General features: G+C 35.2%; 3 protein-coding genes across 7 annotated transcripts; 1 reads left to right on the top strand and 2 right to left on the bottom strand.

The window, feature by feature from the left end:
• The first annotated feature begins 36,779 nt into the window (after nt 1-36,779).
• LOC127156521 (circadian-associated transcriptional repressor) lies at nt 36,780-45,572 on the top strand. The gene is given in 7 exon segments (XM_051099405.1): nt 36,780-37,137; nt 39,644-39,905; nt 39,907-40,128; nt 40,641-40,716; nt 41,796-41,874; nt 43,358-43,493; nt 43,871-45,572. Coding segments are annotated over 6 exon segments (1,149 nt in total). The 5' UTR covers nt 36,780-37,137; nt 39,644-39,683; the 3' UTR covers nt 44,285-45,572.
• A 14,809-nt stretch (nt 45,573-60,381) lies between these two features.
• On the bottom strand, nt 60,382-112,893 carry dapk2b (death-associated protein kinase 2b). Of its 3 annotated transcripts, XM_051099323.1 has the most exons (12): nt 112,755-112,893; nt 111,980-112,172; nt 89,328-89,549; nt 79,465-79,603; nt 74,081-74,210; nt 73,862-73,910; nt 73,739-73,765; nt 71,724-71,876; nt 70,556-70,601; nt 66,876-66,965; nt 64,349-64,420; nt 60,382-64,143 (listed from the first exon to the last, which is right to left on the bottom strand). In XM_051099323.1, the coding sequence occupies exons 2-12, from the start codon at nt 112,054-112,056 to the stop codon at nt 64,018-64,020; spliced, it is 1,131 nt and encodes a 376-aa protein (XP_050955280.1). In that variant the 5' UTR covers nt 112,057-112,172; nt 112,755-112,893; the 3' UTR covers nt 60,382-64,017. The 3 variants fall into 3 exon arrangements, with proteins under 3 accessions (XP_050955280.1, XP_050955281.1, XP_050955279.1); XM_051099322.1 differs by lacking the exons at nt 60,382-64,143; nt 64,349-64,420; nt 66,876-66,965 and adding an exon at nt 67,011-69,768; XM_051099324.1 differs by lacking the exons at nt 60,382-64,143; nt 64,349-64,420; nt 66,876-66,965; nt 112,755-112,893 and adding an exon at nt 67,004-69,768 and having other exon boundaries at nt 111,980-112,098.
• A 3,365-nt stretch (nt 112,894-116,258) lies between these two features.
• Nucleotides 116,259-143,830, bottom strand: tbc1d2b (TBC1 domain family, member 2B). Of its 3 annotated transcripts, none has more exons than XM_051099700.1 (14): nt 143,663-143,830; nt 139,481-139,991; nt 136,667-136,811; nt 131,157-131,319; nt 129,420-129,592; nt 129,095-129,321; nt 125,683-126,075; nt 125,239-125,349; nt 124,878-125,074; nt 120,951-121,445; nt 120,719-120,836; nt 120,032-120,217; nt 119,695-119,816; nt 116,259-117,932 (listed from the first exon to the last, which is right to left on the bottom strand). In XM_051099700.1, the coding sequence occupies exons 2-14, from the start codon at nt 139,871-139,873 to the stop codon at nt 117,737-117,739; spliced, it is 2,919 nt and encodes a 972-aa protein (XP_050955657.1). In that variant the 5' UTR covers nt 139,874-139,991; nt 143,663-143,830; the 3' UTR covers nt 116,259-117,736. The 3 variants fall into 3 exon arrangements, with proteins under 3 accessions (XP_050955657.1, XP_050955655.1, XP_050955656.1); XM_051099698.1 differs by having other exon boundaries at nt 131,157-131,322; nt 143,663-143,829; XM_051099699.1 differs by having other exon boundaries at nt 131,157-131,322; nt 139,481-139,988; nt 143,663-143,829.
• Nucleotides 143,831-144,179: the final 349 nt, after the last annotated feature.

Below are 144,179 nucleotides of genomic sequence, written 5' to 3'. Positions count from 1 at the left end.
TATAAAGTTGCAATTTATGAGAAAGGAAAATAACTGTGAGAAAATAAATTGTCATAATGAGATATAAAGACATTTATGACAAGTCACAAATGCAAATTTAAAGTTACAATGCGAATTTTAAAACACTGTGAAATTTCTTAAAACTTGCAAGAAAAAAGTTACCACAATGAGGTATAAAGAGACACAAGAAGATAAAAATGTCCAACTTATGAAAAAAAGTTTCCTTTATAAGATATAAAACGTTGCAATTTACGAGAATATAAATAAAGTCACAATTAAATGAAAACAGTCACAACAGTAAGATTTAAAGCCACAGTGTGTCATAGATAAAGATATAAAGTTACAATTACAAAAAAATGTAAACAACTGTGAAATATATATTTTTTAATGAGATGAAAACAGGCTTTGAAATGATTCCTCATTACGTAAGAGTTTTTTTTTTTTTTTTTGGAGGATTAAAACTGTGCTTTAAAACGTTTACATTTTTGTGGTGCAATTAATTAAGTCCGCCAAAGCTTTTACTGGCTTGAATCTGTCTTTTTCACTCTGAAGTGTCTTAATCCCAAATGACTGATTCTCACATTCTCCTGGTGCAGCACTTCTCCGGAAATGAGGCTCAAGTAGGGCCAGACTTAACCACAGTCCATCAAAAACCAACCCGGTCATCATCCTCCCCACACCAAACCTCAATAGGATATACAGACTCGTGTGCAACAAACTTAAGCAGATCCTGAACTTTATAAGGATGGAAAACCAAAGCTTCGTTAACGGCTCAAGTCCTCTATGATTAACTGCGGGTTCAAACATTCCTGCTTGGTCTGCGGATGCCTAATTGGTAGCGTAAAACCACTTGCATGGCAAGTTTCGGCGGTTGACTGGGGAATGCTGACTTTAATGGAAGGGTTAATTTAAGGAGGGCACTGGGCAAGGATAAAATTAGGGGAGCAAAGAAGGGAGTTTGTCCTCACCTTGGGCAGCAAGACCAGACCCTAGCAGCAACAGAATCCCCTCCCCACTGACCTTCAGTTTTCTTTCATGCTCTGTCTGCAACTCCTGGGTCAGCCTGACCTAGTTGGTTAGTGAATTGGGAAGGGCTGGGCTGATTATCTGAAAGAGTACGAACAGAGTCCAAAATAAACACTCAAGCTGTGTATGTGTGAGAGAGAAATACATTTATACATTTATTATATCATATAAAAAAGAATTAAAACACACACACACAGAACAATACAGTTATTAGCTTTTTTACTCAAGATTTACTAATACACATTCTGATTTACAATTACATAGTCAGAATAAAAACTATATATTCACAATTTACATGTATGTATTTCAACTTAAAACTGCATTTTTGGATTTAATTATATTTATTCAGACTTTTAACTAGATATTCAGATTGACTTATATATTCATTATTTGCATATATATATAGTTTTTTCTATATATTCAGACTTATATCTATATATTGCAACTTTCGTGTATATATATAGATTTATAAGTACATAGACGTAAAACTATATATTCAGATTTACATTAATATAGGCAGACTTATAACTATATAGTCTGATTTACATTTATATATTCAGATTTCTAAATGTATATTCTGATTTACTTCTATATATTCATAATTCTAATTATATATTCTGATTTACATCTACGTATTCTGATTTAACACAATATATTCAGATTTACTTCTGTATATTCACAATTTACTTCTATACATTCAGATTTCTAAATATATATTCTGAATTATAACTATATATTCAGATTTACTGCTATATATTTAGATTTCTAAATATATATTCTGATTTACATCTGTATATTTAGAATTCTAATTATATATTTTGATTTACATTATATATTTTGACTTATAACTATTCAGATTTCCGCCTACATATTCACAATTTCTATACATTCAGATTTGTATATATATATATATATATATTCTGATTTACTTCTATATATTCAGAATTATAATTTATATATTCTGATTTACATCTATATATTCAAATGTACTTCTATATTTTCACAATTTACTTACTATATTTATATAGTAATATATTATATATTTATTTACTATATTTTGATTTACAATTATATATTCGGATTTATAACTATTCAGACTTATTTCTATATATTCACAATTTACATTTATATATTCAGATTTCTAAATATATAGTCTGATTTACTTCTATATATACAGAATTATAATTATATATTCAGATTTACATAAATATATTCTGATTTACTTCTATATATTCACAATTTACATTTATATATATTCAGATTTCTAAATATATAGTCTGATTTACTTCTATATATACAGAACTATAATTATATATTCTGATTTACATCTATATATTCTGATTTACTTCTGTATATTTAGATTTCTGAATATATATTCTGATTTCCGTCTTAATGTTCAGAAATATAATTATATATTTTGATTTACATTTGTATATTCTGATTTATAACTATTTAGACTTATTTCTATATATTCACAATGTACATTTATATATTCTGATTTCTAAATATATATTCTGATTTACTTCTATGTATTCAAAATATGCATTTACATATTCAGATTTTATGTAATTATAGAAAGACAGAAAGATCTATCTATCTATCTATCTATAGAAATGCAAAGTAGACAGAAAATATGGTTTGTACAGTATAAAAACCATTACGCCTATGGAATGTCCCCACAATTCACAAAAACAACCCTGTGTGTGTATCTACACACACACACACACACACACACAAATATACATTAATGATAAAGTGGATACACATGTTTCGAAATCTTTATAATCTACACTATTTAAAAGACTGATGAAACAAAGCCAGGCGTCTTAGGATGGTAAAGCACATGTGGTATACATTAAGTGGACTAATTTTTTCCAAGCTGTACAAGTTAAACATTCCCTGGCTTAACTCAAGTCTCTGATGTGTGTGCTGGTGTTAGCGAAGCCTGTGTGTGTTTGAATGCATGTGTGCACTGATTTCAGTCAGAGGAAAGGCAGAAAAAGATAAGAAACTCTGAGAGACAGCCAGGGTAAGAAGACGGAGAGAGCAGGGGGAGGAAGAGAGGGGGAATGACTGAGACGGGGACAACATGTCACGTGTATCTGGAGAAAGTGCATAACCCCTCGCAGGGCCGTCCCTAGACACAGCAATCGCATAAGCGGAGACAGAATCTAGCAGACACGTCTGTCACGTCTCTCCGCATGCGTTTTCAAGCTCATGCTGCCCTAACACCTCCCCCTGTCCCGTTTTGTCTTATTCAAATCACTTCCTGAAGCAAATCACTGTGGAGTCAGACTTTGTCTTGGATGTTTCTCCTAAATTGATGCTCTTTTCCATAAAGTGAACGTAAAAGGTGACCATAAAAGTAGTAGTTTATATGACTTGTGGGCGAAGTGTTGTTAAGCTGTAATTCACCTATAAACATCTCCTCCGTTATTACTAATTTACATTCGCGCATATTCCAATACATAAAGGCCAAAGTGTACTCTTTTTTTTTTCTTTTTACACATACGCTAGCATATGCATACAGCCTTCCAAAGTACACTCCGTTTGATAGCGTGCGCAAACACAGGTGCTCGACACATGTGTACTATAAAGTTTCATCCTTTATCCTATTGAAGTTTGTTTCCTCCACACTGTAAAAAATAAAAAACACAATTTGTTGAATCAGCTTAAAATAATTTGTTACCCTGCTGCCTTAAAATGTTAAGTTCAGTCAACTAAAATAAGTTTAGTCAACTTGAAATGTTAAATTAGACTAAGTAACAACTTAGATATTTGTGTTAGCTAAACTTAACAGATGGGTAAGTACTTAAAATTTTAAGGCAGCCAGGTTACAAAATATTTTAAGTTGACTCAGCAAATTGTTTTTTACAGTGCATGGGATGAAAAAAACTTAAGAACATAAAAAGATATAAAAACATTTATAAGATATAAAAACAGAGTTACTGAAAATACACAGAATATATCTCAATTCCAACTTTTTTTCTCAGAATTGCAAGAACAGCTGAAACTTTAAGCCTCCATTAAGGACAGCAAGCCAAGTTTGTTTACCATTAATCATCAGGACTAGATGGGCAGATGAACTCGTGAAAAGATAAAAAAAGTCACAATTACAGAAAAAAAGAAAAAAAAAAAACAACAACTGTGTGATGTAAACTTAGAATTATGAGAGAATTATAAAAAATAAATTCAGAATTGCGAGATGTAAAATTCTGCTGTAAACTCAGGACTGTGAGAAAAAAGTAAACTCAGAATTCTGATGTAAACTTGAAATTGTGGTAAACAAGTCAGAATTCTGAGTTTACATCTCATAATTGTAACTTTTTTTATCATAATTTAAAGTTTACATCTCACAGTTAGTTTTTCCCTGATTTTTCAAAGTAGTTTTTTTTTTTTTTGAAAGAGAGAGAGAGAGAGAGAATGGTTGAAAATGTGAAATAAACTCACAATCGCAGAAAAAAAAGTATTTCTGCAAATATATGGACGTTATTTTTTATTCTAAAAAATTAAGCAGAATTCAGAGATAAGCTCTTGAAGGATTCTGAGAAAAAAGTCAGAACTGCATGATGTAAACTTGGAATTGTGAGGAAAAAATAATTGTGAATTTATATCTCATAGTTTAAATTGAGAATTGAGAGAGCAGCTGAAATTATCAGAAAAAACTTACAATTGCAGAAAAAGTAAGTTTTTTTTTTTTTGTGGTGAAAAATTCTAATGTAAACTCAGAATTGTGAGAAAAAAGTCAGAATTCTGCATTTACATCTTGCAATTCTGCCTTTTTTTCTTAGAACTGAAGTTTACATCTCAAAAACTTGAAATTGTAATAAAATAAGCCAGAATTCTACGTTTACATCTCACATTTTCTGTTTTTCTTTTCTTTTCTTTTCTTTTTGTTCTTTTCTTTTTGCAAGAATGGTTGGAATTGTGAGATATAAACTTGGAATCGCAAGAAAAAAGTCAGAATTTTGAATTTATTTCTTGTAGTCCCAACTTTTTTACTTAGAATTGAGAGAACAGTTGAAATTATCAAACAAACAAACAAACAAACAAAAAAAAACATACAATTGCAGAAAAAAAGTAAGTTATGTTTTATTTTGTGGTGGGAAAAAAACAAGTGTGAGATGTGAGACTCAAAATTCTAATGTAAACTCAGAATTGTGAGGAAAAAAGTCAGAATTCTGCATTTACGTCTTGCAATTCTGCCTTTTTTTCTTAGAACTGAAGTTTACATCTCAAAAATAAGTCAGAATTCTAAGTTTACATCTCACCGTTTCTATTTTTTCTTTTCTTTTTGCGAGAACGGTTGGAATTGTGAGATATAAACTTGCAATTGCAGAAAAAAAGTGTTATTTTTTAAATATTTACAAAATCATTTTTATTCTAAAGAATAAACAAAATTACAAATGAACTTAATATTCTGAGAAAAAAGTCAGAATTGTGCAATATAAACTTAAATTCCAAGAAAAAAAGTCTGAATTTTGAATTTATTTCTTGTAGTCCCAACTCTTTTTCTTCAGAATTGAGAGAAGAGTTGAAAAGATCAGATAAAAACTTAAACAGAAAGAAGTAAGTTATTTTTCTATTTTGTGGTGGAAAAAAACAAGTGTGAGATGTGAGACTCAAAATTCTGATGTTAACTGTTTTTCAGTATTTTTTCTTACAATTCTGAGTTTATATCTTAAGTCAGAATTGGAAAAAAAAAAAAAAAAAAGAATTGCGAGATGTAAACTCAGAATTCTTATATAAATTTGAAATCGGAAGAAAATAAGTCTGAATTTTTTATAAGAATTGCAAGTTTATATCACACAATTATGAATTATAAATAATATTGACACAATATTGACTTTTTTCTAAGAATTGCAAGAACAGTTGGAATTGGGTGATAAAAAACCTGCAATTGCAGAAGAAAGTATGTCAATTTTATTCTGAAAAAAGACAGAATTATAAAATGTAAACTCAGAATTGTGAGAAAAAAAATCAGAATTCTAAATTTATATCTTGAAGTTCCAACTTTTTTCTCAGAATTGCAAAAACGTTGTCAAAACGTGTCACACTAGTATTGATTTTAACCAATCACAATGTGCCAAATGTAAATATGTTCATATTTACCTTACATAATTAAGATTTGTATGTTGTGTTAGAAAGGAAGGAGCACAGTTTGAGATGTTACCAGAAACATCTGAGAAGCAGGAGACCTACAGTAAACATAATGCTGCGTTCACGTCATATTGTAACTAGCGTAATTTCGAGATGACAACATGTGATGTTCTACTCGGAGCTGTTCACGCCCTCAGGCACGGAATTATGCTTTTCTATGGCAACACTATCAACGCCTAAACAGAGCCTACGTTGGTCAGGTGGTACAAGTCGTAGCTCTCAGAAGATTCCCAGTTCACAAGTTGTAATTACGAGTTCTACGAGGACGTGAATGCTTTTTACAAGTTGGAATCTCGTAATCACGGGAATTCCAATAAGGCGTGAACGCACCTTAAGTCTCCATTTGCTTTCCATTTGTTCTCACTGACGTCTATACCATGGGCGTCGCTAGGCCATTTCTAGGAGGGCTATAAACTGACTACTCAGCCCCCCTAAAATTTTGCGATTAGCTCCATAAACTGTACACGAATTCGTGATCACCTCAGTCCCCTTTAAATTTCATATGAAAATTGCAACAGACTTTAATCGGCTCCTCCCCATCTTTCTTTCAGTTCTTCAGTTCTTCAATTCTTCAATTCGCAGACCGCGGTGACGCAGAGCAAAAAACAACCACAGCTGTTTGCTCCAGCAAAAATGAAGCACGCATATTTTATAAAATGATCATGTTGCCATTTTCATTTGAAAATGTAACTTACAGTAGTTTCTAGTGCATGTGGCAAAGAGGTTTGCATACTTCAGCTAAGGAAAGAGGCTTGTATTAGAAATGCAAACAGTAAAATTTTGTATTTGTACAGTAAACAAGACTGTGTGTGTGTGTGATCAGAAAGACTTGTATTTGGCTTATTCAGTAATCAAATGTTATACCTATTTATACAGTACAGTGGAATATTGCAATAAGTATAGTATAACACCCCTATTAGTCAAACACTTTTTTTTATTAATTTATTTATATGTTTAATCATTTATTTATTTATTTATTTTTGCTATCCCTGCTGAAAGAAACAGCTAAAACAAGCTTAGGCTGGTTGGCTGGTTTTAGCTAGTTTTAGCTGGAAGTAGCTGGTTTTAGCTGGTCTCCCAGCCTGGCCAGATTGGTTTTAGCTGGTTTAAGTTGGAAGTAGCTGTAAAAGTAGCTGGTTTAAGCTGGAAGTAGTTGGTTTTAGCTGGTTTAAGCTGGAAGTAGCTGTAAAAGTAGCTGGTTTTAGCTGGTTTAAGCTGGAAGTAGCTGTAAAAGTAGCTGGTTTAAGCTGGAAGTAGTTGGTTTTAGCTGGTTTAAGTTGGAAGTAGCTGTAAAAGTAGCTGGTTTTAGCTGGTTTCACAGCCGGTCTCCCAGCCTGGTCAGGCTGGTTTTAGCTGGAAGTAGCTGGTTTTAGCTAGAAGTAGCTGGTTTTAGCTGGTTTAAGCTGGAAGTAGCTGGTTTTAGCTGGTCTCCCAGCCTGACCAGGCTGGTTTTAGCTGGTTTAAGCTGGAAGTAGCAGGTTTTAGCTGGTCTCCCAGCCTGACCAGGCTGGTTTTAGCTGGTTTAAGCTGGAAGTAGCTGGTTTTAGCTGGTCTCCCAGCCTGACCAGGCTGGTTTTAGCTGGTTTAAGTTGGAAGTAGCTGTAAAAGTAGCTGGTTTTAGCTGGTTTAAGCTGGAAGTAGCTGTAAAAGTAGCTGGTTTTAGCTGGTCTCACAGCCGCTCTCCCAGCCTGGTCAGCCTGGTTTAGCTGGAAGTAGCTGGTTTTAGCTGGTCACCCAGCCTGACCAGGCTGGTTTTAGCTGGTTTAAGTTGGAAGTAGCTGTAAAAGTAGCTGGTTTTAGCTGGTTTAAGCTGGAAGTAGCTGGTTTTAGCTAGAAGTAGCTGGTTTTAGCTGGTTTAAGCTGGAAGTAGCTGTAAAAGTAGCTGGTTTTAGCTGGTCTCACAGCCTGGTCAGGCTGGTTTAGCTAGAAGTAGCTGGTTTTAGCTGGTTTAAGTTGGAAGTAGCTGTAAAAGTAGCTGGTTTTAGTTGGTCTCACAGCTGGTCTCCCAGCCTAGTCAGGCTGGTTTTAGCTGAAAGTAGCTGGTTTTAGCTGGAAGTAGCTGGTTTTAGCTGGTTTAAGCTGGAAGTATCTGTAAAAGTAGCTGGTTTTAGCTGGTCTCACAGCCGGTCTCTCAGCCTGACCAGGCTGGTTTTAGCTGGTTTAAGCTGGAAGTATCTGTAAAAGTAGCTGGTTTTAGCTGGTTTAAGCTGGAAATAGCTGGTTTAAGCTGGTCTCCCAGCCTGACCAGGCTGGTTTTAGCTGGTTTAAGCTGGAAGTAGCTCTAAAAGTAGCTGGTTTTAGCTGGTCTCACAGCCGGTCTCCCAGCCTGACCAGGCTGGTTTTAGCTGGTTTAAGCTGGAAGTAGCTGTAAAAGTAGCTGGTTTTAGCTGGTCTCACAGCCGGTCTCCCAGCCTGGTCAGGCTGGTTTTAGCTGGAAGTAGCTGGTTTTAGCTGGTCTCCCAGCCTGACCAGGCTGGTTTTAGCTGGTTTAAGCTGGAAGTAGCTCTAAAAGTAGCTGGTTTTAGCTGGTCTCACAGCCGGTCTCCCAGCCTGACCAGGCTGGTTTTAGCTGGAAGTAGCTGGTTTTAGCTGGTCTCCCAGCCTGACCAGGCTGGTTTTAGCTGGTTTAAGCTGGAAGTAGCTGTAAAAGTAGCTGGTTTTAGCTGGTTTTAGCTGGTTTTAGCTGGTTTAAGCTGGAAATAGTAGCTGGTTTTAAGCTGGAAGTTAGCTAGAAGTAGCTGGTTTTAGCTGGTTTAAGCTGGAAGTAGCTGTAAAAGTAGCTGGTTTTAGCTGGTCTCACAGCCTGGTCAGGCTGGTTTAGCTAGAAGTAGCTGGTTTTAGCTGGTTTAAGTTGGAAGTAGCTGTAAAAGTAGCTGGTTTTAGTTGGTCTCACAGCTGGTCTCCCAGCCTAGTCAGGCTGGTTTTAGCTGAAAGTAGCTGGTTTTAGCTGGAAGTAGCTGGTTTTAGCTGGTTTAAGCTGGAAGTATCTGTAAAAGTAGCTGGTTTTAGCTGGTCTCACAGCCGGTCTCTCAGCCTGACCAGGCTGGTTTTAGCTGGTTTAAGCTGGAAGTATCTGTAAAAGTAGCTGGTTTTAGCTGGTTTAAGCTGGAAATAGCTGGTTTAAGCTGGTCTCCCAGCCTGACCAGGCTGGTTTTAGCTGGTTTAAGCTGGAAGTAGCTCTAAAAGTAGCTGGTTTTAGCTGGTCTCACAGCCGGTCTCCCAGCCTGACCAGGCTGGTTTTAGCTGGTTTAAGCTGGAAGTAGCTGTAAAAGTAGCTGGTTTTAGCTGGTCTCACAGCCGGTCTCCCAGCCTGGTCAGGCTGGTTTTAGCTGGAAGTAGCTGGTTTTAGCTGGTCTCCCAGCCTGACCAGGCTGGTTTTAGCTGGTTTAAGCTGGAAGTAGCTCTAAAAGTAGCTGGTTTTAGCTGGTCTCACAGCCGGTCTCCCAGCCTGACCAGGCTGGTTTTAGCTGGAAGTAGCTGGTTTTAGCTGGTCTCCCAGCCTGACCAGGCTGGTTTTAGCTGGTTTAAGCTGGAAGTAGCTGTAAAAGTAGCTGGTTTTAGCTGGTCTCACAGCCGGTCTCCCAGCCTGACCAGGCTGGTTTTAGCTGGTTTAAGTTGGAAATAGCTGTAAAAGTAGCTGGTTTTAGCTGGTTTAAGCTGGAAGTAGCTGGTTTTAGCTGGTCTCCCAGCCTGACCAGGCTGGTTTTAGCTGGTTTAAGCTGGAAGTAGCTCTAAAAGTAGCTGGTTTTAGCTGGTCTCACAGCCGGTCTCCCAGCCTGACCAGGCTGGTTTTAGCTGGTTTAAACTGGAAGTAACTGTAAAAGTAGCTGGTTTTAGCTGGTTTAAGCTGGAAGTATCTGGTTTTAGCTGGTCTCCCAGCCTGACCAGGCTGGTTTTAGCTGGTTTAAGCTGGAAGTAGCTGTAAAAGTAGCTGGTTTTAGCTGGTCTCACAGCCGGTCTCCCAGCCTGACCAGGCTGGTTTTAGCTGGAAGTAGCTGGTTTTAGCTGGTCTCCCAGCTTGACCAGGCTGGTTTTAGCTGGTTTAAGCTGGAAGTAGCTCTAAAAGTAGCTGGTTTTAGCTGGTCTCACAAAGTAGCCGGTCTCCCAGCCTGACCAGGCTGGTTTTAGCTGGTTTAAGTTGGAAATAGCTGTAAAAGTAGCTGGTTTTAGCTGGTTTAAGCTGGGTAGCTGGTTTTAGCTGGTCTCCCAGCCTGACCAGGCTGGTTTTAGCTGGTTTAAGCTGGTTTAAGCTGGAAAAGTAGCTGGTTTTAGCTGGTCTCACAGCTCCCAGCCTGACCAGGCTGGTTTTAGCTGGTTTAAGCTGGAAGTAGCTGTAAAAGTAGCTGGTTTTAGCTGGTCTCACTGGAAGTAGCTGGTTTTAGCTCTCCAGCCTGACCAGGCTGGTTTTAGCTGGTTTAAGCTGGTTTTAGCTAGTCTCCCAGCCTGACCAGGCTGGTTTTAGCTGGTTTTAAGCTGGAAGTAGCTGTAAAAGTAGCTGGTTTTAGCTGGTCTCACAGCCGGTCTCCCAGCCTGACCAGGCTGGTTTTAGCTGGTTTAAGTTGGAAATAGCTGTAAAAGTAGCTGGTTTTAGCTGGTTTAAGCTGGAAGTAGCTGGTTTTAGCTGGTCTCCCAGCCTGACCAGGCTGGTTTTAGCTGGTTTAAGCTGGAAGTAGCTCTAAAAGTAGCTGGTTTTAGCTGGTCTCACAGCCGGTCTCCCAGCCTGACCAGGCTGGTTTTAGCTGGTTTAAACTGGAAGTAACTGTAAAAGTAGCTGGTTTTAGCTGGTCTCACAGCCGCTCTCCCAGCCTGGTCAGGCTGGTTTTAGCTGGAAGTAGCTGGTTTTAGCTGGTCTCCCAGCCTGACCAGGCTGGTTTTAGCTGGTTTAAGTTGGAAATAGCTGTAAAAGTAGCTGGTTTTAGCTGGTTTAAGCTGGAAGTAGCTCTAAAAGTAGCTGGTTTTAGCTGGTCTCACAGCCGGTCTCCCAGCCTGACCAGGCTGGTTTTAGCTGGTTTAAGTTGGAAATAGCTGTAAAAGTAGCTGGTTTTAGCTGGTTTAAGCTGGAAGTAGCTGGTCTCCCAGCCTGACTAGGCTGGTTTTAGCTGGTTTAAGCTGGAAGTAGCTCTAAAAGTAGCTGGTTTTAGCTGGTCTCACAGCCGGTCTCCCAGCCTGACCAGGCTGGTTTTAGCTGGTTTAAGCTGGAAGTAGCTGTAAAAGTAGCTGGTTTTAGCTGGTCTCACAGCCGGTCTCCCAGCCTGACCAGGCTGGTTTTAGCTGGTTTAAGTTGGAAATAGCTGTAAAAGTAGCTGGTTTTAGCTGGTTTTAGCTGGTTTTTAAGCTGGAAGTAGCTGGTTTTAGCTGGTCTCCCAGCCTGACCCAGGCTGGTTTTAGCTGGTTTAAGCTGGAAGTAGCTCTAAAAGTAGCTGGTTTTAGCTGGTCTCACAGCTGGTCTCCCAGCCTGACCAGGCTGGTTTTAGCTGGTTTAAGCTGGAAGTAGCTGTAAAAGTAGCTGGTTTTAGCTGGTCTCACAGCCTGGTCTCCCAGCCTGACCAGGCTGGTTTTAGCTGGTTTAAGCTGGAAGTAGCTGTAAAAGTAGCTGGTTTTAGCTGGTCTCACAGCTGGTCTCCCAGCCTGACCAGGCTGGTTTTAGCTGGTTTAAGTTGGAAATAGCTGTAAAAGTAGCTGGTTTAGCTGGTTTAAGCTGGTTTAAGCTGGAAGTAGCTGGTTTTAGCTGGTCTCCCAGCCTGACCAGGCTGGTTTTAGCTGGTTTAAGCTGGAAGTAGCTGTAAAAGTAGCTGGTTTTAGCTGGTCTCACAGCCGCTCTCCCAGCCTGGTCAGGCTGGTTTTAGCTGGAAGTAGCTGGTTTTAGCTGGTCTCCCAGCCTGACCAGGCTGGTTTTAGCTGGTTTAAGTTGGAAATAGCTGTAAAAGTAGCTGGTTTTAGCTGGTTTAAGCTGGAAGTAGCTGGTTTTAGCTGGTCTCCCAGCCTGACCAGGCTGGTTTTAGCTGGGTTAAGTTGGATATAGCTGTAAAAGTAGCTGGTTTTAGCTGGTTTAAGCTGGAAGTAGCTGGTTTCAGCTGGTTTAAGCTGGAAGTAGCTGTAAAAGTAGCTGGTTTTAGCTGGTCTCACAGCCCGTCACCCAGCCTGGTCAGGCTGGTTTTAGCTGGAAGTAGCTGGTTTTAGCTGGTTTAAACTAGAAGTAGCTGGTTTTAGCTGGTCTCACAGCCTGACCAAGCTGGTGTCCATTTGACGTAATTACAAATTAATCAGTTTCACTTACTGACAAGGTTCAATTCAAGGTAAGTTTAGTATCATAATCAGGTAGGCTAGATGATACAGCTTAAATTATTCTAGTTGTTAATACCCTCATTGGGGGCTGAGCCCCCCTAAAATGAAAATTCTGGAATTGCCCCTGGTCTATACGAGAAATCAAAGAGATCTAATTTTTTCCTACAGGAAACTTCACAACTACTTCAATACAACTAGCTATTCATAAATGTGTAAAACAGGATCTGAAGATCTAAAGCACTGTGTGTGAAGCTGCACGGATAGGAATGGTTGAGACAGTCTTCAGGGTTTTGTAAACAAACCCAGTTCACATCCCCTTATGAAATATGTTTTTTTTGTTTTGTTTTTTTTTTTGTGCTCAGCAGGACGTATGTTTGAAAGAATAATCCGGTTGGGTTTCTCCGCCACCAAGTCTCAAGGCTATCCCACAGAACTTAAAACTGGATCTGAGCCAGACCATTTTTAATGTTTGAAATTTGGGATGAAATCCAAACAAAAGAAATCCAGCCCTGGTGTAGGCCTCCTAAAGTTATGCAAGTCTATGAGAGTAACAGCCCAATAAAAAAAAAAAAAAGTAGAAACTTATGTAAAGCTCTCATTACTGTTGCCGTGCCCAGTGAGGAGGGGATGTGGAGCTCTGCAGCTAGGGCTGAATGGCTGTGTGTCATTCCATGAAAGGAGTGCCATTTGTGTGCACAGCTTTTAATGCAAGGCGCTAAACACTAAAATAAGCAATTAAATGTTTTACCAGTTCAAAGTCACAATGTAACGAATTAGAGACAGATCCTCTCTTCTGTATTATGTTGCACATACACGTGAAATGGATTATCAGAGTAAAAAAAAGAAAAAGAGAAAAAAAAAGGTACGGTGAGCCTTGGTTAAATCCATTGGTTGTTGACTGATTGAATGGAGGCAGATCCATGCAAAAGCTGGCAACTTACTGTAAGAAAGGAGTGGAGTTTAAGTGGACAAAATTATGAGAAGTTAATTTTAATAATGAATTTTTAATAATAAGATCATTAACATGCATTTATAAACTTTTAATTTCACGCCAACATTAAATATATTACTTCAAAATTATTATATAAACTACCCAAGGTAAACATATACGAAAATATTATTAGCATTTTAAAAATAGTTTAACATATATTTAAATATTTCTTTAATAATTAAATAATAAAATAATAATTTTATATATTTATAATATATCTGGGTTATTATAGTTAACTAAAACTAAAAAATATTTTTGTTAATAATAATAATAAAGGTTAATTGAAATAAATGTAAATAAGTAATTTCATTGATGAATCTGAATTGCACATTAACCCTCTGGGGTCTGAGGGTGTTTTGGGGCCCTGGAAAAGTTTTGACATGCGCTCACATTTGTGCTTTTATCAGTATCTTAAAAACATATTCATGGCTAAAGTCTGGCTACACTGTAATCAGCACAAACTAGGCTACAATAATATGTAAGCAACATGAATGTACATTTTTGTGCAAATGACTCTTTTATATAAACTACTTATTTAAAAGTAAATATATACAAAAAACATTTAAATATTATTAGTATTTTATAAGTATTTTAATGAATTTATTTAATGATTATGTAAACTACTTATTTAAAAGTTAATATACAAAAATATTTAAATATTATTAGTATTTTATAAACATTCGAATGAATATTTAACATATTTCTTTATTTTTTCATTATTTTATAACATGTCATGGTTATTATATTTAACTAAAACTAAAACATTACAAATATTTATGTTAATGTTAATAAAATAAACATTAACTGAAATGTGAAAAAATCTATGAAACTATGAAAAAATCTTTGTAAAAGTGAATAAATAATTTCACTGATGAATCTTTCATATTAAAATCATTAAAATGCATTTAGATATTTTTTCATTTCATTCCAACTTTAAATATAGTAATACAAAATGATTATATAAACTCCTTATTTAAAAGCAAATATATATTAGAATATTTAAATATTATTAGTATTTTGCAAACATTTTAATGAAAATGTAATTTCTTTTTTATATATACATATTATAATATGTCATGGATATTATATTTAACTAAAACTAAAACATTAAAAATATTTTTGTTAATGTAAATAAGATAAACATGAACTGTAATAAAAATATTAAATAAAAACTGTAATAAATGTAAATAAATAATTTCATTGATTAATCTTTCATAGTAAGATCATTAAAATGCATTTAGATAATAGAATTTTAAATATATTTTTTTCACTTTAAATATATTAATTCTAAATTGTTATATAAACCACTTATTTAAAAGTAAATATATAAATAAAAATATTTAAATAATATTAGTATTTTATAAACATTTTAATAAAACATTAATTAATTTTTTAAAATACTTTTACAATATGTCAGGGTTATATTTAACTAAAACATTAAAATATTTTTGTTACTGTACATAAAATAAACATTAACTGACATAAAAATGTGATAAACACTGTAATAAATGTAAATAAATCATTTAATTGATGAATCTCTTTTATTAAAATGCATTTAGATAATCTAATTTTTATTGCAGACCCAATTGAAATATATTCATTATAAATTATTATATAAACCACTTATTTAAAAGTAAATATACACAAAAATATTTAAATAATATTAGCATTTTTTAAACATTTAAATTCATATTTAAATTATTTCTTTAATAAGTTTTATATTTTAATGATATACCAAGGTTATTATAGTTAACTAAATCTAAAACAATAAAAATATTTTTGTTAATGTAAATAATACCATATAATGTAAATAAAGATCATTAACATGCATTTAGAATTATTTCATGCCAACTTTAAATATATCAATGCAAAATGATTAGATAAACTACTTAAAAGTACAGAAAATATATACAAATATTATATTTCAATATCATTACCATTTTATAAATATTTTAATGAGTATTTACATTTTTATATATATATATATATATATAGATATTTATTAATAACTTATATATATTTAATTTGTTTTTAAATATATCTAATATATCAATAACCAATTATAGTTAACTAAAACAAAAACAATAATTTTAGTTCATGTAAATAAAATAAACATTAAATAAAAATAAAAACTAATATATACAAAATATAAAAATATTTTAGTTATTGTTTTTCAAATTAATTTAGCTTAACTTGACGTACCAAAATAATTCAAACTAAAACTGCAATAAAAGGAGTAAAAACGATATATACATCTTCCTAATAATAAAGATATCAAAAACATTACATTTACTAAAACTTAAAAACAGAAAATATAAAAATAAAAACTCAATCTTAATAAAACCTGTAAACGCACCTCAGTGATAAATAACTCTGATATATTCCTGTCTTTAAAATGATATATTTTCCTCAAAAAAATCTCTGAACTTTCACTATAAAACATTTAATGAAGCTGATTCACCAAGGATACACATTTAAGTTCAAATAAATAGGAACCCTTCACTAGCATGAAGGTCATGACCTTGATAATAGAGAGAGCACCAGCCATCTTGACTTCAAATGTTGAAATGGCTTGATATGAAATAAATTTTCATACAGCATTTAAATTCGTACTTTAAAAAGTACCTCTTTAAAACAGAAGAGGCACAAACTCCTCTGTGAACCGTAATGACCCTCTCCGGTTCAGACAGCATGGCGCATTATGGCTGAAGCCGTATTTCTTTTCCAAACATGCTTTTTTTTTACGAGCTATATGGAAAGTTTTGTAAAGTCTGCAGGCTGCTCTCGCTCTGGCTCTCTTTGTAAACCCAAGTCAGCGTCGTGAGCACGAGGCACTAATGTCTACTCTGAGTCCTGTGGAGACCGCCGAAGCTCAGGGTTCTGGGAACACAGGGTGCCACCTTATGCCAATCCACACGGGCACGTCTGCCTGCTGCTCGTGTCAGATAAACCCATGCAGCTCGGCTCTGATCTGAGTCTGGGAAGAGCGGTGCGATACGGTCTCTCTCACTCCATCACTCTGCTACTGACAGATCCTGTTTCATAATGACATTTCTAAACAGGCCTGTGATGTTCAGATCAGATGACCTGCCTGAGAACAGAATAATTATGGGAACTGAGAAAGATAAATGGACTCAAACTGACTCTTACATAATATGAAATATTTTCATATGTAATGTGACTGCGTGTCATGTGTGAGAATACTGATACAGTAATGGCAGCCAGTTCATGCTGGAAGTAAAGAAATGCTAATGGATATGTTCAGAATAGCATACTAGCATACTGCGTTTACGGCTGTAATTTTTGAAGAAAAAAAAACAAAACCTACATATCCTAATATATAAAAAAATATATATCCTACAATGCAATGTGCTCGACTTCCATTTCCAGTGTGATATCAGCAAAATAAATAAATAAATACACATATATATTATACATATATATTTTATAAATGTAACAGTTTAATTTAAACAGACAAATTAGTCACATCAGAAAAACACAATTACCTTTTTTTTTCATTGTGAAAACAAAAAACTGAACTGTGATACTTAAACTCAGATTAAAAAAAAAATTCTTAGAATTGTGAGAAAAAAAGTCGAAATTCTCAGTTTATATCTTGAAAATCTTTTTTTTTTTTTTTTTCTCCTCAGAATTGTGAGGGAAAAAAACTATTTTGAGCTGAAAAGTCACAATTGCTATTTTTTTTTTATTCCATGGCAAAAACAAACTTTCACGGAAAATATATTTTTACACAAATAAAACTGTTTGTAATTTCATTTAATTTAAACAGTAAAAATTGTGAGATAAAAAGCCTCAATTACCTTTTTTAGTCCATGTCAGAAACAAAAACAAAACAAACAAACAAAAAAAAAAAACACAAGAAACAGAAAACAAAACAAAAACAAAAGCAAAACACAGAAAAGAAAAACATACAAAACAAAACACAAAAACTGTCCGTGTATCTTTTGGTCATTTGATTTTCTACTTAGAAATAAAGACAAATGAAAAATGGTTTGATTTCCGTTTTTCCATTTTGTTTAAGAAACTGAAAAACGATAATTTAGCTTGATTTTTCTTATTTTTGTTTATGGCTAAAAAATTGGATTATGCTTTTCATATTTGTTTTGAATGTGTGGGCGGCACTGAAATGACTCTTTCGTCTCTTCTGTACTGCACTGATACGCGGCAACCGCAATCTCAGTTAATAATCCAGCAAATTCTTTGTCGTGTGGGCTGCTAGCGGCACTTACAAGATAAAGCTGACAAAACAGAAATGACTTTATTCAAAACCGGTGAAATGGCATTAGACTTTTACTGTACTATGTGATGTACAATAACATGGAATAAAATATGATGTGGTTGCTGATTTCTTGCTAAATTCATTCTATCTAGGCCTATTTAAGAAAAACAGATACATCTTTTCATTCACTATTACAAACAACATCAGAATTGTTTTGATTTTTTAAATAAAACAAAAACAAAACAAAAACAAACAAAACCAAAAAACTAAAACAAAAAACAAAACAGAACACAAAATAAAAAACAGAAAACAAAAACATACAAAACAAAAGCCAAAACAAACAAACAAAAACAGAACACAAACTAAAAACAACAAAACAGAACACAAAAAAAACAGAACAAAACAAAACAACAAAAAAAACAGAACACAAAATAATAATAAAAAAAAAAAAACCGGAACACAAAAACAAAACAAAAACCACAAAAACAAATCAAAACAGAAAACACACACAAAAAAACCAAAACTAAATAGAGAACAAAAAACAAACAAACAAAAAAACAAAACTGGTCAGAATTTAAGAGGGGAAAAAGACTGAATTCTGACTTCGTTTCTTGCTGTAATAACTTTTTTTTAATAAAGCTCCTAGAAATGGGCTTCCATAGCCAAGACATTTTACACACATAAAATGCTAAATAACTTACATTTATGAAGTTGATCACAATTTCCATTTAGTATTTTGATTTACTTGAACCTGGATGCAATTTTCAACTCCACACTAAATTGTCATGCAACATAATAATATGTGAAAAGTCAAGTCACCTTTATTTATATTGCGCTTTTAACAATACAGACTGTGTCAAAGCAATGTAGCAGTTTAACAGTACTATTTAGCAGTATCTAGTTAACGTTGTATACTGTTTAGAATTCAGTAAACTTTATTTATTTCTTCATCCTTACATGCAACCAGGAGACTTGCTGTCAGTATGTGCTATACAGAATAACTGCATGTTTAACAGTGACATATTCTATTCTATAAAAAAATAATGAATAAATAATGAATCCTTTCGCCATGCCAACTGCCAATCAAAATATAAAAATTTGTTGCTAAATGTCAAAGATTAACTGGAAAAAGACTCCAGATTTCAGTTCTAGGCCTTCTTACAGTATGTTGGTGTCGACAGCAGCTCTTAACATCAGCCCACCTGACCTCTGAATGCGGCCTTTGGCCCAGGCCGGTGTCACTGTGATTGAATTACAGGGTGCAGAAGGATTGTGGGTGATCAGCTCGGTGCTGTGCACTGATAGCGTTCAGTCATCCCTTCTGCATGGCGAGACAGAGCCAATCGCTCCGGCTCTCTTTCTCTCTGCCTGTAAACCCAAGTAAGCATCGTGAGCATGTGCAGTCGAGCATAAACACGTTTAATTGATCTGGGCTCATTTCACTTGACTCTGCAGTTTTTACACAAGAGTTCACAACCTTCTCATCACAGGACAAGCCCTGCCCTGCCCTACCTTATAATCATCGGGGTACGACGCCTAAAAATAAAAACGTAAATGTCATGTGTCTGTGAGTGTATATGTGCATATGTATACATGCATACAAAAAAAATTCTAATTATTTTATTGTTGTAGGTTATACAAATATATCTGTGTATATATTTATATATTCACACACACACATGTGAATAATGAATAGATGAATAATGAATAGATGAAAAGTAAAGATTAATAGCACGTATATGAACAAAAGAATAAATAAATATGTACACATATTTTTGACATTAATGTTTTTATTTTAAGGTGTCATACCCCAATCTGTTGCATAAATAAAATAAAATAAATAAAATAAAATAGAAACACACACACACACGTTACATTATGTTACACAACACAAAATGATACATTAATGTGATACATTAAAAATGAATGTTTGAATTAAATTAATACATTCTAAATATGTAAATTAAATTAAATGAAACAAAAATACTAAAACTAAAATAAAAAAAAACAAGTAGAAATATTTAAAAAACTGTTCAAATAATAAAAACACATAAAACTAAACTAAAATAAAACAAGCAAAAAACCTCCCTGAAAATATAAAAACTTTATAAAATAGAATAAAATAGAATAAATACTGCGATAGTATATAAATAACACTAATATATGTTTTATATATCCTCTTAATCATACTTTTTAATTTATTATGCATATATTTATTCAAACGTTTTTGGTCAGCAACTATTAATAAAAAATGATACATTACAATTGCAATAAATTATTAAATTAAATTATTAAATTACAAAAATAATTTTAAACAAATTAAACATTTACTAAAATTACTAAAACAAAAACAAAATGTAAAAAATAAAATAAAATAAATACTATATACTAAATACTACTAAATTGTGTTAGAGTATATATATATATATATATATATATAAAACCAAAATTTAAACAAAGAATATATAAATACTATATACTAATATATATATATATACACCATACACTGAATACTACCACTAAATTACACACACACACGCACACACATATATACGACACCACTATATATATATACATACATATATACATATATATACACACACTACAACCGAAAATAAATACTATATACTAAATACTACCACTGAATTACACACACATATAACACACACACACACACACACACACATATATATACATACACTATAATTACTATAACTGGAAAATATAAATTAAAACAACAATAACAACATAAATAAACATAACATAAATACTATATACTAAACTACCGGTACCGCTAACTTAATTATGCGTATACGTAAACATTTTTGGTCAGTAGAAATCAATAGAGCCCAAAAGTATAGAAAATAGAATAGAAAATATTAATAGAAAGTGACAGGGCCCAAATAAAGCACATGTACAATGATTCATTCATGAATATCCAAACAGCAAAAACCTGATATTAAAGGTAAAGTTTGTAGTTTGTTGAATGTTAAAATACTTTCTCCTGCACCAGTCTAATGTCTAACCATAACTAAGTCAACTATAAGTAAACAATTTCTTCCCCCAAATATGTAAACACTGTCAAAATACAGTCCAAAAAATAATAATGTATTAAATAATGTGTGCACATGCTCAGGCACAGGTGTACAAACACAAGGGCCGATGTTTGTCGTAACTCGCAATTCTATGCAGGAATTACTTAATCTGTTTGGAAATGAACACCGGTAAGAGAGCATGCAGCCTGTGAATCATGTACAGCCATCTTTATCCGTGCGCAGTGCATAGACTCGGCCAGAGCGCTTACATAATCCAGTTAAAATACACCCCCAGTCACATGTAGCATTCAGCCCTGTGGAGAGATATCCTACCGCCGCTAGGGCTGTGCTGGCAGCTGTTCAGACATTTACACACACACACACACACACAAAGCCATTAAAGATTCAACTGTGATTCGCTGCCAGAGTTTCAGTGCCCTGCCTGCATGTGAACTGTCTGTGGAAAAATGAGCCAAGAGCTCTCCCTTCGAGCACATGTGACTGTGTGGAGTCTTCGTTGAAAAGCATTATGAAAAAACACACTCACACACACACACACACACACACACTGCGAGAGGGGAAAAAAAGAGGTACAAGATGGGCAGGACGTCCAGCCCTTTAAAGTCACAGTGCAGGCTTCCTGAAAGCGTGCTGGGTTTCACTTCTTGCTGAGCACATGCGACTCATGCCCTCAAAAAGCAAGCGAATGCCACGGCTGTTGTGTTTTTGAGGGCGCTAATGAGCGGCGAGCGGGTCACACACAATTCCGACATAACTTCAACAGATCGGTGAAAGACAACCATGACTGATCTCTTTAAGGAGCACAGTTGACGTGAAAAACCACATAATCACCCGGGTACATCTGGCCGGCGCTGTCTGAAAAGATGCAATCTCACCATCTGGGGTGGCACACAAACCGTCGCACGATGAGCCTGATCACCAATTCAGCTGCATTATAGCACCTGGTCATTCTATGGCCAGATCTATTAATTATGCAAAAGTCTTTAATATTTAATTAAGGGTCGTTTATGAGTGCTGTGTGTTCTGCCCTGTGTGGTCCAGCGCCTGGCAATGAATAAACATGCATTATAGGAGAAAACGAATCCATTGTTTTCAAAGCAAAGGAACATTTCCACAAGAGTGGAAATATTAAATTTCCACTTTATTAAATAGCGAATTTATTAAATAGCTAATATATGTATACATATATATATATATACACATATATACATGTACATATATACATATACACTGTAAAAAAACAATTTGTTGAGTCAACTTAAAATAATTTGTAACCTGGCTGCCTTAAAATTTTAAGTTCAGTGAACTCATAAAAAGTTTATTCAACTTGAAATGTTAAATTATACTAAGTGACAACTTAGATATTTGAGTTGAATCAACTTACAATTTTAAGGCAGCTGGGTTACTTACCCATCTATTAAGTTTAGCAAACACAAATATCTAAGTTGTTACTTAACATTTCAAGTTGACTAAACTTATTTTAGTTGACTAAACTTAACAAATTATTTTAAGCTGACTCAACAAATTGTTTTTTATTTTTTACAGTGTATACAGTCATGTTTTACATCTTTTTTGGCTTTGAGTATGAACATATTAACCGTAAGGTTATTTGTAAGCTAGTGTGCTCCAAAACAATGAATAAATTTGCATTTAGAAGATATAAACATCCAAATGCATGATTTAGCACACCAAGTGAATTTAATTATTTGTAGATTACATACCAAGTCAATGCATGGATAACGCAATTGCATTCGCGAAAAAAATGTGTTTGCAACTATTTGTGTCTTTGCATTGACTTGGTATGTAATCTTCTCGCACAAATAATTAAATTCACATGTGCTAAATCACAAGTTCTGAAAAATTTCAACTTGAGCGGGAAATTCACATGACGGGTTGTCACGCAAGCCAATCAGCAAAGAGCTTATTGACACATCCAGTTGTATTAGAAAATGGAGGTGATCGTTACACAATGTTTTTTTTTCATGCGAGTGACATAAAAAAAAAATCCAGTGAGTAGGGCTGCCCCCTAATAGTTGACTAACTGTTAGTTGACGAGAAGAGGCTTAGTCGACCAAAATTTTATTAGTCACTTAGTCAAATATTAGCAAATGTAGAAAAATGTGCGCTATTGAAGTGTCTGTGTGAAAGTGTGAAAAGTAGTGTGCTTACTGTATGACAGATGGAGGTGCCAGTGCGGTCACTTGCTCGTAAAATACTCCGTCATGTTTAGTCATACAGATAAGAGTAATACATCTTCTGAATCTGCAGAGACTTTACGTTTATTTGTGTGCACTCACTATAACAACAAAACATTGAACTTTTTTGTAAAATAATGAAAGCAAATAGGATGCGCTGCCTGCCGTCTTGGTCTCTGTGAACTTGAGTGCATCAAGAAAAAATTAGCCGAACTCTGTGTATACTTGCCTTACAGACATGCAAAATATTAGGGCTGTCAAACAGTACCAGGTTCAGTATTTTCGGTACTGAAATTTTAAAAACGTCCATTTCCCGCTCATATTTGAGCGCTGTTGAGACGATTTTTAAAAAATCGCTGATTGCCCATAGTGTTCACGCGCTCAACAGACATGACTCATCAGCACTCAAATGTGAGCAGGAAATAGACGTTTTTAAAATTTCAGTACCGAAAGTACCGAACCCGGTACCGTTTGACAGCCCTACAAAATATATAGAGAGCGAAATATCTACTTTCAAATAAATCATTCAAAAAAATTATTCACCGATTATGTAACATGCATAGAGGCGCATGCACTAGCCTACTGCGGATATGACGAGTCGCAGATATATGTCGCAATATGGATCAACGAGTTTTGATGACATCACCTTGCACTTCAGCTTCTCATCAAATTTCTGACCAATCAAATGCTCTCTAGAATCTGAAGAATCCCACCCCCTACACTAGAAATACACAGTGAAGGTGCGGCTGAAATCGGTCACTTGTTCACAGAATCAGTATTTTCTATATGGTGCATAGCACGTAGTGCACTTTATAGGGGATAAGAAACGATTAAGACAGTACAAACGCTTTCCTTTGGGTTGAATGAAGTCTGGTTTTGCATGTATGCACACCAAAAGTGAAGCAAAAATGAATGTAATTGAGGCAGATATTGCATGTTTGTGTCAATCGCGGCGCCCATTTGCATCACCCGGCACAAATTCACGTTTATTTGTGTCTTTGCATTGACTGCTCGTGCAAATAATTAAATTCGCTTTTGGTGTGCACACACCTTTACAATGAGCATGGTAGTTGTCGCCTAGTGCCGCGCTGCAAAAACTAAAGTCTCACTATACTGGACGTGACAAGCGACCATTGCAAATTTGCATTTAACAGCATTTTATGGTGGAAATTATGGTGGTGGAAACATTTTTGGAGTAAAATGGCTCTTTTGTTTTGCTAAAGCTAATTTAATCGTAATCCACTTACGCCTCACTAACAAAGAATTAGAGGCAGACCTTCACGTTTACAATAAAAAAAAAAAAAAAAATCATAAAAAAACACTTTTGTCCGAATCTGATTTACTGTGTTTAATAGCACTTTGCGGTGGACATTTTTTTTTAATTAAAATTAAAATGACAGACTACTTTCTTTTGCTAAAGCTAATTTAATAGCTAGAATTTTACGTACCTGAAATATAAGTTTTATGTTTATAACCTTTTGGATGAATCAAATTTACTGTGTTTAATAGCACTTTGTGGTGGAAATCATGGTGATGGAAACATTTTTGGAGTTAAATTGTTTTGTTTTGCTAAAGCAAATTTTATAGCTAGCAGGAATATATTATATATTCATATGATTTTGAACAATCTCATTTATACATTTTCACACAATCTGCTTAGAAAATGCTTTTATTTTTTTGTGTTTAATAGCATTTCATGGTGGAAATGATGATTATTTTTGGAATAAATGGCCCTTTTGTTTTGCTAAAGCTAATTTCATAGCTAGCATTTTATGTATTCAAAATATAAACTTTATTAGAGGACATACTTAACTTTATTACATATTCATATGATTTTAAACGATCTCATTTATACATTTTCACACAATCAGCTTACAATATGTTTTTATTTATTGTGTTTAATAGCATTTTATGGTGGAAATCATGATAATTTTTGGAATAAATGCCTCTTTTGTTTCGCTAAAGCTAATTTCATAGCTAGAATTTGATGCATCTTACATATAAAACTTTATTAAATGCAAAACCAACATGTAACTGTTGTACATTTTGGCAAATTGGTGGCAAATTCATATGGTTTAAGAGTGGACCTTCACGCTTATGTTTTTTTCCTAAAAATCATTTGTTCACATACGAATCAAATCATTTGAACGTACACAAATTTGCCCAAATGCACAATAGTTACATTTTCTCATGAGTTTAGGTTGGTAAAGCTGTTTGTCATGTTGGAAATGACCCTGGAGTTCATAATGTTGAAGTCATTTTAAATAAACAATAAAACATGCATAGAAGGCATTCAAAAACGGAAATACCAGAAGCAAGTTTGCAACTGCAATGTGACCTTTGTATAAAAAACAACCTAAAGGAGCCCAAAGCTGAAGAACATAAAACATATAGAAGGAGTGAAAGCAGAAGAGCAGAACATCTCAAAGCCTGTTATGTACAGCTGACTTAGTTACATAATCAATAAACATTGCACATGGATTTCCAACCCGAACAATGTCTCCTTCTGGAATAATCCTGTTAGATTTACAATCGGTCTGTAGCTGACCACAAAACTCTGCTCGGAGTTTCATATTCTCTTACCCTTTCTCACACTATTTCTATGAAGGTGTGAGGCTGAATGTGTTTCATGATTACTTATAATGTGGGGCACAGGCTGTGTCCTCATCTGCCATCACTCATGTTCACACACACACAGGTCTTGATCAGTGTGTAGCACATGAAACACAAAGCAGATACGGCCATTAAGGATGAGTCATCTCTGCTGGCCATACTCAAAGGAGTGTTACTGAGATACACACGCCACACTTAATTTAGTCCTCCACACTATGCCAATGCAGTTGAAACATCATTTTGTCTGGTATGAAGGCACATTGTTACATCAAATGCTGAACTGAAAACCAAAAACATTCATAAAATGTAAAATTCATGTGTAAGTTTTGCAACAGTGTAACTGCTGTTTTCCAACCCCCCTCCAGCAAGGGAGTGAGAGGTCACCAACCATGGATAATGTAACAAAATACATCCACACAAACACATTGATAAATATAATGAAACAAGACACTACCAGTCAAAAGTTTTTGAACGGTAGGATTTTTAATGTTTTTAAAGAATTCTTTTCTGCTCACCAAGCCTGCATTCATTTGATCCAAAATACAACAAAAACAGTGAAATATTTTTACTATTTAAAATAACTGTTTTGTATTTGAATATATTTTAAGATGTAATTTATTCCTGTGATTTCAAAGCTATATCGTCAGCATAATTACTCCAGTCTTCAGTGTCACATGATCCTTCAGAAATCATTATAGTATGCTGAATTGCTGTTCAAGAAACATTTTTATTAGTAGTATTATCAATAAAACCTTTGAGTATATTTTTTCAGGATTCTTTGATGAATAGAAAGACCCAAATATCAGCATTTATCTGAAATAAAAAGCTTTTGTAACATTATACACTATAGTATCCAAAAGCTTGGAGTAAGTATAATTTTTTTAAAGAAATGATAGAAATTAATGCTTTTATCAAAAGTGACGATAAAGACGTTTGTAAAGTCACAAAAGATTTCTATTTCAGATGAATGCTGTTCTTCTGAATTGTTTATTCATCAAAGAAACCTTCTACTCTGTTTTCTGTTTTCAACATAATAATAATAATAATAATAATAATAATACATGTTTTTTGAGCTGCAAATCAGAATATTGGAATGATTTCAGCTTTTTTTTCAGCTAAAATTCAGCTTTGAAATCACAGATAAATTACATTTCAAAACATATTCACATAGAAAATGTTTTTTTTAAATAGTAAACATATAATTTTTACTTTAACGTAATAGTTTATGCTGTACTTTGGGTCAAATAAAAGAAGGCTTGGTGAGCAGAAGAGACTTCTTTTAAAAAACATAAAAAATCTTACTGTTCAAAAACTTTTGACTGGAAGTGTATACACATACAGTATGTTAAATATGTATCATTTTTTATATAATATTCTATTTAATTACATATTTAGATATTTTCTTGTTTTCATTTTGTAATTATTATGCTGATTGTCATCACCATAATACATTTTTTTATTTAAAATCATAATAAATGAAGCATTATAATAAACTAGATAAAAAAGTTCGTCAAGACAAACTTTAAGTTGGCTTGAGAAAGCCGGACCAGAAAGTTTGAAAAAGTTTGAAAAGTTTAAAACGTTTGAAAAGTTTGAAAAGTTTGAAAAGTTTAAATAGTTTAAGAAGTTTTAAGTTTGGATGGTTTTCAGTCTGAAATTTATATTTAGAAGTTTTAAAGTTTGAATGAGTCTGTCAGATAGATAGATAGATAATTAGCAAGTTGGTAGCATGTTTCTAGCATGATTAGCAAAGTTGCTAGCAGGTTTCTAGCATGATTAGCCAGTTGCTAGCATGTTTCTAGCATGATTAACAAAGTTGCTAGCATGTTTCTAACATGATTAGCATGTTGCTAGCATGTGTCTAGCATGATTAGCAAAGTTGCTAGCATGTTTTTAGCATGAATAGCCAGTTGTTAGCATGTTTCTAGCATGATTAGAAAAGTTGCTAGCATGTTTCTAGCATGATTAGCAAAGATGCTAGCATGTTTCTAGCATGACTAGCATGTTTCTAGCATGATTAGAAAAGTTGCTAGCATGTTTCTAGCATGATTAGCAAAGATGCTAGCATGACTAGCATGTTTCTAGCATGATTAGCATGTCGCTAGCATGTTTTTAGCATGATTAGCAAAGTTGCTAGCATGTTTCTAGCATGACTAGCATGTCGCTAGCATGTTTCTAACATGACTAGCATGTCGCTAGCATGTTTCTAGCATGATTAGCAAAGTTGTTAGCATGTTTCTAGCATGATTAGCATGTGTTTCTAGCATGTTTCTAGCGTGTTTCTAGCATGATTAGCAAAGTTGCTAGCAGGTTTCTAGCATGATTAACATGTCACTAGCATGTTTCTAGCATGATTAACATGTCGCTAGCCTGTTTCTAGCATGATTAGCATGTCGTTAGCAGGTTTCTAGCATGATTAGCATGTCGCTAGCATGTTTCTAACGTGATTAGCAAGTTGCTAGCATGTTTCTAGCATGATTAGCAAGTTACTAGCATGTTTCTAGCATGATTAACATGTCGCTAGCCTGTTTCTAGCATGATTAACATGTCGCTAGCCTGTTTCTAGCATGATTAGCATGTCATTAGCAGGTTTCTAGCATGATTAGCAAGTTGCTAGCATGTTTCTAGCATGATTAGCAAAGTTATTAGCATGATTGTGGTTGCTAGCCATAGATAGTTAGTAATGGTTAGATGATAGATAGATAGACAAATAGATAGTAATGGTTAGATGATAGATAGATAGATAGATAGATAGATAGATAGATAGATAGATAGATAGATAGATAGATAGTAATGGTTAGATAGATAGATATATAGATAGATAGATAGATAGATAGTAATGGTTAGATAGATAGATAGTAATGGTTAGATGATAGATAGATAGATAGATAGATAGATGAGTTTGAATGAGTTTAAATGGATTAGAAATACAGTACATAGAAGGGAAGCTTGATTGAGTCTCAAAGGATTCTGGGAGTTTTGACAGTTGAAATTTGAAAAGTGCTGGCTCATTTGAACATTCCGTCAATGTAAGTCTATGGGATTTTTCCCAGTTTTAAACGTCATTTTTAGGAAAACCGTAAGTCCGATCAGTTAGAAAAGATATAGCACACCCGGCGAGATCAGTCTGAAGATCTGGGCTGAGTTTGGAGTTTGTAGAGTTAAAGCTGTAGGACGAGTTAGAGTCAGAAATTTTAGTCTCAGAAGAATAATAATAATAATAACTTTAAGTTTAAGTCGGATTTCAGTAAGTTGGCTTTCTCAAGCCAACTTAATAATAGTATTAAAAAGTCTAAAAATATTATATATTTTGTGAATTACAAACAATAATAAATCAAGAACAGTGATACATTAATACTTAATTATTTATTTAATATGTAACTTTTATTTAGACTGACATAACATGCATATTACAGTAACAAAATTTGGGGTTACGAAAATAACTGTAAATCATGCAAATACATAAGCTAAATAAAATAAATGTAGCTTAAAATACAATAATTATTAGATGTTTTGGGTGGAAATGTAACCAGGACATTTCTTCGGTGGAAGATTTTTTTTTTCATATTTTTATTTAAGTCACTTTTCACCAGAGAGATTGCAGCGATTCATTTCTCGCCACCTGTGGAGATGACATTCGGGGGCGGAGGCGATGTGGGCACCCAAGTGTTTTTCTCTGTTTTTTTTATGAATGGGATAAAGAAAGACAGTGAGAAATCCAGCATTCCCCCGCAAACCCTCCATCCCACTGAATCACCAGTGTCCGTCAGACAAATCACCAAGCCAATTTTCACCTGTGACTCATCGCAGGCCTGCCACAAAGGATGAGGGGGCTGAGCGTTATTGCCTTTTTGAAAACGTGCAGCAGAGAGTCCAGCGAAAACGTGCTAGAACACGCGCAGGTGCGCAAGGGACCTTGTAATTGGCGACTGTAAAAGCAGTCACTCTGTGACGACATTTTGAAACAACTGTGATTCAAGGAGTGAAGAATGTAGCTGCTGCTGACATCTCACACTCATGAATCTTCATGGCGGAATGTGAGAGGAATACAAAAGTGAATCATACAAAAACATTTAGGTCATATTTCAAAAAGGGGAAAACTATATCTATATTTTTAAATATGGAGTGAAACAAGGCCTATCTTTTAATTGTAATCTCTTCAATATGCAACATCTGTAATATGTTTCTCATAGAAGCTTTCGTTATCTTGAGGTGACTGTGGATCTTCACGGTCTGTGATTAAATGCCTCAAACCATAATTATCTCCCAGTACACTGTAATCTCATATACACCGCAAGTTTGTTTTCCACAAGTTTTCTTGCTATGTATACAGATTATGTGTAGCTTAATAAGGTCAATTTGAAACTAGAACATGTCTTCGATAAATATTTCAGACAAACATATCATCGCTGATTACCTAACTGTGGAAGAGAAGTGACTGAGAGAACAAGAATCAGCGCAGATGTTTCAGGTTTTCTTTTTTTAGACTTGTATTCCCACAAGTTGCAAGCTTAACTGCTTTGTCATTTGTTTAGCCTGTGATGATGGTTCAACATAGGACTAAATGTTCTCATCATATTGCAGATTGTAAAGCGGCCAAGCTGAGCGTGCCGAGAAACCCCCTCTGTAAACAGAATCCAGTTGTTTGCTCTCCATTCTTTCATGCGGAGTGGTTTGGACATGTAAACGAGTGAAGAATGTGCACATCTTTCCGAGTTTATATACGAACTTGTGTACACAGGCAACAGTGTAGCACTCGACTGCACTGAGTACCATTGAGGCGAGTATAAGATAGTGACGACTGCAACAGGCAATAGTGAGTTGTGCAGGTTATCAGTGTTGTTGTCTCCCGCCCAAAAGGGAGGGTCATGGGTGCTGTTTTTAGCAGCATGTGTTTGCGACACACCTTCTTCGCAACCGAATGGGATATACAGTTACTAATTCTTGCGTCTCGCTCTAACCTCAAATAGAATCAACACAGTTGAGCCACACCTATAGCCGTGCTTGCACCTCCCCCTCACAATGACAGTAAGACATAAAACAAAAGTCAGCGTCTGTGATATGCGCATAATAAACCACTAAAGAATTATAGCTATGAACTCACACCATGAACAATAATTCAAAAGATAGTGATACTACAGAATGATAACATTTTGTTTATTAGAACTGTGCACTGATGTTTTGGCATGTGCCGGAAGTCGGGGGTTAATGTTTTTATTGTTTATCAGCTGGAAAGAAATTGTTTTGAAACTCCAACAATATTGTTTCTTTCTGTTTTAATTGTTTGTTATGGTGAACATCACTATTAATAATTGCAAAGATTAATATTGGTATTGAATGGGCCCTGAAAGCGATAATGATTAGTTAACTATAACGAACAATGTTAGCGTCTACACCTGTTTATTATAAGCATGTGCTGCAATTATGCCATCTGTCACTTTAAAGGCTTGAACTCATTAAAAGTCAGCTGGATTCTGTTTTGCTGTCAATGTTTAACATTTATCAGTGAAAAAATGTTTTGAAACTGACCCCAACTTTATCGTTCCTCTCTGATGCTCATTAGTTATGCGAATGTCACTATTAATAACTGGAAACATTAATACTTTATAGCTGTTATTACGGTTATCGAATAGGCCTTATGAGCAATAATTATTAGGGAACTATAACGACAATTATATTAGCGTCCACGCCAAGCATGTGCTGCAATGATGTCATTTGTCACTTTAAAAGCTTGAACTCATTAAAGTCAGGTGGATTCTGACTGGCTGTTAATGTCTTGAATGTTTAAAAATTTACATTATTGTTCCTCAGTTATTGTTAGTTATGGTGGACGTCACTATTTCAATAGAATTTGAAAGATTATTAAAACATTATAGTTGTCGTTATCATTATCAAATGGCCTTTAGCGTGATAATTGTAATGTAACTTTAACTATATTAGCGTCTACGCCAATGGACGATAACTTTTTTATAAGCATGCACTGCAATTGTCGTCTGCCGCTTTAAATGTTCAAGCACTTTAAAGTCGAGTGGATTCTGATTGGCTGCCAATGTTTTAACGTTTATCAGTGGGGAAAAATAAACATTTTGAAACTGACTCCAACATTATTGTTCTTCTCTGTCGTTATCGCTAGTTGTAGTGTGAATGTCACTATTCTCACAGAATTAAAAAGATTATCAAAACTATATATATATTGTTGCTATCGTAAAAAATGGTATTATCGTTCCTCTCTGTCGTTAACGTTAGTTGTGGTGAGAATGTCACTATTCTCATAGAATTAAAAAGATTACCAAAAGTATATAGTTGTCGTTATTATATAAAAAAAGTTTAAAAATGGACTCAAACGTTATCGTTTCTCTAGGTGTGAACGTCACTATTCTCATAGAATTAGAAAGATTATTAAAACTTTATAGCTGTCATTATCATTATCGAATGGACTTTAGTGTGATAATTATTAAGATAACTTTCTCAATAACTACATTAGCAACCACACCAATGGACGATAACTTTGTTTATTATAAGCATGCATTGCAATGATGTCATCTGTCACTTTAAATGCTTGAACTCGTTAAAGTCAGGTGGATTCTGATTGGCTGTTAATGTTTTGAATGTTTATCAGTTGAAAAAAAGATTTTGGAAACTGACTCCAATGTTATCGCTCCTCTGTCGTTACTGTTAGTTATGGTGAACGTCACTATTTTTATAGAATTATCAAATGCCTTTAGTGCGATAACTGTAAGATAACTTCAACAATATTAGTGTCCACACTGATGGACGATAACTTTATTATAATCATGCACTGCAATTGTTGTCTGCCGCTTTAAATGTTCAAGCACTAAAGTTGAGTGGATTCTGATTGGCTGCCAATGATTTTAACGTTTAGGGAAAAAAACATTTTTTTGAAACTGACTCCAACGTTATTGTTCTTCTCTGTCATTATCGTTAGTTGTATAAGAATTAAAAAGATTATCAAAACTATATAGTTGTCGTTATTGTAAAAAAAAAAATGTTTCAAAACTGACTGAATGTCACTGTTCTCAAAGAATTAGAACGATTATTAAAACTTTATAGTTGTTGTTATCATTATCGAATGGACATCAGTGTGATAATTATAAGATAACTATAACAATAATTATATTAGCGTCCACACCAATGGACAATAATTTTACTATAAGCATGCACTGCAGTTATGTCGTCTGCCGCTTCAAATGTTCAAGTGATTTGAAGTTGAGTGGATTCTGATTAGCTGTCAGTATTTTTAACGTTTATCAGTTGGAAAAAAAAAAACCTCCAATGTTATTGTCCACTCTGTCGTTATTGTTAGTTGTAGTATAAACGTCACTATTCTCATAGAATTAGATTATTAATTCTTTATAGCTGTTATCATCGTTATCGAATGGCCTTTAGTACAATACTTATGAGATAACCATAACAATATCTATATTAGTGTCCACACCAATGGACAATAATTTTATTATAATCATGCACCGCAATTATGTCGTCTACTGCTTTAAATGTAGCTTTTTAAAGTCGAGTGGATTCTAAATGGCTGTCAATGTTTGTAATGTTTGTGAATTGGAATTTTTTTTTGAACACTGACTCCAACGTTATCATTCCTCTCTGTCACCATAGTTAGTTGTGGTGTGAATGTCACTATTCTCATAGAATTAGAAAGATTATTAAAACTTTATAGTTGTTGTTATTGAATGGCCTTTAGTGTGATAATTATAATATACTATAACAATAACGATATTAGCATCCACCCCAATAGACGATAACTTTATTATAAGCACGCACTGCAATCATGTTGTCTACCGCTTTATATGTTTGAGCTCTTTAAAGTCAAGTGGATTCTGATTGGCCTTCAATGTTTATCAGTTGGAAATAAATGTTTCAAAACTGACTACACATTATCGTTCCTCTCTGTCATTGTTCTTAGTTCTAGTGTGAACGTCACCATTTTCATATAATTACAAAGAATGTTAAAACTTCATAGCTGTCGTTATCGTTATCGAATGGTTTTTAAAACCGACTCCAACGTTATCCTCTTATCATTAGTTGCAGTGTAAATGTCACTATTGTTATAAGAATTAAAAAGATTATTAAAACGTTATAGTTGTCATTATCGAATGGACTTTAGTGCAATAACTATATTAGCGTCCAAACCAATAGACGATAACTTTATTATAAGCCTGCACTGCAATTGTTGTCGTCTGCTTTAAATGTTTGAGCTCTTTAAAGTCAAGCAGATTCTGATTGGCTGTCAATGTTTTTAACGTTTATCAGTTGAAAAAAAAAAAAAAGTTTTGAAGCGGACTTTAACGTTATTGTCCTCTGTCGTTATTGTTAGTTGTAGTGTAAACATCACTGTTCTCATAGAATTAGATTATTAATACTTTATAGTTGTCGTTGTTGTTATCGAATGGCCTTTAGTGCGATAATTATAATATAACTATAACGATATTAGCTACCACACCAATGGACGATAGCTATTATAAGTATATTGTCAGTTATGTTGTCTGCCACCTTTAAATGTTCAAGTCGAGTGGATTCTGATTGGCTGTCAATCCCTTGGTGTGAACGGACCATGAACGATACTTATAACATTAACTATAACGACAACTATTTAAGCACTACACCAAGAGATGATAACGATCTGTTCATTAAGCAGGCACTGCAGTTTTGTTGTGTGGTGCTGCAAATGCTTAACTGTTCAAATTCAGGTCAACCCTGATTGGCTGTCAATGTTTTTATTGTCCATCAGCTTGAAAAAAGTTCTGTAAGAGTATATTCACATTAGCAAAAATTTTTGGGCAAAAAAAATTCCACAGAAGTCACTTTCAAACTAAGCAGATTTCTGTCAGTCAGTAAAGTGAATTTGAGTGACCAACTTGAACATGGACAAAATCTACTCCTGATCGCATGGATTCCAATTGAAATGACCGAATTTCATGGTAACGTTCCTCTGTGTTGTTATCAACACCGTCTTTACTATAATAGTATTAGAGCGATTAATAAAACTTCATAGTCATAGCTGTCGTTATCGTCCATGAGGTGAACGGACCTTTACCGAGGAACAGCCACAGCAAGAGCTTACAAACTGGCCTGAACATGCCATTACTGGCCACAGAAGGGCCCGTTCCCAGAAGATAGTATGTACTTAAAACCAGACCGGTTTGTATGCAGTCACTAATCCATTTGGGTGGCGTCTTTGGCTCAGATCAAAACCCACAATGTTTTGTTAATGTTCTCCTGGTTGTCAAATACCGGCAGGAACAGAGTGGGAGAGAGATGGAAGAAACATTCTGTTCGCATCAATTATGATTTTCAATTGTGCAAAGCCGAGAGGAGAGACAGAAGATGGGTGGGTTTTTTTCTCACATGTGCTCACGTTTTCCGGGGAGGAGGACTATGACTCATTGGCTCCAGGCGTTGAATCTTTGTCTGGACTCCAACCAGAGATCCCACCCCCCAGAGAGATGCAGCGACTGTGAGTCCTTATTTGCTCTTCACCGTCACAGCCACCAACTTGCTCACCGCACCACGGCATGAGCGTGAAAATACCAGTGGACGCTGACCACCTGGCGTGTCATTTCCCTCCCATTCGTGCTGTTTGAAAGGACCAAAGTGCGCCGAATAATGCGAGACGGAATACAGCCGATCAGCCTCACCTGCTGTGGGGCTTTTAGAGAAAGTGCAACATTCTTAACACAGCAAGTGAACTACTTTGGAATGTTTTTCCGCCCTGCCCCCCTCACCATGGAAACTCCACCGGCTGTGTAAAAACAGTGCGAGCGTAAAGGCGTCACGTGTGTAATCCAACACGAAACAGAACGCGGTGTCCTATCACGTTCTGTCTCATTCATTCATTCGACTTGGTCCACATACGACCAGCTGTGCACATTGCGGTTGGGCAGGGGCAGGTAAGGATAAGCCCCGCAACAATGCTTCTGGGTATCCAGTGATACAGAGAGCGATAGCAGCAATGTGCACACTGAATGGCTTATTAGACACATGTGTCGCTGGCTCGTGGCACATGCAAATGTTTCAACACTGCTCTGTTTACAGTTGCGAAACAATCAATAGACCTAAAAGTGGGCTAGAAGTCGTAAATGTCCAGTCCATAGGTCACTATCATGAAAAACCCTAAAATCCAATAAATATATATAGAATTTTAAACATATATTTTAGATGAAAATAAATGCTATTTAAGGTTCAAATATGTATATATATATATATATATATGTTGTTGTTTTTGGCATTGTGACAGTCACGGTTCACCTTCTTGAGTTCATATATATACATTACATATGTGTGTCTGTGTGTTTGTGTGTGTGTGTGTATATATATATATAGTCTCTCTTTGTTTTTAAAACTGTAGCTAGTGTTAGCAAAAGTGTCAAGTATTTTAAACAAATTGCATCATTTTTTAATATCTCAAATGTATTATTAAATGTAAATGCAATAGTAATTTGTGGCACAATCTGTCTCTCTCACATTTTAATATGCTTACAAAAATTAACCATGATTTTACTACAAAACTACAGTTGCTACACTAACCATAGTTTAACCACGGTGTAGTAAAACTGTGGTTATACAAATGGTAATCAATACGTCAAAAAAACATGGTTACTACACTTTTACTATAATAAAAACATGGTTAATTTTCATAAAGGCAGTTTCGCTAAACACTAATATTCTACTGTAAGTGTAAACAAACCAGTAACGTTTTTCTGATGTACTTCAAATATGTAAATGGATAACAATTTGATACTTTTCCCATTATACCTTATGAAACACATTCTAATGAAAAGAGCACCATCAGCATAGCTAGCTTGTTGTGGTTACCCATTGTGGCTAATATAATTTCTATCAGCGTCTATTTATAGGTGAAAAATATGCCCTCTAACTTGTATGAAAACCTGTTGAAGCAAATATACATAAGGTTATAAAAATATATGAACTTTTACCTCCTTTGGGGCGTGGGGGTGGCCCCTATAATTAGGGGAGTCAGACCCTCCCAAACCCCCCCATTATTCACACCAGTGTTTTAGCATACGCTAATCAAACATCATCTGATGTTACATTTTAAAAAGCGACCTAACCCTAACATATGAGAGGGAGGCGCATCTGTGTCGTCATCCCATCCGAGCTAATGAGGTATATATAAAAAAACTTAGTAACTGTGAACAACAAAAAAAAAAGCGCTCGGAGTTGACATTCTGTCCGCCTGTTGGAATGAAACCGATCCGCGTGTCCACGTGTTTTGTTAATTTACATATCATTTTAATATGTAAGCTCGTCTCCCCTATCAGCCGAGGCTTGCGCCCAACGCAAACTCTATTTGTCAGACTCTGCTCTGGATGCACAAATCGGAAAGCCCTGCGTTTTTGCACCCGCCCTCTTAGACACGTTGCCTTGGGAGAAGTAACACGGGGCCACACAACTGCAGGTCTACATCACTGAAACCACGTACACCTCTCAACAGAGGCTCGATCGGGCGCTCCAGTTGTCTTTGGATATACTGCTGAAACAAAGGACAGTGCGACCATTCGTCCCATCCGGCTTGAGGTAGGACTCGCGTTTTAAATACCAGAAATCGCTTGTGAATATATGTTTTTGTTGAGTATAGGATATACACACATATAGGGAAAGCACTGCGTTTATATAAGCTTAATGTATATGCAGCTATGTTGGAAGATGCCGCTGCGTGAATGCATCCGCTTAATGTAAAACGGAGAAAATGGTTTGTTTTATTTTATTATAATCTGAATATCACTTTTTATACTCCTTAACGTATTTATAGTACATAATGCAGCTTATATGATTATTAGTCTGTTGTGTTTATAGAAACTGTATCCGTTTCATGCGACTAGCTGTTTTAATATATTAACAATACGTAATACATGTTTTAAAATGCCAGAATTGCGGTGGTCCTGTCTTGGTAGGGTGTATTAAGGTGTTAGTTATCATAAGGGCCCCACCCTCAGTGATCACACAGGTACATTATACGGCTTTTGTTTTATTTCATAACCATTTTAATATTAATAAACGTGTTGCCCATAGCAACCGATATTACTGGCAGGCGTATAAGAAACACGTCTCGGTTACATGACTTCCTACATTTGTAGTTGCGCTAAACCTCGCTATTAAATAATAGTCACGTGCCCGCTTTGTCTGCGTTCACACTGGTAACTAAACGTAAAAACATAAGCTTTCTTTGTTTTGCCAAGTTACCGGTTAGCACAAACTAATAAAGCGCCTTTTCATCCTCGTCCCCAGCTGTCGACAAAACTTGTAAAAGTATCCGATGTAGGCAGTTATTTCGCTATGAAAGAGGAGCCTGTTCGCGAACGCCAGTGGCGTTTTGTTTGATTAAACTTTTGATGAAACGGGTATTGACAGGAAAAAGCTGGTCAGCAATTACGTCCATTTGGAAAGGCTGATCTTTGTGACCGTTATAAAGCCAATTAGTCCTGTGCTTGAGGTAGAGCTATTACATAATGTGGCTTTATTGGTAGGGCAGAACTCTGGCTCAGCAGTCCATTTGTTTGCAATGATACCGAGCAGCTGATAGACGGATTAAATGCCCAAGTGATGTGAATGTGCTTAGGCAATCCGAAAATCTTTTGACACTGTTGATGCATCTAGTGTTACGTACACAGTTTATGTAGTACATTATATACTTGTATATCTAACTTATCTATCTATAAGCTCAATTGTATACAAAAGTTGCATTGTGGTCAGTTATGTAAAACCCATACATGTGTGCATTTGGAGAACCAATCCTTTTGTAATAACTGAAAGTGAGTGTTATATTGTAAAGGATGATTCAGTGTTAGTATTCAATAAAAGCCTATTTTTAGTCTAAAAAATAATTTAGATGTTACAACATGAAGCATGTTTTAGGTCACCTGCAAATACAGTGTACTGGCATTGTCTGTTTTTTAGTCATAAATGTGTAATTTTACGAACACGCATCATGTACACCTCCTGTTGATTCATAAGAAGCCCTCCATTTTAAAAAGATGAGTGGTCAGCATTTGCTTCTGTACGACATGTGCCTTTAGCAAAGATTCATGGTTTGCCTCATTAAACGTGACGTTGTAAACACTCCTTTTATGTGTATTCCTCAAGGCCTGTCTATTATGAATTACCAAGACCTGATGGAACTGATAATACAAGCAGAAAAAATTACTTGTAATGCTCAAGGCCGCAGATCTAGTCCCAGCTGTCCTGGACTATTTTCAAATCACCCTCGTTTTACTTTTAGATGTAACCAGCAAACACTACCTGCATTTAGGCACAAACTGGTAATGCATGAATCTGGGAAATGTATTAATAAAAGGCCGCCGAAGGAATGGCACTATTAAAACGGCTTATTTCTAGGTCCTTTGTTCCATGTCAAATGGTGGTCACCATGGTTGCGGCGTTCCGGTCTCATTGAATAAACAAACAGGGCTTTGAATGCATGCTTTTTTTGTCACCTGCTTCATCACAGCCTTCTAGTTCTGTAAGGCTACATTTTCAAGTGTTTTTCAATTAGGTGCAATCAGAACAAACAAATGCATGTGCAGCACTGGACGCACATTTGTTCCAAGCAGACTGCAGAAAAAAATCTTGTTTTATACATCTCAGCTTAGCTACCCCTGTTAAGACAATGTTATTTACAGGTTTTGATTCTGTTAGTGCACAGAAGAAGTGGTGTTGTTGTTGACGACATGAGAATTAACCGTAAACGTCCGTTTCATGAGTCCTCGGCACTATTTAAGTCTTTTTTATGGCTGTTGTTTATCTTTAGGTGTTGTGCAAGACTCATGTGTTGTGTCTGGAAAACAACCTGCATGAATTTGGTATCCCAAAGGGTTTGATTAAAGATGCGTGCTTAAGTTGTGATTCTGGACCACTGGTATCTGCAAGTCTGTGTTATTGCTTTTATTTTCGTGACCAAACCAATACAATAAAAGAGAGAACATTCCTTCTCTATTAGACGATTTCATGCTTGTATTGTGTAACGGTGTTTATTACTAACGTTTCTGGAAATTGGAAATTAAAGTACTCCCTGTTTCCCCCACAGGTCAGTGATGGTCCGTGCTGGTTAGACCCTGCTTCCTAAGATGTCAGCTTCAGATTCGGACTATTCCATTGACTGGCTGGCCAGTGACGATGAGGACAACGATAGTGAGTTAGAACCAGACTGTACCAAAGTGCAGGGACAAACCACCTTGCCAAAATCCCCCTCCTCGGGGGTCATCCAGGGGGCCCAGACTTGCCAGTCGCTCTCAAAGAGGAATGGAGATAAAGGGGAGGTAATGGACAAAGAGAACATGAGCTCTCGGGGGAAGTTCTCCTTCCAGCTGCGATAGTTCCGACTACAGCGAGAACGGTGGCCATTGTCACCTGGGACAAGAGGCTCGGACCAATTACAGCCGATGCCCCGAGAGCCCTGTAGGCAAAAAGAGGCAGGTGCTGAAGAGAACACGGAGCTCCATGGTGCCAGAGCAAAGGGAGAGGCAGCTCACACCTGAACAAATGGAGAAAGACAGGCTGTTCGCATGCAAGGTGAGACGTGCCACTTTTTGACTTGTCCGCATGCCAGGGAAGGGACATGGTGTTCTGAAAAGCACCCTTATCTTCTGCATGATCTATCTCCACCCGAGCAGAATAAATCGAAAAAAAAAAAAAAAACTTTGAAGCAGAACCACTTCCAGGAAGACCCCTCCTGCGTGTGTTCTTACTAGGTGAAAAGTGAATGAGTCACACAAGGCCATTGAACGAAGAAACTTGATGGTTTCCTCTATTTTACAGAATTTCAATGACAACTCTCATTCCATTACATTTGCGCAAATGTGTGAGACAGTAGATGAGTCACTTTGTTTTGCATCACAATGTTCTTCTGGAAATGATGAGCCGTAGAAAGGTCTTAACTTGATGTTTTTTTGTTTAGGGTAATTGACAAAGTGTACTGTCAACATCCTAAAATGAAAACATCAAAACTCAAAATTGTTCGAGAAATGCAAAAAGTGAAAAGCTAAACAGTAAGCAAATACTGAATGATGCTCTTTGTTTTGCAGTGCTTGGAGCTGCAGTGTTACATTCACCCACTGTCCTCAATCCTTAATGGCCTCCGCTCAGGCAGATACCGAGAACGTGAGTAATCCTTCATTTGTTTTTGAGTCTTCTGCATATGCCTCCAAAACCAAGCATGGTTAGATCGGTATACATGGAGAACAGCCAAACTAGAGGCAGCAGGCCGTGGTACGAGAAGTGTGTCATGAGATTTGAGACTGAGATGTGTCATGAATACACATAAAACGAGGCTCTCATATCAACCACAGTCATTTCCTGGTGGCACATGCTACCTCGCTTAGTCATAATTAAACATGTATAGTTGAAAGACGTGCGTCTAAACCAGTGCAAACCGCACGCCTCCAAAAATACCCAAGGACCTCAATTGAAATACCAAAGGCACTGTGGAGATAAACTCAAGGGTTTGTGCTGACCGTCTCATTTGTGTTCCTGACTATTAGGATAAAATATTCTAACACTTGACTTAGTGGTTTTTGTGGCTATTGTAACTCTTAATACAAATAATTACTGTAAAATCTGCAACCAGGCAGTACAGTACGATTAAAAGCACAGTGACACTCCTCAAACATATTAAACATCAAACCTGGACAGGGAGATACTAATCGTAGAAGTTAAGTCAAGTCAAATGTAAAACCGTAAAAGCGATGCCATCTGGAAAAGCGTGGTATTACTGTTCTTAGTTTTACACATACAAACACCTGCCCACGCAATATTCTGGTTGACTGACTGTTACCCTGCACAGCATTTTCACTTTCAGAGCGGGCAGAAAAATAACTTGTTACTGAAATCTTGATGCATAGTGGCTGGTTGGGACACTCATTTTGAGCTAGACATTGCTGTGAAACACCAACAGATGGTATTTGCAATATTGGGTACTTAAAAGTTTTATTGGCTAGAACCCCACACATGCTAGAAAACAGGTTGCATACCAGGCAGACCTGCTTATAGGGCTTAGTCTGGGACCGCTGTCAGTGCAAGGCTATGGGCGACACCGGACTTCCTGGCCACAGAGACACCAAGTCTGTCCTCCCACATGCTTCACAAGAACCCATCTGCCTTGCAGACGTAGTGCGGCCTGTCAGAGACAATAAGCTGGCATTGCTTGTAAAAGAGTTTAAGCTGTATCTTCTTCTTTTCAGGCCTCAGCACTTTTCAAGAGAGTGTGGCCATGGACCGCATCCAGAGGATAATGGGGGTCCTGCAGAATCCCTGCATGGGGTGAGTTTCCTGCTGTTTTTCTTCACCTTACTCATGGGCGGCTTGAGGGTGGGCTTTAGTCCGCACAGCACTCCATCACGGATCGATCGGATGGATGTTGTGTCCATTTACTTAATCTACCTCAATCCACTTTGAACTTCTTGTGAGGGAATCTTGTTTCAGTGCTTGGGGTTTACGCACATTAGTGGCAAGGTTGAATTCGCCCACATCACTTGCGAATGACTTCTACGCCCTCTGGTCTGTCTAAGGAATTCTTATGAATGTCTTGGCTCTGAGGCTATAAGTAAACGAGTCAAGGAAATGTGAAAACACATGGCTTCACAGCATGATGCTTGGTCCAGAGCAGCAAGGGGGGCCTCTGGGCCTTTGCGGACCTGCCACCACAAATCTAAAAGTGGCTGGACAAGAATAGAACTCGAACGCAGGTCGTTAAAAATGTCCAGCTCCCTTGAGGGAGTAGCCTGTCATCCGATTGATTAGCCTTCCTCCGGCTAGACTATGATGTCGTCTTTGGGAGGAGTCAGTGCTTCTTCTGCATCAGATGACCTCATAGTGGGTCAGGCTGGGCTTAGGTGCGTCGTTTACTTTTCGTCTTAACTGTATCTGGCACGCAGCCCAGATCTGTTCTCATTGTATTGCATTGTGCTACTTCACGAGTCCAATATTCACATAAGTGCAGAGTCTAGAACATCAAGTCCGATGGTGTACTTTGGGTCGCATCCAACAGTGTTGAAACCTGCGTGGCATGGAAACATGCCTAGCAGAATGTACGCCTGAAACGTGCCACTAAAAACATAGATGATGTGGTTTTGGGTGGGGTCTTAATTCAGGTCATCTGATCGAGGCACTGAGCCAAGCAGACGGGGGCAGCAAAGCGGGGGCGTGACTGCCTCCCCACCACATGACTCCCGTCAACTTTCCATTGTGCCAGCTGGCAAATCTCCCAACACAAAGGCACGTCAGAAAAGGGAATATAAAAGTAACTTTTATGGCAGTAGCCGTTTAAATTTTTTAAATACTGAGAATGGGGCCACAGCAGATTCTTTGATCATGTGACTTGCACTAATCCCCATTAACCATCTGTCGGGGGCTGGTGTGAGTCAATGGGCACCATGTGCGTGTGTCTGCATCACTGCTCCTTAGCGCAACTATTTCTTCTCCCCGTGACGTGGATGCCAGTGCCCCGCTGCAGGCTTATGTCTATATTTAGAGGCGAGGGAAACGGTTGCTCTCCATGCCACGTGTGTGTACAAACATGTGTGAATCAACACAGGAGCTGTTCTCATTTTGAGAAACACGTTTGTGTGCTGGTGTGTATGCTTGATGCAGTGTACTTGCGGTCGAATGTTCCTTTAACTTGCCTGACACCAGACGAGGTGTTACAGAACAGTAGACTTTCACTTTCAGTCACGTCAAGTCTCAAAACTTAAACGTACATTGGTGGGTTAGCAGACTTAAATATTGTCCTTCCTGTGCCATGCAGAGAAAGATACGTCAACATCATTCTGAAAATGGAGGAAATGTTGAAGAACTGGTTCCCTCACATAAAACCTCAACGAAGCGACCAAGCCAACACTGCAGCGCTGATGGAGGAGACGACCCTGTCTAAGAAACCCAAGGTAAGGAACTTGAAGAGCTGTCACGAACATGTGTAAGTTAAGACGACAGGCTAATAGAAAGGGAGAGACTGAAATACCCATTATACTTTAATCACTAGACCAGAGAGGAACAGGACAGACAAGAAGGGATTAAAATCTATTTTTACAGTTGTATGGGTATAAAATGCACATCTCATGTTCGTTAAGAACAATGACGAAAAAGAACAGGTTATTTTGGAAAGCTTTCAGAGGACAGATCAAAGTCAGTGAAGTCAAAGGACATTCTTAGGATAAGAACTTAAATCTCTTTTAAACTTTTTGTCTTAAAGTCAACTGCGAAGATCTTCAATGTTTCCGTTGCAATCTTAAGTAATTCTCCCTCTTTCAATACTTCACAGTTGTCTCCAGCTACATCTCCCCTGCTCACTGGCATTGCAAACCCTGCCACCACAAGTGCCCTTTCCATGGGTAACAAGGCAATGAGAGTCAGCGACCTCACTCCCCCAGGGCCCTACTCTGCAACCAACCTAAAATGGCTCCATACATCACCCATCTGCTCCCCGACGGCCGAACAGGCTCAGGGGACCGTTCGGAACTTTCTGACAGCCCACAGGGACAGGGACGCAACACAGGACAACTCAGTGTCCTCCAGCACAGACCGTCTGTGCAAGACAGAGTCTGCTCCCAGTCGACCACCTCCGGCCAAGATTAACGCGCCATGCCTTGAGAGACTTCTTAAATCCACAGAGAGTATCATCACTCAGAAAGGCCCAGCGAGCTTGGGTGGCATGGCAGCCGGTGGATGGTCCTAGTCCTTCGAAAAGGCTCTGGGAGATCAGAGCCTAGCTAGAGCGTGACTGCCCCCAGCTGGTCTGGAGTCACCAGACTCCAGCGCAATCCCTGCCTCCATTCTAGCCTTGCGGAGAGGCACAGAACGCAGCAGAGGGAGTTCAGCACAGCCCAACAAACCAGCGACACGTTCGGTTACGGACTGAAAAAGTGTCGGCGTGTGATCTCTGTGCGTGTACGTCTGCATCTATTCCCTTTCTGTTGGACTGCAGAGTGAGTTGTAGCAGTGTGTGTGTGTGCGTGCGTGTGTGAGTTGGGGGGGTTTAGGAAGGTTTTGTGATCTTGGCTCACCTTCGTACTTTACCTTTTGAGATGGTTTCCTCTTGAAACAAAGAAAGAGGAAAGATCTCCTGTGGCGGCAGCATCCGATGAGGCAGCATATTGGTATCTGTGAAAAAGCTAATCTCTAGACAAAACAAAGCAGCCTTTTTTCCAGAAAGGGAAGGGAAAAGAGGGAGGAATTTATTCTGGGAACACTTCAGATATTCCAGTGTGTTAGTGATCTCTATAGTAGGTGTGGTTGAATGTGAATTTATTGCTTTAGTTTGCTCTTTGAATCCACTCTCTAGAGTTGATTTGATGTGACTGTTACTTCATAGGTTTAAACTTCTAGCTACGTTTTTTGGTACAACGGTTCTACCTCAATCTGACACCGTGTCTCCGGTAGTGTATGGATACAATAAGTACGTACACGCACTCAGAGCGAGGAAACTTCATAAAACGCATCAATACAGTGAGCGAAACACACCGAACTAACACGGGAGTCTCACTTCACAAGACAAAGCTCTGGAGGCTCGACTGGTGCCATTGTAAAGAATGTGAACTGCAAATTTTCGCTTTTTTTTTTTTTTTTTTTTTTTTGTTAGCATCCCAGTTCAAGGGCATATAGTGCCTGTCAATTCGATGTCAAACTGTGCCTCTTCACTGGTTTTGAAGGGAGAGCGTGAACTATCCAGAATACCTGACGCCTCTGAAGGATGTACAAAAAGAAAATCAGGAACCTTCAAAACTCCTGCCATTCATTTTCTGCTATCAACAAGTAAATTATTTGAAACTCTTGCCAACTACTTCCTGTGGTCATGTGACACAATGACATTTCGGTTTGCCACAGAGCTGGACAATATCTAAGAGGGAAAAGGTATTAACTGTGTACATATTTGGAAAAGTTGTTAATTTACCCTTGCAAAGTGGCCTTTATAGTGTAATATTTTATACTTTCAGAAATAAATGTGGTTATATTTGTTTGCTGTATTCATTTGTCTTCAAGCATTTTGTGTTTCAACTGCACATAGAAAATAGTCAGCTGTTAAGGGATTTTTTTAATGGACAATGCCGGGACAACAGTTAATGCAAAATGCAGAATATTTATAAAATATTTAGGTTTTAAAGATAGACATAAAAAAACTGAATGCTATGCAAGTCTGACACCCAACATTTCACAAGGATTGTCTTTAGTTCAGTCAAAACAATGTTATACCACATCTAATTTGGCAGGCCTTGAGTGCATTGTTTTCACTGTGCCTTTGATATTACATCAGGAGACAGATGATCACAGACCTTTTTGTTTGCTACACTCATTGACATTCTGATATGATATGAAGACATCTATTCAAATATCAAAGCCACCAAAGCCTAAAAACAACCCTTCCAAACAAGGCTAACCTATGAAGCGGTCTGATACATAGCTTTTGCTAAATCACAAGTTGACCCTAAAAACTGAATGTATTATCTGTCAGAGAATAGTGAATATTACAGGATCCGTCTCGGGCGATTAACCGCTCTACAGTTTCTGGGAAGGACGAGGTTGAACGGGGAATGGAGAAATGCAGAATGAAACCCACATCCTCTGGAGAATAGAAAAGCAAATGTTTTTCTGGACAGTGAGTAATTCAGATGTCCTCCTCCTTCATCCCGCTTCTTTCCATTTCCCTGCTGTGCAGAAAATCAAAGGCGGACACTTATACAATCAACCAGGCGCATTGAGCAATGGCACTCTCATTTCTCATTATAGGAAGAGGGTTCATTTTGGTATCCAGTCCACTGAACATTTCTAAAGAGAAGTGCAAATGTTCTGCGAGCAGATTAACAAATTACACTTCTCTTTTACTAAGAAGACTGAGTGGAAGTTACCCAAATAGCCATGACCCTAACCATTTTAACTGCGAAGATGTGATTCATGTGCCAGCAAAGTCATTCAGTGGTAAACGGCAAAATTAGCCGATTTGAGGTATTATTCATGTTCGTAGAAAAACAGTGCTAATAATGTACAGGTATTACACAGGCATATGGTCTTAGTTTATGAGGATGACAGAAACTGTCTTATGGGGCTACATCTGAACAACCACAACAAGTCACTTCGTCTTGGCAAGGACTAAAACTGTGGGCTGCTTTATTTGTGCTATCTGTGCTAGTCAGCTATTTTTGTCAACATTGAGGAATTATTTTCATTACTATTATTTAGTACTAATTATTATTATTACTAGTACTACTACTATTACAAACCTGGTCTAATGACGAAAACGTACCTGGGCGAACTTTTTTGCGAGACACGAAATACGTACCAATAAGTATATATCACTGCAGTTTCCATAAGAAGCGTTTGGATTTTTCCATGGAAAGATGAATGTATATATGATAAGTTTTATGGTAAAGGCTAGATGGTATATACAGATGTACAGTACAATACAGTACAATTTTGCATTATTAGGGGAAGGTTTAGGGTTGGGGTAGGCTCATCTTTCAGCTCTTTCATTGTGTGTCATGTTTTTCAAGGGATTTGTACCCAAGGATGCTACTGTCATGCATGCCATTTTAGCTTGTTTTTCGAACTCTCCTCTTTCAGCTCTTTCATTGTGAGTCATGTTTTCATACCCAAAGATTCCGCATCGGAAGTCCAATTCTGTGCCGCCTGAGCTGCTGAGCAAGCTTGTTGCATCCAGTGTTGTGTCCATTTGTGCTACCCTGTCATGCATGCTGTTTTAGCTTGTATTTCGAACTCTCATCTTTCAGCTCTTTCATCATAAGTCATGTCTTTTACGGGATTCATATCCAAGGATTCTGCATCGTAAGTCCAACTCTGTGCCGCCAGAGCTACTGAGCAAGCTTGTGTTGTGTCCATTTGTGCTACCCTGTCATGTACACCTACCCCAACCTTAACCTACCCTTACTGTATTAAAAATACAGTGTTGGTAGCACATTCTGATAGGTAGCATTTGTCAGAACACCGGAAAAAAAAAACATATGGAGATGTAATCATAACTGTGTACGAAAACAATTAAAAGTGCTCGCTGTTCATTTCTTTTGGAAACTGCAGTGATATGTACTTATTGGTACGTATTTCACATCTCGCGAAAAAGTTCCCCCAGGTACTTTTTTTATTAGACCAGGTTGACTATTGCTTATTATAGAGACTAAATGAGTGTGTTGCTTGTTCAGTGACAGAACAAGCTGTTTATAGCATCTTTCAAGAGACTTTCAAGGAAGTCAAATGTAAGTATAAATATGAGTAATAGGAATGTATGATATACAAGCTGATATCAGTGACGTCAATAGTGTATATTCACATAATGGCTGATATTTAAAGGATTAGTTCACTCCAGAATTAAAATTTCCTGCTAATGTACTCACCCCATGTCATCCAAGATGTTCATGCCTTTCTTTCTTCAGTCGAAAAGAAATGAAGGTTTTTGAGGAAAACATTACAGGATTTTCCTCCATATAGTGGACTACAATGGGGATCAGAGGGTTGAAGTTCCAAATTGCCGTTTTAATGCAGCTTCAAAGGATTCTACATGATCCCAGCTGAGAAATAAGTGTCTTATCTAGTGAAACAATTGGTCATTTTCTTTGTCTGTGTATTTCAGTTGAAAAAGGTAGGGTAGGACGAAAAACTCCATCTCATTTTCTTCTCCAACTTCAGAATTGTCCGGCATCATTGTTTACCTTTTTTAGTAAAGGGAGTCTGACTTGCTTTGCACGTTTGCTTTGTAAACACCAGGTCAGTACTTCCGCCTATATCACCCATGACCTTTCCAACATGACTATGTGATACGTGAAGTCAAGCTAGTGCAAGACAAGCATTTGTGGATAAAAAATATATAATTTTTTCTTTTTAGACAATGACTGTAAGACGCTGAATCCTCGGCTGCGATTGTGTAGAGCTCTTTGAAGTTGCAGTGAAACTGCAATATGGACCTTCAATCCACTGATTCCCACTGAAGTCCACTATATGGAGGAAAATCCTGTACTTTATTACCTTATATATTTTTAGAAGGTATTTTTAAAGGGAGTAGCCAAACCTGGGTCACTTGGGTTCTCTAGATCAGATATGACCAAGCATTGAGGAAAAAACAGATTTTACCTTGTAGTTTTTTTGTTTTTTTTTAATATATAAATGTAAATCATTTTAATCTAGTGGAGCAGTGTTTGTTTAGCATGGGCACCTGGGTACAAATCCATTTTCGCCGTATCACCGAAGGCACCTCAGTGTGAATGGCATGACGCTTCTGAGAATAAATATTAGTGCATGCTGAGTGCAGAAATGTTCCACCAGGGTAAGATTAATTTCAAGGATTTTAATGAAACACTGAAATTAATTAAACTGGCACGCTTTCCCTGTTCTTGAGGATTTACTATTTGTACTCCGAGGAGATTTTGGTGGACTGGTATCAAATGCTAACTGACAAAGCTAAGGTCTTGGCAATTAAAATGGATCAAAACTGTAAAAGGCCACTACTGTTTGACTGTTAGGCTCAGTGGTATCACACAGTGGTCACAAGCTGTCGAGCCCGGATTAACAGTGGGCGGTGGGGAGGTCTAGTCCAGCCCAGATGGATTCAGTTTCTGTCATGTGAGGGATGTGGTCTCATTCTCTTTTGCTATTTCCATAGTCCAAACTAAGTAAAAAAAGGGGAAGTTCATTTAAATAGGAGGAAGAAAGATATGTTCAAGTTCAGAGGTTTGCATAAACCGAGCAGTGTAAATAAAATGTTGATGCCAGTTGGCAAAAATGAAAACGTATTTAATTCAGAGAGACGACAGAATCATGGTCACTTGTAATTGCTCATTTGACACTCATGTCAACACAGGAACACCAATAAATAGATGAAGCTTCAGTAAAGGTCACTGCACCTCTGAAGTCAGAAAAACAGCACCAGCGGAATAGTAAGGCAAAACAAGGCAAGTTCACTTGTGTCTTTGTGTGCCTTATTTGTTAAAAGTCTTAGAATAGATTCCCTCCGATGTTTAACAACAGTGTGGCTCATTGGCTTTGGCCACTCATCCATTTAAGTAACTACTGTTGCATTTATATTTCAGCAGGGGAGATGGGAAAAGCTCTACTCATTCATAAGAATACGTGAAGGTCATCATTTAACATCGAGTCAGAGCCAAAAGTAACATTAAAATTGATACTCTGACTTCAGAAAGACCACAGGACCTAAAGTCAAATGTGGCAGAGAAGGACAAGCCCAAAGCTCATATATCATTCCACATCAAAGAAAAATGATGAAAAAGAAGCAGTATGATGGTTTATATTATATGTAAGATGGTCAAGATTTACAGCTATAGTGTTTATGCTGTGGCTGATACATCACGTTGAATTTTTTCAGCATAATAATAATTAGGGATATCACTAATGACAGTTAATCTGACGAGTAATCCAGTACTCGCATAATTATAATACTTTTTTTTCTGCTAATAAAAATAGACCTAAGCAAACAATAGTCTTTAAAATGACTTAAAATTCATTTATAATAGCAATGAGGCAATAATAATTAGTTAAAGTATCAAAAGTGAGCAATCATATGGTTTTATTCATATGGAACAAAACTGTTCAAATACATAATGTATTATCAACAATAGAGCTAATGTAGATCACGCATTATAACACATGCCTGCAGAAGGCACCAACAGCCTGACGATTGTTTTTACGCTTTACTGCGTGGTCAGTTAATTAAAATGTCCATTTAATCTTTAATATTTGACAATTTATTTACAACAGAAATGCAACAGCCACTGTAATGTCTTGAATATGTGGACGTCAAAATGTGTAAACGCAGAGCGAGTTTAAACCTTTATTTTGAAATCACGAACAGTTAGCATATTAAGAAAGATACTGATATATTCTCCTGTGTTTTCGTAGGTTTATAAATGATTTACCTTACAAATCTGATGAAATGGCATGGGTTGTGTACCCAGATGAATGTTATAATAAACCCAAACGTGTAAATAATAACAGTTTGTGTGGAGCAGCATTTACTGTCAACAGAGCCACAAATGTAAATAATTAAAGTGCATATATTAAATCTGCATTGCATTTATTTTTTTTTAAATTAAATCATTGTGTTTGTGAATTCACAATAGCATTATACTTTATTATGATTTTTATTTGGGTTTAATATATCATACAGCCTGGGAAAATGGTCTAATTCATGGATTCTTGTCCATGGAATACAACACTTTCAGTATTTTGCCAGTTACTTGACACAGCCAAAATGCAATTAAAGGATTTTTCGAAACCGAACACTCAAATTTAATCATGATGATCATAATACATACTATAATCTTGATATGAAATTACTCATATCATTTGTGATTACAGCAAAATCATGATTAGGGCTGTCACTAATTATTATTTTGATAATCGAGTAATCGGTCGATTAATCTGACGATTAATCGAGTATTCACATAATTATAATCAAGTATTGTTCAATTTTCATGCAGCCTTGGAAAATGGTCTAATAATGATATTCATAGATTCTTGTCCATAGAATGCACCACTTTCTGTATTTCTACACATGCAATCAAGGATTTTTTGAAACCGAGTACTCAATTTGATTTATGATATGATTTGTGATAGATAGATTTCGGTCATCTTGCTTGCCTACGGTTAATAATTACCGACAGTGTAAGTGACTCCGTAATTGACATTAATAAAAAAAAGAACTCAGCTAATCATACTAAAACATGCTTTGAATGTCATTTTATAAAAGAAAATACCCAATGAACCCATTTGTCCTCTCTGAGCGTCAGCCTTTCTGTGTAATAACGCCTATTTGTCCTCATATCTGTGGGGCGAAAAGCATCGTGCCCACGCACGTAGAAAATTGCTCATTAACTTGTTAAGTAATTCAACAGGTAATTCATCCCAACCACTGGGATAATGATCTCATTTGTCACAGAGGGGCTCTAAATAACTGAACCATCAGATACAAAAATAACCATCGCCATTGTAATGATCACATCTTGCCGTCAGAACATTATAACTGCTCCCTATTTCTTTTTATATGATTCCTGCTACTGTCACCTGCACGGCAGAACCTGATGTTCTTTTAAACTTAAAAAAAAAAAAAAAAACACAATGTACTGTGGTGATGGAATTTTTCGGATTGATTTTTCACAGGTGTTTCACCTATAATTTGATTTATGCATTGTGTTGTTTTGAGGTTTAAGGAAATAAATGTAAAGGTCAATGTCCTGACAGAAAATTACCATTAATGTTTTTCTACTTCTGTTTTTTTCCCTGCACAGTGTAGCTTTGTTAAAGTTCATAATGTATAACAGTACTTTAATAGATTTTACTATTCTATATTTTTTATTCAATTTTTTATACTTTTAAACAACACAGTTTTAATTGTTTAAATGTTAACATTGTTTAATTTATTTAATGGTGTTTACATACTCTAAAGAAATGTGAGTCATGCTCGAATGACTCATCTGTTCATAAATGCATATGTATGAGCCACAGTAACTGAAAGCGTGACTAATAATATAGTCATTTTTCCATGTTGTATTTTAATTACAGTTTGGAGAAATCAGTGGTATAAATGTATTACAGACTAAAAAGCTGCGGAAGTTGTGTAGACAATAATAATTACTTATAATGTTATCTAATAAGCACTTTAGGCAAATTCATAATTGGCCAATATAATCATAAAGGTAGAAGAGTTAGTTGCATCTGTCCTCATCTGTAATTGGATAAACAAACAATAAGCCCCACCCCAAATTCATGCTATAGGTTGCTAGCACATTGCTGGGTTGGGCTGATTGGGTTATTCAACCAAACAGAGTGATGTTTAGAATCAAAGATTCACAGTGTTTACACTTTGGTCAGAGAAATCAACATGCTAATGGCATATATGTATATTAAACTGAGATTCTGTAACGTAGCAACAATTTTAAAGATGGTTTTGAAGTCTGATTTCAGTTAGTGTGTTTATAATGGGCTCCAATCCATTGAAGCCCGAAGAAAATGAAAATACTGGCACAAGAGTTCATCCATGAGGCTTCAAAAGAGGACATTTTTTCTTTGCTGAAAGGTCTATCAAATACAGCCTCACTATATAAGGCCCAAATCCTCCTTTGAAAGTCCTTTGAAAATAATTTATGACTTCATGATTAATTTTTATTATATGAGATTTGTATCTTTTCCAATTAAATAGAGAATTTAAGTAGATAATAAATTAAGATTTTTTTTTTTTTAAGTTTTTTTTTTTAACTTTTAAGATTTAGATTTTTAATTATCAAGGTGCTTTTTATGCATGAGTTGAATGTGTTCAAAGTACTGAATGTCACCAGAGACCAATTAACAAAGCACACAACCAACAACTCGTGCCCAATGACATCAGCACAGCCTGTGTCGGTCATCTCAGGTCTTCAGAAGGACCACAAAGGCACAAAACTCATCTCCCAAAGAAGCCTCCGTCAGGACAAGACTGGGTTGAGAAGGCTGACTCATAGTTATTTATACCAATTTAGCTTTTCCTCCCGCGTGGGAATATCCTGATTGGACTAAAGTTTTGTGGCTGAAAGTCTGACGCTCTCAGGGAGAAAAACAACTGTGTGTGTTCCTGCTATTATTTCCCAACAGATCTAAATGTCAAGGGGTTACCTATAGTCGCTATAGCTATCACTAGTAAACAAGTCACAAAAACATAAATCTGGCATTTAATAATTATATTTAGGGATTCACTGTAAGGAAATTTACAGTCACAACATTATAACGTACAGCCTGATAAATAGGTAAATGTCTCAAAAAGGATATTTAAAGGGGACGTCGGATACAAAATAAACTTTTACATGGTATTTGCATATAAATGTGTCTTAACAGCGTGTGAACACAATCATCCCACAAAGATAAAAATCATTCACTCCTTTTTTAAATTCCCAAAAAATCTAAACAATCTCAACTATCATTAGAGTTTTGTTTGTTTCATGGAGAGCTTGTCTAAACAGGCCAGTAAGAGGCTATTAACTACTACCCATCCTTTTAATTACACAAACGTCTCATTAAAAATGTCTACAAACTGATAAAACTCATCTGACATTAGACACTGATTCAATGGTTTGCCACTAGGGGCGATCTCAATGAACTCGCATTATTCACGGGTTCACAGAGAATATTTAGAAAATGTTTTGAAACATTTTATGATTTAACTAAGCCTTGTTTACTGAAATCACGTGACTTGGCATTTTGATTCACAATGATTCACAAAGATTTCGAAGCTTCACAAAGCAGTTTCAAAGGCGCCCATCACTACCACACACTGCTAAGACACATTTATGTGCAAATACCATCAAAAAAAGAGAGTTTTCATCCAATGTCCCTTTTAAGTTTTATTCAGTGTGTTACTTTCTGTTTTTCTAATTATTACTAACACTGTAAAAAACAAAAAACACAATTTGTTGAGTCAACTTAAAATAGTTACCTCGCTGCCTAAAAAATTTACATTCGGTCAACTACAAAAAGTTTAGTCAACTTGAAATGTTATGTTGTACTAAGTGACAATTTAGATATTTGAGTTGACTGAACTAAAAATTTAGTTTGTTAAACTTAAAAGCTGTGTTTGTTACCCAGCTGCCTTGAAATTTTAAGTTAAATCAACTTAAATATAACTCAAAAGTTATCTAAATAACTTTGAGTTGACTGAACTTAAAATTTTAAGGGAGCAGACTAACTACTTATTTTAAGTTTACTCAACAATTTGTTTCTTTACAGCAAATATGGGACAGCCCACCAACAGTCATGGGTGGGGCCTGAGCAATATGTCATACTGCTCAGAAAATCAAAACAGATAATTGATAATTGAGATGGTTTACATTTTTGGGGGGATTTTAAAAAGGAGTGACTAGATTATTTTTCTTTGTACGATGGTTGTGTCAATCTTTTTAAAGCTTCGAATCAATTGAACCAATTGCTTCGCAAATGATTCACTGCTTCAAAGCAATCAAAACACAACATGCTGGTGATGCCTGCTGGTTAAAACTGTGTAAACACAACAAAAACATGCAAAAAAAAATAGAAAAAAGGAAATCCAATGCAATGCTTTTAGAAATCCAATGCAAATACTTTCTTGAAAGTATAATATATTAAATGCAATTAAAATAATAAAATGCCATTAAATATGGAGTGTCTGTATAAGAGTTTTTAAAATAATTATTATTCACTTGCAGGGCTTGTTTTGTTTGTTTCATGGATAGCTTGTCTAAACAGGCCTATTAACTACTACCCATCCCTTTAATTACACAAACGCCTCGTTAAAAATGTCTACAAATTGATAAAACTCATCTGACATTAGGTGCTGAATGGTTTGCCACTAGGGGGCGATCTCAATGTACTTGCATGATTCACGGGTTCACAGAGAATATTTTGAAATGTTTCAAAACAGCTGTGATGTAACAAAGCCTCGTTTACTGAAATCATGTGACTTTGGCATTTTGATACACAATCCGAATCACTGTTTCGAATGATTCGCAAAGGTTTTGAAGCTTCTTGAAGCAGTTTCAAAAGCGCCAATCACTACCACACACTGCTAAGGCACATTTATATGCAAACACCATGTAAAAGTGAGTTTTGCATCCAGTGTTCCTTTTAAGTTTTATTCAGTGTGTTACACAATAGTTACCTCGCTGCCTTAAAATTTTGTTCAGTCAACTCCGATAAGTTTAGTCAACATGAAATGTTAAGTTGTACTAAGTGACAATTTAGATATTTGAGTTGACTAAACTAAAACTTTAAACTTAAAAGCTGCATTAAGCTTTGTTAAACTTAAAAGCTGCGTTAGTTACCCAGCTACCTTAAAATTTTAAGTTGAAGCAACTCAAATATCTAACATTTCAAGTTGACTCAACTTTGAGTTGACTGATCTTAAAATTTTAAGGCAGCAGGGTAACAAATTATTTTAAGTTGACTCAACAAATTGTTTTTTACAGTGAATACGGGACAGTCCACCAGCGGTCGTGGGCAGGGCCTGAGCAAGATCATATTGCTCAGAAAATCAGAATGGCTTGATAATTGAGACTGTTTAGATTTTGGGGGAATTTTAAAAAAGGAGTGAATAGATTTTTATCATTGTATAGTGGTTGTGTCCATACACTGGTGATGGGAGAAACAAATCTTTTCGAAGCTTCAAATCAGTTGAACCAACTGCTTCGCAAATGGTTCACTGCTTCGAAGCACTCAAAACACAACACGCTGGTGATGCCTGCTGGTTAAAACGTTTTGAAACAGTTGTGATGTAACAAAGCCTTGTTTATTGAAATCATGTGACTTTGGCATTTTGATACACACTCCGAACCACTGTTTCTAATGATTCGCAAAGGTTTTGAAGCTTTGTGAAGCAGTTTCAAAAGCGCCCATCACTACCACACACTGCTAAGACACATTTATATGCAAACACCATGTAAAAGTGAGTTTTGCATCCGATGTCCCCTTTAAGTTTTATTCATTGTGTTACTTTCTATTTCTCTAATTATTTTAGCTCAGAAATTGTTATTATATTTCAGAAATAATTACAAAGAAACTGCAAGTAACACAAGTAGAAAGACTGAAATACAGAAAATCTTTTCTTCAATGAACGGCATGCTATTGACAGCAAACATTGACTGTTTTACTTTTCTAGGGCATGTTTTGGTGTCTTCACCACTCTGGCCCAAGATTCGCAGTCATGCCTTTAACCCAGATAAAGCCAAAAGGGCTAATGGTCCCCTAGAGATCTAATGCCCTAGATATGACTTCCGCCCCATTTCTTCCATAGCAAGAACCCTAAATCAATGCTATTGAGAAACCAATTAATCACTTTTCCGGCTGGGTCAATTATTTTGATCTAATGTGATTAGCAAAGAAAGACTGCAGTGTCCTGAGACAGACGTTCTGGACAAGTGTCCAGGGGTTGTTTATCAATAAAACCAAGCTAAATGCTTTTTGGGCTAATTTATTTTATTTTTCGCCTAATCTAAATCCAGCTCAAGCCAGTACAAGGCAAACAAAACTGATCCCAGACATGCACACTTAGCCCAACAATATGTGACGCATTAACAGGTAGGGAACAGAGCGACCTGAGTGGATACGTCCATTAAGCATCTTTTCTAAGAATAGGATACACACACGAGTCCTGAATGAATAATGGAGAGGGCCCTCCAGGAACTCATCTCTTCAATGCCGTCATCTGACCAGAAACCAACCTAATGATCACACACACTGCACCAAAGGATGTCATGCATGATTAATGACGAGCAGCTCCTCATCTTCATATATTTCAGCAGCACTCAACCATCTACAAATCCGATTCTGATAGCAATTTCAATCTAACGAGTCAAACGCAGAAGACAGATGAAGACGTCAAACGTCTTTTTCATATTTAATAGGAATGGCAGTCAAGCAGACGTTCAACTACTTAAACTTAAACTTAAACTACTTAACTACTAATTAAACTACCTATGTCATTTTCAACAATGGAGTGACATAGTATAAAATGTTTTCAAAAATCGGATTATTTTATAACATATACGGCATATCAAACAATAGATATGGTCTATTTAAATGGAGTCACTAATCACAAACAAATGTGGAACAGGGTAATTTGTTTAGCATTTGTCGGAACTGGCTGTTCAGTACATCGGTGGGATTTCCATGCTATCCAAATGTAACATTTGCTTACTAGCATGCTGCCCACGTCCAGATGGTAAGAGTTTGCAGTGCGTCCCAATAAGATCTGGATCACACAAGTGTTTCCCAGAGATCCTGTGTTCATATGAGCTGCTCTCCATGTTCTGTTCTTATATAAACCCTCTGATCCATTTTATTTTGTTGTTGCCTGGTTTAAAATGAACATTTCTGAATCAACAGCTTATCTGTCAGGCACTATATATCATAAAAATGTCACCTTTTCAGAAGTACTTCAAATAGTAACCAAATGTTTTCTGGGACGAATACATTGGTTTTGGGTAAGGAAAACGTATGAAATCTGTGAAACACCTCGCATTCGTTTGGGACTGTCACTCTTAAGAAACAGCTTCACTTCAGCAAAATACATACATACATTTCTGCTTTTGTGCTGTTAATTTGTTACATTATTTTGCCAATTTTAAATTACCTGTGTAGTAATACTGCTAAACACGATGAGAATGAAGTCTTAAAAGCTGAAGTCGTCTCTCACGATGAATGTCCCTGTAAATACCCGCTTGTCTCGTGACCTCCCGAAATTCCCGCTTTTAAGAACGGCGGGAAATCCCTCAGTGATTTAATCATGCGCGTCCACCTTTGTCCAACAGATGGAGACATTTACAATGGTTTAAATAATAATATTGAACAGAACGTCTTCCGGCACAGGGATTTTGTTCCCAAGATGGAAATTTAGTTTTCAAAACGAGCTAATATATCTTAATATGTGCCTTTACTATAGTTTTTAGCACGAATATTTGATTATTGTTTAGTCAAAATTCTCTTCATAGTAGACTTGTCATCAGATCACATTATATTGATTAAAATATATTAAACTAAAGAAAACAGAAATTAATACGCTATGTCATTTCTAATATACTACTACTAATAATATACATTTGACACATTGTTTTATTTACCGGTGTTTGTGTAAGAAGCTAGAACAAAAACACACATTTTCTTAGAAAATGCAAGAAGTAGGCTATGCGATTACACCCATACATAGGACAATATATATATATATATATATATATATATATATATATATATATATTATTATATATATATTACATTTATACAAAAATCTGTTCATTTTTGTTCTAGTAGCCTACTCAAGCATCATTGGTCTGAAATATGGGAGATACAATGTCTAACCAGTAGATGGCAATGTCATACAATAATCACATTTCTGGTGTGTGCTGATATTTGGGGATGATCCTGACTTGAATATATCGCTTTAGTAATATCTGACACGTTCTCTGAGAGCTCATTTAGGCTATATAATATTTGTATAATTATTTGTATAAGGCAATTTGAGATTTGTTTTTCTCGATCGGTTAACATTTCACATCATACGGTGGGTTAACATCTTTTCACAGCAACATTTGACTGTGTTTGAATGTAAAAATAGGTGTATCTGTTTTAACAATTTATGGTGTTTTTTTATTTTTTTATTTTTTTTTTTATCAAAACCCAAAAGCGGTAGCGTGTGTTTGACCTAGATATCGAAGGTCACGTGTAAATGATTGGTGGAAATATGAACAAGTTCTATTGTAAACAAAAACTTTCACATAAGCTAGTTTTAGGACTGTACTTCTGTTAAAGTCCATATGCCATGGCCTATGGGGAAAATAGATATCATATGTTAAAATTTCGATAGAAGCAATGAAATCATTGTGATCTAACCTTACAACATTCCAGAAACTGCAAATGATCTTTTGTTTATAAACTATAACCAGCACACTGTAAAACTGATTTGAGGCCAGTTGCTTTAATTTCTTAAAACAATACATTGGAAACAGATCTAAGATATGCTACCAGTATTGTCAGTTACTCATTTCCTCTATAATTCAACAGAAATTTGAGAAGGCCAAAAGCAGCTCAAAGGTTGTGAGCAACTGACAAATTTTAGCAATTAGATGAGGAAAGACATGTGGAAATGTATGCATGCCTACCTTAAAACTAGCCTACAGAATTGTCAAAATGTCTGAATGAAAATAAAAGATTTTTAGTTATGAAACTAAACATGAAATGACACACTTGCAATGCTGAAAGGCTCCACCCTAAAGCTCTTGTCATATAAATAAAATAATAAACTCTTTCATTGATAACATGCCAGATACCTTTATAAACAGGCTATTATTCACGCAAGAGCCTAATCAGTGTATTCAATTAAACAAAAGACACAAGCCCAATAATGTGAGTCGTCATTGATGTTAATGGCATTATGACATTTGCAACTCCTGGAATCTCATTGAATAACCTGTTGGCTGGGCATAATGGTACATTACCGGGACAAATTGTATGGGATAATGAAAGATTACTGAGTATGTAGGGCAATGGTCTGAAATGGAACACTATTGGCAACACTTGGCAAAATTCAGCTCATTATTTTGAGTGAAAATCCATTGCAACATGACGTAACAAAAACATAAATAACAAGAGAAGAATAAGGAAATGCTTGTGCAGTTTCTAGATTACATATTTCTCTGTCCAAACAGGAGAGATAAAAAAAAACTGGTTCACTTGCATTTGGCCTACTTCTCTAAAGGAAGTTTATTTAATTCAGGTCAAGTTTTACACGCAACTGCGTCCAACTCAGCTGAGACTAAATAACACAACAACAAAATTCTCTCAACAGACTGATTGTGACACAAAAGATTTGATTACAGACTATGAATGACATAAGACCAAGCCTTAATTAACTGAATTTAAAGAAAAATGCCTTCATTAAAAATGAATGACATGTGCAACGTCAAACGTTTGGACCGATTTAACTGATTTTGTTACATGATGTAAAAAAAAATATATATTTTTTTTTGCATTTTTGAATCTGTGTAGACAAACATACATTATATAAAACAATGTATATTATTATACTGTATTACCATGAAGTTATTAATATAGTAATTAATATATTATACAATTATTAGGTAAGGATTATTCAGGCATTTAATATTTTGGCTATTTTTCTTATGTAATATTAACAAAATTATTAATAGAACTATGAATATCTAGTCAGCACACATGAACTCAGCATCTTATGAATATTTAATGAAATTCTTATTAAATTACAATTTCCTGACCTTATTAGTGGATCATAAATAACCAAACAAGAACATCAGTAAATATATTAATCATTTATTACTTCTACTATTTGTACAAAAGAGATTTTTTTATTCTTAGTAAACTTTTTTTATTTCACATTAATTGGACAACACAAGTACAGTGTCATATCAAGAGTATAAAATAAATGGATATAAGGGATTTTTTTTTTTTCTTGAGGCACATTTTATGATTACTGTTCAGATTTATACTGGTAAACAATACTGTTTAGACCTCTAACACCACCAGTCATGTGACTGGTGCACAGGAAGTGATGTAATTTTATATTATCATGCACTGAACATAGTCCTGTTTATACACATAAACAAATATATTTAAACACATGCATGTAAGGTTTCATTTCTAACAAAGATTTAATGAAACAAACTGGTATGAGAACATTTGAGTACTCATGACAATATAGATTTTTTTATAATCCCATTGTACAGAATACATTTATACAGAATACCTCTTCTGATGGCGGCATACTGTATGTGAAGCATACCAAAAATCACATTCAGGCTCAAGGCACTGGATTACAAACAATTTACATATAAGCAACTGTAATTTTTTTTAAACTTTTGACCAGTAAGTGGTGCAGTCTTGAAATGTCTCAAGTTCCATAATGTCCCAATGATACAAAGTTTAATTTCACAATCGAACAGTTCGTTCCCTGACAGAGGGTTGGACTTTTCAATGCACCAAAACAACACAATGATGTAGCATCTGCCCCGATTTCAATAAACATACAGTTTTGAAATCAAAATGAACGGCATTTGATACATTATTAATATTTTAAGATCTTTACATGTCCCTGTCAACCCAGGCTTGATAAGTGACCTAAATTCAACACACTTAAGAGCAAATACACTAAGTATTACACTGGATTTCAAATCCAGCCCATTTTGCACTTGCTTTGTCAAATGCAAACTTAAAAGGTGCGGCCACATTAGCAACATTTTTTAAACATTTTTAAACCAAGCTGTTGATCACTGTGGTGAATTCGAGTGACCAACTCGATGTATAATCTGCATGAGGAAATCTTTCACCTGCATGTATCACATTTTGCAGGCAAAAATAAATCCATTGTGAACTATCAATAGTAGCGATATATAAAGCTCGGCTCATACAGAAGCAACTTCTAAACCAAGCAGTTTTGTGAATTTGCATGAGAAACTTCAACTAGTGCTGGATGACACACAACTAATTTTTAAACTGGGTTAGTAAACTAAATGTAAACGACCAGAGACGCTGAAGATGAACGCGAAGACGAGAAAATACTGTAGCAGGCAGAGCATAGACAGCATAAATGATTACGGCTGCGTCCGAAAGCTCTAAAATACTGCCTCTGAAGGTAGCATTCCAAGCCAGGAAGGCATCAAGGCACATCCGAATTCAAATTCTGCTTCACTTCCTGTCTCCAGAGGTACCTTCTTCTGATCAAATCTTGAAGGCAGCACAGATGTACCCTTCGCTGGCTTCAATTTCCCACAATCCTGTGTGTGTGCATCATATAGGCTATATAAATAAAGATATTCTGGTGAAATTAAACTTGTTACTTTATATAACAGATGAGATCTTGACTATGATATACTTTATGAATTGGAACAGTGTAAAAGCATAATAAATAATATTGTTTGTAATAACAGTATTTTATAAAAATGTTAAAAGGGTTCACATGAGTAGTAAATAAGAATAATATTTACAATATACTACCAATAATAACGAAACAGCCACTAGATCTGTTCTGCAATAATACTAGCAACAGTGCTTTTATTTTTTAAGCAAAAATGCCATTCTCAGCCGTCTTTTTTGACGCACAGACCTTCGATTACAATGGCATTGAGGTCTTTATATATTATTAAAGCATAAATACATAATTGTTTAAGATCGTTTTTCTACAAAATGTACAACTTAACCATTACGTAACCTAGCAACTACTTCACATTACGCTGCCTCCGAAGTCTGTTCGAAACTGTTTCCAGAGTTGCCTTCGCATCCTTCGAAGTCATTGCCTGATAGGGCAGTGAGGCAGCAAGTCAGATGACTAGGCTTTTGGACGCAGCCTATAATAGGGTCTACTGTATTTTGTCGTGTCGCACAGCGCCTCGCCCCCTCGCGTGCGGTGCATATATAAATGTATTTCTGAGGGGAACTTACTGTCTTTTGAAAAGCTTAGAAGGTATTTTCTTTTCATCTTACCTCCTTATAATGCATATTAGGCCACTGCAAGTTTCAGGAGTGACAACTGCATTTACGTGTCAGTGAGTCACGTAAATTGTGTGAATAGGACATTTCGAGACTCGCACCTGTAAGTAAATGTGGTTGTCAATCCCAAAAAATGACAGTGTGAACGTAGCCAAAATGTGCTAAGGTTAAGACACTGTTCTTTTCTTGCATCTCACATAGATAAAGACACATTTTTGATGCATGTTTAAATACGTCATTTAACAATTAGTTGTTCAGTTCGGTTCTGTACACACTGCGTAGAATTTTTGTAAATGCGGTTGTCACTACCTGTATTTTTTGGGAGTTAATTAATACAGTTGTCGAATGCAGTTGTCACTACTGTATTTTAGTGAGTTATGCGTGTACAGTACGGGATTAAGGAGTAAAAGGTGAACAGAGACCCGAATTTAGCTGTGTGTAGCCTTAATGTAGCATTTAAAAGTGCAATGTCGCTTTTTTTTACAATGGTAACCAGGGAAATGCTGTATCGCTGCTGTTCCATAAGTGCCACCTGCTGGCAGACAGTGAATCTGCATTCTCGTTCAGCAAATCTGTTGTTGTTTTTTTGTTCAGGTATGTTTTTTCTAGCATTACATCACAAAGCTAGGGTCAGATCATTGTGTTTTTGCTTTAAATTTTGAAAATACAGTATACAATCTAATTTACAAAAACTGCTCAGTACTGTATGAAACATGTTTGTTTGGATTGTGATTAAAATGCAGTGGTTCTGCAACTGTCTCATGCGTTATAATTCATATAAAGGCACAGTCAGGGAAAAAATATGATATCGATTTTTGGTTAAACCGCCCAGCAATTACTTAAACTGCAGAACTGCTGCGAAATCTGCGTGGGAAAATCTTTCACTAAAAGACAGTAAATGTGACCGCACCTTGATACAACAACACAATAAACATAAAATTATCAAATATCATACAGAAAAAATTAAGTTGGCTATATCAGTCATGCAAATAATATCTGAAGACATTTCAATAAAGGAATGCAAATATGTTGTGGCACCTATTAAGACAGCCAAGGCTCAAGGCAAAGTGGCGCGAGTCATGTTAAACATACATATTTAACATTATACAAGTAAACTTTACATAGAAACTTGTAATCTATCCAGTAAACTTCCTTATCCAATTATGTACATTAATACATTTATACATGGCTTTAAAACATGAACAACTGTTTTCTTTCTATATTTGCCACAATTGCACTGCTTGTATCATGTTTACAGATGTGCTGAATAATAACTGCATCTCTATGAAGACAAAAAGCCACATTCAGACCTCAGCACGCTTTCTAAAAACAACTCAAGTCGTGTGCGTTTGAAAACGGCAAACACGCTGCTGGTTCAACCTCAAAACCAGCATGCGGCTGGGATGCTTGTATCGTGGTCGGTCAGAGGAGCAGCGGGGAGTTTCAGGAAGTACTGCTTCTCTTCCTGGTTCGGGGTCTCCTCAGCATCACCTCTTCCTCTTGATCGCTCTCACATTCTCTTTCGAACATGGCCACTGTTCGACCTACATAGCCCAGTTTGGGTTTGTCCTGTGAATGATATTGAGAGGCATTCTTGAAATGGGATTTGACCGATAACAGCATGCCAGAATATGTGACCTAAGGTGCTTTCATGAATTAACTGGTTATATTGTTTGACAGTTTTGCCTGGAGACTGCTGGATGTACTACAGCCAGATGGTTATCTTTCTTGGAAGTGTTTAATGGAGTATAATTGAGCAGGGTCCATGAAATACCTGTGTTTTGGGGTGACCTTTCTTCATCATGCGTGTCAAGTGATTGCAGAGGGCCACGATTCTAAAAGAAAGCTATTGGAGAGCAGGGAGAAAATTAAATGTCAGAACTTTTATTCAGTAAGTGTGCATTAAATTGAACAAAATTGACAATAAGGACATTTATAATGTTACAAAAATTTCTATTTCAAATAAAGGACGTTCTTTTGAACTTTGTCAATCAAAGAATCATGAAAAATGTCATGGTTTTTACAAAAACATCATTGATAAAAGGAAATGTTTCTTGAGCAGCAAATCAGCATATTAGAATGATTTCTAAAGAATCATGTGACACTAAAGAATGGCGTGATGATGCTGAAAATTCAGCTTTGCATCACACAAATAAATTACATTTTAAAATATTCTGAAATAGAAAACAGTTTTTTTAAATTGTAATATTTTACAATGTTATTTTTTATTTGTATTTTTTCTAAAAACACCAAAAGTGAATTAAATTATCATTTAAATACAGTGTCAATGCAAAGACGTGAACAGATGCAAATTCGTGCCGGGCGAGAGGAATGAAGCGAATTGGGTGACATGATTGGCGCGAACATGCGATATTGCGTTTTCCACACAACTTGAAAAATTGAGCTGAAAATTTGCATGAAGTGTTGTCGTGCAAGCCAATCACCGAAGAATTGAAATGCCCAGTTTGACACATCCAGTTGTATCAGAAAATGGAGGAAAGCATTACACAAAAAATCTAGAGCGATAATGAAATAAGAATATTCGCTTCATGTTTGGTGTGCACACAGCATTACAGACCCTGAAATGGTTTTCAATTGTTAATAATGACCCTAAAATGCCACATTATTTCAACCCTATCATAGTAAGTCTGAAATGCCTATGCTTGTAATTTTAACAATTAATTGCACCTTACACCATATCAACACCAGACATGAGTAGCACGACAAAAGACAATAGAACCCATTTTAACCCAGCAGGCACACACCGTCAAAAGACGCTGATATTTGGTTAAATTACGCTGACCAAAAATTCAATGTTAATTCAACGTCTAATGTCAATGGTAATTTGATGTCCAATACAGACAGCTGACATTGATATTTGTTATTTCTAGGTTGTGTAACCAAAATCCAACTTTTTTTTGTGCCTTTTTTGTATAAGAAAGATCAGATATGACAGGAAGCGAAGTAGGAGAGAGAGAGGGGGGCAGGATCAGGAAAGGTCCTCGAGTCGGGATTCGAACACGGGACACCCGTAGCACAAAGGCGCTGTATGTTGGCGCGCTGCCCACAAGGCTATTGGCGCTGACGCCAAAATCCAACTTTAAGTCAACATCAAATTGATGTTAAATAATGACGTCAACCCCATTTTCATTCTCAACCAAAATGGGGTCCAACATCAATCTGACATTATATTGACGTCCTGTGCTTGCTGGGTAATCATTGATGTAGTCTACACTGGATGCGGCGATGTCAGCATATTTATAACATACTGACACAGTGTTCAAATGACTTGCAACAGTCGTTTTGTCTGTTGTAGACAGCTTTTGCAGCATGGCACATCACATCAACTGTCGCATCCAGGTTTAAACATGGTGTTATACATAAAATCACACATTAAGTTCACAAATAACATCTGTCAACCTTGTTACATTCAGTATTATTAGCACTTAACCCTACAGGGTTGAAGAGCAATGGTAAAATGGCTAAAAAAAGCCTTACACACCGCATCTACACCAGACGCGAGTGGCATGACATGACAAAATACTATAGAATCAACCCGATCTCACAACAATTTGTACATATTGGACAAGGCGGCTAATTTGTATGAATTTATACGACCTCACATGTACAAATGAATGATTTCTGAAAAATCATACATATTTTACGAGGTGGGAAATTAATACAAACTTATTGGTACGAATGCAAACGATTTGTGAAAATCGCACATTTTACGAGGTGGCAAATTTGTAAGAATTTGTACGAAGGACCACATCTAATCCCCTCCCCCCAACTTAACTGTCACAGAAATCGTACAAAATCGTCGAAATAGCCACCTCTTAAAATACATACGAATTGGACCCATTTTAATGAGTGATGCTGAGTACGCTGGATGCTTTGCGACACGTCACGACAAATCCCCAACAATAAACTGATGCCTTGTTCCATTTATGACGTACTGACACAAAGTTCAAATGATTTGCAATGGTCGCTCTGTTATGTCCAGTATAAAGAGCCTCAAGCTGCAATGCAATGTGACAACTGTCACATCCGGTGCAGGCATGGCGTTTGCTAGAAAATATCATTGCATCAGGCCACATTTAGAGTCAGTATTCTTGTTCTTTGTGTCCAAGAACAATACTGTATGAGAAACCTTAAAAAGGTCACTGTTGCACTATGTCCCAACAGGGTTGAACAAAAAGTGCAGGGAAACAAATTCAAATTATCTGTAAAAATTAATTGGGGAAACACATAGCACCATTTTCATAACCATAGCATTTTGATGGCAAAACGATAAGTCTTACCTGCCATCTCCTCCGGGCATATTGTCTCCTGAAGTTCTCAATGTTCACCACAGATTGTCGTCGCACCAGGGCTTGTCTGGGGTTTACGGGCTAAAGGAAAAACAATCACATTGTCATAACCATGCAGTATAAATCTTTGGATTTCCCCAGTTTATCAACTACCAGGTGAAAAATCTCAAGTCTGATAATAAACCACATAATTTGAGGTATCATTCATGTCTGTATCACAAACACCGTTTACACAAGTTCACCATTTAGAGTCCTAGACCTGTTATGTGCAATAGTGAAAGTGATGCCTCAACACATAATTGCACGAGTTCCAAGAAACACACACCCTGAGGGACTGAGTACATTTAATCTCCCTCTGTCCCACAATGCACCATAGCCAGCTGCAGGGCTAATAATCAGTGTGAGGTATGTGCTGTAATCATCATTCCAGTGCTTTATTCAGTATGGAAAGAAATAACATCACAGTTCATGTCAAACAGCATGCTGGCATGACATGCTGGAGAAAACATCCAAGTGCTGAAGTTCACAAATCAATACACATATCACAAATATGACTTTTTTGAAAGAAATTAAAGTATAAAGTAACGGGAATATACAATAAATTACATGTGCAAGAAAGAAAAGTCAGTTTAAATATAAAATTAAAACTGGCAATGAGCATGTAGTGCTTTAAACAGATACATTCACAAATAAATTAGAGAGTTGTCACAACTGCTTATAAGAAAGAATGAAAAATAAAGAAAGTTACAATTTATGGCCAAATTTATATTTATGTCATCTGTAAACAAAAGAAAAACAACACAAATAAAGAAAGTTACAATTTATAGCCAATATCATATTTATAGCATCTGTAAACAAAAGAAAAACAACCCATGCATAAAGATGGAATGAAATCATAAAAGCTGACATCATTTCAACTTTTCACTATTACCGGTAAAAAAAAAGAATGTTTTATAGATGTTTGGTCTGTATTTGACCTTAAATTAAAGAAATCTTAAATAACACTGACAAGAACAACCATATTGCTAAATATTGTGAATTCAAAAGTATGCTGTTGAATGCCATATGTGCATAACCTAATTATTTTATGATGTCAAATACATACAAAACAACTTTAAACTCTTTAATAATCTGATTTCGAGGTACTATAGTAAATTTAAATCCAAACATGTCTCAAAAGTATCCCAAACTAATGTTTTGTTGAGATAATGATCTTTAAATATTTCTGTCATGACAGCATGGTAATATACATGGCAGTGTTTATTTGTTTGGTCTTGGCGAAATAGAACAAGTACCGAGACTTGCTACTGCCAATACATCCACAGACGTAAAAAATACTGCTGCTACACATTTAACATTTATGAAAAAGCCCCATGATTAACATACACTAAATCAGTGGTTCGCAACTCTTTTTTTCTAACAAGCTGATGGTCTAAATCAGGTGTGGTAAATGAGGGAGGCATACAAAATGTGCAGAGCAGTGGGCCTTGAGGGCTGGAGTTGAGAACCACTGCACTAAATCAATCAATAGCAGATCTCTACAGGTGGAGCTGGGGAGGTGGAGGGTTTCTGAAGCACTGCAACTGCTACAGCATTGGTCTCAAACTCAATTCCTGGAGGTCCACAGCTCTTCACAATTTAGCTCCAACCCTAATCAAACACACCTGATCCAGCTAATCAAGATCTTCAGGATTAGTAGAAACTTCCAAGCATGTGTGAGTTGGAACTAAATTCTGCAGAGCTACAATTCCCTCAAGGAATTGAGTTTGAGACCTCTGTGCTACAGCAGGCCCTAGCCGAGTATCTGAATGTTGAGCTGCAAGCTGATTGGCTGCTGATGTGAAAAGAACCAATCAGCTACACCATATGAATGATGATGTCACTGTATCAGATTGGGTTAGAACCTATCAGCCTGTGCCATTTAAAGTTTCATGACAGAACTTTGCAGTCGTTTTGGGATATAAACCTTATTAGCTTGGCTCATAAATATTAAAAAGTTGACAGTGTTTGTTGCATTATTCTGATTTGCTGGTTGCTACTCTTAAAACATAAAAGCGCATGGGCAAGCTCCGGAATTTCTTAAAGTGGGCAAGTTATGCACAGACCTTTGCTAACGCTTTTAAGATATTGCCCAATTCATAAATTTCTTTTTCAGTAGTTGCTAATCCATCAGCTATGCCTCTAACTACACATCTTGCAATTCTCCTAATCCCAATGTATTACAACTGCAATCAAATCTCCACTAGCTAGATTCAGAGATGTCTGGCTTCACTTGAGAACATAATTCACCACCACATGCCCTGCTCAGCAGCTCCTTCAGGGCCTCGTTCAACTCGTTGTTCAGAACTGAGATGGATCCCAACCCCGTTTTCCCAGCCTCTCCATTAAGTGACCCCATAACCTCTTGAAACCATCTGAGTTCTGCATTCAGCTCCTGTCTGAGGGAGCTCAGGTGGGCTTCTCTAGTCAGGTAGCGACTGTCCATGTTGGCTAAGTTGGCGTCTGTTGTCCTCAAGTCCTCCTGGAGGCCTTTCCTCAACGCCTCCGCTTTGCGAAACTCATAGCGCACCCGCGAGAGCTCCTGCCGAATGCTTTCGCTTTCCTCTTTATACCAAGCTTCTTTCTCAGTGTAGATGGAAAGAAGAGCCTCAACGTCGTCCTGAAGGGATTCTCGCTTCTGAGACACATTTTCCAGACCCATTTCTACCAACGAGATGTCCTCCAGAACACTGGCGAAACGCTCAAAGTTAACATAGGTGTTATTGGGTAGCATGCTGGAGTGGGATTGAATGGTGTACTCTTTCAGGCGTTTGGTCTTCAGCTGCTGAGATTCCACTTTTGTTTGCGACTCAGTGGCGCTGTTGTCCTCCGGACATTCGTGGGTCTTCGCATAGAGAAATTAGGAGGAAGAACGAGTAAGAAGCTAGTTCGCATTTTCACCAGGATGACAAAGCACTCAACTCACGCACAGGTAAGCAGCAGATCCAGGAAGGAGGAGTTAATGTTGGTCTTGAGATGTTAGGATGAGGAGAACGGCATGGTACACACCAGATTCAGTCGTTGATTAGAAGAATTCATCAACATGCGATTGCTTCCATGATGAAGTCTTGCATGCATACGTGCATCTAGTAGTTGGCCAACAAGGTAACACCAGGATTTTGTGTTTGGATTTGAGATAGTTTACCTAAAAAATTCTCTAAGCATCATTTACTCACCCTTGTGTCATTTCAAATATTTTCAGGGATGTTTCAACTGTTTTTTACCATGAGATGAAAGTTAACAGGGTCAACATTGGACCCCATTGTTTGGACAAAAATAAAACACTGAGATACTTAAAATACCTTTATCTGTGTTACACAGAAAAAAGAAATAAAGTCATACAGGTTTGAAATGACATGAGGGTGAGTAAATTATGACTTTTGAGTGAACTTTGCCTTTAATTGCACAATTCATATAGAGGGAGGCATTGCATGTTTACAGCATGTTTTCCTGCCATATGTGTTTAAAACCCGTGTGTAAAACCCGAGGTCAGTTCATTCTGTACACAACAGCAGAGTAAAGTTCAACACTCCTGCATGTTATAATGGCAGTAAGAAGCAAAAAAAAAAAAAAACATACAAGTCTACATAAACATGCTGTTCAAATTTTTCTGACTTAATTCAAGTGGTTACCTTAATCCAGGGGTGGTTGAGTGCATCTTGTATCTTAAGCCTCTTTCTGCAAAGAAAACAAACACAAAGCAAGCTGAAGGTAAATACAAAAGCACAACTTCAAAACAGAAAAAAGTAAAGAAAACAGAAAAGCAAAGAAACATGAATTAAAAACTTCATTTGGACCTGGGAATTTGTAGTATGAAAATAAAACATAACATTACAAAGTGTATAAATCACTTGTTTTTCTAAAGAAACATTGTGCAACAGCAGATAAAGTTACAGTGGGAGTCTGCATCTTTCTTGCCTCCCCCGAGCCCACTGAGTTTTAACAGACCCCCTAAAGCGTTCGGTGAGTTTGGTGGGGGGTAACTGAGAATGAATGGGGAAAATCACACTTCCATTTCGATATGACTGGATATGATTGTTTATGATGGACTGCGATTGGTTCATGCGGTAAATCCTGCCTCTTGTCCTCATGCAAGTTCTGCGTTCGCAAATCAATCAGAATGAACGATATAATGCCGTTAATAAGAAGACTAATTTAAAAAGTAAGCAAACAACTCGCACACTTAGATATAACCGCTGTTACGTCAAAATAAAGCTTAAAATGACATGAAAACATGATCCGTGGGAGTTTTTAGTGAGTAATCACCTTGGTGAAATTTAAAGTAAATCTCAGTGTCTGTGACTAATATTTACAGAGCTTTAATGACTGATGATCCGAAAAATTAAAAAATAGTTAAACGTTAACTATGAAAAAGAATAGCTGAGTGTAAGTTCACAAATAAAATATATTTCCTTTTCTGATAGTGTAAGCAATGTTGATTTAACCAAGAAAATGCAACTGGGGCATGAATTTACACCGCTGATTTGAACATACAGCAAGTCTACTCATGTCTTAATAAACAGAGATCTGTGAGACGTCATCATAGAACATGACAGATACAGAAATAGCCTGAGACGTCATTTAACATATTAAACTTGACAGCAATCAAAACTGCATGCTCATACCTGCCCAAGAGTGTAAATTAAAAAGACTTTTTCAAAGGCCACTGATGTCAGATTTCATTAATCCTACTTGGCCTATTGAAATGCATGCTAACGCATTGTGCTTATAAGAAAACTACATAAAAATGGGATTTCCTGCAGTAAAACAATAAGCCTGAACCCTGATTTGGCCTCTCACCTCGTATCTTTCACCAGCAGCTGTCTGATAAAGCTTTTGGCAAGTTCGCTGGTGCTCCCGAAGAACTCCTCATCAAATTCAAAGTTCACTGCTGAGATGTTTGCAAGAGTTTCCTGCTTTGAGTCGCCCAGGAATGGCGATGCCCCACTTAATCTGAAACAGAAAGACAAATTCTTGACCTGTGTAGAAGCACATTTGGAAATTCCTGTTAATTAATTCCTGAAACTGATCTGACAATGGAATCTAAACACGTGCTCCCATACTTCACGCAGCTGTTAAGTGCCATAATTACGTTCATAATGGCGCTGGGTGTAACAGTATTGTCTGGCAGCCCAAGGCTCAATCTGTCATTCATTATTCACTTTAGTGATTTATCGCTATTTGTTTACTATTACAATATATGAGCATGTGAACTGTTAATTCTGTATTTATTTAATTTTTGTCATTCATACACTACAGGTCAAAAGTTTATGAGATTTTTTATGTTTTTTTTTTTAAAAAGTCTCTCCTGCTCACCAAGCCTGCATTTATTTGCTCCAAAGTACAGCAAAAACAGTAACATTCTGAAATATATTTACTAAAATAACCATTTTGTATTTGAATGTATTTTAAAATGTAATTTATTCCTGTGATTTCAACGCTGAATTTTTAGCATCATGATTTTTAGCATCATGATCCTTCAGAAATCATTCTAATATTCTGATTTGCTGCTTAAAAAAACTTTTATTATTATTATTATGTTAAAAACAGCTGAGTAGAATTTTTCAGGTTTCTTTTATGAATAGAAAGCTTAGAGGAACAGCATTTATTTGAAATAAAAATCTTTTGTAACATTATAAATGTCTTTATCATCACTTTTGATCAATTTAAAGCATTGTTGCTAAATAAAAGTATTATTTCTATCATTTCTCCATGTCTCTATAGTGTATAATGTTACAAAAGCTTATTATTTAAGATAAATTTCTTTAACAGCAAATCAGCATATTAAATTGATTTCTGAAGGTTCATGTGACACTGAAGACTGGAGTTATGATGCTGAAAATTTAGCTTTGATCACAGGAATAAATTACATTTTAAAATATATTCAAACAGAAAGCGTTTTTTATCAAATAAATGCAGGCTTGGTGAACAGAAAAGAATTCTTAAAAAACATTAAAAATCATACTGTTTAAAAACTTTTAACTGGTAATGTATCTATTAATTTATCTGCCCAATACTTATTTATTTATAATAACACTACTTTATTTAATAACACTTAGATTTTGTTGGAAAGACATTAATATTTTTTATTCAGCAAGGACATATTAAATATAACAAAAGTGATAGCAAAAACTTTTACATTGTTAAAAATATTTCTATTTTTAAATAAATGCTTTTTAATATTTGATTACATTTTAAAATATATTTAAATAAAAAAAAAATGTTATTTAAAATTCAAATTACAAATAATTATACATATAATAATTATAAATTACTGTATTTATGTATTACTGTACATTAATGCAGCCTTGGTGAGCAAAATAAATTTCAAAAACAAATCTCACCAAAAATGTAATGAATATTTATAATTAGACATCATTTATTCAATTGTTCAAAAAATTTAGGTGATCTATATTTCAAATAATTAAGTTAAGTGAGAAAATCATCTAAATTCTACAAAATTATTGCCAGATTTATTGATCGAAACAAAAACGCCTTACAAACTGAGTATACTGGGTGCGATCAGATATTCACCTCATCAATAAAAGTCATGTTCCACCCATTGTGGACGTGAACATTACTAGTACTAATAAATGAGTCCTGATCATGTTCACATTGGCAGTGGGTGTAGCATTATTATTACATACTTTGTGCACAACCTATTACGAGAACCACTCATTCATTATTTACACTTCATCAATACATATGTTCAGCATGTGACCTGTGTACGGAACTTCATGGAATCAGTCATGTCTATGAATGTCTGAATGTCTTGTCAGAGAACAAGGAATCCACATTCCTCCATTCATACTCACAGGATGTATGTGATGACTCCGACGCTCCTGGAGGAAACAAAGGGGCGGAAGAGAGCACATGGTTAAGCCATAGCCACGTACTGTATGTGAAGTACAAAGCGTGATGTGCTTAAGAGTTCTCACCACATGTCCGCCTCTAATCCCAGCTGCTCATAGTTGACTATCTCTGGAGCTGAAAATAAACCAGGTTAGAGGCATCAGCTACATTTCATTCAAAACAACAATGTAGGATGTCCAAAAATGGAAGAGAATTCCTGCAGCATCTGACACGTCGGTGACTCTCCGGTAATATGAAAATGAATCACTTACTTTGCTGTTTACATCATGGACTTCTGAACTTACCAACAAATTCTGGAGTCCCAAAAATGTTTTTAAAGTCCGCTCCGTCCTTGATCCTATGCGCCAAACCGAAGTCGATAAGTTTGATCCGTGGCAGTAGGGCATTGTTATCCAGCAGCATGATATTTTCAGGCTGAAAACCAAATAAATTAATAATTAAAACCACAGTTACCCAAACTATGTTTAAAAATTAAAATGTTATCAATTTACAGCCTAATTTCATTTGACATTATGGGCGTCACTGTATGACGCCACTGAACCGTTCATTCATTAATCACAAATCTTGTTTACTCCTGTATTTGATTACCTTTATTATTTCAAATGATTATGTGAGCATTTGAAATTTTAATTTCATATTTATTTACTTGTACAGTATCTCACAAAAGTGATTACACCCCTTACATTTCAGCTATCATTTTAGTATATCTTCTCAAGGGACAATACTGTAGAAATGAAACTTGGATATATTTTAAAGTACTCAATGTGCAGCTTGTATAGCAGTGTATATTTACTGTCCCCTGAAAATAACTCAACATACAGCCAGTATTGTCAAAAAAGCTGGCGGCAAAACTGAGTACACCCTAAGTGACAACAGCACTATGTAATTTAACCATGCAAAGCCACATGTCCTATTCATCACGTTCATGTTTTTGTCTGCTTGACAGGACCATACAAAGTTCTCCTGTATCCTGTATTAGAGCTGTTAAAATTGGTGCTTTGAGTACAATTCTCTCATACTGACCACTGGATGTTCAACAAGGCACCTCATGGCAAAGGACTGTCTGAAGATTTGAGAATTAGAATTGTTGCTCTCCACAAAGATGGTCTAGGCTATAAGAGGTTCAGTAGCAACCTGAAACTGAGTTACAGTACTGTGGCCAGGGTCATACAGAGGTTTTCCAAGACGGGTTCCATTCAGAATTGGTCTCAACGAAGTTGAGTGCCCGTTCTGTGCGTCAGGTGCAGAACCTGGCTTCAAAAAACAGATGAATGAGTGCTGCCATTGCTTTAGAGGTTGCAGAAGTAGAAGGTCAGCTTGTCAGTGCTCAGAGCATATGTTGCACACTGCAACTCATCTCATCTGAGAAGAAAGCCTCTTCTGAAGCTGGCTTACAAGAAAGCTTGCAAACAGCTTGCTGAAGACAACCTGTCCAAGAGCATGAATTACTGGAACCATGTCCTATGGTCTGATGAGATAAACTTGTTTGGCTCAGATGGTGTCCAGCATGTGTGGTGATCCTCTGGTAGGGAGTACCAAGAAAATTGTGTCTCTCCTACAGTCAAGCATGGTGGTGGTAGCATCATGGTCTGGGGCTGCATAAGTGCTGCTGGTACTGGGGAGCTGTGGTTCATTAAGGGAAACATGGATTCCATTATGTACTGTACATTTCTGAAGCAGAACATGATGCCTTCCCTTCAGAAACTGGGCCAAACGGCAGTTTTCTAACATGATAATGACCCCAAACACACCACCAAGATGACAATTGCCTTGCTGAGGAAGATGCAGGTGAAGGTGATCTGACCTGAACCCTATTGAGCATCTATGGGGCATCCTCAAGCGGAAGGTGGAGAAGCACCAAGTGTCTAACATCCAGCAGCTCCATTATAGAGGATTTGAAGAGGATCCCAGCAACAACCTGAGCAGCTCTGATGAATTCCATGCGCAGAATGATTAAGGCAGTGCTAGATACCAATGGTGCTAACACAAAATATTGACACTTTGGACACAGTTTTGACAGGTTCACTTAGAGTGTACTCACTTTTGTTGCCAGCTATTTTGATAATAATGGCTGTATGTTGAGTTATTTTTAGGGGACAGTAAATATACACTGCTATACAAGCTGCACATTGACTACTCTAAAATATATCCAAGTTTCATTTCTATAGTATTGTCCCTTGAGAAGATATACTAAAATGACTGCTGAAATGTGACGGGTATACTCACTTTTGTGAGATACTGAGATCTGATTTAGAATTCTCAATTATTTGCATAAAATTTAATTTCATTTAATTCCATATCATTAAACGGGAGGAAAATGTAATTGATTGAAATGTGAAAAAGTGAAACTGAAAACACATTATAGCCTCGCAAACCTTTTTGTATTGTTCATGACAATGTAAATAGCAATGGAGATGTTTTCTATTTTCAAGTCCATCTCTGTAAATGCTACTTGTCACATGTGCGTCTGGCTAATCAACGTTAACCTCCACCTCAGCAGTTTGCATGCTGATGAAGTGGCTGAAGGTTTCATGTAATTCTGAGGGATGCTGCGTGGGACTCAACACCTGTTATGTTCCCATATTAATGCCTCTACGTACCCAAGAGGTGAAAAGAGGCATCCAGCTGACTTTAAGTGCGGAGGAGGACGCACACTATGTTCCCACAGGAATTGTGCCATATCTAGGTATTACAAGTACAGATTTGCCTCCTAGTCAATGTGAAAAGAAAGGCTAGCCTAATAATGGCTAATAAGGCTAACAATGTAAAAAAAGAAAACTAATAACAAATGGAGAAAAATATATTAGCATAATATTAGATTCAGATTCAGATTCATAATTTATTTATTATTAGCTGATTATTCACTGGCTATTTTTGAAATTGCTGAATTTAGCTGTTAGCTAAATTAGCTACTTTTTTAGATACAGTTCATTTGTGAGCAAGGTATGGTGCGATTTGTCAAAATAAGAAACGTACTTCTTGAGTTTGAGGTTTTGAGTGTTACTCTAAGCTGGGATAATATCTAGTGACCTAATGACTGGTTACTTAAATTCTGCAATGATTTAAATACTTTTGTGAGCATGGAACAAAATATCATGTTTACAAATTCTCCAAAACTGTTCACCAAGCTTACGATTAAATTTCATATTTGAAATCACCAGTGAAATCTGACAAGAACTGCCTCATAAATATTGTTTCTTATGCTCCAATAGCGTTTTTGTTTGTTGAATTTCTGTCACTGATAAATTCATTTACTCATAAAAACTGTGGTATTAAATGCTAGTACGAATATCTATATGATGTAATAGAAGAACAATGTACACATATGAACTGCATTTGGCAAATATTTAAATTTCCCTGAAATATGACTGGGTATTTAAAAATATAAATGAATAAGTAATATCTGGCGGTTCGAACTGACACACAAAGTGAGTCGTGCACAGGGCTGGAGAGAAAGTAAGGCTTTGTTCATCACTAGTTTCGTGATTTCTATGTTAACAACACAAGCCTCGAATCGAGGCTTCATCTAGTACACCCTTTAAAAGGGGTCATCGGATGCCCATTTTCCACAAGTTGATATGATTCTTTAGGGTCTTAATGAGAAGTCTATAATATACTTTGATTAAAAATTCTCAATGTTTGTGTAAAATAACACCCTTTTTACTTGCCAAAATCAGCTCTGCAAAAATCATCTCATTCTGGTTGAGGCTTCTTTAAATGCAAATGAGCTCTGCTCGCCCCGCCCCTCTCTTCTCTCTGTGGAGTGACGAGCCTGTTTACTTTAGCCCAGATTTAGCCGCGTTTAGACGCTAAACTTGCTAATTAGCACATTATTAGGAAAGGCAATCGCTAAGATTCATAAAAAACCCTTTTTCTCACTTCTGCTGTAAGTGAAGCTGGATCACGCATGATTTGGGGGAACATAGACGGATATATGTAGATCGGGAGGCGCATTCTCTTCACAAACAAACGTAATCCACTGCATCTTCAGCGGCTCAGATGTTGGGACTAAAGGAGGACCATTACATTCATTATTACATCCTGCAACACAACACCTCAATCACTCCATTCTTTTCTAACTTACATCCCTGCTCCGGCATCAAAACATGGAGGTCGGACTGTTACAACTGATCTGAGGTAAGACGTTCATGTCAATCAACTATCATGGGAGCGGCCTCTGTGGGTGTGACGCAACAACGACAGGCATCTGACAATGGCTCGATTTGAAAAAGGGGGTATTATTTTTACAGATTAATTAAAAACCACTGCATGGATTTTTATCATTACAGGGTAGATTTGTACATACACTGCCAACACACATTAATGTTCAAACAACACGTAAAAGTGAACAATTCTTTCATGAGCATAGACCAACATATTTTGTTTACATATCAGTTAGCATATGTTGTTTTGAACATGTGAGTGAGTTATGCTAAGCTGAGCTAATATCCAGTGTCCTAATTAGTGGCTACTTCTTAATTAGCTTAATTTTAATTTTAGCTGTTTGCTAAATTACCTTTTTTTATGAACAAATATTCTGTAAATGGAATGTCATGTTTTGTTAACATGTTTGTTAACATAACTTTTTCATAAGCATAGAACGAAATGTTTTGTTCATATAGCAGTTAACATATGTTGTTTTGAGCAGGATTGGGAGTTACGCTACGCTGATATCCAGTAACTTAATTAGTCAATGGCTATTTCCTAAATCTTTGTTAAATTAGCTATTTTTATAAATGTTCTTTGGAGTAAGTGAAATATGAAGGTAATATCTTTGAGTGAGAGTCTTTGGGAGAAAAGCCACAGCAAGATAAAAATTCATTGAGATAAACTTATTAATTTCAATGAACAGCTGTTTTTGTTTACATAGCAGTTAGCATATATACATTCGCACCAAACATTAGTGTTTGTGTAAACAGGCCTTTATGCTAAGCTAAAATCTGGTGATACTGTAATTAGTCACTGGCTACATCCTGACTGATTTTATTAACAATTATTTCAGCGTGTTACGTTTTGTTTACATAGCAGTTAGCATGTGTTGACTGGAGTAAGACAGGGAGTTAGCTAAAGTAATGTCTTTTGAGTGTCTCCGGCTGGCCTTAAGTAGAGCTCAAGTGTGCGCTGGCGACTATAGAGACGCAGCACTTTGAAAAACAGGATGGAGATTATCGCAGAGAACAGCGTGGGTGACATGTCTCATCATGTGCCGCTGATAACCTTGTGTTAGAATGTCTGGATCCGGGCCAGCCGGGACGAGGAACGCATGTGAATGGGGTGCAAACACACGTACGATCTCAGCGCATGATGGGACGGTGTTCGAGCTGTCATTAGCAGAGGAAGCTGTTTATGAGCTGAAAAGAGTGAAAGGAAGGAATTTCCAGACGGTTGACAGAAACGGGTTCATGTATGCATTCCCAAGAACCAGTACAATGGCACGTCTTAGAAAAGTGAATAGCTATTTTGTCATGCAAAGTTTCAGGTGTTGCCATGCAACAGACCCGATTGTTCTTCAGAAAAGGCCAATTCACCTCTGCTTGAGGAAGAGCTATACTGTTGCCATGGCAACCGTTATAGCTGTTTCTCGCCTCCACAAGCAAGCCATTTATAGGGAGCTATATGACTGACTCCGGATCTCTCAGACAAGCGCAGACAAAAACTTGTTGTGTACCTTTAGGTCAAAATGTGCAATTTTCTTGGAGTGCAGGTACTGAACTCCGTTGAGGATCTGCTTGATGAATTCTGTGGCTTCCTCTTCACTCAGCGACTCCTTCTGAGCCAGGAAGTCGAAGAGCTCGCCTCCTGAAACACTGAAAAAATGACATTTCGTTTGGTTAGTTCCAAGTGGTTTACCTGTCTAACACACAAACCCTCAGACATGTTGAAAGATGCACTCCAGTAAACATAAGAAGCTGACTTGTTGCTGTGCCAGTAATAATAATCTGAGGTCATAATAAAAGCATTACATTCCTTTAATTTTTTTTTTTTTTTGCTTGAAAAATAAAACAAACTTATCTATTTCAATTTTATCTAATATTTATTTATTTATCCTGGTGACATTTTCACTTTAAAAAAATCCATGTTGTATTGTATTTAATTGTTTATTTCTAATAAAGATGACAAAAAAATTAAAAGCATAAAAATAACTTAAATATTTTAGTTTGAAAAACATTTATTTCTTCGTTTATTTATCAGTGTAATATTTATATTATATAACAGTATGTATATAATATAAATTTTATGAATTTTTATTGATGCTTAATATTTTTCCCCTGTGATATTTTGACTTTTTTATAATTAGATATTGTTTGTATAGTGCAGTTAAATTATGTAAATTTTCTAATAAAGGTGATCAAAAAAGGCATAATGTCAGTTATAGCAATTTAAGGTCATAGTAAAACATTACATTTCTTTCTTTCTTTCTTTCTTTCTTTCCTTTTCTTTTTGTTTTGATAAATAAATGAATTCTTAGCTATTTAGTATTTTTCTGATTAATATTTACTTTAATATTAATATTTATTTATAATTAATTTTTATTTATCTGATAAATTCATGTAGCTGCATATTTATTTATTTATTTATGTATTTCCTGGTGACATTTTCACTTTTTTTATTGGATATTGTATTGTATTAAAACATGTATATTTCTAATAAAGATGAGAAAAAAAAAATATTATTAATTAAAATTTATTTATTATTTATTTATTTATTTCCTGGTGACATTTTTACTTTTCTATAATTGGACATTGTATTGTATTAAATTATTCACATTTCTAATAAAGATGAGAAAAAAATTCAAAGCATAAAAAATAGCTAAAAAATATTTAAAAATATTCAAAGCATAAAAAATAGCTTAAAATATTTTGGTTTGAAAAACATTCATTCATTCATTCATTCATTCATTCACAGTCAGTCATTCATTCAGTCATTCCTGCTGATATTTTCACTTTTTTTTTTAATTGGATATTGTATTGTATTAAATTATTCATATTTCTAATAAAGACGAGAAAAAAATTCAAAGCATAAAAAATAGCTTAATATATATTTTTTAATTAATTAATTTATTTATTTATTTGTGTAATATTTATATTATATAATATTATGTATATAATATGCATTTAATTCATGTTTATTTATGTAGATATTTATTGTCTTTAATTTTTGTAATTATTAATTTAACTATCTATCAATCCATCTGTCAGGGTTTGGACTTTGGACTTTGTGTCCTTGTTTTACCTCCAGCCTTAGTTCCTGTTTCCTTTTATGGTCATGTTTCCTGTTCTTGTCTAGTTAATTTGATCACACGTGTGTTTGTATATTCCTTCCTTTGTAATATATTTAAGCCCAGTGTTTCCAGTGTCCTGTGGTCGGCGTTATATGTCTTCCTGTTCTCTTTTGTGGTTTTGCCTCCCTTGTATTCACTTTTGGTTTTGGTTTTGTTTTATTAAAAGTATATTATTTTGTCAAGTTTAATCCTTTGTCTCCTCGTCCCTCTCTCCTCCACCCAAACTCAACCATGACACCATTTTTTTTTCTTTCTTTTTTTTTTTTTTTTTTTTACAAATAATTGTATGTTGTATTGTCTATTGTAATTTAATTATGTGCATGATGTATATTTCTAATAAACATGATTTAACACATTGCTTACATGATTTAACATGCTGTTAACATGTTTTAGCATGATTAGCTTGTTGCTTGTATTTTTTTAGGCTGATTACAGTATCGTTAGCATGATTAGCATGTTGTTAGGATAATCAGCAAATTACTAGAATGTTGTTAGCATGATTAGCAAGTTACTAGCATGTTTCTAGCCTGATTAGCATGTTGATAGCATGTTTCGCGCATGATTAGCATGTTACTAGCATGTTTCGCGCATGATTAGCATGTTACTAGCATGTTTCTAACATGGCTAACATGTTACTAGCTTGTTGTTAACATGTTTCTAGCATGATTAGCATATTACTAGCATGTTGTTAACATGATTGGCACGTTGGTAGCATGATTAGCATGTTTCTAGCATGTTGCTAGCATGTTTAACGTTTCTAACATGGTCAGCATGTTGCTAGCACGATTAGCATTATATTAGCATGTTGTTAGCATGTTTCTAGCATGGTTAGCATGCTGCTAGCATGTATAGCAAGTTACTAGCATGTTGCTAGCACGATTTGCATTATATTAGCATGTTGTTAGCATGTTTCTAACATAGTCTGCTACTGCTAGCATGTATAGCAAATTACTAGCATGTTGCTAGCATGATTAACATGTTACTAGAATGTTGTTAACATGTTTCTAGTATGATTAGCATGTAACTAGCATGTTGCTAGCATGTTGGTAGCATGATTAGCATGTTGTTAGCATGTTTCTAACATGATTACCATGTTACTAGCATGTTACTAACATGATTAACAAGTGACTAGCATGTTGCTAACATGATTAACATGTTAGCATGTTTCTAACATGATTATCATGTTACTAGCATGTTAACATGTTTCTAGTATGATTAGCATGTAACTAGCACGTTGCTAGCATGATTACCAAGTTACTAGCATGTTGGTAGCATGATTAGCATGTTGTTAGCATGTTTCTAACATGATTAGCGTGTTACTAGCATGTTGCTAGCATGTCACTACCATGTTGCTAACACAATTAGCATGTTACTAGCATTTTGTTAGCATGTTTTCTGACATGATTAGCATGTTGTTAGCATGTTTCTAACATGATTACCATGTTGCTAGCATGATTAGCAAGTTACTTGCATGTTGTTAGCATGCTTCCAGTATGATTAGCATGTAACTAGCATGTTGATAGCATTATTACCAAGTTACTAGCATGTTGCTAGCATGATTAACATATTGTTAGCATGTTTCTAACATGATTAGCATGCTACTAGCATTTTGCTAACACAAATAGCATGTTACTAACATGCTTCTAACATGATTAGCATGTTGCTAACACGATTAGCATGTTACTAGCATGTTTCTAACATGATTTAGATAGCTAGATAGATTAGAAATATTCGAAATATTAGCGTGGAAGCTTAAACGAGTCTAAATGGATTAGAAATAGTACGAAGGGAAGCTTGATTGAGCCTCAAGGCACTCTGGGAGTTTAGATTTGAATTTTGTCAGTTGGAGTTTGAAGAGTGTTGCTCATTTGAACATTCCGTCAATGTAAGTCTATGGGATTTTTGGTGGTTTTGATAGTCTGGTTTATGAAAGCTGTAAGCCGGATCAGTTAGAAAAGATACAGCACACCGAGTCAGACCAGTCTGAAGGTCTGGGCCCAATTTTGGTGGTTCTAGCTTGAAAGATCTAGGAGGAGACAGATACCGAAATTTGGCTCAGAAGAAGAAGAATAATAACATTCTTAAATAGAAGATCAGTAAGTTGGCTTTCTCAAGCCAACTTAATAAAGTTGAGAAAATAATCATAATCCGACAATCATCGTTAAAATCTATAAATCCTTTAGTCGAACCAAAAAAATTCTTTGGTTTTAAAACTGCACTCAGTATATCTCACATACAGAGATGTTCATCTCAGTAAAATGAGGCTTGTGAACTTCCTCTGTGACATTAACCACAGCACCACTAAAAACAGCTTAGTACAGCTCTTTTTATCATTAACATCACAACACTTTATCGTAGCTCTGCAGAAATCTTTTTCCCATACACACACACTATTTCAGTACAGCCGCATATCAGCTCAGCTGAACAAGTACACTATGTCTCTTTTTGTAGCCCAAGTATTTGATCCAGAAAGATAATTTAAAATGCAGAGCAGCTGACAGTCACAGCCAGTCCATTCAGTCACAGCTCAGATTGGATTCAGGCCACAATTAGTCCTAATTGAGCTTCTACGCTCCTGTGAACACATTACAGGCAGTGTAAACCTGAGCCGGGCCTCCCAGCAACTCTACAGCACTGGCATTTACTACAGCTTCCCCTACACATTCAGAGAATAACAAACACAGATCTCCAGACCACAGATACAAATAACTATAAAGTTTATACTTTTAAAATTGTTAGTGTGGTAGCTTAAACTGCTCCCATTCCATAGCACAAGGGTTTGTAAGTAATATTAACCATAAAAGTATGAAAATCCAATGGAAGTAATATGCCATCTTGGCACCTTTGGCATAGTATTTACAATGTACAATGATTTGGGACGCACTAATCCTAATACCACATACTATTTAGGATGGAGAATATGTGAACTACGATGCAGCCAAGTTTTTTGCCCACTAATGCACCTGACCCAATGAATCAGATGTTTGTTATTTTTATCGGTAGTTGAAGAAGCTGTTATATATCAGTACTAGATGGTATGCATTCTTTCGAGAAAGTTTTAAGAGACTGAGGAAGAGAACTACTGGTTCGAACAGCAGTGAGTAAGAGCTCTTGGACGAGGGCGGCAGACATTAGTCAACAAAAGAGCAATGTCATTTGAGGACTGCCTTTTGAAATAAAGCAGCAGCTCGCATTGATTTGAAGGTGAAGTCTGTTTGGTATAGTTTTAATGGATTTCCTATTGCATTTATGCAAATGGCCTTCAAGTTCAGCTAATATTTTGATGGATTTTTCATTTACGGTACATTAAGAAGTCTTAAAGGTGCAGTGACAAAAATAACATTTTCTAGTTTCAAAGGTCAGAGATATGGAAGGTTGTTTTCATCACTGAATAAAAAACAAAAAAGGTAACTGTTTTTGAAACTTTTTATCTGACAATTCAGATTTTTTTTACTCAGAACCTATACATCTATATCTGCAGGATATAAGCACACAAATACAAGAAAAAAGTCAGAATTGCAAGATGTAAACTCACAATTGCCAAAAAAATAAATAAATAAATAAAAAATCAGAATTGCAAGTTTTAATCTGGCTGACTTTTTTAACTTCAGAACTTCACAGACTTTATAATTCGCAAATGTGAATTTATATCTCTACATCTGCATGATATAAACTCATAATTGCAAGGAAAAAAAAATGCAATTCTAACTTTATTTCTGGCAGTTACGAGTTCGCAATTACGGCTTTAGAACTTGCAATTGCAAGTTTATATAAATTCTGAGTTTATATCTCTTAATTCTATGTTTATATATTTCTCAGATATATATTTGTTTAAAATCTACATATATTTCTCAGAAATGCAAGAAATAAGTCAGAATTGGGAGACAAACTCAGAACTGTAAGAAAATTGTAAGAAAACTGCAATTTTAAGAGCTGACATTTTCTTCAGGATTGGACTTTATAATTCGCAGATGCGAACTTATGTCTCTATATCTGCAGGACATAAACTTGAAGTTGTGAAAAACAGAATTGCGCAATATAAACTCATCATTTCTGGCAATTGCGAGTTTATATCTCACATTTCTGACTTTTTTCTCAGAAGAAGTTGATATAACCTCGCAATTGCAAGTTATAAAGTCAGCTATATATAAACTCAGATATTTATGAAAATGACAGAATTGTGAGCTGACCTTTTTCTTTGGAAGTGGAATTTATAACTCGCAATTGCAAATTTATATTTCTATATCTGCAGGATATAAACATGCAGTTGTGGGAAAAAAATAGTCAGAATTGTGAGATATAAACACTCTTATAATATAAGACATATATTGCAATAATGACTTTATTTCTAGCAATTGCGAGTTTATATAAACTCATAATTGCAAGAAAAAAATTGTAATTCTAACTTTATTTCTGGCAGCTGTGAGTTCATATTTCGCAATTATGGCTTTATAACTCAGAACTGCAAGTTTATATCTCGTAATTCTGTTTATATATTTTTAAGATATATATATTTCTTTAAATCTACATATATTTCTCAGAATTGCAAGAAAAAAGTCAAAACCTCGCAATTTATAACTCTCAATTCCAAATTGATATCTCTTTATCTGCAGGACATAAACTCGCAATTGCAAGTTGTAAAGTCAGAATTGTAAGACATAAACTCGCAATTTTAAGTAAATGCTAGAATTGTGAGCTGACATTTTCTTTGAAACTGGACTTTATAACTCACTGTTGCAAATTATATCTCTATATCTGCAGGATATAAACTTGCAGTTGCAAGAAAAAGTCAGAATTGCACAATATAAACTCATTTTCTGTCAATTGCAAGTTTATATCTCACATTTCTGACCTTTTTTTTTCAGAAATGCGTGATATAAACTCACAATTGCAAGTTATAAAGTCAGAATTGTGAGATATAAACTCAGAACTGTAAAATGAGAATTGTGAAGCTGATTTTTTGTGAAGCTCAAATTATAACTCGCAATTGCAAACTTACATCTCTATATCTGCAGGATATAAACTTGAAGTTGTGAGAAATAGTCAAAATTGTGCAACATAAACTCATCATTTCTGGCAATTGCGAGTTTATATCTGACATTTCTGACTTTTTTCTCAAAAGAAGTTGATATAAATTCGTAATTGCAATTTATAAAGTCAGAATTGTGAGATATAAACTCAGAATTGTAAGAAAATGACAGAATTGTGAGCTGACTTTTTTCTTTAGACATGGAAATTATAACTCGCAATTGCGAACTTATATTTCTATATCTGCAGGATATAAGCATGCAATTGTGGGAAAAAAATTGTCAGAATTGTGAGATACAAACTCTCTTATAATATAAGATATATATTGTAGGGCTGACTTCTAATAGTCGAGGATTCGACGATTCGATTCGTAGACGTCTGATTCGACTATGAACCTCATAGTCGAATAGTAGGAAAGTGTTATGTAACCAATGAGAAGCAGCACACTACAGGCCTGGAGATTTCACAGCATCCCCTCCACTTCCACGCCATCAGAGAGGATTTTTTCAAAGGCGGGTTTCATTGCCAATAAATCAAGGAGCGCCCTTTTCCCGACCAACGTGAACAAGCTGGTTTTCCTTGCACACAACTTCAGAAGAATCAGACAACCACAGGTGCAGTAGCCTAGAACACGTTTCATATGTGAAGAAGTTATTTTTTTTTCTTTTTCATTTGGGACAATGTGAACTTAAGCTGAAGGCTGCGCGCGAAGCACAGCAACGAAGACATCCTTTCCTTTTTCTTTTTTTCTTTTTTTTGCTGCATTTGCACTTTCTGAAGCCCATTCGATTATGACTTATATTAGGCCTATATTTATTTTCGTTGTTGTGTAATTGTTTTTATTTATTCAGGCAGGTTTATTGTATTTTGAAAAATGTTTATGACATTTTGAATTTGGACTAGTGCCAAGCTGTTGCGCTAAGTTTAATTTTATTTATTTATTTTATCCCGATTCCCGAGTGTGAACTGTGGCCTATGTTTATTTTCGTTGTTGTGGTATTGTTTTTATTTATTCAGACAGGTTTATTGTATTTTGAAAAATGTTTATGACTTTTTTTTGGACTAGTGCCAGGCTGTTGCGCTAAGTTTAATTTTATTTATTTATTTTATCCCGATTCCCGAGTGTGAACTGTGGCCTATGTTTATTTTCGTTGTTGTGTATTTGTTTTTATTTATTCAGACAGGTTTATTGTATTTTGAAAAATGTTTATGACATTTTGGACTAGTGCCAGGCTGTTGCGCTAAGTTTAATTTTATTTATTTATTTTATCCCGATTCCCGAGTGTGAACTGTGAATTAAAAGCCAAGAAATAGGTTCATAAGTGAGAGATAAAGGCATGTTTTGGCACGTTGTTGTTTTTGAAGAAATTTGTTCCTATTTTAACTTTTCTGATGTTTGATATATGTGTGATATGTTTTGTTCATTTGGCTTTAAATGAATAAAAGGTATTTGTTACACACCATGTTTTTCTTTTAGTTTTTTTTAACTCTTTTGTTTGAAATGGAAAAAATCTAGCTGCTATCTAAAAAAAAAAAAAAAAAAAAAAAAAGGTTCGACTATCAGTCGACTACGGCAAAATCGAACGAATCAGATTCGACTATGAAAATCCTTAGTCGAAAACAGCCCTAATATATTGCAATTCTGACTTTATTTTTGGCAATTGCGAGTTTATATCTTACAATTCTGTTTATATATTTCTTGTATATAGATTTATAGATATATTTTTCAAAACTGCAATAAAGTCAGAACTGCAAGATATAAACTCAGAATTGCAAGAAATCTTGCAATTATGGCTTTATAACTCACAATTGTGAGTTTCTATCTTATAATTTTGAGTAAAAAAAGTCAAAATTCTGTTTATATATAAAAAATAATGATTATACCTCACAATTGTACTGTTGTTTCAATATTTCTCAGATATAAATTTCTTTATATCTAGATATATTTCTCAGAATTGTGAGAAAAAAGTCAGAATTGCAAGATATAAACACATTTGCAAGAAAAAAAAATAATTGAATTACAATTCTGACTTTATTTCTGGCAATTGCGAGTTTATATCTAGCAATTTTGACATTGTAACTCATAATTGAAAGTTTATTTTTTGCAAGTTTGAGTAAAAAAGTCAAAATTCTGAGTTTATATCCCACAGTTCTGTTTATTTATTTCTTGGATATAGATTTCTTTATATCTAGAAATATTTCTCATAACTGCAAGAAAAAAGTCTGAAATGCAAGATATAAACACAACTTTGAAAAAAAAAAAACAGAATTGCAATTCTAACCTTATTTCTGGCAATCATGAGTTTACATATCACAATTATGGCTTCATAACTAGCAACTGCAATTTTGACATTATAGCTCAAAATTGCAAGTTGCAATTTTGAGTAAAAACATCAAAATTCTGAGTGAAAAAACTGCAAGATATAAACTCACGATTGCAAAAAAAAAAAAACCTTTGAGTTTAAAAAAACTGAGTTTATGTTTTAAAATTATATGTCTATATATTTCACAGATTTCTTTATATCTAGATATATTTCTCAGAATTGCGAGAAAAAAAAAGTCAGAATTGCAAGACATAAACTTAGAATTAACTTTATGTTATGGCTTTATAACCTGCAATTGCAAGTTTATATTGCAATTTTGATTTTTGCTGAGTTTATATCTCAAATTTCTATGTTTAGATATGCTTATATATATACACAAGTTTATATCTCGCAATTATAGCTTTATAACTCACAACTGCAAGTTTCTATCTTGTTATTCTGACATTATATCTCATAATTGCAAGTTTATGTCAAAATTCTCACAATTTTCTTTTTCTTTCTTTTTTTTCTTTTTTACATGTTTCTTTATATCTAGATGTATTTCTCAGAATTGTGAGAAAAAAGTCAGAATTGCTTCTGACTTAAGATTCCTGTTTTTATTTTGCAATTATGGCTTTATACAATTGTGAATTTCTATCTTACAATTTTGACATTATAACTCATAATTGCAAGTTTATATGTAGCAATTTTGAGTAAAACAAGCTTCCACAGAGATAAAATGGAAGTTGTCATGTAAAAACTAAATTAAATGAAACTTTTTTTGACATAAAGCCTTGAATTTGGCTTAGAGAAGCAGATTTCAGGTTCAGGATATGGCCCCTATAGAGTGAGGACAGCTGTGCGAGTGGGTAATTGTAGCTCTTCACAAACGGCATGGGAGGACGTGTTCTCACTCACAGCTCCAGGATGAGCACCACGTCAGTGCGATTCTCGTAAACGTCGTGCAGCGTGATGATGTTGGGATGCTGGAGATCCTGTAGGATGTCCACTTCTCGCTCGATCTCCTCTCGTCGAACGCCTCTCCGGCTCGCCCGATTCAGCCGCTTCTTTATGAACTTTGCAGCATATTCCACACCCGTACTCTTCTCTATACAGCGCTTCACGATAGCAAACTGCCCACTGAGTAAAAGAGAGAGAGAGACAGAGAAAACATTTAGTTCTTCTGTCTAATAAGCCAGATGATGAATGATTTGAGTAATCACATTTAACATTCATCTCCCCGGGATACAGTTAATAACACAATAGTACAAAAAGCTGCCACATTGTATTTGTCAGTGTTGCAGGATTAAAACATTCCAGGGGATTAAAACATTTCCTAGTTTCCTCAAACAAATTTGGTTGAGAAAATAATCAACTTCACAAGGATATAACAAAGCGTATATTCGGAACAATGTATAAACCATTTATTTATATAAAGTGACCACACTAGTGGATTTTGTTTTAGTAGAAGGCAGTGCTCTCTTTTTTTATTCCCTTGAACTCACTGTGTCCTCATTTAGATCTTTATACAATCTTTATAAAAAAAATAAATAAAAATGTACTACATTTGTCACTAATGTTTTAGTTTTGGTTTAGCGTTTGGGTATATCTGAGTCAAATCAAAGGAAAAAAGTTGTTATCTGATCTGTAAGTGAGTTAACCACACTGTTTGGTTAAACTGAAATGCGCACCTTTGTGTTTGCAACTGCTAATAAATTTGTGTTGATTATCCATGATAAATGTGTTATACTTGTTCCATGTGTTCATTTTTTTATGTATGTGACTCATTTTCAAAAAATAATTTAATTGTAACAAATAAAATTTTAAAAACAAATCATTAAAATATCAACATTTTGTTTGCAAGTTAAACTTTTATTTGCAAGTTTTCTTCTATAAAGTTTATACATTTATATTTTCTATAAATAAATCTATAATTTGTTTTTGTACATTTGAAAATAGCAGTTGCAAAAATTGCCTTTCATTCAAAACAATGACAACAAGAAATATGAAAAATGTTTAAAATTGCATAAACCTAATTTTGATGTGACTTGGTTTTAATAACTAGCATGTTAATATAAACATACAAGAAAAATTATAATATTGGTTTATTGTTAATAGTCAAAAACGCCGTTTTATAAATTGATTAAAAGTAAAAGTAAAGGTGTTTATGTTAATGAGATTTATATTTAAATGTGTCAAAGTATTAGTAATAAAAAGCACACACACATACATATAAATATATATATATATATATATATATATAAAAAAATATATTTATATATATATATATATATACATATATACACTACCGTTCAAAAGTTTGGGGTCAGTAAGACTTGTAATAGTCTTTAAAGAAGTTTCTTATGCTTATCAAGGCTACATTTATTTGATTAAAAATATAGAAAAAAACAGTAATATTGCAAAATGTTTTTACAATATAAAATAATGTTTTTTATTTTAACATACTTTAAAATAGAATTTATTCCTGTGATGAAAAGCTGAATTTTTATCAGCTGTTACTCCAGTCTTAAGTGTCACATGATCCTTCAGAAATCATTCTAATATGCGGATTTATTATTAGAATGATCAATGTTGGATAATATCAACAGTTGTGCTGCCAAATATTTTTTGGAACCTGTGATTTTTTTTTTTCAGGATTCTTTCACGAATAACAAGTTTAAAAAGTACAGTGTTTATTCAAAATATAAATATTTTATAACAATGTAAATTATTTATTATTAACTTTTAATAAACTTTTAATTATTAACTTAATACATCCTTGGTGAATAAAAGTATTAATTTCTTAAAAAAAAAAAAAAAAAAACAATAAAAATGTACTGACCCCAAACTTTTGAACGGTAGTGTATATATATATATATACACACACACACACACGTTTGTTTTTGTGAATTGTGGGGACTTTCCATAGACTTCTATACTTTTTACACTGACCAAATGATATTCCCTATCCCCTAACCCAACGCTAAACCTACCCCTTACAGAAAACCTGTTTGCATTGTTACATTTTCAGATAAACATCATTTACTATTTTTAATCATTGTTTTACATTGTAGGGACCACAGGCTGGTCCCCACCATGTCAAAAATTTTAGGTTTTACTATCCTGGTGGGGACATTTGGTCCCCACAATGTAGCAAAAACAAGTACACACGCACACACACACACACACACACACACAACAGTTCTTTCTGTTCCTCGAATCTGATTGGCTGAGAGGATTGTGATATTCTAGTGATAAGAAAACTCCAACCGTTTCACAGTTTTTATCACTCTGCTTGCAGTATTTCTCATAACGAGTGTCATGGCAGATTTAATTTTATAAATAATACTATTTTTGTGTTACGGAATGTAGTTTTAAGAGTTTTAAGTTTTAAGGCGAGAATGTACTTGTTTAGACTTTAAATATGTGACCCTGGACCCCAAAACCATAAGTAGCAGGGGTATATTTGTAGTAAAACACACACATATATATATATATATATATATATATAAATGCACACAAATTAATGTATATATTTAAGAGAAATATGTTATTTTAGTACAAAATATTTTTTATTTATATATAATATCAATTATATAAAAATTTAAATAAATACATATATATTTCTTAAATATATACATGCATGTGTTTGTATTTATATATACATAATAATTACACACAGCACACACACATATTTTAGGCAAACTCAAACTTTTATTTTGTATGCGATTAATTGCGATTAATCATTTTACAGCCCTAAAAAAACTACTTTAGTCCTAGGTTATTCGCTCAATCTGGAACAAAACACTGCAGTACAATTTTCTGGCCTCTCTAGGTTAATAATTATCAAAATTATTTTGGAAATTTACCCTTTGGGAAGCTATAACAGGGTCACTTAGAAAAGGGGCCTGTCCAAATTTACCCAAAATCCTATAAAGCCTAAAAGAAAACTCAAAACTTCACAAAACCTGCTGAGCACATGCGAGAGGTCATTTTAAACACGCATACAAATCTTTAAGGAGATCGGACAATAGGTGGAGATTGGACAATATGTGTTAATAAAAAACATATTTCTATAGTAAATTAGTTCATTATTTAGCAAGCATGTGGTCACCTAAATCTTAAATTCTTAAATGCCTTAAAGCGCTTGAACCCTAACGCTGAATTTACACTGGACTAAGTGCACTTCTTCATTGCAAAAGTTGCCCACATATCACTAAGACATAGTTTCTTTAAAAGCATGAGATGCTTAATTTCCTTGCATGTAAACGGAAATGCTTGAAATCCTTCAGCACCAACTGGCAGTAACATTAGAAATGAGAGAAAACACTTAACGGGAGCCAAATGAGTGTCAGTCTAAGTATAGTCTCTATACGCTCTATTTAGCTCTATAAGCTGCATCATGTGCAGCATAAATCACTACATGTTGCTGTTTAATTACACAGACTCTTTTGCATAACTGTAACATTACAAGTACATTAACATACGAACGCCCACGTTCACATATCAATGCATTTTCAGTATTAGTAACTGGGCTTTTATCCTGTGAAACCCACTGGGTTTGCGCTGTTGAACTGAACAATCAATTATGTGTTGGATCTTGAATGCTGCAATATGTCTACAAGGATGATTTGTACTCAAGCTCCCTAAAGAAGCTCAGAACAGAACATTTTTTGCATAGCGAGAGCCTGAGAGGAAATCCTGCCGCAGGGAAGCGTGCGGCAACTGGGGTCACGGTGTGGGAGGAAAACGCTCTCAGAGAGGAGAGAGACAGAAGAGGAATGCCACCCACCCACTGCTTCTGTGTCAAAGACGCTTTTGCTTCCTCACACACGCTTTGAACATTTCAAACAATATCTTCCGCTGCTCATGTTATCTGTTGGTTTGTGTAGACAGCGGGAAGAAAGGGTAAATTAAAATAGGGATGCACAGATACCGATTCATGATTCTAGATTCCAGTCCAGGAAGAAAGCTTAAAAGGTTTTAAAGCGGGTCATACAATAAAAAAAAATATATATATACATTTTACATTTTTTCAATGTAAAAAAAAAAAAAAAAAAAAAAAAAAAAAGTGTGGAAACACAGATGCATTTTTTTTCAGGATTTAAAATAATAATAATTAATTAATTAATTAATTAATTAATTAATTAGTATATTTTTAAATTTCTTATTAAATTTAATTAAATAGTTAAATAATTAAATTTAATTAATAAATTAGTTATTTATGTATTTGAAGAAATTTTAAAACTATTTACATCAGAAATCTTTTGGTAAATTTAAGGCATTGTTAGTGAATAATATGGAAGATTATTTCCACCACAGAATTAAAAAAAAAAAAAAGACAAAAAAAAAAAGAAAAGAAAAGTATAATTGTGACTTTTTATCTCACCATTTTTATTTTGATTAATTAATAATTATTCATTTTAATTCTATTAACTTATATTATATATATTAAATTTATTTTATTTATATATTGATTTATAGATTTGTTTATTTTATTTATTTTTAATTAAATGAAAGTTCAAAATAACTGTACTTGAAACAATTTATTTTTATTTATTTTATTTGTATTATTTTTATTTATTTATTTTCTAACATTTCTGAATGTTATAAATGTCTTTACTGTCTCTTTTGGTAAATTTAATGCAGCCAAATTTAATGCAGCCATGTGTTTATTTTATTATTTTAAAACGGATTATAAAATGTAATTAATTAATTAATTAATAATTTTTATTAAAAGAAAGTTCAAAATAACTGTATTGAAAACATATATTTTTTTTTTTATTTTAATAATTAATGCATTTATTTTATTAATTTATTTAATTTATTTTATTAATGATTGATTGAAAGATCAAAATAACTGTAAAAAAACAATATAATATTTTTTATTAACTTTATTAATGCATTTATTTTATTATTATTTTTAATTGATTATTAAATGTAATTAATTCATTTATTTTTTATTAATAGAAAGTTCTAAATAACTGTATTTGAATTTTTTTTTTTTTTTTTTACATTTCTGAATATATTAAAAAATGTCTTAATTGTCACTTTTGGTAAATGTAATGCATCCTTACTGAATAATATGGAAGATTATTTCCAGCACAGAATAAAAATTAAATAAATATATAATTGTGACTTTTTACCTCACAATTCTGAGAAAAAATAACTGCAAATTGTGAAATTTCAGGGAACTGTTTTATTAAACTAAAATTAAACTGTGAAAAGTCAAGTCTGAATTGAGAAATATAAACTTGCAATTGCACACTTTTTATTTTATTTTATTTTATTTTATTTTATTTTATTTTATTTTATTTTATTTTATTTTATTTTATTTTATTTTATTTTATTTTATTTTATTTATTTTATTTTATTCTGTAGTGGAAATAAGCTTCCATAGAATAATGTCTTTCATTTCTTTATTTAACAAAAATCTTACTGACCCCAGACTTTTGTACGATGTCATATAATGTCATAACAGAGCTCATTTACATATAAAAACACAGTCTCCTGATGCACATGGACAGGCAGCACATGAAGTCAACACATCTAGGAAGCATCTCTGAGTCACGACTATATCCGACTATGAGTCTTACAAGACTGCAGATCTAGACGGACTGCTTGTCAACTGACTAATCAGGCCGCTCTTAACATCATGCCTCACGTCTGCGGATGTACATTTGGCCCGGCTCATTATCAGCTGTGATCAAAAAACAGTGTCCAACTCCTCCAGTCGCTCGTTCCAGACAAACTGAACGGTCAGAGAGGATTAGGGGGAAACAGACAAACAAATAACAGAAAAACAAGGGATGATGTCTTCTCTGTGAAATGCATGGGATGTTTAGCAAGGTTTCTAAACATCGTCATCTCTAGGAATGTCTTTCAGTAGACTGTGTGTTTCAGTCTTATGTCACGTGCTATTAAAAGTTACATTAAACGCTTCATGTGGACTGTTAGTTCAGTTATAGATAAGAATATCATGCAACAACTTTGTGGGTCTTTAATTCTTCAAAGTACTGTACTTCTGCGTTCCTGTTCCCTTTTCTCTGATCTCACATGGGAAGTGTATAAAAATATGACGCTGCAGACTGAAGTTGCGTTTGTCGCCCGCTGTTCTTGTTCATGCATCGAGTCGTGAATGTGCTGTGAGAATAGGCTGTGTGGATTATGCACAGTGAGCAGATGATTAGACCATGATTGCAGCCAGTTATTTCCTGTGTTTCACATGAAGCCCCACTGAGAGCTTCCATAAGACTGTGATAGGCAGTGTATATATGTCTGTGTTACCAGTGGAGCTGGGCTAATTTTAGACACCATCCTATTCCTCTTCTACATGTTGGCGTTTTCTGTGATGATGGGCAGTGCTACAGATTAATAAATATAAATCTAAATAAATATGAATGTATTTATCTATTCATGTACTTATATTTATAATTATTATAATTACTTATAATTATATTTGTGACTCTGGACCACAAAGCCAACAATACATTGTGTCTTCTTTTAAATTTTTCTTTTTGTAAAATGTAAAATATTGTAAAATACGTCAAAATGTCTCATTCACATTAGTCTGAGAAAAAAAAAATAATTGTAAAATACTTATAGGGTACTATTTAATGTACTTTACTCAATTTTGCTAATTTAATTAAAAAAGCTTAGTAGTATAAAATACTGTACTACATCAGAACCAACTGAAAACCACTAATAATAATGAAAAGTGCTCAAAAGTTAAATGTCCAGATACATTATGGTAATGAGAATTTGAAAGGAAAATGTGCTTGACTGTCATAATCATTTTAATGGTTTAAAAAAGTATATATTTTTTTGTTGTTTTAATTTTATTTTGGGCCAAATTATGATTCAAATGTCGGAAAAATGTACACGTTCAATCGTAACCAAGTTTGTTTCTATTCTTTTGCCACAGAAATGGTACCTTTTTTGTGTGTTTCAAAAAGAAAGCACACAGCCTTAAGGCCAAGGGCAATTTGCCTGACCTTTCTGTTTGTTTTATTGCAAAATCGCAGACATAATTAAGACAGAGAGATGTGTCTGCTAGGACAAGAAACACTCATTTAAAGAAAACAACTTTTATTTCACTCAGAGGACATTTTTCTCACTGTGTCTAATGCGGTTTTCTGTTCACATAACGCAATAAAATCAAGAGAAGAATTGCATTACGGTTCAGTGCCTTTGGCAAGTAGAACCGAATATGTTTGATTGCTAAATCAGTCGGGACTATTGGCCACATCGATAACCATGTTTATTTAACAACCTATAACCCACAGAGATACGAGGATGCCAAACACTGCCTGGAAAAAAGGGTCGGGCAGTCCACAGAGGGCTCAGGGGGGCCTATAAGATAAGAGGTTTTCCCGCATACACATACACACACAGCACACGCGTGGAAAACCAAAACAGTCTGAACTGGAATGTGTAGCCGGAGGGACGGTCTGGTCTTTCCTTGGGCCACAGGAGACGCAAGCCTAGACCAAAACAACTCAGCGTCTCAAGTTTTCTTTTCATTTATCACATTAGCAGCATATTTCATCTCCACAGGCCACAATAATGTCAACTCATTTCACAACACATGACGGTGCAGGCAATGCATGTGTGAAGTGAATTACATATGTAGCACATAATTTTCTGATTAAGGTCTATTCTGGTTACGTATTATTCTATGTCTGAACTTTTCAAGCTGTCCAAATGTTATGTCGCAAAATTACCTTTGCTTGGACATGCGCATATACACACACAAATGAATACTCAATTACATGGATATTCTGAATAAGGTGTTTATTCCCCAAAAATCTGATTAATACAGGAATATTCCAGCTGTTTTATACAGGTTATCAAGAAATTATGAAAACAGCTAGCCTAAATCTGGTTGTGGTTGTAAATTTACTTATAACACTTACATAATTGGAATAAGACCATATTCTGATTAATTCCGGAATATTTTTGTAAACAATAAATAAGTGGGTAACACATTTAATGTATATGTGACATAACTGTTACTATATCATGTTTTCTCAATTCTTTTTATAAAATTTGCCAAATTTTGGATGAAAAATCAAAAGCAGGTCTGTACACTTAAATCAAAAATGTGATATGGACTAGTATCTGTGAATATTACACATATGAATATGCACATGACACTGCAGGACATTTTTGTGTGAAGCAAATCATATACATAACACAGAATTGTCTGATTAAAGTCTATTCTGGTTAAGTATAATTGTACATCTCAACTTCTCGAGCTGTCTACACTGTAAAAAATAAAAAACACAATTTGTTGAGTCAGCTTAAAATAATTTGTTACCCTGCTGCCTTAAAATTTTAAGTTCAGCCAACTAAAATAAGTTTATTCAACTTAAAATGTTCAGTTGTACTAAGTAACAACTTAGATATTTGTGTTTGCTAAACTTAACAGATGGATAAGTAACCCAGCTGCCTTAAAATTTTAAGTTAATTCAACTCAAATATCTAAGTTGTCACTTAGTATAATTTAACATTTCAAGTTGAATCAACTTTTTTTGAGTTGACTGAACTTAAAATTTTAAGGCATTTATCACATTAGCGGCATATTTCACCTTTCCAAGTCACAATATTGCAATTTCAAGTCACAACACATGATGGTGCAGCAAAGTATGTTTGAATTGAATCATATACATAGCACAGTTTTATTGTATTTTTATATTATTGTATTATTAAGTATTATTGTACATCGCAACTTCTTGAGCTGTCTATATGTAATGTTCTAAAGTACCTTTGCTTGGTCAAACACAGTTGTAAATGAATATTAAGTTACGTGGATATTCTGAATAAGATGTTTATGCCCCAAAAATCTGATTAATACAGGAATATTCCAGCTGTTTTATGAAGATTTTCAAGAAATTATAAACACAGCTAGCTTAAATCTGGTTGTGGTTGTAAATTTACTTTCATAATGCTTACATAATCGGAATAAGACCATATTCTGATTAATACCCGAATATTTTTGTAAACAATAGCAGCTTGAAACATTTTTTATGTATTTTACATGTCATAACTGTTACTATATCATGTGTTTTTTCACATGATGCTCACTGTTTTCAACCTTTGCTGCCTCGATATATGTGTACATGAAGATTTCTTTCCATCTATCACATAAGCAGCATATTTCACCTCCACAGGCCACAATAATGTCTTTTTAATTCACAACACATGATGGTGCAAGCAAAGTATGTGTGAATCGAATCATATGCACAGCACAGTTTTCTGATTAAGGTCTATTCTGGTTAAATATTATTGTACATCGCATCTTCTCGAGCTGTCAATATGTAATGTTCCAAACTATCTTTGCTTGGACAAACAGTTGTAAATGAATATTCAGTTACGTGGATATTCTGAATAAGCTGTTTATGCCCCAAAAATCTGATTAATACAGGAATATTCCAGCTGTTTTATGCAGATTTTCAAGAAATTATAAAAACAGCTAGCCAAAATCTAGTTGTGGTTGTAAATTTACTTACATAATATTTACATAATCGGAATAGGACCATATTCTGATTAACATTAGAATATTTTTGTAAACAATAAAAGCTAGAAACATATTTCATGTATGTTGTGGTTGTTAATTTACTTACATAATGCTTACATAATCGGAATAAGACCATATTCTGATTAATACCGGAATATTTTTGTAAACAATAGCAGCTAAAAACATTTTTATACATGTTACTATATCAACTGTTACTATATCATGTGTTTTTTCACATGACGCTCGCTGTGTTTTCAGCCTTTGCTGCCATAATATATGAGTTTTCTTTCACGTATGTGTGAAGTGAATAATATACGTAGCACAGATTTTTGATTAAGGTCTACTCTGGTTATTATTGTACATCTCAACTTTTTGAGCTGTCCACTTGTAATGTCTCAAAATGACCTTTCCTGGACATACACAGTTGTAAATACTGAATATTCCAGTTATGTGGGTATTCTGAATTATGAGTATTTGAATTTGTATATGAATTTGATTAATACGGGAATATTCCAACTGTTTAATTCAGATTTTCATGAAATTGTAAAAACAGCTAGCCTAAATCTAGTTGTGGTTGTAAATTGACTTACATAACATTTACATAATCGGAATAGGACCATATTCTGATTAACATTAGAATATTTTTGTAAACAATAACAGCTAGAAACATATTTCATGCATTATATGTGTCATATCTGTTACTATATCATGTTTTTGACATTTCACTCAGACAATATGACAATATCATTTAGAGACGAGGTGTGGTTAAATTAGCAAAATTAATGAAGTACAACTCACACAGAAGTCATTTTCAAACCAAGCAGACTTGAACCTGTTGCACAATCTACATAGGAAAATCTTTCACCCTCTTGTGAAATTCCCAAAAGCATGGACTGCAATTGAAATGACTGGATTTGACATGCAAAAATGTACTGAATAACGGTAAATGTGACCGTACTTACTGATGACTCACATGACATTCATTCAAAAAAAACAACTGCTTCACAAACTAATCTTCCTTTCAAAAAGCCTTCAAGATGGTTTGTTTTAAAGCTGTATTGCACGCTTTGTCAGGGGTGTGATTTACAGAAAATCTGGGGAAGGACAGAGGCATCCCATTGCAGGCGTGCCACTAGTGTCTCTTCTAAGCCCGCTTGTGTTGTCGACGGCTGGAGGTCTCAGTGGAATTTCCACTCCCAACAGCTGCTGGTTATTAGCCGGAGGGCCTTGCGCTTGACCGAACGGCGCCAGTCCAATATTCAAATGCAGGTCCAGAGGGGTAATTATGACACTGAGTTTCATTGTGTCCATATGTGTATATATGAAAAAGTGTGTCCTTTGCTCTGACAACAGGATGGAACAGATGTTAATGCATTCATTATCAGGGCTAGGTCTCGGTTAAATAGAAAGTTTAAAACAACAGAGTGTGTGTTTTTATTTCCAACACATCGGAAAACATGCGTATTTCATTGACCAATCAGCTTTCAGGACCAGAAGTATCCATTTTGTGTAAAAACAATAAAACATTATTGCATTATGGATGTCATTTCTTTGAAATCCTGCCAGCGAGTTCCTCTCAAACTGAACATAGACTGTCATTCCTCCCACACCATCTATCATAACAGCTTTTCAACTTTCATTTCACAGCTGCCGAATACTTGCTTTCAGCACTTTGGACGGATGATTTTTTTGCGAATAAAACATTAACAGATGCTTCATTAAAGCTTCTTGTTTGGGCAGTATTGGGCAAAACAGCAGTGGGGGGAAGAATGTAAGGAATGTGCGTTGATGTTTCGACAGATCACCGTCCCTCCAACTCTTTTGTTAAAAATAACTTTTTTGTTTAATCAAACTTGTTGACATGCACAATGAATTGCTATAATTGCACTGGGAGTTCTGTAAGAACTACAACAGCCATGCTTAAAATAGCCAATTTTACCCAGATACCTGTGGATCAGCTCAGTGTGGGGATCAACAGCATCTGTCATTCATTTCAGAAGTCAGACACCTACATATTTGGCCTTTTGGCGCGCTTAACACTTGATGTCTTTTCTGCCTCTGCTGCCTCAATATACGAGTATGAATACATAAAAAAATCTTTAAAATTACTTTGAGAGTCACTTCATGAATATTTTACAGTTTCTTTTGAGACAACCTGTCATCATATCATATACAAACAGAAACTTAAAGGAGAAGCCCACTTCCAGAACAACAATTTACAGATAATGTACTCACCCCCTTGTCAACTCAAAATGTTCATGTCTTTCTTTTTTCAGTCGTGAAGAAATAATGTTTTTTGAGGAAATCATTTCCGGATTTTTCTCCATATAATGGACGTCTATGGTGCCCCGAGTTTGAACTTACAAAATGCAGTTTAAATGCGGCTTCAAACGATCCCAAATGTGGTTGTAAACAATCCCAGCCGAGGAAGAAGGGTTTTATCTAGCAAATTTTCTATTTTCATTAAAAAAAAAATACAATTCAAATACATTTTAATCTCAAATACTCGCCTTGTCTTGCTCTCCCTGAACTCTGTGTATTCCGCCTCGAGACAGTTAGGGTATGTCGAAAAACTCACCCGATCATATTTTCTCCCTCAACTTCAAAAATCATTTCAAAATCATCCTACATCGCTGCAGAAGTACCAACCCAGTCTCAAAGTGAACGTGCAAAGAAGAATACACAGAGTTCAGGGAGGGCAAGACAAGACGAGCGTTTGAGAAAATAAGATCCTTCTTCCTCGGCTGGGACCATTTACAACTGCATTTGGGATCATTTAAAGCCGTATTTAAACTGCATTTTGGAAGTTCAAACTCAGGGCACCATATCAGTCCATTATATGGAGAAAAATCCTGAAATGTTTTCCTCAAAAAAAAAAAAAAAAATTCTTTACGGCTGAAGAAAGAAAGACATGAACATCTTGGAAGACAAGGGGGTGAGTACATTATCTGTAAATTGTTGTTCTGGAAGTGAACTTCTTTAAAGGTCTTCACAGCAACCCGTCAAAATTAAAGTTCGGTTTAACTTGAAGAAACTGTGACAGAAGTATATTCCTTAATGAAATGATATTACTACTACTAATAGTAAAATTATTGTTAAAACATTATTCATTAAGGCATAATCACATAAGAGGGATTTTTTTATGTTTCTTGTTTTTGATTAAAAGATAAACTACTGTTTTATGCCTTAATTTATTTACCCAAAAAAATAAATAAAAAATACACAACGCAGCATTTCTGAAAAAAAGGGGAAAAATAACAATAAATTAAGTAGTTTTTGTATAAAACTATGAATGTTTTAATTATTAAAATTTAATTAAAACGTTAAAATGAAATCTGGAAATTTAAAGTGGAAAACACAGAATTTGGTTTAAAAAATTATTTTAATTTAATTAGACATTAATGCTTTTTGCAATCCAAAAAAATTACTGAAAAAATACAATTTGGAAAAAATAAAACAGATTTCACAGGACCCTACTTCAGCAGAATCAAACTCTGCTAACATTATAAATTATGAATTTGAATTTATAAATTAATTATAAAGAAAGCATTTACAATTAATAATTTATAGTATTGTATTTATTAGATGATACATAGACAGAATCAACTTCTGCTAACATTATTTATAAATTTAACATTTATAAATTAAACAATTACAATTACTATTTGTGCAGTTATACGATTTTTGAAAGTGAAAGAAATTGATACGTTTATTCACAAAGGATGCATTATTTTGATCAACAGATACTATTAGAGTGTCAAAAAAAATGCTGTTCTTCTGAAATGTCTAAAGAATCCTGGAAAATATCAACGTTTCCACAAAAGCATTAGGCAGCACAACTGTTTTCAACATTTATAATAGTAATAAGTGTTTCTTGAGCAATAAATCAGCCTATTAGAATGATTTCTGAAGCATCATGTGACACTGAAGACTAAAGAAATAAGGCTGAAAAAAAATTAGATTTGCATCACAGGAATAAATTACATTTTAAAATATATTCAAATAGAAAACAATTATTTTAAATTGCTGATTTTGATCAGTTTTGTTCAAATAATTACAGCCCTGGTGAGCATTTTTCTGTCAAAAACACTGAAACACCCAACCTTTTGAACAGTAGTGTATACATCTTACAACTCAATGACAGTAAATGAGTTAAATACAAACTTTCTGAATTAAAATTCACTTATTTTACACAACATTTAGTCAAAATTCACAAAAATGCATGTCACTATTGCCAAATATAGAACAGTTATTTGGCCTGGATGATACTTTTACATTGGTTTTAACGTGTTAAGGTCATATGTCTCATTAAAATATTCATAAAGAATTTTCCACTATTTTTTGCCCATTGAAAATGTAAAGAAATATTTTTCAATGTTTCATCATCTGAACAATCAAGCTTCAGGTACAAACAGTACAGCATGTCCTTTACAGCCTTGTTTCTGCTCACTTGAAATTAAATATGACATCCACTCTGACTGAAGTCTGCAGGCAGCTGTCTCGTCTTAAATGACTTGCTGAAATATGAGTCAAAAACGTCTTGACTGGTGTATTATCAAAAGTGCGGGCTGATTACTTATAGTATTAGTCATTGAAGTGTCGCATTCCTCTATGACTCATAAAGTAACTTTCGCTCTTACATGGCAGAAAAGTTTGAAACGATTCTCTAATAATATCATAATCAAATTAGGAGGCCTGAAACAACAGATTTATGGGTGGGGACATTATTGACATTAGAGAGTCCCTCTCGTCCACTGGTTGTCCCCATGATGACAACCCTGTATATAGCGTATATGATGACTCACAGATAAGCGAGCAACAAATAAAGATACAGACCAGAAATATATGGTATGCTGTTATGGAAAAAAAAACTCACAAACCAACAGCTGTGCGTATAGTCTGTTGCTATGGGAATGATTTGCACAATCTCTTAAAAAAGATATACACGCAGTGCATATATTTATAAAATGCCATCTATCATATTGTATCAGGAGGCCTGTCAAAACATACACCAGATTACCAAACACATCAACTCTAAAAAATGCACCATCTTTGGTGGCTTTCATCACTTCCTCCAATTGCTTAACCTCAAGACCGTGAAGGGGAAGATGGAATGAGTTGCTTTTTCTCTCATAAAACAAGCCAAATTGAGCATTTTAAATGCTGTTCATGAAGGGCCTCATTTGTATGCACATCCCTGAGCTTAACTGCATATGTTAGATCTATAACTGAATGCTTTAAGCAAATATAGATTTGCTTATGAAAGAGACAGGTTTGCCAAAGACCGCTGACTCAAAAGCATGGTTAAGCAATGTAACAGGATCACTATGTATAATGTGTTACATAAGAGCTCTTCCTCTGTCTTACCTGTCGACAAACAAACTAGCTGGAACTGGTATATGTGCCTTTATAGTACATATTTATATATACTGACTAGATCTTATAGACCTTAAAGGAGAAGTCCACTTCCAGAACAACAATTCACAAATAATTTACTCACCCCCTTGTCATCCAAGATGTTCATATCTTTCTGTCTTCAGTCAGAAAGAAATTATGGTTTTTGAGGAAAACATTTCAGGATTTTTCTCCATATAATGGACTTCATTGGTGCCCCGATTTTGAACTTCCAAAATGTAGTTTAAATGCAGCTTCAAATGGCTCTAAATGATCCCAGCCGAGGAAGAAGGGTCTTATCTAGCGAAACGAATGGTCATTTTTTTCAGAAAATAAAAATTTGTTTACTTTTTAAGCACAAAAGCATGTGTAGCTCAGGCTCTGGGATGCACGTTCACCTACTATGAAAACACGTTGAAAGGTCTCGCGGAACGTAGGCGGAACTACAGACCCAGTGTTTACAAAGCGAATGCGCAAGACTAAGAAAGTGCAAGTAAGTCAAACGCTGTTTACAAACAAAAAGGTACAACAATGTTGGACGATTCTGAAGTTGTAGGAGAAAATAACATGGAGTTTTTTGACATACTCTTCCTTTTTGAGCCGGAGTACACAGACGATGAACTTGTGGTGATTCGAAGATGTGATTCGTAGCAGTAATGGGAAGTTCGGATCATTTTACCAACTCGGACCTTTGAGTCTAGTTCAGCAAAATGAAGGAATCCTTTTTCGAGTCATTTCGTTCATTTTAGCAAAATCAGAATCACGTGACAGCCCCATAAGATGAACGAATGACTCGAAAAACCCGAAGACTCAAAACATATGTCATGTTCATGTCTTTCTTTCTTCAGTCGAAACAAGGGTTTTTGAGGAAAACTTTCCAGGATTTTCCTCCATATAGTGGACATCAATGGGGATCAGCAGGTTGAAGGTCTAAATTGCAATTTCAACACAGCTTCAAAAGGCTCTACACAATCCCAGCCGAGGGATAAGGGTCTTATCTAGCGAAACGATCGGTCATTTTCCAAAAAAAAACAAAAAAAAATTTGTGTATTTTTTTAACCACAAATGCTCACCTTGCACTAGCTTGACTTCACGCATTGCGTAATCACGATGGAAAGGTCACGCGCGACATTGGCGGGAAGTACCAACCCAGTGTTTTCAAAGTGGGTGTGCAAAGAAAGCCAAACACCCTTTACAAAAAAGGTAAAACAGCGAGGTTGGATGATTTTGAAGTTTGCCTTACCCTTTCTTTTTGAGCTGAAGTACACAGATGAAGAATTAACTGCGCAAGACCTTTCCAACATGATTACATAATGCGTGAAATCCAGCTAGTGCAAGACGAGCATTTGTGGTTGAAAGTATATTAATTTGTATTTTTGTTTTTAGAAAATGACCAATTGTTTTGGTAGACAAGATCCTTATTCCTCGTCTGCGATCGTTTAGAGCCCTTTGAAGCTGTATTGAAACTGCAATTTAGACCTTCAACCCATTGGCTCCCATTGATGTCCACTATATGGAGAAAAATCCTGGAATGTTTTCCTTAGAAACCTTAAGAAAGAAAGACATAAACATCTTGGATGACATGGGGGTGAGTAAATTACTAGGGAACTTTTATTCTGGAAATGAACTAATCCTTTAATTTGAAATGTGAAAGCGAGGCTGTTGTGATTGACAAAAGTACAATCTGATCAATGTGACCCCGCAAAACCAGTCTTAAAGGTTCATAAACCCTGGACTACTTTTTCTGAGATTTTATCAGAGTTGTTTGTGTTGCACATCATAGATGACAATGTAAGCATCAATGAAAACTGGTTAATTTTGAGCTTTTTGTGCTATTTTCATCTTCCGGGTTTAAAATCTACATTGTGCTGACATCACAGTTTGTGACGTGGCATCGGACTATAGTACATCGATGACACGTTGGTGTCTCATAATTATTTATGAGGCAGCGTTTTCGCCTAATTATTCACGACAGCATGTGTTGATTTGCTATGACAGATGCTTTAGGCTGTGAGATTGCGTATATTAACTGAGAAAAACGTTCATGGATGGAGAGAGATTGCTTTGTAAGAGTTGGGACAAACGCAATTCATTCAAATAACGTTAGTGAGTGTAATAGTTTTTACAGCTCCTTGATGCAACCCATCAAAAGGATTATAAACTGTCACCTTCATGTAATGAAGTTATGCTTACGTTTTATGAATTAGGCCAATATGTCATACAGCTGAGCCTTTGGAAGTCACATGTTTAAAATATGTCCTGTTTCTGTGCTAAAAGGTCAAATGTATTTAGTTATACATTTTAAAGGGGTCATTGGACGCCCATTTTCCACAAGTTGATATGATTCGTTAGGGTCTTAATAAGAAGTCTATAACATACTATAACATACTATCCCTTTTCAAAGCAAGCTGTTTTGTTGCATTTGCCTTTACATGCTAATGAGCTCTGCTGACCCCGCCTCTTTCTTCTGCCATATTTAGCTGTCAAACTAGCACATTAGTAGAAAAGGTGATTTGCAAAGATGTATAAAAAACCCTTATACTCATTTCTGCTGTAGGTGAAGCTGCGTCACATATGATTCACGCGAACATAGACGCATTTATGTAGATCGCCGGGTGCATTTCCTTTAAAAAAAGAGGTAACGTTAATCCTCTGCCTTTTGGGCGAACTATGACTTTAACCTGGTTAATACTGCCTGTAACTATGAAAAACTGTGTACAAATTATTTCTGTAAGTTATAAATTAAACAGATTATTGGAGCATGTTGTATAGGAAAATACTATTTCAGTTTCTACTCCAAAGTTTTGGAAATGAATTCAAAAGCCTTTTTTTTTCAGTGCGCTATAAAATGTTGGAGTTACATCAGCATATCTTAGAATTACATTTGCTGTAACAAACACGTACAATGACTCAGACAAACATAGCCAACTTGTACACTGTCATCAGTCCATTATAGAGATTCCGATCATCTTTGAATAAAGCTCCTGTCAGGAACAAAGCCCCCTCCTCCAGGGAACAAAGTGGCCACGTAAAAGGGTCTCATTTGTCCCACACTGTCAACCTTTGAAGCAGGTGATTCATGCAGTGGTGTGACAGCCACTTCCACGCGGAACAAGAACGCTGGTGAGAGTTTGTGAGTGTGAACAATTCTTTGTGTTTAAGTGTCTTCATTATTTCCTTCATTCGCTGTCCTCTTTTGATAGACATGTTTGCAGCTGCTAATGTGTTACAGATCATCACACACAGCTCTGTGAAACCACACAAGCTATTTCCTCTTTCACACGCAAGATACGTGTCAGTGTGCGTGAGTATTTCCACCTCAAATGCATCTGATACTCCATGACATGTCTGTGGGGACGTAGGCATCGTTTTGAAACAAAAAACCCAAAACATTATCAAAAGAGAACTAACTTCTAGGCTTTTTGAGTACGCAAAGAACAGGATTGCTTTTAACACACATTGCTAACAACCTTTTGTACTTTGTGCTGTAGTCAACTCAGCAAAATGTGGTTTATTGTACTGTATGTTCTCTGTTGTAAAAATTACTATTGGATAATATTTAAGCTATTAAATGTATACTAAGTATAGGTGTTAACACTAAAGCTGTGTTCCAAAATCTAGTGAGCTGCCATGCTACCTACATAGACAACTGCCTTCCAAGACAGCATACTAACATTCACAGAATCACACAAGTAACTGATCTGAAACACTCTACATAGACATCAACTCAACACACATAGAGCTCTGCACAGAAGAGACTGCACAATACTTAAAAAAACATAACACATAAATATTGGGTAAATATACATATATTTTCAACATTTCTCCTGCTTTCTACACAATCTTGGATTTAGTTGGAGTTGAATTTGGCCAAAACAAGATACTATACGATGAGACGGCTTGTTGTCGAATTACAAATTTTGGTTGACAACATGGGAGAAAATATCCCACAGACTTACAATGAAGCAGACCTTCATAGAAACCTAGCATTGTGTTGGTTTGTCCAGCTGATGAATGATAAAAACATTGACAGCCAATCAGAAACTACCTTTAAAAAGCTCAAGCATTTATTGGGGAAAATGACTGCAGCAGATGCTTAGAATATGCTTAGAACACAACATTATCGTCTTTTGATGTAGACGCTAATATATCTACCATTATAGTTACTGATATAGTTATTTGGGTTGGAATAGGCCTTTATACCACTGAAAAAACACTTACCAACACTCTGAGCATGTTGTGACTACTTCTGCAAAGGACAACCACCACGACATTTTACCCAGTATTTGTGCTATTTAGGGGTTCGAGCATGTAGCACTAAAACCCTACTGTAAATGTTAAAGTGGCCAAGGATCAGCAATCTCCATGTAAAACTGATCTTGCAGACCAAACCGTAAGTCATAGAGACTTGAATCTTGGAGGGATTGTAGTCCTCACACCACCTACAATGTCACCAAGGCTTGCCCCAATCGGCCTGACAGGAGTGCTACAGTGATCAAAAGTATGAAATTGCGAAATGAGTGAAATTTTCGTTTGAAAACCCTACTTTTGAGAACTAGTCCTAAACCAAACCATTGCAGAAAGATCACTGGAGAATGAATATTAATAAAAATTAAAAAAAAAAAAAAAGTTGAAGTTTTGACTCTCTGTCGCAAAGGGATGCCAAAACATTCAAAAGGGGCAGGGCTGCCTTTACTAAAAAGGCTGTAACTTTTGAACAGAACGAGATATCTTCATCAAACTGAAAATCGGTACGCATGGTCACAAAAGGGTCTCATTTGTCCCACACTGTCAACCTTTGAAGCAGGTGATTCATGCAGTGGTGTGACAGCCACTCCCACGTGGAACAAGAACCTGTTGAGAGTTTGTGAGTGTGAACAATTCTTTGTGTTTAAGTGTCTTCATTATTTCCTTCATTTGCTGTCCTCTTTTGATAGACATGTTTGCAGCTGCTAATGTGTTACAGATCATCATACACAGCTGAAATTTTCGGTTTGAAAAACCTACTTTTGAGAGCTAGTCCTAGGTTTTACAAACCAAACCATTGCAGAAAAAAACTCTGGGGAATGAATATTAATACATATACAAAAAAAGTTTTGACTCTCTGTTGCAAAGGGATGCCAAAACATTTGAAAGGGGCAGGGCTGCCTTTACTAAAAAGGCTGTAACTTTTGAACAGAATGCGATATCTTCATCAAACTGAAAATCAGTATGCATGGTCTTGGTCCAACATGCCACAAGTGGCTAATAGGACATTTGCGTATCTCAAAAAACATGCGACAGGTGATTCTAAACAAGCATACAAAGTTGTAAGGAGATTGGACCACAGCTGGCGCTATAACAGTCATAAACATTAAAAACCCATCATATTTCTATGGTAAATTACCTGTATTTGACAAAAATGCTTTTTAAAATCATTGATTTAAATGGTTACAGGCTTGCTAAATAATATGCAATGTCTTTTTTATATGTGCTCAAATGCCTTAAAGTACTTGAACCCTAGTAATCACTGCTTGCTAACTTCAAACTCTGTTTGGAAAGCGTTGAGTTCTTCAAAAAAATGTAGCCTCAAAGTCTAGTTGCACTGAAGGTTTGAGTGAACAAAGCCAGTCCTTCATTAATATAAAGTAACTCCCAGCGCTATTAGTCCTGTTCTCAGTTACAGTCCTGCAGGGGAGGTCAGGTATCTCATCTAATCCAGGGTGTGTCATAGGAACTGTGCCTTTGAGTGGGACACAAAGCCATCCAGGCAGATGGTGGAGCCTGTTACATATTGCAAACAATAACCAACATCTGTCTTTCTGCCGTTTCCCATATTACCTCACCTAGGAGGTGCCTGTGACAAAAAGGGTACAACCTTTCCAAATTACAGGAGGATGCTTTGCCCTGAAAACAGTTTTATGGCCTTTCTTGTACACATCAAAGTTTTTATGAGATAAACCGATGACAGAAAAGCGCCAAAGGGTGACTTTCACCTGCAACCTATAGCAAGGGGAGCAACACAGCAGTCACCTGGGTGTAAGACTACATCTTTCCTGAACATTCATACAGTTTAGCACTTCCTGTCTGGATGGATTTGCAACTTCCTAATGCTGAAAGGGTAGAAATGCTGTTATTATAACAGCTTTTTTGCATTAATAAGTGTGAGGCTTGCCTGTTGGGACAGCTTTTAAGGGGAGTGTGCTTTGTAAGAGAGAACAAAACATGACTCAAGAATGAGAAGCGGAGCCAAGGGAAAAGAGGGTGGGGGGCCCTCACGTTTTTTGTTCACAGCACTGTAGATCCTTCCTTATATTTTACAACTAATACGCTACCAGTCAAAAGGTTTTGAACAGTACGATGTTTAATGTTTTTTTTTTTTAATTCTCTTTCTTCAGGCTCACGAAGCCTGCATTTATTTGTTTCGAAATACACCAAAAGCAGTAATATTGTGAAATATTTTTACTATTTAAAAAAAACTGCTTTATAGTTGAATACATTTCAAAATGTAATTTATTCCTGTGATCAAAGCTACATTTTCAGCATCATTACTGCAGTCTTCAGTGTCACACGATCCTTCAGAAATCATTCTAATATTCAGATTTGCTTTGTTTGGGGGGAAAGAATTCATAGAAATTAATACTTTTATTTAGCAAGGATGCTTTAAATGGATCAAAAGTGATGAAAAAGACATTTATAATATTACAAAAGATTTTTATTTCAGATAAATGCTGTTCTTCTCAACTTTCTATTCATCAAAGAAACCTGAAAAAAATCTACTCTAGCTGATTCACCATCATAATAATAATAATAAATGTTTTTGAGTAGAAAAATCAGAATATTAGAATGATTTCTGAAGGATCACGTGACGTGATGCTAAAAATTTAGCTTTGAAATCACAGGAATAAATTACATTTTGAAATATTCAAATACAAAACAGTTATTTTAAATAGTAAAAATATTTCAGTGTTTGACTGTTTTTGCTGTACTTTGGATCAAATAAACACAGGCTTGGTGAGCGGAAGAGACTTATTTAAAAAAATATTAAAAATCTTACTGTTCAAAAACTTTTGACTGGTAGTGTATGTCCTTTTTAAGATTATTATAACAGTATGATATATTAAAGGAAGTGAAAGTTGCTCTGTGTTTTGTTGGTCCATAAAATGAAAGTCCTAAAAATACAGGTTCCAAAAGATGGTTTTTGCATCAGTGCAATAGAAGAACCATCTTTGGTTCCTCAAAGAATCTGTCAGTAAACAGTTTCTAAAAGAACCATTTTTTTAGTGTAAAGAATGTTTTTTTTCTCCAAAAAGAACCTTTTGTAAAATAGAAAGGTTTAATGTTAAAGGTTCTTCATAGAACCCTAAATAATCAAAATATCTTCTTTTGTGTTCTGCAGAAGAAAAACATTTTGGAAACAACATGAATGTTCATAATAGGTTAAACTATATCCAATACAGTTTTGATATATTATCTTGCATGCATTTTGTTATTGTCCACTGCTATAGAAAATCAGAGAAGCTTGTCACTTGTCTGGTAAAACCACTTCCCAAACTCCAGCTCTCCAGCTGTTAACCTGTCCTTTAAATACCCTCGGGGGACGGTCCATATAACTTACTGGCAAGTCAACAACCCACAAAAGCTGCAAGCGATTACAAAACATCCTCATATCACATACCTTCCAAGCTCTTCAACAATATCATAGAAGTCCTCCACTTTTTGTTGCTTGAACACTGCCATTCCTAATGTCCTCATTGATGATGATTGTGTCTCAGGGTAAACAGGGGGGACAGCGGGTCAAATCTGTCTTAAGGTGTCCCTCGATAAGCACACAAACTTGCAGAAGTTCTGCGGGTATGTAGGGAGCAGCTCTGAAAATCAAAGACACTCACATAAGCACATGTTCCAGCATGCTGCACTACATTCCTTCACTTCCAAGAAGGCATGTATTGCATCTTTCTTATTTAGATGTATGAGGCAATGCGAGAAGGTTTTCAGCCAAAAAAATATACAGTTTTTCTTGCTGAGGATGATGTAAGGTGTGAAGGAACCAGGCAAAAAGATAAAATTGACTTATCAAGTCACTAAAAGTGATCAAATGACTTTCTTCAGGAGAAAATGAGGATGTCATGAGAATTAAGCGATGAAATTGAGCTGCATATATACTTCTGCCAAGGAAAAAGTGCCATTCACCCTGGGCGGCATTTGTTTCATGATACACTAACTTCACTTACAGTTTAATTAATAATATCATGATAAATATTTACCTTACAGGTGTACGTAATTACGTACTGTACTGATGTTTGTTGTACTCCATAAATAAGCGCAGCATAATAACCATCCACACCATAAAATCTCTTCCTATATCGCTGCTCACAAGTTTTACAAGACAGTGAACTACAAAAATTAGTATCTGACTCTTTACATTAATAAAAAAACGTGGTTCGCCTTACCTTTTCTTTTAGGAAATAACACTTTTTTCACTGTATTCCGATGAAAGGTGTAGCATATTCCCGGGTTTGAGCGCGTCTCTTGCTCGAGCCGCGCTGTTGAACTGGAGACCGGAGGAGTGCACGCGCTTATGTTGTCAATCTCGAGCTCGCTCCCGCGCCACCTGTTGAGCGCTGCGGTGATGATGTCAGATTGACAATTCTTCTCAGTGAATCAGTTGTTCGAACACAGCGGTGTGAAATGAGCTATTTAGGAAATAATTAAATCGGCCGGAACTGTTTTCAAATCAAAACGCGCTTTAAAAGAAGCAGTACATATTTGTAATCTAATAAACATTCTGACTGAAAACCCGTATCTCGGCTTCATTCAGAATATACTAATCAAGCTATTTGGACAGACAGATGAAGATGTAAAAATAATAGATAGATAGATAGATAGATAGATAGATAGATACTTTACAGTGATTCGGTCAAACCCGGTTACCAACTAATTTGAAAGATTTAGAGCACGCTGTGAATATTGGGGTCTGGGATATTAAAAACATAATTTAGTTTATTAACTTTAATTTACTATCTATTGCTGGTGTTTGATCCATTATGTTTGCAACACTATCGCCATCTGTTGGACGTTAAGCAGCTATGCAGACTAAAATACTTCACAATATGGGTAGTGTATTTTTTTCAACATCACATGTTACTTAAAATTACATAGACTTATGCATGTAAATTTACACACTAGGGAGAGTGGGGACGGTTGCAGCGAGGGCAGTTGCAACATGGCTTTCTTCAAGCAGGAATAAGCAACAGTGATGATATTCATACTGCACATGCTTTATTGGCCCCTCATCCTTTCTGGATGAAATGAAAATGATGGGATGAAAAAAAGAGAAAAAGAGAAAAAATCCTTTTTTATTTAAGTGAATAGGTTAAAAATCTACTTGTTACTTGAGAATATTTGTCCATTTTCCATTTTTACATGACCAGCATAAACCAGCAAAGGACCAGCATAAACCAGCAAAGAACCAGCATAAACCAGCACCAAAACATATCTACCAGCATATGCTGTTTTTTTCACCGGGGCGCTGTTGTGGGGGTCAGTTGCAAAATTTTACTTTGTCTATTCAAGTGTAAATTGTTCATATAGTATCATATGTACACATGTTGCAACAATCTGGGTGAGTTAACAGATGTGGCTTTATTGTATTAAAATTTTGCCTTTCTTATATTAACAGTCTCAAATAAATGTACTGCAAATAGGGATTTGGGACAAACTGTTCATACTGTTCGAAAGAATCAAATTGAGGAAAGATTCGGACTTTCTTTCATTATTGAACACTGGTGAAAAACACAGCATATGCTGGTAGGCATGTTTTGATGCTGGGATGCTAAGTATGTTTTGGTACTGGTTTATGCTGGTCCTTGATCAGCAACATGACCAGCATAAACCAGCAAAGGACCAGCATAAACCAGCTAAGGACCAGCTTAAACCAGCATCAAAACATACATAACCAGCATCCCATTTCAAGTGTAAATTGTTTGTATATTATCATATGTACACATGTTGCAGCAATCTGGGTGAGTAGTTAACAGATGTGGCTTTATTGTATTAAAATTTTGCCTTTCTTATACTAACAGTCTCTGAGAAACTAAATGCAAAAAGTGTTGCAACCATCCCCGGTCTCCCCTACTGATTTTCGGAGAACGGACTTTTAAATGAACGGACACCAAGTGAATTGATAGTTGAGACTTTAAAAGTTATTGTAATAGCGGAAATGTTAAAAAAATAAATGTACTGCAAATAGGGATTTGAGACAAACTGTTCATACTGTTCGAAAGAATCGAATTAAGGAAGGATTCAGACTTTCTTTCATTATTGAACACATCCCTGGTGAAAAAAACAGCATATGCTGGTAGGTATGTTTTGGTGCTGGTTTAAGCAGGTTCTTTGCTGGTTTATGCTGGTCCTTGACAAGCAACATGACCAGCATAACCAGCAAAAGACCAGCAAAAACCAGCTAAGGACCAGCATAAACCAGCATCAAAACATACCTAACCAGCATCCCAGCACCAAAACATACCTACCAGCATATGCTTTTTTTCACCAGGGATATCATTCATCCCTGCCTCCCAATGTGCATACTATCCACCCTATCCTATGTGATACTAGTAAATTTCAATACTATTTAGGGCAGATAGGGTGGATAGTATGCACATTGGGACCCAGGCAATGTCTTTGCGAATGAGTCGTTGATTCGGTTCCAGGTGATTTGGTCAAACCCGGTTATCAACTCTTTTGAAGGATTTGACAGAACACGCTGTGAATGTTGAGGTCTGGGATTTTACAAACATACTTTATTAACTCTATAATTTAATCTACTCTCTCTTGCAAACTGTTTAAACTGTTCAAAGGAACCGAATTGAGGAATGAGTCAGACTTTATTTCATAATTAGGCCTACTGAACGCAACAGTCCTGTCCGATTTGCAAATGAGTCGTGTTTGATTCGATTCCTGATTCGGTTATCAATTAATAGAAGAATTTGATAGAACATTGTGTGAATGTTGAGGTCTGGGATATTAAGAACATAATTTACTTTATTAACTCTATAATATACTGCAAACTGTTCAAGCTGTTGGAAAGAACTGAATTGAGAATGGGTCGGATTATTTCATTAATATTGAACACATAAGTCATATCTGATTGGCGAGTTGTTAATTTGATTCAGGTCCTTTATGGTGATTCAGTCAAACCTATCAACTAATTTGAAGGATTTGATCAATGTTGGGGGCTGGGATATTAAAAACATAATTTACTTTATTAACTCTATAGTTTATTCTCTAGTGCAAACTATTCAAACTGTTCGAAAGAACCAAATTGAGAAGAGTCGGATTATCATTCATTATTATTGAACACCCCTGGTGAAAAAAACAGCATATGCTGGTTAGGTATGTTTTGATGCTGGGATGCTGGTTAGGTAGGTTTTGATGCTGGTTTAAGCTGGTCCTTTGCTGGTTTGCTGGTCACCAGGGACATCAGTCTGATTCGCGAATGACTCGATCATTCAGTTCCTGATTCGGTTAAATCCGGTTATCAACTAATCTGAAGGACGTGATAGACCACGCTGTAAAAGTTGTGTTCTTGGATATTAAAAACATAATTTACTTCATTAACTCTATTGCTTGTTTGATACATTATGTTTGTTCTGTTACCGCCATCTGTTGGACACTGTAGGCTAAGCTGTATGTGACTAAATGGCTATTGTTATTTTTCAACATCACATTTCACTTGAAAATTATATACTGCTTGTGTATTAAAAGTATATTTTATAAGCTGTAGGATTTAATATTTTAATATTATATAACGGTCACAAAAACAGGAAGGATTTAATGGCTACTATTGTTGCCGCATTTCCTGTAGAAAAGATGATGTTGAAAGACCTTTGTAACTTGTATTGTTCATGGAGGAGGCTGTCAAGATGTATAAGAACTACACAAACAAAAAAAAACAATTGTATGCAGTAGAAATGTATTGGATGATCATGCATAAGTAAGAATTTGAAGATTATGTCATAAGACAAGTTTCAGAAACATTACAAAGAATACAATAATTTTACATAAAAGCCTGTGCAACGCATTGCGTCGAGCAACAGCATCAAAGACGGTTCAAAATCATAGCTTACTCACTGAAGACGTACGAAAACCGCTATAGCTCACATAACATACGTGATGGTTAATAACATGGGTAATAAAGATTATCTGGACAACGACTGCAATTTGGAAAAACAGAAGAAATATGGAAATATTGGCCTCGTTTGACTTAAAATAACATATTTCAATGAGAATAACACATTTCTTTTATAAGGGCAGTGTTGGTGACCAAATCTACATGCAAAAATATGGTCGTTGTGAGAGACCGGCTCTCACAGTAAAACCAAAGAAGGTTAGTTTTACATTTTTGTTCGTCCTGACATTTGCAGTCATACTAGCAGGTGATAAAATGTATAATATGTGCATCTAATACTATGCTGAAATGTTGTAAAATACATATTAACTGCACTAAATGTGAAGTGGATGTAACACATACAAAGTTGTACACTGAAAGTTAAGAAAAGTGCTAGTAATTCATACATATATTCCCTCATTAGAAAGGCCCTTATGGGTTGTTACTCCATTTTCAATTTTAAGTGAATTTCAGTAACAACATACAAGAACATTTTGGAACCGTTGACAAAAACAAAAACAAAAAAACCTCACATTTTCCACATGATCATATCTTCATTTTAAGCAGCTTTGGGGTTGACTGTGGATTTTAGACTATTGTATTTAAAATGGAAAAAATGGCAGAAACAAATCTAAACAATAATGGTACCTAAGAAATGCCTCAACAGACAGCAAATGTGCATTTCACTTTTAGAACCTATATACGCAAGAACTGATGCTTGTGAAACATGTTAAAAAGGTCATGTGATATGGCAGGGTTTGGTAATAATGTCCTGAGCAGACAGGAAGTACTGGTACACAGATGTAACACATAAGTGCTTTTATCCACTACTTGACTGGACAGTGAATTTAGTGGAAGTGACTTAAGTACCGAATGTTTAGAAAGAGGACGTGCCTCGTAAACTTGAATTTGATTTATATCAAATTATCTTACAATAAAATACAAGTACTGATATGATTACTAGGAGTACATAAACAAATTAAGTTGCGGCTGAAAGAAAAAGTATTGTGTCAATGACAATATGTCCAGCATGATGTAAGTGTATTGCAAAGTACTTTACTTACTTTAATACTGATTTTGGTTACTATTACAAATGGATGAAATACTAGACAAGACAATGAAAAAGATGTCCATTCTGATTAATGAAAAGGAATACTGTTCTTTGGTCTCTCGAAGTCACAGTTTGAGTGAAATGCATTGAGAAGTGTAAGACACGCTGTGATTGGCTAATCTGCTTTGCAGGTCTGGTCTCTTATTGGCTGTGGTTCAGCTGTCCTCCTCGTCGTCACTGATGAGTGTGCGGCCGTCCAGGGTGGTGTCTCTCTCCCGCAGGAAGGTCTGACGAATGGCTTCCAGCTCGGTGAGCTCTAGACGGACCTTCTCCAGGTGGAATGTGCGACGGTTTTGGATCTGCCTCAGTGGGAATGGGTTCATGTCCACAAAGGCCATGCTCATCAACTTCCTGTGAGGAGCGCAAGATCATATATAACATAAGGTAATAACTAAAAATAGCATAAATAATAGACAACGTTCCTGCAAAAAGGTAGCTGAGGTGAAACAAGCTGCTCTCACAACTCTGAAGAATCAAATAGCACAAGTGCAATAAAAAGGTAATCATATACATTAAGTAAAACTACAAATGCAAAATATTGTTTCCAAAATATTTACAAGCATTTTTAAAGGAAGAAAAAAATCTCTCTCTCTCTGTCTCTCATGATGATGACATTAATAATAAAAACAACGAAAATATGTTTGTTTATGCATTATTATTATTACTACAAATATGTAATAATAATAATAATAATAATAAGTTTAGTATATATTTTATTAATTTATTATATATAATTATAATAAGAAGAAAACAAAAATCTTTGCATATGCATCATTTATTACTAATATATAATAAGAATATTATTATGAATTATTATTTATCATTAATTATTAACTATTAAGTTTAAGATATTATTCAATTAATTATAAATAATTCTAATAATAATAATGACAATAATAATAATAGTAATAATAAAAACAAAAAATCTGTTTGCTTATGCATTATTATTATTATTATTACAAATATTTAACAACATTAATAATAATTTTTAAAAAATGATTATAAATAATTATAAAGTGATAAAAATATCTGTTTATGCATTACTATTTATTATAAACATTTAATAAAAATATTATTATTAATAATAATACATTTAAGATATTATTCAATTAATTATAAATAATAACAACAAAAATATGCATTTGCTTATGCATAATTAATTACAAATATTTAATAATAATAATAATATGTTTGAGATATTCAATTTATTATTATTAATAATAAAACAAAAATATCAGTTTATGCATTATTGTTATTACAAATATGTTATAATATTTATATTAATAAGTTTAAGATATTTTTCATTTTATTATAAATAATAATAATAATCATCATCATAATCATAAAACAAAAAAATCTGTTTGCTTATGCATTATTACAAATAATTAATCAATAAAAATCTTTTGAATAATAATACGTTTAGTATATTATTCATTTATTATAAATAATAATAATAACAATAATAATAATAACAAAAATATCTGTTTGCTTATGCATTATTATTACAAATATTATTATTAATATTATTATGAATAATTATAAGTTTTAAATATTATTCAATTTATTAGAAATAACTTAATAATAATAATAATAATAATAATAATAATAAAGTACAAAAAATATCTGTTTGCTTATGCATTATTAATACACATATTTTATAATAATACAAATATTAATACAAATATTTTATAATTCCCAAAATATTTAAAAACATTTTAAAGAAAAAAAAACATAATACATATTTATAATTAGATATTATCTATGTACTGCATAATTATTATATCATCATTATACTTTATTATTAGTAGTAGTAAATCATGTAATCAAACCGCAAAAGGAAATGATTGCAAAATATTTTGAAAAATGTAAAAAGAAAATATAATAAATAATATGTATAATAATAAAATAATGGTATTAACAGAATGTATTTATTTCTATTAATGATAAGTTAAAAAATATTTTAAATGAATGAATGAATGAATGAATGAGTGAATGAATGAATGAGTGAATGAATGAGTGAATGAATGAGTGAATGAATGGCCACTATAAACTGTCAACATTTTGACAAAGTCAAAATCATTCATTTCTATCCCTCTACACCAAAAGCACAAACCTTGCATCCAAGATTGTACGCGTGAAGTACCGAAGGTACTTGAAAATGGTCATGGGATCTTGGAGCTTTAGAAATTCCTCCTCTTTGTATTTGAAGAGTGCGAGAGCAAATCTGAAAATGATCTGCCAAGGTAAAAAGAGACATCAAAACACGTCAGCACACATGGAGTACTGCCACACTGAAACAACCAGACTAATATAACTCATTACAGAAATTAATACTAAGAACGACAAGTATTATATAAATGTCTGAGGATTTAACTATGCTCATTTTAGATTAGTCAGTAAATCTTTTAAGTCATCTGTACTGTGGTTATATAAACTATTATTCTCCATACCTTGGGTCCCTCATAAAGAAAAGCGTCCCAGATCTTGAAAAGGATGTCACTGACCACGCTATCCACAAACACAACCAGGAACCAGTTGAAGGTGATGAGAGAGGTGTCCACCTTATAATGCTCAAAATGAGCATGAAGCCTGGGTAACTTCTCGTACATCAGGTCCTTCAACACGCGCTGATCTACCTATATTAAAAACAAGAGACAGTCAAAAATAACAAACAAACACAAAACACCATTTCATGGACGGCATATTTCAGTCACCATCGGCAGGTCTAGCAAAAAGCTAAATTTGGACCCTACTGCAGTCACATGTCAGCAATGAAAAGCCCTAACTAGCAGTGTGCCAATAATGTGGTTTCAGTTGAAAAGCACTTGGCCAGTTACTCTGCATAGGAACATATGGTTATTAACCAGAAACTAAGGTAAAACATGACAGTGTTCATGTTGCATAAGGTCAAAATGTGGTAAAGTTATTTCAACAAGTATGCTAATGTCTTGTCGATGGAAAGGAGCCTAAAAACTCAAAGTCATTGTGACAGACGACAGAATAGAAATGAGATGTGCTGTTAGCCTGCTGCTAGTGAGTCATATCCAGCAAACAAAGACATTCCCAAAGCCCCGTGCTCCAACTGCCTGAGCTTTTGGGGGATTTTTCCTTGACTGTGAACGGTCTTAAAGCAATACCTGTGAGCCTAGCAGTGTTTTAGTGTAATAGTCACGTGGCATGAACACCTCCACGATGGCCACGAGACACCAGAAAGCATCTTCTTGGTCCAAATACAAAAGAGCAATAGCTGCCAGCCTGAAACAATCATAAATCTCTTTCAGATCCTGGCATGTTAAGTTGTAGACATGAAGAAACACAAACATCCAACCAATGAACTTCAGAGCTGAAGGAATCGTTTGGATCTGCTACCTGTTGAGGCCTTGGCAGTAGCCGATATCTGGATTCCTCCAAGAGAAAGCCAGCAGCACGTTCCTGAGTTTCTGGATGCCGTCCGAATCAGGTGAAGCATAGTGCTTGTTGTTAGGGAGCGTTCGGAGAAGATCCAGCTCTATCTGCTTGCAGGCCGGGTTTGGTTTCTCGTTCGCCGTGGACAGAAGGTTCTGGTAATAGTCTTTTGGCAGGTCGTCACGCATCTTCTTCACATGGAAGTTCACGCACCAGCTCCACACCTTGGAACGGTGGTTATGGGGAACTCCACTTCGCATCAGCGCCTTGAGCTCTGGAGATCGAACCATCTCTCGGTTCATGGTGATGGCCAGGTAGTTGTCCCATTTTACTCGAACTGAGGTCTCCTGGTCTGTCAGGGAGAGGGACTTCAGGTCTAGCGCTCGTTTTTTTGCTTCAAGTTTTTCCTCATCATCCTCTTCCTCTGGGACAGTTTTGAAGCCATAAATGTCATACTCACTAAATGAGAAAGAAAACAGTATCACTGGTTATATGGTTTGCAAGCAATTTGTATAAAAGAGACAACAATCTTCAAAGTAACGTAAAGTAAAGCCAAAATTCATAGTAACAGTATGACAGCATTTCAGTGCCACGTTAAAAAAAAAAAAAAAAAAAAAAAAAAATTCTAAGACTATGAGATTATAAACTTGTAATATTTAGAGAATAAAGTTGAAACTATAAGATTACAGTTAAAATATTAGGAGAATAAAACTAAAATACTAGGAGATTAGTCGAAACTACAAGAATAAAATATTTTGAGAATAAAGTCAAATACTACAAGAATAAAGTCAAAATACTATGAGAACAAAGTTGAAACTACAAGAATAAAGTTGAAATACTACGAGAAAGTCAAAATACTACAAGTCAAAATATTCTGAGAATAAAGTCAAAATATTTAGAGAATAAAATCAAAACTACGAGAATAAAGTCGAAATACTATGAGAATGTCAAAATACTACAAGTCAAAATATTTAGAGAATAAAGTCAAAATATTTAGAGAATAAAATCAAAACTACAAGAATAAAGTCGAAATACTATGAGAATGTCAAAATACTACAAGAAATCAAAATATTTCGAGAATAAAGTAAAAAATATTTCGAGAATAAAGTCAAAACTACAAAATATTTAGAGAATAAAGTCAAAATATTTAGAGAATAAAATCAAAACTAAAAAATACTATGAGAATGTCAAAATACTACAAGTCAAAATATTTAGAGAATAAAGTCAAAATATTTAGTCAAAATAAAGTTACTATGAGAATGTCAAAATACTACAAGAAATCAAAATACGAGAATAAAGTCAAAATATTCAAAATATTTAGAGAATAAAGTCAAAATATTTAGAGAATAAAATCAAAACTACGAGAATAAAGTCGAAATACTATGAGAATGTCAAAATACTACAAGAAATCAAAATATTTTGAGAATAAAGTAAAAAATATTTCGAGAATAAAGTCAAAACTACGAGAATAAAGTCAAAACACTACAAGAAAGTCAAAATACCACAAGTCAAAATATTTAGAGAATAAAGTCAAAATATTTAGAGAATAAAATCAAAACTACGAGAATAAAGTCGAAATACTATGAGAATGTCAAAATACTACAAGAAATCAAAATATTTTGAGAATAAAGTAAAAAATATTTCGAGAATAAAGTCAAAACTACGAGAATAAAGTCAAAACACTACAAGAAAGTCAAAATACCACAACTCAAAATATTTAGAAAATCATATCGAAACTACGAGAATAAAGTCGAAATACTACAAGAAAGTCAAAATACCACAAGTCAAAATATTTAGAGAATAAAGTCAAAGCTACGAGAATAAAGTCGAAATACTATGAGAAAGTCAAAATACTACAAGTCAAAATGTTTAGAGAATAAAGTCGAAACTACGAGAATAAAGTCAAAATACTACAAGTTAAAATATTTCGAGAATAAAGTCAAAATATTTAGAGAATAAAGTCGAAACTACGAGAATAAAGTCAAAATACTACAAGAACGTCAAAATACTACAAGTCAAAATATTCTGAGAATAAAGTTGAAACTACAAGACTAAAGTCGAAATACTATGAGAATAAAGTCAAAATATTTAGAGAATAAAGTCAAAATATTTTGAGAATAACATCGAAATACTATGAGAATAAAGTCTTAATTATGAGAAAAAAGTCAAAATATTTTGAGAATAAAGTCAACATATTTTGAGAATCAAAATACTACAAGAATAGTTGAAATACTACGAGAAAGTCAAAATATTTCTTCAAATATACAGTCTAAATTATGAGAAAGTCAAAATGTTTCGGGAATAAAGTCAAAACTACGAGAATAAAGTCTAAATACTAAGAGAAAAGTCAAAATATTTCAAGAATAAAGTCAAAATATTTAGAAACTATGAGAATAAAGTTGAAATACTATAAGAATAGTCTAAATTATGAAAATAAAGTTGAAATGTATCGAGAATAAAGTCAAAATATTTTGAGAATTAAGTCAAGATTCCGAGAGATAATCCGTAGCAACTACAAGATTCAAGTTATAATATTTTGAGAGTCTATTAGCCTATTGCGCATGCAAATACCCCTTATATTGGGAGATATTCCAAAGTCTCAGTTTTCAAAATGTGTCAGTTTTATAGCAAAATACAAACAATATGACTTACAATAATGTGTTTTTCATGCTCTTTAATGTGGTGTGACAGATTGCAGTATTCGCTTCAGGCTAAGCAGCATGTGAATCAATCATCTTTCTAATTACAATAATGAGACATTTGTTTTATTAAATTAGGCTATGTTGGGGTTTTTTTTGTCCATGCCTTCTGAGCGGTGTTATATCAAAAGCAACAAAGCACAAAGTTATTGTAATTACTGGGTGGTGGGCACACCGCAAATAATGAATGGAAGACGTAAAATATTATGTCCAGTCAGTTACTGTATTATACCATAAATAAAACAGCTTGTGAATAGTCACATAACTTTATATACCTCAGAAAAGACAACAATATAACGTATGTTAACAAGTTGCAGCCCATTTTAACCTTTAGAACATTTTATTGTTGTTTTAAATTAAATACATGTGAGGAATGAAAGATTGGATGAGATGGATGAGTAGGTAGTGGAATTTTCACAAAGAAAACAGTATAATTTAATAAACTGATTCACATGAATACAGCGATCTGTCATGTCACACACTTGAAAACACATTATTGTAAGACACACTGTTTGTATTTCACTATAAAAAAAGTACCAAAAGCACAAAGCTATATATATATATATATATATATATATATATATATATATATATATATATATATATATATATATATATGTCAACTTTATTCTTAAAACATTTTGTATTTATTCTCAAAATTTCAATTTTATTCTCGAAAGATTTCAATCTTATTCTCAAAATTTCAACATTATTCTCGAAATATTTCGACTTTATTCTCAAAATATTACGACTTTAATCTCGTAATTTAAGAGGTTTTATTTTTTTTTTAACGTGGCACTAAAATGTCAGATCCACTCAAAAAGAGCATGACATGTTCTGCAGAACCAGGAAAACATCCTGTTCCTATAGCCAAGTAGCATTTGAATAACACTAACAAGACTAAACATGTTTGAAGATGGAATCTTCAAAAGGGTGGCAGCAAAAATTTTAGGTAAACAAAAGAAAAGTCATATCGTATGGTGACTGAGCTAGTTCTACTGTTTGTTTTGGTAACAAAAAATTTTCAAAGCCCATATATTGTTTACTATGTCAGCTTCTGTATAACTAATTTTTGCAGCTGAATTTGCTGGCAAAAGACTGATCTACATCCAAGCGTTATATTGTAAACACAGAGTATGTCTACATATAATGTCTAAATTTTTTTTTTTTTACTTTTTTCATGACATGATACCTGACAGCGTGGGGTTTAAGGATAGGATGCTCTTGCTGGTCTGCACTCTCCACCTGTAGTGCGTCTTCTAGTAAGCGTGTAATGACCTCTCCGCTATGGGTCTGCTCTGAGGAGGAGCAAACGGGAGTCTTCACTTCCTGTAGTAGAACCAGGTACTTACTCTCCACCTGACACAGCTTGGCCTCCAAACTGGTGCACTGTAGAACACACAACATATGAAGAACAAAAATGATTCCTCAGCAATCACAAACATGCACAGGCATCCTTGTAAAGGCTGGAATGCTAGGGAAAAGGAAAAGGAAATGCTAACATGGCACATAAGAATCTGCAAACAAAACATCCAGTAGTTAAAGTCACAGACCTTTGCCTCCAGCGCTTTCTCTCTGGATTCAGCATTTCTCCTTAAGACCGTCAACTCCAGAATTTCTTTGTTCAAGAAGTTATTTTGGGATTTGTAGCCCTGAAGGCTATCCTGGAGAAGTGTAAAAACCCAAAAGGTTGTATGTGAGACAAACAAATAATGTACAGCGACCAAACAAGAACTTTTGAAGGTCTGTATATTCTGTAAAATATATATAAAGTTACTACCAAAAAGGATCTGACACTTTGATAGGTGTTGTGATAAAACACTCAAGACTTGACTTGAACTCAACGTCAACATGCCTTAGTCTTGCATGCAACTCTTGCCAAAGTCAAATATATTTCACACTAAGCTCCCGCTGATTTTTAATCCCACAAACATATTCATATACATATTCAGATCTATTGTTTGGAAAGTACATCTATTAGGATGTTCTTCTGCTACCTTTAGAATGTTGAACTCTTGCTGTTCCTTAGTTGCACTAGGTGAGTTGCATTCCGCCGACTGTGTTCCTTCATTATCACTCTGCTGGGAAAGTTTCATAATGACTTCGTCCTTGGCCTGAATTGTCTCCATCAGCATGCCTAGCTGGTCATTTATCTCCCCAACTTTGTTCTTCAAACTCTTCAACTCCTGTTGAAGACTCTCTTTCTCCAAAGCTAGCTTCTCCATTAGCCCACAAAGGTCTTTGATCTGGGTGTCCCGCTCTACCAGGGCTTTGTCCACCTCATTCTCAGCTTGGTTTTGACTTTGAGGCCCCACGTTTCCAGAAGACACTGTGGAACGCCAATTGCACTGGGAGCTACGTAGTGTTTGTTGAAGAAGACGAACTAACTCCTAATAGAAGAAAACACTGTTATAAAACACTGAGATAGTTCACCAGAGCACAGTGGGCCTTCAACTGGACAAACTACTCAAAAACACCAACTGAACAAGCAAAACGGAGATCCTTCATAGTCACCGGTTAATCTTTATAGTCCTGAGGTCAAAGTCTGCAGTGGTAGCCAAATCTGCTCCTGAAGGCCTACTATCTTACTATCCTGCAGAGCAGGGATCCTGAAATCTGGCCCATGAGATTTACTTTCCTGCAGAGTTTAGCTCCAACCCTAACCAAACACACCTGAGCCTGCTAATCAAGTCTGATCAGGGTTGGAGCTAAACTCTGCAACGCATTGGCCCTCCAGGGCAAGATTTGAGGAACCCTGTTGCAGAGTTTAGCTCAAGCCCTAATCGAACACACCTGAACCAACTTGTAAATGTGTTCAGAGTTACTTAAGTAACAGGCAGGTGTGTTGGAGCAGAATTGAAACTAAACTCCACAGAAGCAGGGTTGGCTACTTCTGCACTAGAACCAGCTGCAAAAATGTATACCTTGGAGTCATCTGGCAGTTGTCTTTGCATCAGACTGACTAAATTCCTCATTCATTGTTTTTTACATTTACTTGTCAATAAATATCAAGAGAACTCAGAACACTTGCTTTGGTAAAACCCTTAACTGGGGGTCATAATAAGTTGGGGGCTCGTCCGGGATGAGGTCATTTGCATTACATTCTAACCCTAGAATAGTCTGCTATTGTTTATCTAATCAGATCAATATTTTGGAGAAAAGTTTTGATAACCTTTAGCTATCAAATGTCATTTATCTTCATGGACTGGTGAATTATCACCAAACTGATATAACAACAAAGAAAACTGGAGATCAAATTAAGTTAACCATTATTCTGTACAAACGAATTTATCTCATAAAAGTACATTTAAACAGTTTGAAACGTCTGCACATGATGCAACCTGAACTTTGACAAGGAACTGAAATGCAGGTACAAAGAAAGTCACATTGCTCAGTTTGTTGGCTCTATATCAAGTTTTAGTTTTCGTTTTTGATCTCAGCATTTTTTTTTTTTTTTTAAGTTTTAGTAAGTTTCTCAGCATGTTTAAATAAAACAACTGTATTTTCAGTAATTAAGGAAACAGTCTCATCACACCTAACTGAGTGAGTAACTGAACACATTTTGGGGGAATATGCAAATAGTTAAGAAACCATGTTAATAAAATATTATCAACAATGTTGTAATCATGAATAAACACATAGTACTGTTTATATGTGTTATACAGAATCATTATCTATAGTTGTTAATGTGTTAAAAGCACAGCCAGGGGCCAAAGGGGAAGTTCAAAAGGGAAAAGCACAACAACAGTACCCATTTTGTAGTTCTCAACGCCCTTGCTTAAGATGGGCTGACACCTTTATAGAAAAGCACACAGAAATATACAGCTGAGGCAGCAAGCTTTTACAGCACCAAAGCTTGAAGGTGGATATTAAAAAAAAATCTTTAAATTATTAATTTTATAGAATGTGCAGAATAATCAAACACTGTGTTAACATTCACTTGCATGTGGGAAATCCCCATGTATAAGTTTTACAAGGAATGAGGAACTATTAGCAAACAGCTATGAAATTTCTATTAAAAATATCTGTTTTGAACTGGTGCTTGCTTTTGCAGTAAGACTGCGTCAGCATGGTACAACAATAAAATAATTGCAGATACATTTACAGATTGCCATCCCACAAGCAAATACTTACGGAACATATCGAGAATGATTATTTAATACTAACACCAACTTCCTTAAAGGAGAACTACACTTCCAGAACAACAATTCACAAATAATTTACTCACCCCCTTGTCATCCAAGATGTTCATGTTTTCCTGTCTTTAGTCGTGAAGAAATTATGGTTTTTGAGGAAAGCATTTCAGGACTTCATTGGTGCCCCGCTTTTGAACTTCCAAAATGCAGTTTAAATGCAGTTTCAAAGCGCTCTAAACGATCCCAGCCGATGAAGAAGGGTCTTATCTAGCAAAACGATCTGTCATTTTTTTTCAGAAAATAAAAATTTGAATACTCTTTAAGCACAAAAGCTTGTGTAGCACAGGCTCTGGGATGCGCGTTCATAACGCTACGTACTACTGAATCACATTGAAAGGTCACGCGGAACATAGGCGGAAATACAGACCCAGTGTTTACAAAGCGAATGCGCGAAGACTAAGAAAGTGCAAGTAAGTCAAACGCTGTTTACAAACAAAAAAGTACAATGATGTCGGATGATTCTGAAGTTGTAGGAGGAAATAAGATTGGGGTTTTTCGCCATTCTCTACCTTTTTGATCCGGAGTACACAGACAATAAACTTAGATGTGATTTGTAGTAGCGATGGGATCATTTTTCGGATCATTTTACCGACTCAGACCTTTGAGTCTCCTTCAGCAAATCTTTTTGAGTCATTTCGTTCATTTTAGCAAAATCAGCATCAGGTGACAGCCCCATAAGATGAACGAACAACTCAAAAAACCCGAAGACTCGAAACAGGTGAGCTAATTCCAGTACAGAACCTAATAGGATGTTGCACAACTGAATGAATCACTCCCCGAGATGACTAGTTCTTCCTGAGTCACATTAAAGATTTGTTCAAAATGAATGAATCGTTCAAAAACGACCCATCACTAATTTGTAGCATCATGGACGTGCATCCCAGATCCTGTGCTACACGAGCTTTTGTGCTTAAAAAGTATACAAATTTTTTTTCTCAAAAAGGGGCACCAATGAAGTCCATTATATGGAGAAAAATCCTGAAATGCTTTCCTCAAAAAACATAATTTCTTTACGACTGAAGACAGAAAGATATGAACATCTTGGATGACAAGGGGGTGAGTAAATTATTTGTAAATTATTGTTCTGGAAGTGGAGTTCTCCTTTAAACACACCACAAAAATAAAATACAGTTTATGACCTTCAAAGAGGAAACTAAAGAGTGTCCTGATGGCTTTAAAAACTTGGTCCCTACCTGATTTATTCACATCGTACCTTTTGACTGGAGAGCTCTTCTCTGAGCTGGTTCTCTTGTTCCAGCAGGCGGTTGATCTCCTCCTGCTGGCTCTGAATGCGAAGCTGCAATTCAGAGGTCTTGGTCCCGTTACATTCAACCGGCGAGGTCTCTGCGCTGCGGTTGGTTTTCCCAGAGCCCATGTGAAAGGGCCGTTTCATTCTCGAGGGGTTGCGGAAGTCAAACGTGAACGCTGAGCCAATGGAGTCTGTGGACAGTCAGGAGTGACAAGATGGACACAGTTTCAAAGGCACTCAGTTCAAATGAATCATTTGTGTCATTAAAATGTCTGAACGAGCATCTTACATCTCTGAATGTGAGATGGGCTTTCTCTGCGCTGGCCGTCAGGTGGAGGTTTGTGCTCTGGTGTGTCTTTGGATGGAGGATCCACCATCTCCCAGTCCTCACTGTTGGCTGTGTAAAACACACTGCGTCTGTTTTCTCCTCCTCGGCTGGGCCGCAGGTGAGACATGCTATTTCTGATAAACGGTGGGAAAAACAAGGAAATGCTATCATACAATATAGTATGGAGAAGGAAGATCCATGTAATGCGTAACAGTATTAACTTAAATGCAGTACATTGCCAAAATTGACTTGAATATGAAATTCCACTCAGTGTGTACTCATGACAGACGCGCTACATTTATCTTGCTGTCAGCAAGTTCTGCGATTACTGTTTTGTTCACCTTACTCACATGACATTTTCTTTTATTTGCATAAAGGGTCAAAGTATTCTATTGCCAGCCTCTTAAAAGCTAACATGGAGCTGCTGTAGCATTTCAAGATTTTTGTTTGTTTATCTTTGCTGGAATCCAGATTCAGTCCTTTGGCCGGCTTCAGCATTACGTCATCCAAGCAGATGCGTCCAAAGTCTTTTGGAAAGTTTGAAAAGGAGTTCACACATGGCAACGGTTAGGTAAAGTAGTTAAATGTGAATAATTCTAAATCAAGATACTGATTTACCAGTAATTTTGCCCATTTAGAATTTGAAGTGCATGAATAAAGAGTATTACAATTGACAAGTTCATCTTTCTCAACCACAATACTCAAAATATTTAACCATACTGACCAGTTAGGATTTACATTACAACATGTCAGTTATCAGACTATAGTTGCATCTGACAATATTATTGTTATTTTTATTATGAATGATTATAATGTCCCACTTTATATTAGGTGGTCTTAACTAGTGTGTACTTACATGAAAAAGTAAGTACAATGTACTTATTGTGTTCATACTGTATTGCAAAACACTTTCGCTGCTACTGAGGTGGGACATGGGTAAGGTTATGGACAGGTTTGGTGGTATGGGTAGGTTTTTTGTTCTGGAAGTGAACTTTAACCCCCCAGAGCTGTGTGTGGAGTACTTTTTACGATGGATGGATGCACTTTATTGGACTTCAAAATCTTAACAGCCATTCACTGCCATTATAAAGCTTGGAAGGGTCAGGAAATTTTTTAAAAATAAAAATAACTAATGACTGTACTCGGCTGAAAGTTAAGAAGAAAGTCATATAGGCCTACACCTAGGATGGATTGAGGGTGAGTAAATCCTGTGATAATTTTCATTTTTGGATGAATTATCCCTAAGCTGCAACTAGCACTTATTTTGATAATCAACCTGTTGTTTTTTTTTTAATTACTTGATTGTATTACCAAATTCTTAAACTCCTAATTATGTGCAAATTGAAGGCTAATAAAAAAAACCAAATATTAATGTAAATTTGTATGCTCCACATTGTGTGCAAAAAATGTTTCTGATATTGTTTTTAAAAATTGTTTTATAGAGATTTTCACATCATAAGACCAAACAACAACAGCTTTTGTTCAGTTTTGAAGCATTAGGACAGTTAAATTTTGAATGAATATAGAAATATAAAACACACACCCATACAAACAAACTGTAATTTCTTACATAGTACACCTACTCGAATATTATTTACATAATTAGAGCTGTTGTTCTTAAGTTTCAGTTAAATACAGTTCAATTAAAAATGATGCCCAATAGCTGTTCATCCCAGTGTGAGTCTCCCAGGCTCCTACCTGATCTCAGAGCCCCAGTGTCGGAGGGAGTTGAGAGCTGCGTTGGGTTGTGCCGCAGGGTTACGTGCCGACTGCAGCCCGACCAGCCCATCACTGTCCATCTCCACAGCAAAGTCACTCCGAACACTTTCCATACTCTCGTTGGGCTTCTCACAGAGCATTGCTTCTAAAACGACACAGTTTGAGTTATCAGCATTCATTTGTATATCTCAACGGTCACTCTGGTACCTTTTTCAGTATCATCTAAGATGTGTCCTTGTTTCAACACATTAGTAAATCTGCACTGTAGAGAAACAAGTAATTTCATCCTACAAAAGGCCTTTTGTATCCCTCATTAACTTATACTCAAATATTGACTTAAAGGAGAAGATCAATTCCAGAATAAAAATTTCCAGATAAATTACTCACCCCCATGTGAACCAGGATGTTCTGTTTTCAATCGCAAAGAAATTAAGGTTTTTGAGGAAAACATGAAAGGATTTTTCTCCATATAGTGGACTTCAGTAGGGATCAATGGGTTGAATGTCCAAATTGCAGTTTTAATGCAGCTTCATAAGGGTCTTATCTAGTGACGAATGCTTGTTTTGAACCAGCCCAACCGTGAAAGACCACGCCTTATGTAGATGGAAGTACCCAGGGTTTACAAAGTGAAAATAAAGTCAAATGCCCTTAACAAAAAAAGGTAAAACACTGATGTTGGATGATTTTGAAGTTGGAGGAGAAAATGAGATGGAGTTTTTCGGCCTTTCCAACATGGTTACACAAGGCGTGTAGTGCCCTTGGAAGCTGCACTGAAACTCCATTTTGGACCTTCAACCTGCTGGTCACCATTGAAGTCCACTATATGGAGAAAAATCCCAGGATGTTTTCCCTCAAAAACTCATTCCTTCTCTGAGCCTCATTAAACATAAGAAAATACACTTACAAGCCACTTTTGTGTTCTTATATGCCACCTCTGTAGTAGTGTTGCTTTCGTCAATGAAAATTATGACTAAATATCGTCGTCAACGAACCTTTACCACGTGACGAAAATGAGACAAGACGCAACGTAAATGCTGGTCATGTGACGATGACTATAATTAAATGTAAAATGCCATATTGTTGACAAATAAAAACAAGACTAAATGTGGTTTACACAATAATAACTACGCTAAAATGTCTCTTCATTTTCGTTGACCAAAACGAGACGAAACGAAATGTTATAACGTTATTTCGTTTTGTTTAGTTGTGTTATTAAGTTGGCTTGAGAAAGCCAACTTACTGATCTACTATTTAAGATTATTATTCTTCTTCTGAGCCAAATTTCGGTATCTATCTCCTCCTAGAGCTTTCAAGCTAGAACCACCAAACTTCAGACTGGTCTGACTCTGTGTGCTATATCTTTTCTAACTGATCCGGCTTACAGTTTTCGTAAACCAGACTATCAAAACCACCAAAAATCCCATAGACTTACAACAAGCTAGTAACATGCTAATCATGTGCGAAACATGCTATCAACATGCTAATCAGGCTAGAAACATGCTAATAACTTGCTAATCACGTTAACAACATTCTAGTAACTTGCAAATTATGATAACATGCTAATCATGCTAACAACATTGTAATCAGCCTATAAAAATACAAACAATAAGCTAATCATGCTAAAACATGTTAACAACATGTTAAATCATGTAAGCAATGTGTTAAATCATGCTAGATGCTGCTAACTGCTTCAAACTTTCAGGCTAGGCTTTCTCAAGCCAACTTAAAGTTTGTTCTCAAACTTTACTCATCTAGTTATTATTATTTCGCAGTATTTCTGAAGTGGGCTGCATCAGGTCGTACTGCGCAGACGCAGGCGACATCACTTCCTCAAGCCCCACTCGTGGCATTATTTAGAAGACGACAACAAACAAGTTAAGTTACCTGACTGACTGATTTCCTGTTGCTGAAATTCGATGGTTAAGATTACTGCCGAGACGGATTCTACATGTGTGAGATGGACACACTCCCGTTTTATTCATTTCATCAGAGAAAATAATAAGAATGCATAATCAGGTGTAATCTATGTGCGACACCAAACTCTCAACCAGGAGAAATTGAACGAATAACTCCTGGAAACACTTATGCTGCGTCCGAAATCGCATACTTCCCTACTATATAGTACGCGAAAAACAGTATGCGAGGCGAGTAGTATGTCCGAATTCATAGTATTCGAAATTCAGTAGGCGAGAAGTACCCGGATGACCTACTGCTTCCGCCCGAATTCTGTAGTACGCATACCATGGACACTTTCCTATCCCATGAGGCTCCGGGAGAGGAGGCGTCATATTCGAAAAATGGCGGAAAGTGGAGACGCGGCTCATTTCAAGTGTAAGTACCTCAGGAAAAAACGTTGTTTATTGTGATTAAATTACACTTGTTTAACACAATCTAAATAAACGGATGACTTATTGAAAGTTTAAACATTGTAAATCGAAACGTTATTTGATAAATAATCTAGAAGCTGTCTATGAAGGCGTGATCTGCGAGCAGCTGACCGACGCCTTCTCTGAGCTGTCTGTCCAATCAACATTAAAACGCCGAACATTGTTCGTGCAGTGGAGCAGTCTCTTTAAATTTTCGCGCTGTTGTGACGACGCATGACACGTGACAACATCAATATGGCGGATGTAGTACGTCCAAATTCCATTCATACTACCCACGTTCATACTATATAGAATGTACTTTTTAACGGTCGGGTAGTACGTTCATATTTAAATGTAGTACTTAAGCAGTATGCGATTTCGGACGCAGCATTAGACTGGTGCCACTGACACTAAGCTAACGGAGAGAGAGAGCTGCGGGGTCAGACAAGAGAAAGAATGCGGCGGACGAGCGCAGACAAGCAACAAAATATAAGTTAAACTAAAAATAACAAAATCTGTTTTTTTATCAAATCATAGTCCATATATAAAATGAATGAATACGCGAAATATGTTTAACTTAAATAGCCTAATTAACAGATTAACAAAACGAAGAAAAAGACTGAGTGACATATGCTGCCAAGTTTGGTTTGAGTGGCGCTGCGCTCGTCGAAAGTTCAAAAAACACTCAGACTTTTAGTCGACTGAAACTTGACTAGACTAAAAAGAGTATGAACGTGACTAAAACTAATAAAAACTAAAATGACAGCTTCACACAAAGACTAGGACTAAAATTAAAACAGGCTGCCAAAAACAACACTACTCTGTAGCACAAATTAATTTTGTTAATACTGATTTCATTCTGTTGTTTTAATTCTAAATCTGTAAAGGAGTCAAATATCACCTTGTAATAGAAAGGCAAATTTTTGACCAGATTTTTGGATTATTGATTAGAATGTGCTTCTGAAATTTTGACTGTGCCTCTAATTTTTTAGGTTAGGAGCACAAGTGCTCCTAAAAATAACAGTAAGCATAGAGACTTTCTAGCAAATTTTGATTTTATTGGGGTGAACTCTCATATTAAAACACCCCACTAAATCAGTGTGTTTATATACTCAGCTATAATCTTCACATAATGACAGTACAGTCAGGAAGTATCAGAAACCACTACAAAAGCTACTCTTTGACTACAGTGCAATAATAATACTGCTGACTAATATCTAAAATTTAGCACATTTACAGTTCTAAATGTAGCCTGGCTAACAAAAGTTACAGTGGTATCAAGACACTATTATTTCGCTTTACTATACTATTATAATCATTACAAAGATCAGTGACAACTATATTGACTAACTGAATTAAATACTAATATATATACTAACTAACTAATATATAGAGGTTCACAGATTCATTGTTTTCTGTTAATTAAAAAATGACTAAGTGACAGTAATAAGGAGGAAGCACACTGCCTTTTTGTTTTGGTTCTGCCTTTTCCACTTCTAAAATAATGTTAAATGCGACATCTATTCTTATACAGCAAAACCACAAAACTGTCTGGGGCTTTGAAAAACCATAGTCTCTCATTAAAAAGGAAAGAGAAATCGAGAAGAACATGTAACAATTTCTATCGTTACGTATGTGTACACAAAACTAATTTTATGCAATTTGAGCGAGATTTCAAATATAAGGTTAGTCAAGTATTTACTGATGTTTAAAGGAGAAAGAAAGAAAAGGAAAGGACGTGACATGAGGCCAAGTATGGTGACCCATACTCAGAATTTGTGCTCTTCATTTAACCCATCCAAGTGAGTAGTGAGTGAGTAGTGAACAAACGCGCACACACACACCGTGAACACACACCCGGAGCAGTGGGAAGCCAGTGCCTTACTCAAGGGACTCACCTCAGTCGTTGCATTGAGGGAGGAGAGAGCGCTGGTTATTCACTCCCCTCAACCTCAATCCCTGCATCCGGACCTGGGACTCGAACCCGCAACCTTTCGGTTACAAGCCCGACTCCCTAACCATTAGGCCACGGCTGCCCCAGAAGTTGTTTCCAGAACAAAAATGTACAGGTAATTTACTCACCCCCTTGTCATCCAAGATATTCGTGTCTTTCTTTCTTCAGTCGTAAAGAAATTATATTTTTTGAGGAAAACATTTCAGGATTTTTCTCCATGTAGTGGACTTCAATGATGCCTGTGAGTTTGAATGTCCAAAATGCAATTTTAATGCAGCTTCAAAGGGCTCTAAACGATCCCAGCCGAGAAAGAAGGGTCTTATCTAGCAAAATGATTGGTTATTTTCTACAAAAATTTACAATGTATATACTTTTTAACCTCAAATGCTCGCCTTGTCTAGCTCTGCTTGAACTCTGCGCAGTCCGGGTCAATACAGTTAGGGTTTTTCGAAAAACTCCCATCTCATTTTCACCTCCAACTTCAAAATCGTCCAACATCGCTGTAGAAGTACCGAACGCACAAGGAGGGTCAAACGCCCTGAAATGAGACGGGAGTTTTTCAACATACCCTAACTGTCATGAACCGGTATACACAGAGTTTATGCAGAGCTAGACAAGATGATATGAATTACATTTTTTTTTTTTGAGAAAATAACTAATTGTTTCACTAGATAAGACCCTTCTTCCTCAGCTGGGATCATTTAGAGCTCTCTGAAGCTGCATTTAAACTACATTTTTGAAGTTCAAATTCGCAGGCACCATTGAAATCCACTATATGGAGAACATGAAGTTTTTTCCTTAAAAAACATAATTTCTTTATGACTGAAGAAAGAAAGAAATGAACATCTTGGATTACAATGGGGTGAGTAAATTTGTCTGTACATTTTTGTTTTTGGAAGTGAACTTCTTTAGTAGTGTACAAAATAACCATTGACCTCTATATTTACTCACATGCTTTCTAAACCTGGAAACTATTTAAAACAGTGTCACACCGCCTGAGGAACCATGCGCATTTATGATCTCTGACTCATCTCACATGACAAGCAGCAAACTAACTACAGGTAGACAATACAACAACATCAAAAAAATCCACTTACAACAGATTTTTATCGTTCTTTTTCAGTGCATTTTTGTTTGTCACAGTCTGCTCACTTCTCCACATATCTCACCTGCATCTTTGGCCACCAGGCCCGTATGTGGAAAAAACGGGGTGGGGGAGCACCAGCTGTCTCTGTGGCCGGACATGTTGGAAAACTCCCATCGTTTCTGCTGTAACTGCTGCAGCCAATAATGCATCACCTGCCTGTTGGGCGCCTACAGAAAGGGAAAAAAAAGTAGTATGAAACCAAGGCTCTATTTTTGCTCTGTTGTTTTGTGGTTTAGCAGCAGTCTATGGAGGAAGAGGGTCAGGTGTGAATGTGACTGTCCCCTTTGAGAATCATCAGGCTTGTTTCGTTCTCAGTTCCAGTTTACGGTTCGGTGATGAAGTTGCTCTTTAACTGTCAGAAACACAATACAATATAAACAACTAAATGAATAGTCAATTTAACGCTATAAAAAATAGTCAATGACTATCCACACTAAAGAAAAAAGAAAAATTATTTGAAAATCTAGTTTCATTCTAAGTCCTACACAAGTAGAAATGTACTCTTTGTATTCAGGTTGGATTCATATGGCTTTGAAAATCATTGTAAAGAATGGTTTATACTTAATGCCTTGAAAAATGTCATAAAGTAAAAACTAATAACATATTATTCTTTAACCTTGAATATATGTGTACATATCTTAATCAGCATTTTCAAACATGTTTTTCAGTATATTTTTCAGTTTAAAAAGTACTGATTGAAAATTGTATGTATTATTAATTCATAAATACAATTGCATTTTTGGGAATGATAGTTTAACTTTGCATATATATATATATATAATATTTAAGGTCTTTTGGATGATTTGTTGCATTTTGATTTTACCACATGATTTTTAATTTTTCATTTAATCATATATATATATATATATATATATATATATATATATATATAAATTAAATGATTATTTTATTTTTATTTATTATGTCTATAAAAGTTTATGATTGTTTTAATATTTACATTTTTTTGGCACTACAGGACCAAATTGGTTAAAAGAAGTTTTTTCATTTTTATTATTATCTATCTATCTATCTATCTATCTATCTATCTCTATTTGTTACATCTATACAAGTTTATGATTATTTTAGTATTTTAATTTTTTAGATAATGTATTTATTGCATTTTGGTTGCACCAAATGACTGATTTGGTTGAAATAAGTTTTTATTTTTATTAAACAATATTTACTCTATTTATTTATTTATGTATATATAAGTTTATGATTATTTTAAGTTGTACTTTTTTAGATTATGTATTTGCCATATGACTTTGATTTAGTTGAAATAAGTTTTTACTATTATTATTATTATTATTATTATTATTATTATTATTATTATTATTATTAAGCACTAAGCAGTAAAGCTGTTTTTAATTTAGTTATATTTATAACTTTAGGATTATTTAAATTACTTATTGGTTGATTTGGGAACATGATATTTTACCGCTGAATATATGCATGTAGTTTATGATTATTTTAATATTCTAAGATTTATTTATTGCATGTTGGTTGCACCACATGACTTTGATTTGGTTGTCATTTTTATTTTTAATATTATTAAGCACTAAGCAGTAAAGCAGATTTTAAGTTGAAATTAGGCTTTATGATACCTTGACATTTTTTACTTTACGTTTCTGCAAAATGAATTAATTAATAAAAATTAATAAAAATTAATTCAATTCAGAGATTTTAATTCTGAGACTAAAAACATACATATACACATGAATTACATTTTTAATTTGAGTTTTATGTAATTTCATAAACTGAACCAAAAATTAGTGTAACCACATTGACCCCACATTGTCACATTACATATGCTATGCAACCTTTGCTTGAAAACCAAAAGGCATTTAGTGAAGTGGTACATGGATCATCTTCAGTCAGTACAGGCATGCTGGGATCTGCGCCAGTGCTGTCTCATTGACAATATGTTTGAAGACATTGCCTTCAACCTAGATCCTGATACCAAATAGCCACACCGCAGTGTCATAAGGGGCCGAAACCAGACACAAGGCCCCGAAACCACATGAGGTGTGAAATACATTTTCTAAAAAATGAACTCGAAGTTGACAAAGCGACATCCTGTTACATTACTAAATAAACCTAATAAACCGCTTTCTGTGTCCAGCAAGAAGACCAAACTGCTGCAGCGCCTGCAAAGACAGCACAATTACAGCAACAATCTTGTTATAGTCCTAAATTCTCCAGTCATGAGGCAAGATGTTTAGAGCACTGATGAGTCCAGTATGTTATATTGTATCCTGACAACAGCTGAATGACTGAGCCAGTGTGCTTTGTGTAAAGAAACATTCTCTTCTGCACACATGTATCTTTATATAGCAAAATCTGGCATCCATAATTTAATTTAATTACAATTTTAGTTTTTTTTTTTTATTTTTTTTTTTAACAAATTACATTTTAAATTAGTTTTATTTAATTTTTAATTTTAATATTAAACGTAATAACCCTGCTATATTTTTTTAATTAAATGTATTCATTTTTATTTATGATTTTAGCTTTGGTTAACTATGATAGCTCTTAAAAAAATGGGAAAATAGTCAATTTATGCATGCATGATGTACAAAAATTGTATATGCATAACTTAACCTACAATGGAAAACATTAAGTTATGCTCAAACATTAAAATTCGCTTTTTACAGCATAAGGATGGACAGTAACCGCCTGTTGCATTAGGTATAATCATTTCACAATATTTAAGCGCATTAAGATAATAATCGTTAAACACGAAACCGATAAATGCAGCGCAGTTGATATTTATATGGAAAACGGTCTAATGCATTTGATTTTTATTAGCTTAGGCAGATGTATAATATTAATATACCTTCAGCAGGAACTCCTTCCCCTCGGTGTGGATCTCAAAAAGCCCCTCTTCAACCTCCACATCATATCTGAAACAAGCGTCGGCTATTTCAATGTGTCCCAGTGGAAGGGCGTCTTGAGGAGTCTTAAAATAATACAAGTAACATTTCCTGGGGTCGTACACAAACCAGCGCGTTTTGAAGCCTCTCAGGGGCCCTTTCCCTGTCAGTTTGTTCAGGTAGCCGCATAATTTGGCGCCTTGGTCTTTCGTGCTATAGCAGTCGGACACATCGAACGACCTGGCCGCCAGGATCCGAGAATTCCTGCTGGGATTGGCAGCGCTGTCATCCTCTTCGTGCATCTTTCTCTGGACTTTCTTCTCCTCTATTAGCGGATACAAAGTTTCCATCCGCATGACGTCACGTGACTTCCATTCTCGTGCTGCTTTCGCGGAGGATGATGGGACATGTGGTTTTTAACGTAGTTAGTGTGGGAAATATTCAAGTGCGGAGTGAACACTGATGTCAGTGCTTCTTGAGACATGGAACAAAACATATCGAGCATGTTGAGAATGTTTTCAATTGTAAATGTTATGAGGGATTTATAATAGAATGTATTTAAGTTCACTTCCAAAACAAACATATGTACTCACCCCCTTGTCGTCCAAGATGTTCATGTCTTTCTTTCTTCATTCGTAAAGAAATTATGTTTTTTGAGGAAAACATTACAGGATTTTTCTCCATATAATGGACTGCTGTGCTGCCCCGATTTTGAACTTCCAAAATGCAGTTTAAATGCGGCTTCAAACGATCCCAATGCGTTTCAAGAAGGGTCTTATCTAGCGAAAAAATACAATTTAAATACTTTTTAATCTCAAATGCTCATCTTGCCTTGCTCTCCCTGAACTCCTGAACTCAAGACAGTTAGTGTATGTCGAAAAACTCCAATCGTACTTTCTCCCTCAACTTCAAAAATAATTTCAAAATCATCCTACATCACTACAGAAATACCAACCCAGTCTTTGCAAAGGGAACATGCAAAGAAGATCAAACACCCTTACAAAAAGTTAAAACAGCGATATAGGATGATTTTGAAGTTGAGGGAGAACATGAGATGGGAGTTTTTCGTCATACACTAATTGTGATGAACCGGAAAAAAACAGTCCAGGCAAAGTAAGGCAAAACGTATATAAATCGTATTATTTTTATGAAAATAACCGATCGTTACGCTAGATAAGACCCTTCTTCCTTGGCTGGGATCGTTTACAACCTCATTTGAGATCGTTTGAAGCCGCATTTAAACTGCATTTTGGAAGTACAAAATCGGGGCTCCATCAGTCCATTATATGGAGAAAAATGCTGAAAAGTTTTCTTTAAAAAAACATAATTTCTTTATAACTGAAGAAAGAATGACATGAATATCTTGGATGACAAGGGGGTGAGTACATTATATCTGAATCTTTGTTTTGGAAGTGGACTTCTCCTTTAATTTTATCATTATCAAATCTATGACACTCACTGTCACTCACTCACTACATCTAAAACTGTGTCCACAGAGAAGGGTTCAATCATTCACATGCTATAAAATGGATAAAAATGTTTTTAATGATGAAAAATAGCTTGTTTTATCAAAAACAACACTTAATAATCTCTCATTTCAAAGCAAGGTTGTTTTTTAATGACACATGCGTGTTTCATAAGATTTCAAAGTTATGTCCCAACTTGTTCTCAACACCGTCAGACATTCATTAAAGGAGAAGTTCACTTCTAGAACAAAGATTTACAGATAATTTACTCACCCCCTTGTCATCCAAGATGTTCATGTTTTTCTTTCTTCAGTTGTTTTTTGAGGCAAACATTTTAGGATTTTTCTTCATATAGTGGACTTCAATGGTGCCTGCAAGTTTTTTTTAATCATCCCATGCTGAGGGGTTTGCAAATGAGCTCTGCTCACCCTGCCCCTCTCTTCTCTCTGTGGAGTGACGAGCCTGTTTACTTTTGTCGCGTTTACCCGCTAAGCTTGCTAACTAGCACATTATTAGGAAAGGTGATCGGAAAGATTCATAAAAAAATCCTTATACTCACTTCTGCTGTAAGTGTAGCTGGATCACGAATGATTCGCGCGGACATAGACGGATATATGTAGATCGGGAAGCGCATTCCCTTCACAAACAAACGTAATCCACTGCATCTTCAGCGGCTCAGATGTCGGGAGTAAATGACGACCACTATGTTCATTATTACATCCAGCAACACAACACCTCAGTCGCTCAATCTGAGATATTCTTGTTTAACTTACATCCCTGCTTCGACATCGAAACAATGGAGGTCGGACTGTTACAGCTGATCTGAGGCCTCTGTCGGTGTGATGCAACAACAACAGGCATCTGAGAATGGCTCGATTTGAAAAAGGGGGTATTATTTTTACAGATTAATTAAAAACCACTGCATGGATTTTTATCATTATAGGGTAGATTTGTACATACACTGCCAACACACATTAACGTTCAAACAACATGAAAAAGTGAACTTAGCATCCGATGACCCCTTTAACCTCAAATGCTCGTCTTGTCTAGCTCTGTATGAATTCTGTGCGTTCCGGGTCAATACAGTTGGGGTATATCGAAAAACTCCCATCTCATTTTTTCCTCCAACTTCAAAATCATCCTACATTGCTGCAGAAGTACCGACCCAGTCTTTGCAAAGTGAACATGCAAAAAAGATCAAACACCCTTACAAAAAGGTAAAACAGCGATATAGGACGATTTGGAAGTTGAGGGAGAACATGAGATGGGAGTTTTTCGTCATACACTAACTGTGATGAACCGGAAAAAAACAGTCCAGGCAAAGTAAGGCAAAACGTATATAAATCGTATTATTTTTATGAAAATAACCGATTGTTACACTAGATAAGACCCTTCTTTCTTGGCTGGAAACATTTAGAACTGCATTTGAGATCGTTTGAAGCCACATTTAAACTGCATTTTGGAAATTCAAAATCAGGGCACCATAGCAGGCCATTATATGGAGAAAAATTCTGAAATGTTTTCCTCAAAAAACATAATTTCTTTACGATGGAAGAAAGAAAGACATGAACATCTTGGATGACAAGGGGGTGAGCACATTATATGTGAATCTTTGTTTTGAAAGTGGACTTCTCCTTTAACTGTACTGTAACTTTGAAGGTTTCTTGAAGCATCTTGGAGATGTTGCCACAGTTCTACCGGATTTAGTCTATCTTCATGACATTCCAGACAGACTGGATGATGATGACATCAGATCAGATTTATTATTATTATTATTATTATTATTATTATTTAACATAAAGTTCGATATGAGATATTACCTCAAGACCCAGCCAAAAATATTTTTTATTGTAGTTATTAAAATATATAATATAATATAATACAATATAATATAGCATTTTGGAAAATGGCTTGGAAATATGATGGACATAAAATATATTATGGAGTGGTTTAACCTTTTGAGTATTAGACTAATATTATTATGCAAACAACACTAACAATACTTAATTATTACATATTTTACATGAGATATTTATTTATTTAAAATATTTGAGCATTGTTTAATATATAATATCCTCTCTAAAAACATATTACATATGCATTTATTTGACATATTTGGGCATTGCTTTATTATCAATATCCTGTCTGTGGAAAAAAAAAAAAAAAAAAAAAAATATATATATATATATATATATATATATTATTATTATTATTATTATTATTATCACAAGCATATTTTGCCGTTGTCTCTCAGGGTTACCGTTAGGCGGCGCAGAAGACTCATATATTTCATTAGCCCAGGGGTGGCGAACCACAGCCCTGCAGAGTTCAGCTCCAACCCAAATAAAAACGCACCTGCTTGAAGCTACCTAGTAACCCTTCAGATCTTGATTAGTTTGTTCAGGTGTGTTTGATTAGGGTTAAAGCATTAGCCTATATGGTTTTAATTTAACTTTAAGTGTTGCTGCTGTGTTTGTTATTTTACCTGATATGCTTGTTTTACATATTATAATTATACTGAAATATGTATGTTTAACGTTCCAGCCTGAGTTGAATGTAACGATATAGCCTAATAAGTAATCAGCCTACTTACAGTCATAGCAAACATCACTCCATCTATTGGGATTACTGGAAAGATCAATAATACCTCTGAAAGACTTAAAAGTCTGACATACTTACAGCAGAGCAGTGCAGAGCCTCCTTATCTCCGTATCTGAGGTTCGGCTTCACACTTCATCAGAATGATGAAACATTAACTTTAGTTTATAATCAGTCCAACTGTGTGTTTCCATGTCGCTGAAATATCTGCGGTTGCCATGGCTGCCGCTCTAACAGTTTGTCTGAGATGAAAAGAGAGAGGGAAACACTTTGGTTTCCTGCACCACAAGCCGCTCTCTGAGCTTTCGTCAAGAAGGTGACATCTGTCACTACTTACGCAAGACGAGCTACAAACTGTTCATTCGACCTCGGAAAAACGGTAATAGAAACCCATATTAAATTGGGAAACGGTTTAAATATTGTTTACTTTGCACAAACAGTCAGTATAACAGCGCGAGAACTATTATACTTCACAGCAAGAACTATCACAACAAAGTCAGCAGATTCTAATTGGCTGTTGTTTTCATCGTTCATCAGCTGAAAAAAAAAGTTTTAAAGTGTAAAGAAAAAAAGTTAATTTTAATACATAATATAATAC

Source organism: Labeo rohita, chromosome 25 (genome assembly GCF_022985175.1).
Source record: "Labeo rohita strain BAU-BD-2019 chromosome 25, IGBB_LRoh.1.0, whole genome shotgun sequence".
Taxonomy (NCBI): domain Eukaryota; kingdom Metazoa; phylum Chordata; class Actinopteri; order Cypriniformes; family Cyprinidae; genus Labeo; species Labeo rohita.
The sequence above is the reverse complement of the archived record's forward strand: the minus strand, read 5'-3'. Positions and strand labels throughout refer to the sequence as shown.

Bases quoted from the DNA above. Each gene is read 5' to 3' on its own strand.
- dapk2b (XM_051099322.1), bottom strand. From the start codon at position 112,056: ATGAGGACATTAGGAATGGCAGTGTTCAAGCAACAAAAAGTGGAGGAC. The intron at 89,550-111,979 runs GTATGTGATATG...TCTTTTACTCAG, and splicing joins ATTGTTGAAGAGCTTGGAAG to TGGGCAGTTTGCTATCGTGA. The intron at 73,911-74,080 runs GTAAGTTCAGAA...GTTTATTTTCAG, and splicing joins TGGGACTCCAGAATTTGTTG to CTCCAGAGATAGTCAACTAT.
- tbc1d2b (XM_051099698.1), bottom strand. From the start codon at position 139,873: ATGCGGATGGAAACTTTGTATCCGCTAATAGAGGAGAAGAAAGTCCAG. The intron at 136,812-139,480 runs GTATATTAATAT...CCCTTTCTGTAG, and splicing joins GGAAGGAGTTCCTGCTGAAG to GCGCCCAACAGGCAGGTGAT. The intron at 119,817-120,031 runs GTATGGAGAATA...TTACCTTGGCAG, and splicing joins TTCTTTATGAGGGACCCAAG to ATCATTTTCAGATTTGCTCT.